General features: G+C 45.6%; 1 protein-coding gene across 1 annotated transcript; it reads left to right on the top strand.

The window, feature by feature from the left end:
• Positions 1–24,299: 24,299 nt before the first annotated feature.
• Positions 24,300–142,448, top strand: LOC126151026 (uncharacterized). Its single transcript, XM_049915915.1, has 3 exons — positions 24,300–24,517; positions 46,991–47,188; positions 142,240–142,448. The coding sequence occupies exons 1-3, from the start codon at positions 24,454–24,456 to the stop codon at positions 142,446–142,448; spliced, it is 471 nt and encodes a 156-aa protein (XP_049771872.1). The 5' UTR covers positions 24,300–24,453.
• The last annotated feature ends 1,731 nt before the right edge of the window (positions 142,449–144,179 follow it).

Here is a 144,179-nt window from a genome sequence, read left to right as displayed (position 1 = left end):
GACAAGTCAAATAATCTGATGGTGTGTGTACCGAAGGTCTTACAGTATGCACACCACAGGATGGTTCCTTTGAAATGGCATGGGCAATTTCCTTCCCCAATCCGAGGTTGTGCTGCGTCTCTGTGACCTCAATGTCGACCGGACCTTAACCACTAATTTACCTTTCTACCCCTCGTTATGCTTGTGATACTACCCATCGTGTTCATCTACATCGCCATGACTAACTCAAAGTGAATCCTTGATTCACACTTGTAAGTGGAATCGAGTCAGAAATTTGCATGGCCGCACCGTACAGCATCTCTTTAGTTGAGTGCCATTTGTCAGTGGAAGCGCTGCGTAGGTGACGTGTCACAGCACCACATGATTGAAGAAGGAAAGGAAGTCACTAGACGGAGACCTGTTGAAATGGACATTACAAAAGCTTGTTCCCTTGGTGGTGGAGCTAAATGACATCGCCAATGAGAACAGTAACGTCCACAATTATCACAATCCTTACAACATATTCCGTTTGGTGGGCAGGTATTTTGGGGCCTCTAATGAACTTCTGCGTCTGAATATTTCTACGACGCGGAAGTACCCCTCAGTTACACTACTGTAAAATTAAGTGGAACAGAGCCCAAATGCGAATGACATAAGTATATTTGGCCCTGAGCAGTGCAACTGAAGTTGCAAGGTTACGCGTGTTACTTCCCACATAGATCAACGAAATTAGTAAAAGTGATCAAAGGAATATTGACTAATTAAATAAAAGATGACATTGAAGAATGTGATGTCGTCAGTCATACGACCTCACTGCCGTCTCAGAGATCGATCAGCCGGATGCGATTCACTCTATAAACGCAACCGAATAACGGCTGTGTTAGCCAAGGAGTACACAGCCAGTCGCAGTACTTATGCTCGCCGCGAGGCGTCGCTAGGCCACGTAATGTGTAGCAAGAATGTAGTTGTGCCAGTCTACAGTTCGTAGCCGCGCTCAATTGTCAGCCAGCGCCGATGTTAGTCTTCGTCTGCAGGTCAGTCATTGCTGCCATCAAGTCTTTGTAGCTCCGTTCCAAGTTAGTCTTCAAATTCACCGGATTCGACAGTCAAGATTACGAGAGATTAATTCGCCACTGCAAGATTTGTGACTTGTAAATTATGTCATTCTACAGTCGCTTAGTCTAGTCGCGTCTTCTATAATTGTCAACCAACTGATCATGGACTTCAACGAAGTAATAAATACTTTCTTATTCTGTACTCCTGCTAATTAATTGTGTTTTCCTGTTGCAGCTACCAAGCAGTCTTGGCTTAGTAGAACCCACGTTTCCACCTCCTTGGCTACCTCATATTTGCCACTTCATGTTGATGGACTCGATTATGGTGTAAAATCGAGAGCCATCAAAGATTATGATACCTTTTTTCCAGTAGACTTGAGTGACATGAGACATAGCTCAGCCTAACACACCAATTACATTCATGTACATTTTTAAGAAAATGAACTGTGTTCCGATGTATGATTGACCATGTTGGAAAGAGGGTTGGGAAATTGACTCTAATTCTGAATTTAATTGTGTTTAGCGCTGTCTGACAGTAACTAATTCGTTGGACAGCAATTGTGCACTTCTAATCTGAAGACCACCGCAATATGCTTAAATAAGGCAGCGACTGCTTCTGTTGTAAGAACACACTGCAGCTGGTGAATTTCACCTTAAATATTCCTAATACGGATGCTACAAAACGCTCAGCACACGCATGTGGTTGCCTAGAATGTGGTGACCAGTGCCCCTCTGCCTACGCCTCCTTCTCTTTTCCAGAGCCACCTTCGCATCCTGAGTCCGAGCCAATCTGTCCTGGTTCCCAGACACTGCCTGAATCTCCTCTCCAACTCCCCTCTCTCTTCGACGGCCATCGCGTAAATGTCTAGCTTCCTTACACTCCACTCAAGTCCGCAGAACACTTCATGTGGAGGACGTGCTAAAAGCCACAAGTCGGAAACGGTGGCACCTTCATGCACCAGTCGCATATCCTCGGTGTACTGTACAGCCTCCCTCCAGTAAGTTGGCAAAATTTTTTACTCCGATCCTAACACATCTCATTACAGCGAACAGGTGTCCATCGTTACGCTTTCTGACTTTGCAGCTGGCGTTCCAATGAAAATATTGTTATGTTGTGTGTGAAAGAACAGTGCAGCTTTTTTGCCTACGTGACCCCAAGAAAACATAAAAACTATCCTAGCGTCATGGTGTGAGGTGTCCTGCAGTGATAGTCCGTTTCTGCCAATGAGACGGGAAGGTGAATGTAACGGCACACTGATTAAGCATGAGTTGGGATAGAAATTTGAAATACATTTATTAAGACGTACGAATCTCAGACAATCTTAAGAAAACAGCAATAAAATACTACATAATACAGACTAGGCTCGAACAGACTAATGCATCAGTATGAATACCCAAGCCGATATAAAAACCAATAGACAAATACAAATTGATACAGCAAATGCAAATGATCCGTCAATGTATCAATTTTAAGCTTAATTGAAAAATGCGCATCAAGTCGAAAGTTTATCATTAACAAGAAACTAGCCTTCAAGTTACAAAATTACTCCCTTCTCATACCAGCGTTAATCTTATAAGCAAGAGAAATTGATTTAATGAAATGTAGCAGTTATCAAAGTGGATGCCTAATAATTAAAATCAGTGCATCAGAAACAGCCTGTTAGCAGAATCGTCATGTCGAGCACTCAGTAAATCAGTCTTAGCCATGTAATCGTACATTACGAACAACACTTTATAATGCACCACCTTCAAGTGTCAACGACAGGTAAATAACACGGGTGCATTAAAATGATTACATAAAATATATCGTCGCCATGAGTATTTCGTGAATTAAATTTAGCAGAGCAAGCAAACACTAAAGCGGAATCCTAAGGTTTAAAAGAGAAAAGATACCTTCCTTTATCCTCTGCGTGGTGAAACGAGGTCACGTTCCTCTCACAATGACAGCGTGTCCATACCAGTGGTGTTTCACGGATGTTACACAACTGCTGACATGTCTTACTTTTCCACTATGACATGTTTCCACCACTTCATACTCTGAAGGCCGATAGAGGGCCCCTGTACCTTTCTTTCTTTCTTTCTTTTGCTACTGCCTGTATCCCGAATTGTGCACAGGGTCGGCAGGGTTAAGTACGGATTTGGCATGGTTAATTTTAAGGGGTGGCCAGATGCCCTTCCTGCCGCCACCCCATACCCCCCGGGACAGAATGAGTGTACCCCAGCTGTCTGCGTCTACTGTAAATCGTGAAATAGTGTGAATGTGTTTCAAATGTCGGCGAGTCGTGTAACTGAGGCGGGACATGGGGACCAGCCCGGTATTCACGTAGTAGGATGTGGAAAACCGCCTAAAAACCACATCCAGGCTGGCCGGCACACCGGCCGTGGTCGTTAATCCGCCGGGCGGATTCAATCTGGGGCCTCCGCGCCTACCCGAGTCCAGGACGCAGCGCGTTAGCGCTCTCGGCTATCTTGGCGGCTAGAATGCCCCTGTATAAGCGATATCAATTCAGCCCAGGCTAATGCAAGCCTTTGATTACATCCGTCACACACAGTTCTTGGAGCTGTTCCGTCAAATCACCAGCACTGATAGACAGCTTGGACTTGTGACTCCACATACTAGCAGTACGGGCAAAGTTCGCTGTCACATCATAACTCTCCAGCTCCGTCTCAGACGTCACCTGCCACCACGCCAAATATCGGACGCTGGCGCTACGTGACCACAACACCATCGGCGGACACAGACCACGAACACCATACTTACGGGAGGAAGAAAGTAGAAAATGGGCAGCACCAATGCCAACACAGCACATAGTGCCTCCCTCCCCCCTATATCTCAGCCAGGGACAAAAAATCCTTTGCCACACAGCTTAATTGAGTTGGATGAACTGTAACCTCCTAGCCAGTGGGCCGATGGAAATAATTAAATAACATAAGGACCATTTCTTCAGAGTCGCAGTTGTCCCAGGACACTAATCTACAACATAGCATCTGATCTATCATTAATCAAGGGTCGGCATGCTCACCATCCTCAGTTCCCTGCTTGATGCCACTCAGACATTCATCCCAATCTTGAAATTCTGTAATATCTCTGAACAAACTAGGAATATGAGTCAGTATGGAACTAATCTGACTTTCCTGTTCGTGTTCACACTTTGGAGGATGACCTTTTGGGCAATCATCTTCCTGTTCATGCATTGGCCAATACATTCTCAGAGACCTTGATGTTAGGGACCTTAAATTTTGGTAGCCCACCTCACAATTCATCCTGTCTTATGGGGAGCAGCGAGTATCCACCGAGGGACAGATTGGCTGTTCCAGGATAAATTTCTGGTGTTCCAGGTAGTTCTAAAATATCTCCAACCCAAACAAAATTGTGAGGGCTTCTAGCTCGTATGTCGAGCAGTTCAACTCATTTAACCCTCTAGAGGCTCAAGCGATGGCACTCCATTCCATTTCTTTTTCTTGCAACAGAACCTGCTGATTCCATATCCTCGGACTTTGGTTTTTATAATAAATTCTTCATTAAAATACTGTCGAACCAACATTGGCACCGACTGTAATGCCTGTTTAAGCACTAAGAATGCAGCCTATTCAGAAGGACCCCAAGAAAATTTATACATCCTCCGGCGTAATTCATTCAGAGGAGCCGCTTTATCAGCGAGCCCTGCATAAACTTACAGTAAAAATTCGCCATCCCGACGAACTTATTAACCTGTTTGTCATTACGCGGATGATGCACTTGATTTATAGCCTCCACTCGGTCAGAACTGATGTAGACCTCGTCTCCGTATACAATATTCCCCACGAATTTCATCGAAGGAGAGGCAAAAACTACCTTCACAGGATTTTCAGTGGGGCCTGCCATCTGTAACCACCTTCATAAAGAACCGTGTGCTCCTGAATAGAGCTACTGTATACCACTAAGTCGTCTAAATAGAGGTACACAAACTTGAGCTTTAAATCAGAAAGTACATCGTCCATCAATTGTGACAGGACAGCAACCCCTGTTGCCAGTCCAGAAGGAACTGTATTAAATTCAAATAAAATCCTATCAGTGGGAAACGCAGTGCCCGGCTTGGAGTTTTCGTCGAAAGACACCTGGTTGTAAGGCTGATCATGATGTAAACTCGGACCCCTCGGAACCAGTCAAAGCATGATGGGAGGTCCCGGAAAGGTATCGACGTCAACACCATCTTTTTATTTAAGTTCTGATAATCCACTATCGGTCGATATTCCCCAATCGATTTAGGCACCTGAAATATTGGCGCTATGCGGTGTGACTTAGGGGGACGAATGACCCTTAATCCAACATTTTCTTACTTTTTCTCTTGGTATCTTCATCATAGGCGGAGATAACCTATACGGTGTCACCTTAACTGGCATCTGATCCACTAGCTCAGTACCATGCTCGAGCATGTGGGTGACAAGCAGATTCTTCGTTACCACATCCAGAAATTCTGATCAAAGAACTTAGATTTATTCTTAGCAAACGCGTTCAAAAAGTATAATCTGTCATAATACGTACCCAACTTCCCATCAGCCATCCTTACTTCTTGGGACTGCTCCTTCCCAACTACCAAGGCAACACCCTCACCGTGCTAGCAGAGGTGAACAGAGGTCCCAGTTCCATTTGAGATAAAGGCTCCTCCCAGCCAAACCCAGAACGAAGCCCATCTTCCCAATTAAATCAGCTGTAGATATGCAATATGTGGCCAAATTTTTAAAAATTTTCATGTTAGTTTTTCTCGAAAAGTCTCCCTAGGCCAGCTTAGCCAGCAAACTCCCTTTAATTCTTAAACATGATTTACCCTCCTTCATAAAGAACCCCTTTTCCGATGACAATCCTTCCCACTTAGAGTTAAATTGATGTCAGATGAACCGGTCACAATCAACAGCCGAGATGGTGCTCCTTAATTCTAAGAGCACGAAAACTAGCTCTTATTTACAGGAATGCATACGAAGGTCGGCTGTCTATTCATCGTATCAGCGTACCGCACATAGTACTTTATTCTGTCAGTGATACAATAATTACGTAACTCAGGTTGCAAAGTCTTCCCCATACAATCCTTTTTGATACGACCCAGTCTATTACAATTCCAATAGCTCAGTTTCGAGTTTTCACCTCTCACAGAATCTCGTTCCTCAGCACCTGCTGAGTGTGCCTTGACCTGGTCGGTATTTCCCTCCGCATCCACTTTCTTCGTCACAAATTTCTTCCCCTCCCGTTTCTCACTGCAGTAGTCCAGGTACTCCCTAGCTTGACTTAGGCTGATCTGATCCTCCAATTGTGAAAATGTCCTAATTCCCTGACAGAATACCGTCCAGTATTTAACGTTGTAACGAGTGAGTTACGACCTGTTCCTCCATGTCATCCACAGCCAGTGCCAATATGCGGCTGTTAACTTGAGTAAGTTTTCCACTAACGGTTCATTACATCGGTGCTTCTTGTCATACTGTCAATAAAATATTTCCCTCGAAGCTCGTGGAGAACTGGGCCTATTTATTTGGCACATACACTTTTGCAAAGTCTTCTCAAGTTGTATCCCTTGCAAAATCTTCTCATGGAACCTATGTTTCACTGCTATGGCTATTAGTCTTAAGGCATCAGTTTCATCTAATACCATGACCAAAGCCTTCAGCTCAGAGTCTAATGAAAAATACAAAAACTTCAAATTGAATCCACCAACTCAAGCGGCATGCTGGTGCTAGCATGCCGCTGTAACAATATTGCAACAGATTCTGCGATGTGGTAAACAGAATATTCAGCTTTGTTCCTGTCATGTCCTCATAGTACTCAAATGGTTCAAATGGCTCTAAGCACTATGGGACTTAATATCTGAGGTCATCAGTCCCATAGACTCAGAATTACTTAAACCTAACTAACCTAAGGACATCACACACATCCAAGCCGGAGGCAGAATCCTCATTGTGCGTCTCTAAATTACTGACAGGATGCACATGTTACTTATCTGTGCCCCTGTCATTCCCACCTAACCATTGCACAACATTCTCTCTACAATTTCGTAACTGCTTGGACCGTCCCAAATCCACACAAACCAATTCATTCATTCTATCTAGATAATGAACGAATCAGGCCTGTAAGCTATAAACCTGACTAGTCGTACAGCCCCCAAAGCCCTGGGTAATTCCTATGACCTTTGCCAATGTGTCACAAATAGCATAAGTGGTATAGTTTACATCATTGGGTGGAGTCACTTTATACAGGGTGAAGCGAAATTCGAGCACTCGGGCTTCGCAGAGCGACTCTTCACGTGCCAGCCATAAAGAAATGTCTGTCACAAAATTTCGTCCGGCGAGTACATCCGGCAGAAAAAGTACGTTAAAGAGGGGCAATCTTCCAACACTGTAACCACATGTACGGTAACTACCTCTGACAGTACACGCTAGTCGTGCTGTAAAGTTGGTGCAGTGGCTACAGTTTTGGGTTAGCATGTATGAGGTCGACGGTTCGTTTCTGGTTGAGGCATATGTTTCCTATTTCGTAAATGTAGTCCAGGTGGCACGGTATCTAGCATCTTAATCGTCAACAGCGATTGCAGCAGGTCCTCTAGAAAACATTTGCACGTACCTACTACAATTGTAAACATGGAAGACTGGTAAGCTTTGAAAGAAGCCTTGAAAGAAGTGAAGAAGTAAATTTATTTGCTCCACTTCCTCTACTAGATGCGAAACCTGTTTTCTTTGTATCCTCCTCCAGTGGTCCCATAGATTAGTATCAACTATTATTCTTGCCTCATTCAGGTACATTATATTTCGTTAGGGCCTTACGTTACCAGCAGGACTAGCAACGTGCTTTGCGAATAATGTCCAAACTCGGTTACTATTTGTATGTGTTATCACGATGGTCCCACTAATTATGCCTGGTAACCGCATGCTGCTTAGTACATATCTCAAATCATTATTATTATTGTTGTTATTATTATTATTATCATTCTATCTATGGGACTGTGGAAACATCATGTCTATAACCATTAGGGAAACAGTGAAATTCAAAACCGAACATTTGACTGTTAGCGGTGTCGGGATGAGCCACGCAGAACAATATGTCAGAGGGGAAATGAGCGTTACGTAGAACAGCGCTCCGGACTGACAGCGTGTTTATGTTGTATACGCTGTCCACAAGACAGGGACTAGTTGCGAGAAGAGTAACGCGCCCATGACAGACTCTAATGTACGTGCGTACACATATCGAATTTTCTCATTGTAAACATCCACACTCTGGAACTAATGTGCGAGAGTATTTGGGCAGAACATTTTCGGGGATGTGGCTTGGACGTGGAGGTGCAGTTGTATGGCCACCGCACTTACCTGACCTAAATCCCTTGGATTTCTTCCTGTGGCGACACTTGAAGGAGCGTGTGTACTCTACTCCGCCGACGAATGTGGAACAATTGGTAGCTCTTGTTCAGGCTGCTCTTGTTACTGTCGACGCAGCTTTGATGCGAAGGGTCCAGAGCTGTATGATTCGACGAGTTGAGCAGTGTTTGGACTTGCAGGGAGGTCGCTTTGAGCATCTGATGATCTGAAGGCAAAGTACTCTGTTGTGAAATCATGCAGGCATTAATATGGACATCATTATTGTCACTGGTTGCTAATGTGTGACATCTGTGCGCTCATATTACATGTAGCATAAATGACGAGTGGATGTTGGGTTATTGTACTGTGCTATCATATTTAGCATCTCGTAACTGATATTTTTTTTGTATTTATTCTGTCATATGACAAACCATTTCTGTCAACTGTCTATTCCTTATTTGTCTAACCACATATTTTTTATGTTCAGCGTTACAAACTGTTGTAAATTTAGGATATATGTGACCTAAGAAACAGTAAACATTACAGTATGAAATGTCAGAATGAAATTAGCAAATGAAAAATATCCGGCCCCGAAGAAGGATCGAACCCTCAACCTCCTGCAGGTCCATCCAGAACGCTATCTACTGCAGCAACTGTACAAAGCAGTGGGAGGATACCGTGGAGGAAGTTGCGCCGACCCTCGACGCTGGAGCAGTTATCCACCGTTCTGGAGTCTGAAGATGGTTCTTAAATAGAATCGAAACCGGTCACTCAAACAAAAATAAAAAAGTTGCCATCAAGACTGTTTTAATCTTTAAATTTTAATTTTAATAGATCGCTGATAATGTTTTGAAAAATTTTATGTACAGAACATCTAGTATGTGCAGACAGAAGTAGTTACTATACATGTGGTTACAGTGTTGCCATATTGGCACTCTTTAAAATCGCTTTTTTTGCCAGATGTACGCGCCAGAAGAAGTTTTGTGAGAGTCATCTTTTTCTCGCTGGCATGTGAGGAGTCGCGCTGCGAGGCCCGAGTGCGTGAATTTGGCTTCACCCTGTATACCACTGGCAGATGATTGCACTGACGTACTTTTTCACACAATTCCTGCACATGACCATTGGCTTCAAGCCTCTGTCGCACGAATTTGTAAACAAGCTTACTTCGCCTCAGACAAGGAGGATACTTAATAACGCCAGGCATCTGGAAAATACAAAATACTGTGTACCCACAAATTAATTTTATAATCAGATCCATTCCGGCCCCCTACCGCTCAGTCAACCAACCACACCTTGCTACCAGTTATGTAACAGAGTGGCGGATGTAGAGGGGCTGTGCGATTGATTGAGTGTGTAATACAATTATGAAATACATTGATAAAAATATACCAATCTGGGACAATCTTAAGAGAACAGCAATAAAATACCTCATCTTGTAAATATCGACTAGAATCGATCAAACTGACGAATCGAAGGGAATATAGAAACACACAAACTAATAACCTTTCGTATAGTAAATCCGGATGATCTGTCAACGTGTCATTCGTATTTTAGTAACGCAAAGACAATTGAAAATGAAAGACGCATCATTAATTGACATTAATACCAATCTATCCGAAAGGCCACATACGAGTATTAATCTCATGAGTCATAGAAGTGGTTTTAACGAAACTTTTGAAGTGTACTAGTTCTCAAACTGGAAAACTAATAATTAGTATCAGTGCATTATAAAGACTCTGTTAGGAAGACCGTCATGGCAAGCACTCAGAAAATCAGTCGTAGCCAAGTAGTTGTACATTATGACCAACACTTACTTCAAGAATCCGTGACAGGCAAGTAACATGGGTGTATTAAAATGACTGCGTCACATAGAGCGTAACCTTGAGTACTTCATGAACTAGACTTTGCAGACAGAGACTGAAACAGTATCCCAACGCTTAAAAGACAAAACGTATCTTCCTTTACTATATGTTTGGTGAGAAGAAGCCAAGATATTGTCAGAGTTACAATCTGTCCACACCAGCTTTGTCTCACAGGAGTTACACAACTGCTGACATGTCTTACTTTTCCACTATGACTTGCATCCACCACTTACCAATCTGAAGGGCGATAGAGTGCCCCACCAGATAAATGACGTTAATTCAGCCAGGGTTAATGTTCGCCTCCAACTGTCCACACGAAACTGAAAGACACATTGGGCACATGATCCCAGAGACCAGCAGTACTGGCACACTGCACAATCCACAGTTCATCCGAGTTCGCTGTCACAACGTAACTCTCCAGCTCCTCGCTGGGTGCCACTCCACACTCCGCCGGCCACTGCGACCTCTAGTGGGCACCAGCGCCACACAGACTCGTCGCAACATCGGGCGGCGCAGACCACGAACTCCATTCTTACAGAAAGAGGAAGACCGAAACTAGTTTGCGCCCATGTTGACACGACAGATACAGGGTGTTTCAAAAATGACCGGTATATTTGAAACGGCAATAAAAACTAAACGAGCAGCGATAGAAATACACCGTTTGTTGCAATATGCTTGAGACAACAGTACATTTTCAGGCAGACAAACTTCCGAAATTACAGTAGTTACAATTTTCAACAACAGATGGCGCTGCGGTCTGGGAAACTCTATAGTACGATATTTTCCACATATCCACCATGCGTAGCAATAATATGGCGTAGTCTCTGAATGAAATTACCCGAAACCTCTGACAACGTGTCTGGCGGAATGGCTTCACATGCAGATGAGATCTACTGCTTCAGCTGTTCAATTGTTTCTGGATTCTGGTGGTACACCTGGTCTTTCAAGTGTCCCCACAGAACGACGTCACAGGGGTTCATGTCTGGCGAATAGGGAGGCCAATCTACGTCGCCTCCTGTATGTTTCGGATAGCCCAAAGCAATCACACGATCATCGAAATATTCATTCAGGAAATTAAAGACGTCGGCCGGGCGATGTGGCCGGGCACCATCTTGCATAAACCACGAGGTGTTCACACTGTCGTCTAAGGCAGTTTGTACCGCCACAAATGCACGAAGAATGTCCAGATAGCGTGATGCAGTAATCGTTTCGGATCTGAAAAATGGGCCAATGATTCCTTTGGAAGAAATGGCTGCCCAGACCAGTACTTTTTGAGGATGCAGGTACGATGGGACTGCAACATGGGGCTTTTCTGTTCCCCATATGCACCAGTTCTGTTTATTGACGAAGCCGTCCAGGTAAAAATAAGCTTCGTCAGTAAACCAAATGCTGCCCACATGCATATCGCCGTCATCAATCCTGTGCACTATTTCGTTAGCGAATGTCTCTCGTGCAGCAATGGCAGCGGCGCTGAGGGGTTGCCGCGTTTGAATTTTGTATGGATAGAGGTGTAAACTCTGGCGCATGAGACGATACGTGGACGTTGGCGTCATTTGGACCGCAGCTGCAACACGGCGAACGGAAACCCGAGGCCACTGTTGGATCACCTGCTGCACTAGCTGCGCGTTGCCCTCTGTGGTTGCCGTACGCGGTCGCCCTACCATTCCGGCACGTTCATCCGTCACGTTCCCAGTCCGTTGAAATTTTTCAAACAGATCCTTTATTGTATCGCTTTTCGGTGCTTTGGTTACATTAAACCTCCGTTGAAAACTTCGTCTTGTTGCAACAACACTGTGTTCTAGGCGGTGGAATTCCAACACCAGAAAAATCCTCTGTTCTAAGGAATAAACCATGTTGTCTACAGCACACTTGCACGTTGTGAACAGCACACGCTTACAGCAGAAAGACGACGTATAGAGTGGCGCACCCACAGACTGCGTTGTCTTCTATATCTTTCACATCACTTGCAGCGCCATCTGTTGTTGAAAATTGTAACTACTGTAATTTCGAAAGTTTGTCCGCCTGAAAATGTGCTGTTGTCCCAAGCATATTGCAACAAACGGTGTATTTCTATCGCTGCTCGTTTAGTTTTTATTGCCGTTTGAAATATACCGGTCATTTTTGAAACACCCTGTAACTGAAGTAAAATGTTTTCCCAAGCCTAACAGATACGAACCGTGCGCGACTCGTGTTCATTCCGTTTATTGTCATCTTCTCTTACTGTACTGCCGCATCGTTTTCTTATACCTGCCTTACCTGCCCGTGACTGACAGCAGCAGCGCTTATCGATAAGTGCTCTGTCGTACTAGCTCTGGAGCGTCCGATAGTATTTCCGGGTCATCGTGTGACTGGAAGTCAGTGGGGCACGGAGCAGCCGTCGGGGACGAAGGAGCGTCGGCACAAAGCGCCAGTGATGTGCAGACAGCCAGTACTTGCCGACCGATGGCGATACACACGGACTGTCCGACTGAAGAAGACTGGAGCGGCAACGACCGTCGGTTGGTCGTTCGCTCGGTCGTTTCATCGGCCGACGTGTATTTGATCTTTTGACCGTTTCCGGGGCAGTTGGTCAGTTGCAGCGGAGCAGCGAGGAAGCCTGTGCAACGTGTCATCAGGCCGGGGCCGCTGGCGGCGTGCACGCGCGGTCGGAGTTGTGTGGCACCAGCTGCGAGAGCTGCTAACAAGGGAACCTCCCCATCGCATCCCCCTCAGATTTAGTTATAAGTTGGCACAGTGGATAGGCCTTGAAAAACTGAACACAGATCAATCGAGGAAACGGGAAGAAGTTGTGTGGAACGATGAAAAAAGTTAGTAAAATATACAAACTGAATAGTCCATGCGAAGACAGGCAACATCAAGGACACAGGGAGTCAAGGAGCGCCGTGGTCCCGTGGTTAGCGAGAGCAGCTACGGAACGAGAGGTCCTAGGTTCAAGTCTTCCCTCGAGTGAAAACTTTAATTTTTTATTTTCAGTTTATGTGACAAACTCTTATGTTTCCATCACTTTTTTGGGAGTGATTATCACATCCACAAGAAAACCTAAATCGGGCAAGGTAGAAGAATCTTTTTACCCATTCGCCAAGAGTACAAGTTTGGTGGGTCGACAAAACATTCCTGTCATGTGACGCACATGCCGTCACCAGTGTCGTACGTTAAACACTAACCACCACTACCACCACCACCAGTGTCGTATAAAATATATCAGACGTGTTTTCCTGTGGAGGAATCGGTTGACCTATGACCTTGCGATCAAATGTTTTCGATTCCCATTGGAGAGGCACGTCCTTTAGTCTACTAATCGCACGGTTTTGCGGTGCGGTCGCAAAACACAGACACTAAACTTACTGCAGTGAACAGAGACGTCAGTGAACGATCGGACAGATCATAACTTTGGGAAAATAAAGAAAGTAAAATTTTCACTTGAGGGAAGACTTGAACCAAGGACCTCTCGTTTTGCAGCTACTCACGTTAACCACGGGACCACGGCGCTCCTGAGCTCTCGTTCTCCTTGATGTTGTATATCTTGCGCATTGACTACTCAGTTTGTATATTTTACTAATTTTTTTCACTGTTCCACACAACTTTTTCCTATTTTCTCGATTGATATGTGTTCAGTTTTTCAAGGCCTATCCACTGTGCCAACTTATAACTAAATCTGAGGGGGGTGCGATGGGGAGGTTCCCTTGTAAGTACGTCGCCCACCGCTATACAAGAGTAACCAGTGAACCTGTCATGAAAGATCAATCGTTGTGACACCTCTTCGTTGATTGCTGGTTGTTGCATCCTGGGATGTCCCCGCAAGCAGCAACGTGATGGTGTCTTGCAGTTGGCAAATTTTGCAGCCGTCTCCCTGTATAGTGTTTAACCTTTGATATGATTTTAACTTATTACTGAAGTGCACCACAGGTATCTTCTGCCTTGTGGCCGCTAACGTTCCGGTTACCTGCCCTGGTCGTTAGAGCAGTTTTGCAGCAGTGTGTTTTCCTCGCCGTTTTGATACTGTCCGGCATGGAGTGTAGTTAGAGAGCTTCTCTTTGAGTGTTTATTGTGTGGTGTCACCGCCAGACACCACACTTGCTAGGTGGTAGCTTTTAAATCGGCCGCGGTCCGCTAGTATACGACGGACCCGCGTGTCGCCACTGTCAGTAATTGCAGACCGAGCGCCACCACACGGCAGGTCTAGACAGACGTACTAGCACTGGCCCCACTTGTACAGCCGACGTTGCTAGCCATGGTTCACTGACAACTACGCTCTCATTTGCCGAGACGATAGTTAGCATAGCCTTCAGCTACATTTGCTACGACCTAGCAAGGCGCCATTGCCAGTATAGATATTGAGATTAGAGCAGTTTTGCAGCAGTGTGTTTTCCTCGCCGTTTTGCTACTGTCCGGCATGGAGTGTAGTTAGAGCTTCTCTTTGAGTGTTTATTGTGTGGTGTCACCGCCAGACACCACACTTGCTAGGTGGTAGCTTTTAAATCGGCCGCGGTCCGCTAGTATACGACGGACCCGCGTGTCGCCACTGTCAGTAATTGCAGACCGAGCGCCACCACACGGCAGGTCTAGACAGACGTACTAGCACTGGCCCCACTTGTACAGCCGACGTTGCTAGCCATGGTTCACTGACAACTACGCTCTCATTTGCCGAGACGATAGTTAGCATAGCCTTCAGCTACATTTGCTACGACCTAGCAAGGCGCCATTGCCAGTATAGATATTGAGATTAGAGCAGTTTTGCAGCAGTGTGTTTTCCTCGCCGTTTTGCTACTGTCCGGCATGGAGTGTAGTTAGAGCTTCTCTTTGAGTGTTTATTGTGTGGTGTCACCGCCAGACACCACACTTGCTAGGTGGTAGCTTTTAAATCGGCCGCGGTCCGCTAGTATACGACGGACCCGCGTGTCGCCACTGTCAGTAATTGCAGACCGAGCGCCACCACACGGCAGGTCTAGACAGACGTACTAGCACTGGCCCCACTTGTACAGCCGACGTTGCTAGCCATGGTTCACTGACAACTACGCTCTCATTTGCCGAGACGATAGTTAGCATAGCCTTCAGCTACATTTGCTACGACCTAGCAAGGCGCCATTGCCAGTATAGATATTGAGATTAGAGCAGTTTTGCAGCAGTGTGTTTTCCTCGCCGTTTTGCTACTGTCCGGCATGGAGTGTAGTTAGAGCTTCTCTTTGAGTGTTTATTGTGTGGTGTCACCGCCAGACACCACACTTGCTAGGTGGTAGCTTTTAAATCGGCCGCGGTCCGCTAGTATACGACGGACCCGCGTGTCGCCACTGTCAGTAATTGCAGACCGAGCGCCACCACACGGCAGGTCTAGACAGACGTACTAGCACTGGCCCCACTTGTACAGCCGACGTTGCTAGCCATGTTTCACTGACAACTACGCTCTCATTTGCCGAGACGATAGTTAGCATAGCCTTCAGCTACATTTGCTACGACCTAGCAAGGCGCCATTGCCAGTATAGATATTGAGATTAGAGCAGTTTTGCAGCAGTGTGTTTTCCTCGCCGTTTTGCTACTGTCCGGCATGGAGTGTAGTTAGAGCTTCTCTTTGAGTGTTTATTGTGTGGTGTCACCGCCAGACACCACACTTGCTAGGTGGTAGCTTTTAAATCGGCCGCGGTCCGCTAGTATACGACGGACCCGCGTGTCGCCACTGTCAGTAATTGCAGACCGAGCGCCACCACACGGCAGGTCTAGACAGACGTACTAGCACTGGCCCCACTTGTACAGCCGACGTTGCTAGCCATGGTTCACTGACAACTACGCTCTCATTTGCCGAGACGATAGTTAGCATAGCCTTCAGCTACATTTGCTACGACCTAGCAAGGCGCCATTGCCAGTATAGATATTGAGATTAGAGCAGTTTTGCAGCAGTGTGTTTTCCTCGCCGTTTTGCTACTGTCCGGCATGGAGTGTAGTTAGAGCTTCTCTTTGAGTGTTTATTGTGTGGTGTCACCGCCAGACACCACACTTGCTAGGTGGTAGCTTTTAAATCGGCCGCGGTCCGCTAGTATACGACGGACCCGCGTGTCGCCACTGTCAGTAATTGCAGACCGAGCGCCACCACACGGCAGGTCTAGACAGACGTACTAGCACTGGCCCCACTAGTACAGCCGACGTTGCTAGCCATGGTTCACTGACAACTACGCTCTAATTTGCCGAGACGATAGTTAGCATAGCCTTCAGCTACATTTGCTACGACCTAGCAAGGCGCCATTGCCAGTATAGATATTGAGATTAGAGCAGTTTTGCAGCAGTGTGTTTTCCTCGCCGTTTTGCTACTGTCCGGCATGGAGTGTAGTTAGAGCTTCTCTTTGAGTGTTTATTGTGTGGTGTCACCGCCAGACACCACACTTGCTAGGTGGTAGCTTTTAAATCGGCCGCGGTCCGCTAGTATACGACGGACCCGCGTGTCGCCACTGTCAGTAATTGCAGACCGAGCGCCACCACACGGCAGGTCTAGACAGACGTACTAGCACTGGCCCCACTTGTACAGCCGACGTTGCTAGCCATGTTTCACTGACAACTACGCTCTCATTTGCCGAGACGATAGTTAGCATAGCCTTCAGCTACATTTGCTACGACCTAGCAAGGCGCCATTGCCAGTATAGATATTGAGATTAGAGCAGTTTTGCAGCAGTGTGTTTTCCTCGCCGTTTTGCTACTGTCCGGCATGGAGTGTAGTTAGAGCTTCTCTTTGAGTGTTTATTGTGTGGTGTCACCGCCAGACACCACACTTGCTAGGTGGTAGCTTTTAAATCGGCCGCGGTCCGCTAGTATACGACGGACCCGCGTGTCGCCACTGTCAGTAATTGCAGACCGAGCGCCACCACACGGCAGGTCTAGACAGACGTACTAGCACTGGCCCCACTTGTACAGCCGACGTTGCTAGCCATGGTTCACTGACAACTACGCTCTCATTTGCCGAGACGATAGTTAGCATAGCCTTCAGCTACATTTGCTACGACCTAGCAAGGCGCCATTGCCAGTATAGATATTGAGATTAGAGCAGTTTTGCAGCAGTGTGTTTTCCTCGCCGTTTTGCTACTGTCCGGCATGGAGTGTAGTTAGAGCTTCTCTTTGAGTGTTTATTGTGTGGTGTCACCGCCAGACACCACACTTGCTAGGTGGTAGCTTTTAAATCGGCCGCGGTCCGCTAGTATGCGACGGACCCGCGTGTCGCCACTGTCAGTAATTGCAGACCGAGCGCCACCACACGGCAGGTCTAGACAGACGTACTAGCACTGGCCCCACTTGTACAGCCGACGTTGCTAGCCATGGTTCACTGACAACTACGCTCTAATTTGCCGAGACGATAGTTAGCATAGCCTTCAGCTACATTTGCTACGACCTAGCAAGGCGCCATTGCCAGTACAGATATTGTGATTCTATTAATGTATCATCAAGAGCGATGTTCTACAAATGTGGATTAAAGTTAAGTATTCCAGAAGCTACGTACTTTTCTTTATAGCATTCATTATGTATCCTGTTTCAGACCTCACGCAAGCCTGCGTGAGTTTAAGCGCGTGCCTTTCGGCTTCCTCTCATTGTGTCTAGGCTGTCTTGTCTAGACACAACATATTGTGCCTTGACTGTGTTTATAAGCCAATTACTATTAAGACATACTCCTGGTGCGATCTCAATCTTCGCTGGTACTTTGGGTTGTCGTGCTGTTGGTCGGGTGGAAGGGATTTATTGGGCGGTTGGTTGGTTCATCAGCCGTCTGTAGGTCGTGCTGCAAGCCAATTGTTTTGTGTTAGGCTTGGCTGTCTGTCTCACCTAAACTGTGGTTATAGTTTCCTCCCCAGGCCGACCCTTGGAACACTTCTGAGCACCAATGTCTGTTACTTGTGATTATCATTTCATTTGGTCGCGGGTACTGTGCCAGGCCTTCAGCTGTCGATTAATATTTTATGTTTAGTATATGGCCTTCAGTAGCCGGCCGGCGCCACCGAGCGGCTCTAGGCGCTTCAGTCTGGAACCTTGCGACCGCTACGGTCGCAAGTTCGAACCCTGCCTCGAGCATGGATGTGTGTGATGTCCTTAGGTTAGTTAGGTTTAAGTAGTTATAAGTTCTAGGGGACTAATGACCTCAGATGTTAAGTCCCATAGTGCTCAGAATCATCTTTTGGCCTTCAGCCGAATTTCACAGCACCGAATTTCGTAGCAACTTAAAGATTAGGCCTTCAGCCGTGTTACATTTAAAAGTCTTGTTGCTCTGTATTTAGGTCTTCAGGGGCGTTTGTTTCAGTATCTGTGCCTTTAATATGTAAATCCTCGTCTGTTAGGTTTCTCTTTAATTATCCTGAATTCTTGAAACGGCCTTCAGCCGTGTTCTGTTAATGTTTATCTTAAGGTTGTCATTAATTATCATTGAATAATTGTTTGGACCTTCAGCCGAACAGATACTTCAAGTTTCCTTAAGATGTTTTGTGCTGTGTAAAGGCTTATCTTCAAAGTGTCTCTTTCTTATGTAAAGAAAATTTTTGTATTTGGGCTTTCAGCTGAAGAACTAACTTGAATTTTCTTTAATATGGCCTTTACCTGGAATCTTTAAATGCTTGGCTTTTAAAGAATTTCTTTAGCTGATGTTTTAAAAGCAATCATTTAAACTTAACTTATTCTTGAGAAGTTATTTGGGCCCTCAGCCGTGAACTGAGCCTTGTTGTTTTAAAGAGAAAACTGTGCATTGGTCTGACCAATAAAGTTGTGTGTGTTCTTGTATAACTGACAGGAATTGACCTCTGTCCCTTTCCACAACCTGATCCGTTCTGTCCTGCGAAAACAGATTTCAGTATACTGATCTCGCAGGAAAATCAACATCATGATGAAATTTGCGGCACCGGAGCAATGCACTCTCCTCGGGCGAGAACAACTACGTGGGGGCCGGCCCATTGCAGGTCAGTAAAATGTTCTGCCGTTGACCCCTCGGACATTGCAGTGTAGCCCGCTCTGAGCCCTCCTCTGCTTGTGGCTAGTAGACCCCCTGCGGTTCACGCCACGTCCTCCACCTTGCCTTCCATTGTGTGAAACTGTCGGCCCAACCCTCCTCTGGCTCGGCCGATACACCTGCCCCCGTTCCCCTCCCGGTTCGCCGCACTGCCACCAGTAAAGTGGCCCTGCAGCGGCTGTGACTGTCCGAAAAGGCATGCGATCAATTCCATCACCTCTAATGCCTTCATGCAACTATATGTCACCGAATTCAGTGTGACTACCACTGTTGACCCTCTACAATCACCATCACGGATCACAGAGTCTTCCTAACCTAATTAAAATTCCCTAAACATACGTGTCTGACTTGCTAAATAAATGAGATGTAAGACAGACAAGTCCAAAAGATTTGCCGCAGCAGACTTTCACCGGTTAGTGGAGGACAAAACTCGAGCCTTTTGCAGAACATACACTGAAATGCCAAGAAAACTGGTACAAACATGCGTATTCAAATACAGAGATATGTAAACAGTTAGAACACGGCGATGCCGTCGGCAATGCCTATATAAAACAACAAGGGTCTGGCGCAGTTCTTAGATCGGTTACTGATGCTACAATGCTAGGTTATCAAGATTTAAGTCAGTCTGAATGTCGTGCTATGATCGGCACACGAATAATAGGATACAGCATTTCCGAGGTAGTGACTAACTGGGGATTTTCCCGTACCGGTGTATCGTGAATATCAGGAACCCTGTAAAACATCATGTCTTCGACATCGCTGCGGCCGGAAAAAGATCCTGCAAGAATGAGACCAAGGACGACTGAAGAGAACCAACCGTTCAATGCGACAGAAGTGCAACACTTCCTCAAATTGCTGCAGGTTTCAATACTGGGCCAGCAACAAGTAGAGTGCGAACCATTCAACGAACATCACCCATATGGGCTTTAGAAGCAACTCGTGTACCCTTGATGACTGCACCAAACCATACTTTACGCCTCACCTGGGCCAGTCAATACCGACATTGGACTGTTGATGACTGGAAACACGTTGCCTCGTCGGACGAGTCTCGTTTCAGATATGGACGTGTACGCTTCCTAATGAATCCATGGACGCTGCATGTCAACAGGGAATTGTTCAAGCTGCTGGAGGCTCTGCAGTGGTGTGGGGCGCGTGCAGTTGGAGTGATATGTGACTCCTGATACGTTTAGATACTACTCTGACAGGTGACATACACATAAGCATCCTGTGTGATCAACTGCACCCATTCATGTCCCTTGTGCATACCTACGGATTTGTGCAATTCCAGCAGGACAATGCGACACCCCACACGTCCAGAACTGCTACAGAGTGGCACCATCTGAGTTTAAAAATTTATGTATTTTAAACATAGCTGCGCAACAGCAACGGTTCCACGTAATAAGACTAAAAACAGCCGACCAGTTGCAATGGATAAAGTAATCTTTACCTAGGTTTCGACAAATTTAAATCTGTCTTCTTCAGAAGGCGGCAGTATTTCATTAATATGGAACGATGTATCATCGTCTCTGCAACATCCATGTACTAATTTTTATTTACATGACAAACCCTATTTTCAGGGCTATATTTTAATTTGGACTAATGGATCTATGCAGATATTTGTAAAAACGACGATGATACATCATTCCATATTAATGTAATACCGCCGCCTTCTGAAGAAGACAGATTTAAATCTGTCGAAACCTAGGTAAAGATTACTTTATCCATTGCAACTGGTCGGCTGTTTTTAGTCTTATTAAAAATTTATGTTAGTTGTGAAACTCCCTGACATGAACTTTATTGAGCATATCTGCGATACCTTGCAGATAGCTGTTCAGAAGAGATCTCCACCACCTCGTACTGTTACGGATTTATGGACAGTCTTGTTAGTTTCAATATGAGTTGCAGTACTGCTAGGCACAAACACGTCCAAGTTGTCCATGCTACTGACGAGCCCTGTCTTGTGAAGCATTAGTGCGAGACTGTTTCTTGTCCTTCGAACTTGTCCTTGCGGTGTGACAAGTTTCATCAAAGATCATTAATTCAGTAGCAATAGTGGTTGACATTAACAGGAAGGAAACAGCCTGCAAAACACGCACCAAAAAAACTGAGACGACGGATAAACATCCCGCTCCTACAGGCACCGAGGAAAGTGTCTACCAAAGCACCAAATATGCCACATCGTCGATTGGTATCATACAGATTATCCAATGTTTGTGGTCTTCTCCCACCATTTACGGATGATTGAGTGAACAAGAAGTTTCTAACAGTTACTGCCAAAGCACGTTATGCTGTTGTCTTTGTTGTCGTTGACTTCTGTCGGGTCTGATGCAGCTCTTGCTGCTGCTCTACCTCGTGCAAGCCTATTCATCCCCAAATAACTACTGCACTATAAATCCTTCTCAATATGATCCTTCCCAATCTGCTTACTGTATTCATCTCGGCCTCCCTCTACTATTTTTACCTCCCACACTTCCCTTCAGCCTTAAACTCTTGATGCCTTGATGTCTTAGAACGTGTACTATCACCCGATCCCTTCTTTTAGTCGTGTCACAAATTTCTTGTCTCCTCAGTTCTATTCAGTGCCTCCTCATTAGTTATGCGATACACGTATCAAATCTTCGGCATTATTCTGTAGCATCACATTTCAAAAACTTCTATTCTCTTTTGTGTAAACTGTTTATCATCTATATTTCAATTTCATACATGGCTACATTCCATATTTCCAAACACTTAAGTCTGTATTTGATAGTAACAAATTTCTGTTCTAGAGAAACGCTTTTCTTGCCATTGCCAGTCTACTTTTTACATCATCTCTACTTCGGCCATCATCACTTACTTTGCTGCCCAAATAACAAAACTCATCTACTACTGTCTCATTCAATATGCTAATTCACTCAGCACCGCCTGATTTAATTCGACTACCTTGAAAGTGTCCTGAAGCCACCTTTCATTAGTGCGGTAGCCCATTTTCACTAGTATTTCTCTTTCTTTTCCTTGTTTCTCTTTTTTCATAACTGATTGAATGAATGTGGTTGTGTGTCACGTTGCTAGACGGTGGCGTAGTCTGCTGAAGGAAGTCTGCGATAGTCATACAGATTCAGCAGCAGTTGTACAGAATAGCCAACTCTCGTAGTGGTCAAGTAGGCAAAGAGGTTTGTGCTACTTGTGAGAAATCCACCTGCGTTAGGTTGGTGGCGTAAATGGCATCTTTGGGTTTTCCGGGCCACGCGGAGCGTGGAAAATGCTGGAGAAGAAAAAGGGAGGCAGTCTGCAACCGGTACGGGAAGCGTCCACAGTTGTGCTCCAGTCGAAGAAGGGTGAGTTAAACTGACCGCGTAGCGCGTTGTTACTTGGCGAGAGGAGAGCTGTTAGCTTTTGATCTTGCTTTTCAACTCTGAAAGATTGCTTTGCCTTGTCGTAGCAAGGAATGCAAAACTTTGGCAGATTTTTCTTTTAGTAAATTTGTATAGCAGACTTGGATCCGCCGGAAGAGCGCCACACAAAGGCGTCGATAAGAAGTGAGCACTCGCTTCTGTATGTATGTCTGTTTGCCTTCAGCTGCGCCTGTGTAAGCTTTTATTTTTCTAAATATTAATAGCTTTGCCTCCTCGTAAATTTACCTTGCTTTCTGTATCTTTCGTCCATGGGGAGGCAACCACGTGGTAGAACATTAGAGTTTGTTGGGCTACCGTCACCACTAACTGTCCGATCTCATGTTCGTTTTAAAGAATGTTAACTGTTCATGATTGTGTGATCTGATATTGTTGCAACTTGGCCACGATACCTAGAAAATGCGTCTCCACAAAACACCTGAGCACACGGGTGTACTGCGAATCGTGTACCGTTTCACGAGTTATTGCGATCAGTTATCAGGCAACAGCAGTTGTATGAATGATTCACACCAATGATTTTAGGTGTACATTATAACAGTGAATGTATCGATGCTTTTCTTTAATGTGTTAGAAATTAATGTTATCAGGAACTGTGTGCATGCCTCACATCCATATCTTAGAATAAATGATTTTATCCACAATTTTCTATTGTATTCCGAGGTTACGTTTTTGCACCTAAGCCACTCACCTCGTAGTTTTCCCGTTAGCACATCCAACGCGTTTCCTTACGCACAGGTCCAGTGATTAGTTTCCCCTTTTATTTTAGAACAAATGCTTTAGCTTAAGTCATATTTTCAGGTGTGTAGCTGGGAGCTGATCTTATGCAGTGTTCATGCATTTTCTATTTTATTTTAAATGTTTGATTCCCATGAACAGTGGGGGCAATACTATTAATTACATCGCATCCCCTATTTTTGGTCTGCGATCAAATTAATTTATTTTCCGACTCGGGCAAACCTTTGATTAGTTGTATGATTAGAGTCAGTGGCGACCCTAATCTTCTCACGTTAATTTCACAATCAGTAAGCATTTCCATTCTCAATAATAACGTAATAACCCGTAGAAACAGATTAGTTACAACATACCATTACTCTTTTTTGCTTTTGTTGATGTTCATCTTATATCCTCTTTTGAAGACATTCCGTTCAATTGCAGCTCCAAGTCCTTTGCTGTCTCTGATAGAATTACGATGTCCTCGGAAAACCTCAGTATTTTTATTTCGTCTCCCTGAACTTTAATTCCAAACTGACTTTCCCCGAAGTCTGCTTCTGTGTTTTTCCATTCTTCTGTAAAGGATTACTGTTAGTATTTTGCAACCATGACTTGTGGAATTGATGCCTCGATAATTTTCTCACCTGTGAGCGACGTTTTACTATGTAGGATTTTTACCATTTAGTACGCCAGGTCTGCAGTAAAATATACAAAGTCTCCCTGTGTGCCACGTTTGGCTGGCCGGCAGGTTTACGTGTTTCATTAGGGCAGCGTCCACCCAATCAGGCAGTGCTGCAGAAGAATTTGTTGCAGCGGGCGGTACGGCGAGTCGGCGGCAGCAGCGGTGAGCGAAAGCCGCTATTAATCTGCCACCCTCACCCCCACCGCCGGCCTGGAATAACGCCGGCTGCGCCGACCCCGCCGGCCGGATCGCGTCGCGCATGCGCCGAGCGCCGAGCGCCGCGTCGCCAGCCGACGCCTTGTGGGGCGCGGCAGCGGGCAGTCGCGTCGCGACCGCCGAGCTGGGCGGACGTGTGTCGCACACCGCGCTGCTGAGTTCCGGGCTCGTGACGTGACGAGAAAAGCACGAGTCCTACTGCAGGTCCGCGTCGCGTCGCGTGGCGGGGACACAGTGAGTTGCGTGCAGTATTTCTCTCTACGTGCGCTGTATGCAGCCTGCCAGGGCGACGCGCCTGTCACGTGCTACCTTCCAACACACAGCCGTCCGAGAAGGTAACCGACGAGTACTGTCTTGGCATTTGTTTGGCAACTGAGACTTGCTGGGGTTTATTTGTCAGCATTCAGAAAAATGTATGATGGCAACCAGTGTCGTTGTTCTAAGAGCATGTTGTTAATTTGAAGGAAAATGTCTATCCTAATTTTAGACTGCCCTCTCCAGAAATACTCGTTATCTGTTGTAAATCTTTGGAAGAATGTGGTGAATTCTGAAAACTGTCACGTTGTAATAATTACTAGTGTCACACAAAGCCACAAATCTTCAGTGATACAATTCAGCGGTGTTGCCTGTCACAAATCAGAATGATGTTAGCCAGAAAACACAGTCACTCCTACGACAAAATCATTTCGCAAAGAAACAGCCTCAGTCTTTAAGATGTTTTGTCTTATTTGTTTTGTCGTGCGCATCAGGGACGTACCGTTGTGACTTGATGTTCAAACACTCTTGTCAGGTAAAACTACGCAATAAAATTTTCGAGAAACGTGTACCATGGAAGAAACAGCTATGATGAATAAAAGGACGAGCACTAGTCAGCTAGTTGACTGTATACGACGAAATGACGGCACATACCTGGGTTTTAATCCCTCAACTACTAATGTAACAGGGTTTATCAGTGTTAGACAGGCGACGATCGCTCCGCTACAAAAAAATTACGTCTGGCAGAAGGCCGCAACTTCTGTCGAAGGATCATCAGTGTCCTGAAACTTCGGGTTTTCTTGAGAGTCATTTTTGCACCAAACACTGATCACCTTACGCTCCACATTACCCTCTAAGGGGCAACCTCACAGAAAGCAGACTCCAGTACCCGTGCGGAACATCTCAGCTGCCGTTACTTCATACTGTGAGCAGGCGCTCCCAGAGTTCAGAGTATTCGAGATTTTTCGCCACCGCTCTGTACTTGCAGGTATAGAGTTACATGAAACGAAGAAGAATATTGTCAGAGGGATGGACATCATCATCAACAGGGTTCGGGTTTTGCTGTCCTAGTACGAGGATGATCCTCCGTGGAGCTCTTGTTGCATGTTCGAGCTCTTGCTATCGGACACCACTGAAGGCGGTATAACCGTTCATGCCACCCTAGAACAAGAACACAGTTTTCATCAATCCGTCGTTTGCGTAAAAAAGAAAAGGGAAAATGTATAGAGAGGCGCCACACACTATGACGGATTCAGAAAACAGAGATATTCATTAGACGCTCTCTAGAAATAAATTTATGCAAATTATTCTACAATACTGCTACATTCATTTGGTATCATGTTCGCCACGTCATTCGCAGCTTAAGGTTCTCCTTTCCCGACATGTTCTTTCAAGACATCCGCGCACGTTTTGCATGTTTAGCCAACAGTTTCTTGCTCCACTAACTTCATCTTTCTGATTTTTGTGACATAGTAGACAAAGGTCTTAGCGGAATGCTATGGGCTTATACGATGATAGTGTCTGGGCAACCACAATGACGCTGTGTGGTTGCACGATGATTGACACCGTGGCTCGTTACTGGCGCCGTATGCTCCCACGATGAATGGCCTTGTCCGACTGTAGTAATGTTGGCACCAACACAAGCACTGCGATTGAATATAACTCAACGAACAAGTTATTTTCTCCAAAGAACGCTGTTTATACCAGTAAATTGTCTTTTATTTATTACATTACGTCATCACATGTGTTGGCTTCTCTCATTATCAGATCCCGCCAAACTTAGAATCGGCAAAAAGAAATTGTGCGTGAGTTTCAGTTTTCCCAAACGGGATATCAGCTTCATCGTTACATCACACTTTGTTATAAGTCGCATTGCAACTGGCACTGACTTCCGCTTTACAAGTTCTAAGGTTTGTGGGATATGGGGATGGCAGTAGCCGATATATTCGTGACATAATATATTAATTTAAATGTGGTGTCACCGCCAGACACCAGACTTGCTAGGTGGTAGCTTTTAAATCGGCCGCGGCCCGCTAGTATACGACGGACCCGCGTGTCGCCACTGTCAGTAATTGCAGACCGAGCGCCACCACACGGCAGGTCTAGAGAGACGTACTAGCACTCGCCCCAGTTGTACAGCCGACGTTGCTAGCCATGGTTCACTGAGAATTACGCTCTCATTTGCAGAGACGATAGTTAACATAGCCTTCAGCTACAGTTGCTACGACCTAGCAAGGCGCCGTATTCAATTGCTATAATACTTCTGTATCATCAAGAGCAATGTTCTACAAATGTGGATTAAAGTTAAGTATTCCAGAAGCTACGTACTTTTCTTTATAGCATTCATTACGTAACCTGTTTCAGACCTCACGCCAGACTGCTTGAGTTAACGCGTGCATTTCGGCCTTCTCTAGCTATACAACATTAAAATTTGTGAAGTGGTACAGACAGGAAAGTGTAAGCTCAAAACGTACTCATTCTAGGAATTAATTCGCCGTACTAGTCATGCAAATTATTTGCAATAGTTCATGGCACTGTTGTATGTCTCATAAGAGAGAAGTAAGCTTGAAAGACGAGTCGCTTGATTGGTGAACGGCTTCTTTCTCAGAACGAGAGACAGAAAACGGCCTGCTAACTTCAGTGACAGGCTATAAGTGCATAAATGCGACTGGGCGTCATATCCTAAGAAATTTCTTCATAGCACATTCAATGTGAAAATTAGCGCATTTATTCAGGCTCAGGAAGAGAACAGAATCTGATTGCACACAGAGAATATAAACATTTGACATGGCCACTCAACCTCAATACGGGAGGTAACACATGGGCAACACTAGAAGTCGCACGAGTGCCGGTCGACGCAGCAGCCGCAGCGTTGCGTTTTTTATCTCAACGATTAACCACTGGCGGATTATCTGCTGCGCAAATGTAGGATACAAAAAGCTGCCAAATTTGTTTCGCATGGACTGATGCCAGAATAGGGATGAAGCATCCTGCTGTACGGGAAGCTTGAAACTGATGTATTTCAGCATCTTTGTAGTCGGAAGTTATTCACCGTCAAAACATCCTTAAAAGGTTGTGCCGGATTCCTATTTGACCTCGAGACTTCGCTTCGTCTATAGGCACATAGTCTTAACCTGATGGTATGTTTGATCAGAGTGGAGTCTCTGCATCTGTGTCACTTTCCCTTCTGGAGATATTTTCTACTGGATTTATTCTTAATCCTACGTTCATATAATTTCTTTATTCTGAACGTAGAACACACAGCAAACCATTTAATACTTACACCAAGGGATTACAAAGTATAGTAAGCAAATGGAATAAACTCTCTGTTTTGTCGTGTAGATTCCAGTTTCTTCAAGTCAGTCGATCATGAAGAGTCGTTACAAAGAAGCGTTTAGACATCTGCGACACACATTAAACAGATGCGGAAGTAAAATCCGATGCGTCCCAAAGAAATGTAACAGAACCTCCAAATTTCTTGGTGTGTATTCAAGGTGTATCAACGTCCTTGCATCAAACGTCTAGGTGTGATATATCACGTCATGGAAAACGATTTTTGTTAGAGACAAAATGTTCGCCGACGCATTTTGGCGACATTAAGAATTCGTCAGCCCTGGGAAGACGAAATTTCACTGTGTTAGCATGGTCAACTAATGAGTGGTACTGCATACATGACAAGGTGCCCATTGGAGACTGTTGACTAAGTCAGAGAATAAGGATTAGGTTTCCAGATATGTGAATGGCTCGAAGAATCTTTACATAATAGAACCAGGTGCGCTGTCCTTGGCGGCGACTTTTCATCGGATACTTGGGTATCGTCAGGAATGCCCCAGGGAAGAGTGACAGGACCGCTCTTATTTTCTGTATACATAAATGATCTGACGGATAGCGGAAGCAGCAATTTATAGCTGTTTGTGAATGACACTGTGGTGTAAGGGATGGTGTCGTCGCTGAGTTACTGTAGGAGTATGCAAGATAACTTGGACAGAATTTCTAGTTGGTATGATGAATGGCAGCTTGCTATAAATGTAGAAAATCTAAAGTGAATGGAAATCAGTGTGATAAACGATACTGCAACGTTCGAATACAGAATTAGTAAGTTGCTGCTTGACACAGTCACATCAATTAAATATCTAAGTGTAACGTTGGAAATGGATGAGCAATTCAGGTTGCTAGTGGTGAAGGCGAATGCTACGCTCCGTTTTATTGTAAGAATTTTGGAAAAGTGTAGCTTTCTCATAAAGAAGACTGCGTACAGATCGCAATAGCGTACGAGTGTTTGGTATCCGCACCAGGTAGGATTAAATGAAGACCTCGTAGCAATCCATAAGCGTGCTGCTAAATTTGCTACCGGTAGGTTCTGTCAGAACACAAGTATTACGCAGATGCTTCCTGAACTCAAATGTGAAAGCCTCTACGGAAGAACACTCTATTTCCACGAGGCACTGTGTTGGAAATTTAGAAGACCTGTATTTGATGCTGACTGCAGAGCGATTCTTCTGCCGCCATTGTACACGCAATGATCACGAAGATAAAATTCGGCTCTGACGGAGGTTTTCAAGTGTCTTTCTTTTTCTAATTCAATTTTCAAGCGAAACAAGAGAAGAAATTACTAGTAGTGCTACGTGGTACCATTAGGAATGCACGAAACGCTGGCATGTGGAGTGTGTACGCAGATACACCTCTTTCACGCACACTACTGGATTATAGGCAACACACAAGACACACACACACTGCAGGGTACCTACGGCCTCCTACCTCTTAGGGGAATAACCAATATAAAAGGACGTCTAGAAGAGACAGAAAATTACAGCAAACGTTTTGTCCCTAACAGAAGTCGTTACCCACGAGGTGATCTGTCGCTCCTAGACGTTTTAGGCTAGGGTCAGCAACATTATCATATTATTCGCTGAAGTAGCTGTTGCCTACAGGAAAAATATCGGTGTTAGACAGCTGCCAGAAAATGCACAAGGAAGATTTACACTATGCGCCAAGAACGACAGCTCTTTTTTTAATGTAGATAAATGCAAGATAGTGATTAAGACAAAGATAACGAACTGGGTGGTGTCCGAACACCCGACACAAGATTAGTGGCTGGGAGGGGGGGGGGGAGGGAGGATGGAGGGGACGTAGATTTGGAGTACGTCACAACCTTCAAATATTTTAGAGTAACACTAAAAAACAAAACTAAATAGGACAAACATGTAGAAATGAGGAGGAGGGAAAGCGGAAGGGAGACGTCAGTTTGTTGAATAGGTTCAGGAAAGTTTCAGACATGCAACCAATTCAGACATGCGCTACTGGGATTTTAAAACATCGGTATAGCCTTTATCGGGATGCTCGAGGAATTTAAATGACAATCTGTGGCAAAAGGGAGACGTTATTCTGCCGGATCTCTGTCGGATAAAGTTAAAGGACCGGTGTTGGATAAGTACTCTGCACTAGTTCTCCTGGCAAATTCTACATATCGCGTAGGGACCATTAAAGAAAGTTAAGTGAAATCAGGTCGTGAACAGAGAGAAAACCATTTTCCTTCGCTAAGTACGCGAAAGGCATCGAAACTAACTCACAGTACACTCCGCCACGCGCTCTACTATTGATTGCTGGATATATAGATTTAAATGTGGGACGCATGTGCATCAACCACATGCAGAACCTACGGTTTCCATCCTCTGTGTCTCTTAGTCCATTGTCGCTGAGTGGCAGCAAAGATCACACTTGTGTTACTAGCGGACAGCACTGGTCCAGGTGAGTAAGGAACGCGGTCCCCCAGCATCCCAGCCCGAGGGTCGGCCGTTCCACAACAGCTCCTGTCCCACGGTGCAGCTGCTGTTGCCACCCGTCTACGTGGTCGTATGTCACGTATTTGTCAAAGAGTGTGATGTGGTCCACCTCCGGTATTCCTGTAGGATAGTACACAACGATAAACATATTAAATCCGCGACTTTATTCACAGGGCGATCTTTGGCATACCTAAATGGAACCGCTCACTTCTCTTACCACCTGTTAGCTGTCAGAAATTGCACAGTACCACATCGATGGACCTACAGAGACCAGTTTATAATCTACAGACAGTCATCTCATTTACCTCCAATTCATTCGTAGCATCTGACTTATCGACATTCCACATGAGAACTTTTTACTGTTAGCTTACTTCTAACAGAACCATTAAAACACATATGTAGTAGGACGACAAACAGCCAACGATGAATTCCCAAGACATCGTTTAGCTGAGGACAGCTCGCCATGCTATCATGAACGAATTCCAGGTGACGCAGTAGCACTACACCTCCGGTCCACCTGCCGGCATCTTTGGGCGGCTCTCGGAAGCCTTCTGCAGAATGAATGATATCTAGCTTGCAACGAGGGCTTGCGCATGGCCCTTATCGAAAGTGAAAGCCATTCTGCTAGATCCAGATTTTACTACTCAAAGCACTCACAACATTAGGGGTTTTCCCATTTCTTTTATCGTACAGACGTTTACTGTGGCAGAAAAGATGATATCTCAAACACAGTCTGTTACCTTGGAGAGGGAACAATATTTGATTGATGAGTATATGTACATTAGACGCTATTTTTCGACACCACCTGAGGAGAACTCTGCTTCATTGTTGTCGCGGTTCATTTAGTTCACTCCGAACAGGCTGACCAATGTAGCGGGTGATATTACGTTCCCGGTATGTGTCACAGATTTAAAACGTTGGCTTTCAGTTAATATGGTGTGACAATCCGCAACACAAAAGACCAGTTTAACAGAAGATATCCGTAATTTGTAGAGTCCTTAAACGATCTACGGAATTTTCAATATTAGTGATGTATTGTTCGTAATTTTTGTAGCCCTGTTTTCCGTAGAAGAGAGCTGAAACGAGAGTGACAGTCGAGGAATTAGAGTGGTTGAGACCGGGAGGGTGACACAAATTGGACATAAAGAGTTTGAAGTTCGTTTGCCTGTTCTAGAGACCTTCAGTTACATTGATGTCAGGGTAGAGTATTCATTTATTGACATAACTGTTTAGAGTGACTGACTGTTCTACTAGGGTAACCTGGACTTTATGGAAATGCAGGCAAGTTCATTATCATCAGCGTAGAAAAATCCCAGTGATTTCTGTGTGATTGCACTTGTTTATCAATCTCACTTAGGAGATTTCTAGCGAACGGTCTTAATTTCCTGTCTGAAAAGATTACATTCGTCGTGTAACCGCAAACACCGAATGGACCGCTTAGCTTCTGAAGTTGCCTACTTTGGACTGCAGCGACGCGCGCTACATTTTAATTTTCATTGTATCTATTTCCTTGACAATTTTTGTGACTGACAAATAAGGCAGTAGCGGTAAGTTCTGTAGCGCGCTCTTGTTGATAATCATATGTATTGATCGCCGTCTAAAGTAGCTAAGTGATTGAAATAAGCACTTCGATGTGACAATTATTGCTTCTTTGATATTGAATGGACGCCCTCCACTTACGTTTGTTCTATGCATTCTTCTCAATATTCTGATGACTTCCTTTATTTTAATGTTCTCCAGGCTTCCTCTTCCCTCATCTTCTCTTTCTTGTGACCTTTCCTTCCATGACTCCTCTTCCCAAGCCATTTCTTCGCAATGTACGTCACACGAAAAATTGTTCCCTCAGTTTTATAATTTCTATTACTTTCCTTTCCTCTCCCCTTCTTAGAAGTACGTACTCAGACCTATTATATGCCTGTCTATTTCGGTTTCAAACCTTTTTTAGTCAGAAACACAGTCCAAATTCTCTCTTTTTCTCTTTATTATCCATTATTCATTTACACTCCAGACAAAACACTTGCGGAATACCTGTCTTCTATCAGAATTGTTTTTGCTGTCACTAAATCTTTCACTTCTTCAAATTGTCTTTGAAGTATCGATATTCTACTTCTTATTCCTCCACACATCTTCCACTTCCTGTCACTGAAGTTCCAGAATACGTACGTCATATCTTCTCAATTTTGTTCTAGTGGAAGCTTCATGGTTGGTGATTTCGACCAGTTTGGTCTTCACTACATTTACCCACACTTCTATGATTCTCCATAACTGTAATAGTAGTCTTTCCTCCTGTTCTTCCACACTGCTAATAATCTGCATGTTTAGCTATGTTTAACCTTTTGCTTCGTACTGTTACGCCTCTTGCTTTTTCTAACACATTGTACGTTAGTTTTGCAGCAGAAATATTGAAAAGCATTGGTTATGAACAAAAGCATTGTCTAACACCTCTTCCAGTAACTGTCCCATTCCTTTCGTCTTGACAGTCGTTACCTCCCCACTTCCTGCCTTGTGTAGAGTTCTTTTATCAGTCGTATGTCTTTCCACATTACAGGAACATGTTTCAAAAATTTCAGATGCCATTGACCAAGCAATAAAATAAATGTATGTACTGCTGTGAACTCCTGTCGTTCTTTCTCCTACCGTTATCAAACATGAAATGTCATCTCGCATTACTGCTCATTTTATGAACGCGAAGTTATCCTCCCCCACATTTACTCACATTTTCTGTCAAATACTTGTAATATAGCGTCTGAAACTAATCATCCTAAAAAGTTTAAGTTCTTTGACAGTGTGTTATGTAAAATATATTTGTTTCAGCTAAATGTTGAGCTTCAACGTTGACAGTATACAGGGTACATATTTAAAACGACAGGCTCTTAGAGGTTGCACGGTACAACAAGTATTTTTCTGTCAAGTCATATCTTGCTTTGAGAATTTTTGTAATCCGGTAAGGGGACTTTCCTCTGCATGAAAATTAATCAAACTAACAAAATCTGGAAGGTTGCCTAGGAGAATGGAAACACTTTTCGAATGTGTTTTCCTGTGAAGACGCTAACACAACACAGTTACTTAAATTGCAGTATAAATTCAAAAATTGACTTGTAAACAGGGGTTTCATCGGTCGGTCCTGTTCTGTCTAACACGGTCACAGACTACATGGGTATCGTTAATTCCTACTGACGCGGCTAATACCCGGCAACCTGATCCTCTTCTCATTCAAAAGGCGTTTTGTAAACAACGTTGCACATCTCTCGTCACACAAAAAAATTGCAGTCGAGTCAAATAGGGAATCGGGTAGGCCATGGCATAGGACCAGTCCACTTGTCCGGAGGAGCCGGTTCAAGAGGATGACGCAGAGGACGAGCCCCGTCATGTTGAACCATGTGCGCTGTCTCGTAACGAATCGCCCATCACTCAGTATTTCTGGAATTGCTCTGGCGAGGAAATTGTAATAATGCCTGTCATTTGATGGCCTGGGTAGGAGATATGGCCCAATTAAACAGTCAGCAACAACATCTGTCCTCACATTCACGTAGAACCACAAATGATGAATGCGAGTAAATGTGGCATGTGGATTATCATTATGCGAATTTTGGATGTTGAAGAACCCATCATGCCCGGACGTTGTTTCATCTGTAAACTGCACAAAGGATAGAAATGTGGGATGTATCTGACACTGCGAGAACAGTACTCTGACCGGACAATCATCTGGTTCCAGGTTGTGCACTCGCTGTAAGTGAGATGGGTTAACAACTGCTTTCTTACATTCTTCATTCCGTTATGTTATGCAGTATTGCACGAGTGCTGTGACCGATCCCGCTCTCTCCCGGATTGAAAACTCCTCACAGGTAGTTATGGCATTAGAGGAATATGTTTGTTTTGGTGTTTATAGGTTTAAATAATTTTCAACCCTGTATATGCTACGGATAACATTGGATGGCCTAGGTTTTGCTACACCTCCCGAGGCTTTTGGTACCTCATATGGCATTTTTTAGCAACAGTTGCAGTGAAATGAAAAATGTAATATGCTACGTCAATTGAGAAGAATACATACGCACATAGCATGAATTTCTACAAAACTTGCAATTCGAGCAACGTAAGATTCGACTGAATTGTCAGCGGCAGCTGGTCTTTTAAGAGTTTAGATACTCTTACCGTGGGGGTCTTAATATTTGGAAGTAAACATTCAGACCACAACAGGCTATCTTACACCATCGTGTCGGTAGGTTTACCACCTGGCGGCGATGCTGGCATGCATCAACGAGTGGCAGCGGCCAAGTGGGAATGGAAAACTTCCTGGTGCCTCAGCTCCATGACGGTAAGTCCCAAAAGGCCTACCAGAATAGAGGAAATAACAGAAATTTCCGAGCCCGTAACAGGAGAGGTCTACAATTTCCACTGGAGCTCTCTCTGGAGTCTGTTGCGTTCTGATTCCAAACTCGTGTTACAACTCCAGCGATCGTAAGCTCTGATATACGAGGGCGTTCTGAAAGGTAATACCTCGGAATACTTTTTGTGAAAAGTCTTAACTATTTTCAAACGAAGCAAACTTCATTAACATTCTAAATTTTACACTTAATGTCTACATGTTTAGTTCTCAACCTAGTCACCTCGATGACGAACGTACTTCTCCCGCCGAGTGACCAATTTTTTGATACTGTTGAATGTTTGACGTTTTTGACGAAGCCACAACCTCACCTCGGCTTACACCTTTTCATAGCTATGAAGTTGAGGTCGTCGAAGGTGTTCTTTTGTTCTTTAGCTTTTTGAAGCACATGTAAATCGTATGGGACCAAGACGGGACTCTATGAAGCATGGCCGATGACAGTGTAATCAAGGCACTGGATTGTTGCGGATGTCGCAGCGCTTGTGTGTGTGTCTGGCATTGTTATGCTGAGGGAGAGGACGCTGCACTCCTGGACGAACTGTTCGGATTCGAAACTCGATTACGGCACACTGTTTCTGACTCACCGACGTAGTTACGTTAAGCGTTAGATGCGACAATTCGGAGCGATTTAGCGGCACAGGATTGCAACTTGCGGTATCGAAGTGGGAAGGTCGACTGAGTAATAGGCATGACCCATAATACCTCAAACCAATATTGAGAACAGAATAAACATTTGGAGGAATTACTTTTCAACACGCCCTCGCGAATTATCGTTGCTCCGGATGACATAAGATATCAAGAATATTATCACGTTGACTTAAGTTTTATATGAAGATAGTAAATGTTCTCAAAAGAGCAGATACCATTGATGACCGTGCAGCGTCTCTATAGTAAATGATAATTAATTGAAACCCTCATCTGCCGACAGGTGTTGTTGATATACCTCGATGTAAGCAGGAAATCCCAGGTTCGAGTCCCGGTCGGGGCACATATTATCAGCTGTCCCCATCGAGATATACACTGGAAATTGAAATAAGAGCACCATGAATTCATTGTCCCAGGAAGGGGAAACTTTATTGACAAATTCCTGGGGTCAGATACATCACATGATCACACTGACAGAACCACAGGCACATAGACACAGGCAACAGAGCATGCACAATGTCGGCACTAGTACAGTGTATATCCACCTTTCGCAGCAATGCAGGCTGCTATTCTCCCATGGAGACGATCGTAGAGATGCTGGATGTAGTCCTGTGGAACTGCTTGCCATGCCATTTCCACCTGGCGCCTCAGTTGGACCAGCGTTCGTGCTGGACGTGCAGACCGCGTGAGACGATGCTTCATCCAGTCCCAAACATGCTCAATGGGGGACAGATCCGGAGATCTTGCTGGTCAGGGTAGTTGACTTACACCTTCTAGAGCACGTTGGGTGGCACGGGATACATGCGGACGTGCATTGTCCTGTTGGAACAGCAAGTTCCCTTGCCGGTCTAGGAATGGTAGAACGATGGGTTCGATGACGGTTTGGATGTACCGTGCACAATTCAGTGTCCCCTCGACGATCACCAGTGGTGTACGGCCAGTGTAGGAGATCGCTCCCCACACCATGATGCCGGGTGTTGGCCCGGTGTGCCTCGGTCGTATGCAGTCCGGATTGTGGCGCTCACCTCCACGGCGCCAATCACGCATACGACCATCATTGGCACCAAGGCAGAAGCGACTCTCATCGCTGAAGACGACACGTCTCCATTCGTCCCTCCATTCACGCCTGTCGCGACACCACTCGAGGCGGGCTGCACGATGTTGGGGCGTGAGCGGAAGACGGCCTAACGGTGTGCGGGACCGTAGCCCAGCTTCATGGAGACGGTTGCGAATGGTCCTCGCCGATACCCCAGGAGCAACAGTGTCCCTAATTTGCTGGGAAGTGGCGGTGCGGTCCCCTACGGCACTGCGTAGGATCCTACGGTCTTGGCGTGCATCCGTGCGTCGCTGCGGTCCGGTCCCACGTCGACGGGCACGTGCACCTTCCGCCGACCACTGGCGACAACATCGATGTACTGTGGAGACCTCACGCCCCACGTGTTGAGCAATTCGGCGGTACGTCCACCCGGCCTCCCGCATGCCCACTATACGCCCTCGCTCAAAGTCCGTCAACTGCACATACGGTTCACGTCCACGCTGTCGCGGCATGCTACCAGTGTTAAAGACTGCGATGGAGCTCCGTATGCCACGGCAAACTGGCTGCCACCGACGGCGGCGGTGCACAAATGCTGCGCAGCTAGCGCCATTCGACGGCCAACACCGCGGTTCCTGGTGTGTCCGCTGTGCCGTGCGTGTGATCATTGCTTGTACAGCCCTCTCGCAGTGTCCGGAGCAAGTATGGTGGGTCTGACACACCGGTGTCAATGTGTTCTTTTTTCCATTTCCAGGAGTGTATATCGTCAACACCTGTCGGCATCTGAAGGTTTCAATTAATTATTATTTAGACTTCAGTTTTGTTGCAGTAAAGTTCTTTGCAGGTTAACGCATTTCGTTCGTTAGGGTCAGCTGCGTTATCGGCATGTGTCGTACACTCCCAGTTCCTCGCCGAGAGCTGATTCGAAGTCCCTTACCCGAGTCTCGGTCGTCCGGTTAGTAAAGGTACTAAACGGGGGGTGAAGTCGTCTGCCGGTACCCTGCCTGGTACTCTCTTCGGACCTCAGGAAGCTCATTACCCACACTGAAACGAAGCTGACACAGACACAGACTCAGGTTGGTGTGGCCACTGCTCTCCGCAGGCAGCATGGCGTTGGTAGGTTGATTTGGGGGACCAAACAATGAGCTCGAAGGAAGTCGGCCGTGGACTTTCAAAGAGACCATCACGGCATTTGCCTAAAGCGATTTAAGGAAATGACGAAGACCTAATTCAGGATGGCCGGACGTCATTTCGAACCGTCGCCCTCCCGAAAACAAGGCCAGTGTGCTAACTAACCGCTGCGCCACCTCGCTCGGCTTACATGGCGCTGCAGTGCTGCGTCACCTGCGCTGCTGAGCCTCAGCTCGTTTTGCGTGTTCCCTGCAGTTTGGGCGAGTGTCCCTCATACCGCCTCTCTGCTGTTGTCGACCACACCCGGTATGAGGGCAATAAGCACGCCAAGTTTGGGCTACGGGCTGTCACTGCACTCTGTGTCAGCACAAAATTGCTTCCCAGAGACAGGAGTTTTGTGAGTTCAGTGGCCACCATTTCCTCACTTCCATTTCGACAGCGGAACAATCAGTCTTTCAAAGTTTTTTTTTTTTTTTTTTTTTTTGAGTCAGTGTCACACCTGAGCTATGTGCGTAACATTGCTGCCAACATATTCTGTTCAGTTGGTGGATCATGCGCCTTCATGGCCTTCATTTTTTAGTTATTCTGTCTGAATTTTAACAGTTTGACTCATTGTCTTTTATTTGTGTAATACGTATACTCTTCAGAGTTGTCGAATGGCTGAAGTAAAAGGGAGACTTCCATGTGGAATCTTCAGGCTGCAAGTAACGCTGTGCTGAATAAAGAAACAGGAATACTGCAAGCTGGGAAAACGTTTGTCGTATAGAGGTCGCCAATTTGAGTAGGAAACGTAAAATAGAATAAATGAATAATAGTGACAGGAATATAGAAGCTGACAGACGATTCACAACAAATCTTCGTTCACCAATGCGGAAATATATTTTCTTCTTAGGCGCAATGACATAAACCTGACAGGAATTGTATGAAACGATTTCCCACATAACGTTTTTGAAGGAAAGATCTGTACCGCTCGAAAGTCGTTGACTTTAGAGTTGAAAAGGTAAATACGTTCGAAATCAAAATTCTTCACTGTCTGTTCATTCAAGAGACACGAAAAAAATTACTTGTTTCCCAATCTGGAAAACAAAGATTAAATGAAATAGAATCCAATAGTGTTATTTCAAACAGTTTTACTATTAAAGGCTCTGTGTGTTAGTATTTAAATTCAGTTTATGACACGAAATATGGGAGGATCTTTGTTTTACACTAAGTTGTACTCATCCCGCTGGTTGGTGTTGAAAGCATTAGGAACACGTACTGGAAAATGCCCTCTTTCATTGGGTTGGATGGGACATTAACCATAAAAGCTAAAGTGGAATACTTACTTGTATTACATATTGTCTTTGCAGCTTCATACGTGGTCACAGGATGGGGAAACCACAAAACCAATTAATTAGGGTAGAGAATAATTGCGACATTCATCCTAAGCAACTCTAGCGACCTGTTTGAGTCTCATGCAAGTAGAGTACGATAAACAACATCCAGACCCCTGTAGTGAGTAATCTCCCGATCTGCCGATAAACCACCGTGACAGGAGTTACATCGAGTCCACGTTGGATCGAGTTGAGTGACTAAGAGCTGTTTTCAGAAAGTGACGGAATAATTTTAAACTTCCACAAAAAGTTTTATGCATTCGTCTACATCAGTTTTACTGTTCAAAATAATCTCCAATGGATAGTATACATCTATGCAAATGTTTTCTCGAATTACGGAAGCAGTTCTGGGGATCCGTCTTTGTGAGAGCTTTGGATCTCTCAAAGATGCGATTTAATCTTATCTGCACTTGTAAAACGGCAGTGTTTTAAGATTTTCTTTACTTATTCCCAAAAGAAAACATTCTTTGGGGCCCTGTCTGTCGAAAATGGAGGTTTCGGTGTCACTGAAGTGTTATAGATTATTGTGGAACAAAAGCCATGAATTCTTTCGCACCAAATTTGGGCATTTTCTTCTGACTTTTCACGCTAACGGAATTGGGCTCGTAAGTAACGCCCTTCATGCATCGTTCATTTTGTAAAAAAGAGCTCAATGTGCACTTAAATATCCAAATCAGTGAACACAGAAAGCGCAATTTTCAAATTTGAGCGCACTGCCAAGCTTTTGTAGGTCTTGGCGATCCAGAATGCTTCCTCTGGGCAGTAGAGTTTTGGGTTCGACGTCATAACCATAAACCTGTGTTTCATCACCGGTTACGACACGGTTAACTAGTTCTGCAGTGCTATTGACTTCGTCCCGTTGTTGATTTTTGATGGCCCTCCATCTTCCACCATAATCGAGTCCATCAACATGAGGTGGCAAATTTGAGGGAGCCAAGGATGTGGAAACGTGGGTTCTATTATGCTAAGACTGCTTGGTAGCTACAACGGGAAAATACAATTAATTGGCAGGAGTAAAAAATAAGAAAGTATTTATTACTTCACTTTGCTGTAGCGCAAGATCAGTTGGTTGACAGTTATAGAAGACGCGACTAGACTAAACGTCTATAGAATCTTGCAGTAACGAATTAAGCTCTCGTAATCTTGAATGTCGAATCCAGTGATTTATAAGATCAATTTGGAACGGAGCTACAAAAACTCGATGGCAGCAATGACTGAGCTGCAGACGATGATTTAACATCGGCGCCGGCTGACCACTGAGCGCGGCTACGAGCTGTAGACTGGCACAACTGCACCACTCTCCTGCTGCACATGAAGTGGTCCAGCGGCGCCTGGCTGTGCTGCGACTGCCTGTGTACTCTTTGGCTAACACAGCCGTTCTTCTGATCCGCTTATCGAGAGAATCGCAACTGGCGGATCGATCTCTCAGGCGGCGGTGTGATCGTATAACTGACGACATCACAATTTCCTCCCACTGCTTTTCTTCTAAATTCAACAATTTTGGAAGAAATTTTAGTGTCACACGTGTCATATCCAGATCGCCTGAAAAAAGACATGAGCCAACTGATATGCCAACACACTCATTGACATCACGGATTGTGCTTCAGCCACACTGTTCGTACTCATTTGTGTCACTTTTGCATGATTTCATCAGTTAACGATCCCCTGGGGTTTTCGGCACCTGATCCTCTTCAGCGTCCTCATAGCCTTCTTCGATATGCTCATAGCAGTCATAATCCCTTGTTACACTCATAACAGATGCACAAAACGCAGAATTCTACATTTTTAAAACTCTGATCCACTTTATATACACTCCTGGAAATGGAAAAAGAACACATTGACACCGGTGTGTCAGACCCACCATACTTGCTCCGGACACTGCGAGAGGGCTGTGCAAGCAATGATCACACGCACGGCACAGCGGACACACCAGGAACCGCGGTGTTGGCCGTCGAATGGCGCTAGCTGCGCAGCATTTGTGCACCGCCGCCGTCAGTGTCAGCCAGTTTGCCGTGGCATACGGAGCTCCATCGCAGTCTTTAACACTGGTAGCATGCCGCGACAGCGTGGACGTGAACCGTATGTGCAGTTGGCGGACTTTGAGCGAGGGCGTATAGTGGGCATGCGGGAGGCCGGGTGGACGTACCGCCGAATTGCTCAACACGTGGGGCGTGAGGTCTCCACAGTACATCGATGTTGTCGCCAGTGGTCGGCGGAAGGTGCACGTGCCCGTCGACCTAGGACCGGACCGCAGCGACGCACGGATGCACGCCAAGACCGTAGGATCCTACGCAGTGCCGTAGGGGACCGCACCGCCACTTCCCAGCAAATTAGGGACACTGTTGCTCCTGGGGTATCGGCGAGGACCATTCGCAACCGTCTCCATGAAGCTGGGCTACGGTCCCGCACACCGTTAGGCCGTCTTCCGCTCACGCCCCAACATCGTGCAGCCCGCCTCGAGTGGTGTCGCGACAGGCGTGAATGGAGGGACGAACGGAGACGTGTCGTCTTCAGCGATGAGAGTCGCTTCTGCCTTGGTGCCAATGATGGTCGTATGCGTGTTTGGCGCCGTGGAGGTGAGCGCCACAATCAGGACTGCATACGACCGAGGCACACAGGGCCAACACCCGGCATCATGGTGTGGGGAGCGATCTCCTACACTGGCCGTACACCACTGGTGATCGTCGAGGGGACACTGAATAGTGCACGGTACATCCAAACCGTCATCGAACCCATCGTTCTACCATTCCTAGACCGGCAAGGGAACTTTCTGTTCCAACAGGACAATGCACGTCCGCATATATCCCGTGCCACCCAACGTGCTCTAGAAGGTGTAAGTCAACTACCCTGGCCAGCAAGATCTCCGGATCTGTCCCCCATTGAGCATGTTTGGGACTGGATGAAGCGTCGTCTCACGCGGTCTGCACGTCCAGCACGAACGCTGGTCCAACTGAGGCGCCAGGTGGAAATGGCATGGCAAGCCGTTTCACAGGACTACATCCAGCATCTCTACGATCGTCTCCATGGGAGAATAGCAGCCTGGATTGCTGCGAAAGGTGGATATACACTGTACTAGTGCCGACATTGTGCATGCTCTGTTGCCTGTGTCTAAGTTCCTGTGGTTCTGTCAGTGTGATCATGTGATGTATCCGACCCCAGGAATGTGTCAATAAAGTTTCCCCTTCCTGGGACAATGAATTCACGGTGTTCTTATTTCAATTACCAGGAGTGTAGTTCTATTCTCTCCATTGTTACAATAGCGCCCCCCGCCCCTCTTTCCGTGCAGGGAGGGGCAGCTAAGAGCGAGGATGGTATGAGTGGTTGGTGGCGGCGAGGGGATAGCCCAGGATGCTCCAGCGAAAGCCGGCTGCAAAGTTAACAGGTTCTTTATTGAATCATCTGAGCTGCGTTATACGTTGGGTCGGTGATCAGTGGCCAGCCGGCCCCTGAATGCTGCTGGGCTGACCACTTGCACGCCTTGCATTGCCGACTCGGAGTCCCCACCGCATGCTGGAGGTCTCGTTACCTTGCAGTGAAACGTTCGCTCCAGCGGGACCTGCTGCGCCACATCGGCTGTGTCGCAGCTCGGAAAAACATTCTGTTACCAAGCTGGCTTCACTACACAGCTCAGGTTCACACTGTTATGCCTATACACAGTCGGTGCGCTGCAATGTAAATGGCCGCCGGTACTACGAAAACGCATGTAACCTACTTGACAGCTGACAACACGCTAAGTATCTGATACCAGTAACACCGCACAATGGATTCATTGAAAAATGGAACTCTCATGTGTAACGTAGCTTCAGTCGTCTGATTAGTTTACAATTCAATTAGTCTGTCAGATACTTGATATTAAGCTTGCAAGATCTTCATGTCTGAAGGTAGAAAGTCTGGAAATCGTGTTTAAATCGGTAAGTGCCGTCATTATCAGTAACTGCGTGAGTACAGTCTGGGGAATTTGCACTCTGTATTAAGGAAAAAAATCAAGGTCTTCACGCTTCTAAAAGTTTATGACGTCGTATCCGCTGAACTTCGTGTTGTGCGACGACATAATTTTGCAGGTGTCTATTATTGAACTATGTGAAATAAAAGCGTCTTAACTTGTGATCGGTTTGCGTTAGGACGTTCAAACGGCACGGTTGGCTGCGGAGCAACACGGGAGTTAGTACGCTAATGTATGGTTTGGTTTTGCGAAGAAGACTACTTTCATTTGGATAGATTCGTTAATAAGCAAAACTGGCGCATTTGAGAGTCTAAGAACAGCATTTCACGATCGAGATGTCTCTTCACCCTCAACGGGTGACTGTGTGGTGTGCAATGTCCAGTCACCGAGTAATCGGTGCTATATTCCTCGATGGCGCAGTGACTACCGAACGGTACGTCAATGTTTTGGAAAAGTGATTTCATTCCCACTATCCAAACTGAACCTGATTACGACATGTGGTTGACGCAAGATGGAGTTCGACCACACTGGAGCAGGAGAGTGTTTGATATCCTGGAGGAGCATTTCGGGACCGCATTCTGGCTCTGGGGTACCTTGAGGCCACTGGCATGGGACTCGATTGGTCACCATATTCTCCGAATCTGAACACATGAGACTTCTTTTTGTGAGGCTATATTAAAGACAAGGTGTACAGCAATAACCCCGAAACCGTTACTGAGCTGAAAATAGTCATTCAGGAGGACATCGACAGCACCGATGTTCCGACACTTCAGCGGGTCATGCAGAATTTCGCTATTCGTCTGTTCCACATCATCGCCAATGGTGGGAGGCACATCAACACAGAATGGTTGCTGTCTCAACACCATCAACATTTGTCTTCAGCCACGGTCTCAAACAATGCCATCATATGACAAAATTGCACTAAATCCTAATATCTGTAGAGATGTTTACGTGTTGAATAAAGTGTATGGACGCTGTACTTTGTAACAAATTTATGTTTTTATCAAATATTTCAATAACCGTCACCCTATACTTTCAGTGGTGTGTGTGGATACTGCCTAAAAATGTGTTGCTACCATAGTTGGTAGTAAAGAAGTAATAAGATAAAACCTCATTGCTGATTCTGTATGAACTGCGAAAATGTAGTAACTGATAAACTTTTCGTGTCCTTAATTTGTGGAAGGAGTCAGCAAGAAAAGTTTTCGAAAATATTGCAGATTAATCGTATAGTGTTTTGGAAATGGATAACCGCTCGTATTTTCAAATGCTTTCTACACCATGATTTATGCTGTTTAAAGACATATAAACAGTTTCCTACTGTAATATTTGACTTACTGTGTTAAGCCTGTAATGCTAGATTATTCCTCTAAATGAGCCTATGACAGCGCTTCAAATTTTCAGATTCGATCAGTAACTAAATGTAAAGTAGCCTCGTACTGAGGAGTGACCGAAAAGACTTTCAAAAGAATACCTGTTTACTCACAAAACCAAAACTCATTTACAATGTCCTTGGGAATACTACTCAGTTAAACACAACAGAAATGTCTCTCCTACGACGCTGTATGAGTTGTGCCTACACGACGAATCTTAGAGTCGTGGTAGGGGAGCTACATGAAGACCTGGGACGTCACTGGGCTGTCTCTTCTGGCTTGGAGCGCTAAACTGAACTGCTGATACTGCCGACTTGAGGCGTAGCGCGTTACTGACTTTTCGTGTTTCCGCGCCCATATCAGGGGGGGGGGAGGGGGGCTGTTAGTGGTATCGGCAATCCGCTCTTCAGCCAGTTGATAAAATGAAATTAAATGAGACGAAAACAAGAAACATATAGCGAAGATATTTATATTGAATGTAACACTTTTTAAACAATGAAAATGAAATGGAAGTTTGTAAATACATGTCAGATGACTTCTCTCACTGGTAGTTGAAAAGCGTGATAATAATGGCAAAGGCAAAAAGGAAACACAATAAGCGCACATTTAAAACACGTTGCCCAGACATTGGTTACAAAACGAAGCACTTTCCTGTCACTAGAAACAGGAAGGACTTGCCACTGGATAGGTAATTAGTTGGTGAAGGAGAAGAGGTTGGACGGTGAGAGGGGTAGGAATGTGATGGTATAAGGATGGAGGACTACTGCATAGCAGCAATGGAGCTGTTGGGAGCAGAGGGGGCATCTGGTGACACTAAAAGTTGTTGGGGTCTGGGGTGGGCAAAGAAAGGTAGATGCGGAGAAAAGAGTAAGGAAATGTGGGAAGGGGTGTGAGAGTAAGTCCTCATAAGGCGTATTGGGTGGGATGGACCTATAGCTGACAGAGTTAATGATGGTCGAAGTTTTGATGGAGAGCATGTGGGGGATACGTAAGTGGAGGGTTTGCGGAATGCGTCGGTAATGGCGGGGCAGCATATCAGGAGCGGAAAGTAGAGGAGAAACGATAGAATTATTGGAGTCTAGTTCGCGGATGATCTAGATCGTTCGGAGGTGTTCAGTGTGAGTGAGGAGAGGTGGGAATTCGATGAGTTGGTAAAGGATCCTTGTGGGAGGTGGTAAACGAATGCGGAAGGAAGGGTGGTGTGCATGGATTTCCAAAATCTGGTTCGGCGGAAGTCTAAAGTCAGGGGCGGATGTAACTTAGCGTGGCGCTAGGAGGGCACGTGACCTGGCGTAGTATAATAGTGCCCTCCCGACAACGCTTTCTTCTGTGACAGCCGTAGATCGCACAAAGAAAATATCTCGGTGATTATGGCGGCTGTGCAGGGGCCTACTCTGTAGGAATCAGCATGGGTTTCGAAAAAGACGGTCATGTGAAACCCAGCTCGCGCTATTCGTCCACGAGACTCAGAGGGCCATAGACACGGGTTCACAGGTAGATGCTGTGTTTTTTGACTTCCGCAAGGCGTTCGATACAGTTCCCCACAGTCGTTTAATGAACAAAGTAAGAGCATATGGACTATCAGACCAATTGTGTGATTGGATTGAGGAGTTCCTAGATAACAGGACGCAGCATGTCATTCTCAATGGAGAGAAGTCTTCCGAAGTAAAAGTGATTTCAGGTGTGCCGCAGGGGAGTGTCATAAGACCGTTGCTATTCACAATATACATAAATGACCTTGTGGATGACATCGGAAGTTCACTGAGGCTTTTTGCAGATGATGCTGTGGTGTATGGTGAGGTTGTAACAATGGAAAATTGTACTGAAATGCAGGAGGATCTGCAGCGAATTGACGCATGGTGCAGGGAATGTCAATTGAATCTCAATGTAGACAAGTGTAATGTGTTGCGAATACACAGAAAGATAGATCCTTTATCATTTAGCTACAAAATAGCAGGTCAGCAACTGGAAGCAGTTAATACCATAAATTATCTGGGAGTACGCATTAGGAGTGATTTAAAATGGAATGATCATATAAAGTTGATCGTCGGTAAAGCAGATGCCAGACTGAGATTCATTGGAAGAATCCTAAGGAAATGCAATCCGAAAACAAAGGAAGTAGGATACAGTACGCTTGTTCGGCCACTGCTTGAATACTGCTCAGCAGTGCCGGATCCGTACCAGATAGGGTTGATAGAAGATATAGAGAAGATCCAACGGAGAGCAGCGCGCTTCGTTACAGGATCATTAGTAATCGCGAAAGCGTTACGGAGATGATAGATAAACTCCAGTGGAAGACTCTGCAGGAGAGACGCTCAGTAGCTCGGTACGGGCTTTTGTCAAAGTTTCGAGAACATACCTTCACCGAAGAGTCAAGCAGTATATTGCTCCCTCCTACGTATATCTCGCGAAGAGACCATGAGGATAAAATCAGAGAGATTAGAGCCCACACAGAGGCATACCGACAATCCTTCTTTCCACGAACAATACGAGACTAGAATAGAAGGGAGAACCGATAGAGGTACTCAAGGTACCCTCCGCCACACACCGTCAGATGGCTTGCGGAGTATGGATGTAGATGTAGATGTAGATGTAGACGAAACGACTTCCAGGCGGATACAGCAATATGAAATACGGGAAATAAAATTTCTGTCCTGTCTGGAAGCTGTTAGATGGCATATGCAAATAGAACCGGTTTTTTTGTAGCTGGTTACTAATATAGATGGCTACACTGTACGAACATATTTACCAACACAGCAATGAAAAAAATCACATCAGTGGGACTAATGCTACACTGGAAATTACAAAATTACCGTTGGTTTCTGGCGACACCTCGTGTGTTCTCCGGCCGAGTGAGACGGTAAGGCAGGTTTGTGTGTGTTGTCGGGCAGGTGGGCGTGGGCGCCGCCGGAGCCCAGTAGCCGGCGGGCCATGCCGGAGCGCCGCCGCCGCTGACGCCGCCTTGGCTACGGACGGCGCGCGACATGTCGCCATGAGGCGACGGACCCCACAGCGACGCCATGCCGCCATGAGGCCGCTGCCGCTGCCGCTGCTGCTGTTGCTGCCGCTGCCTCTCCTGCTGCTGCCATGTGAGTACTGTCTCCCGTGCCTGGTCGGAGAAAGTTTCTGTCATGTAATTGCGTCCTTGTCAATGACATTAGATGATGTCCGTACAATTTTCTTGGGTCACGATGCATGTTAAAAACCGGGTCGCACCTCAGCTACTGTGTTTCTTCCCAATGCTCTTGCCACGAGGTATGCAGTGAGGACGAAATATAGCATGCACGTAAAAAGGCCACATACACCGTAAGACAACCCATCTAACATGGATAATATAACGTAAGTGAGGTTGTCCATCTTCGGGCGCAGAAAATATTTTTCACAGCAGTCTTATTTCCCCAAATCAGTACACACAGATAAAAAAAAATAGCAACACCAAAAATAAATAATACAGATTAACTAAATATCGGAAACACATTTGTCTAGGTAACATATTTAAGCGGAGATTGTACCGTCCTAGGGGGCAGTTTATAAAAAAAAATGTTTTGCTTATAAACATTTCTTGAAGTGTATTTTACTAGAGAAATATGTTTTGTCAGGGCATTTTAGCCGTTAAAGACTTTAAATATTCATTTACTTTAAGGGCAGCACACGTTGCCAAGCCCTCCTTTTGCCTTCTGTTAACTTCTTGAACTTCAAAAACCTAATTTGCTGATTTCTGAAAATATTTTGTGCTCACAGTTGGCTGCCCTGTTCGTGCGCTACATTTACTTGTTCCTAGTCCTTGAAGAACAGAAATGAACCATTTAACAGTGACATGTGATCTAGAATTCCAAAAACAGTATTTGCTGGTAATGATACATAGAATTTGCTTGTTTATATGCAGTTCTTTCATTTACTTATGACAATGTGGGGAAAGTTAGGGTGCTTTAAAAGTTAGGCATGCAACCTGGGGAAAATATGGTGCTGGCATGTTCCGAATTAGAAGCTGTCCGTGTGACGAAAGCAGATTATGAAGTGACTATGACAGCTCGGAAGCCAAGAATGCACTTATGGAATGCTAAGAGTGCCAGGGAGGATGAAGAAATTGCAGATGACGCAGGATATGGTGCACGGATGTCTAAGGTCAGTAACAAACTATGTTCATTCTTAAAGCCGAATTCCTGAAATTTTATATTTTAATGATTAGGTACATATTTTCAGGAACTTACCATCATAGATCAGTGAATCTTACACAACTTACAGAAACTGGGCTGAAAATCGATGTTGCAATTTTAAAAGAATTTCAGTTTAATATTATAGAAATTATCATTTAATATATCTTAACTGTGTGGAAAAATTTTAGAAATTGCAAAACGTTCCCTAAAAATAAATAATGAAAGCTACTTATCTACAAAAATTGGTGAATGGAGAGAGACTCTTCCTACATCAGCTTTTGTATCCCGACTGGGAGGCGGCGCGTGGGTAGGAACGGGAAAAGGTAATACAAGTCGGTATTGCAAGAACGTGGTTTACTGGTGCAAAAACAAGGTGATAAACGATAACATAACTTTGTAAGTAGGTACGATGCTGAAGCGAAGTGTCCTGGCTGGCTGCACCTGATCAAACGGCTGAAGCAGTCGCGGAGGTCGTAGACCTCGACAGCACCGGCTAGAGGGCGCTGTCGTCCGTGTCTCTCGTAATGCCAACTTGAGAAACTATTCCGTGGCATCGTTGCTATCGATACCACACCAGCAATTAAAATTTTATAACATTATCATGAACCGTTCACGAGATAAATGTACCTAAATTGACAAATTTAACATTGTAGGTATATAATGTGGTTAAGTGATTAACATTGCAGAAGATCCCAGGTTAATGTAACTGCAAGTGAACTCATTGCAAGTGTGAAATGGTGGTACATTAAAAAACGGTGTAACCGCCAGAATCTTGATTCCTTAAACCTGGCAAACCGCCATCCGCCGTCTCCTCCTACCGTCCCATCAGCCTTACCTCGGTCTTCAGCAAGGACCTGGAATCTATCCTCACCCGACGCATCCGCCTGCATCTCCGCCAGCACCGCCTCCTTCCCATTACCCAGTGTGGCTTTCGGCCGTCCTTCTCTTCCGACGACCTTCTCCTTCACCTCACTCATCACCTTTCCCAACAGCTTAATTCCCGTCGCTCCGCAATCTTCCTCTCCCTGGACCTCGAACGTGCTTATGACCGCGTATGGCATTCCGGTCTCCTCTTCAAGCTCCAAACCTTCGCCCTTCCCATTAACTACGTCCGTCTGATCAGCTCCTTTCTCTCCCGCCGTCCTTCCTATGTCACCGTCCATAACACAGATTCCTACACCTTTTTCCCCTATGCCGGTGTGCCCCAAGGCTCCGTCCTCTCCCCCCTTCTGTACCTTTTGTTCACGGCGGACATGCCGCCGCCGTCAGCCCCCGTCCACCTTCTCCAGTTTGCCGATGACACCGCCTTCCTTGCCCTTGCCCCCACCCTACAGCGCTCCCAACACCTTCTCCAATCCAATCTTGACCGGTTCACCGCTTGGTGCAACCAGTGGTTGCTCAAGGTCAATTCCTCCAACACCCAGGCGATCATTGTAGGCAAAACCACCCCTTCCTTCCGCCTCCTTGATTTCTACATCACCATCTAGGGCCGTCCTATCGCCCTCACTCCCACCCTTATGTACCTTGGCGTCACCCTTGACCGTCACCTCTCCTGGACTCCCCACCTCCGGACCATCCAAGCCAAGGCCCGCTCCCGACTCAGTCTCCTCAAGCTCCTCTCCAGCCGTACGTGGGGTCTGGACCCCTCCACCATTCTCCACACCTATAAATTCCTCATCCGCCCTATCCTTTGTTATGCCCATCCGGCTTGGATCTCCGCCCCCCCCCTACTTTTTACAAATCCCTCCAAATCCTTGAACACTATGCTCTCCGCCTCACCTATCGCATCCGTCTCCCCTCCCCTACGCGGATCCTGTACAATCTCGTCCCCTTCCCCCACCTCCTCCTTTTCCTTGAAAGGATACGGATCCTGTACACCTCCCGTAAACTCGATCCTCCTCACCCGCTCGTCTCCCCGATCCTCTCGCACCCCCGCCCACTGCCGCACCTGTATTCCTATGTCCCACCCGGTCTCCATCTCTCCGCCCTCCTTACCCTCTCCCAAGGTGGCTTCCGCCAGCTCCCCCTCCCTGATGATGTCCTCCTCCCCTCCATCTACCCCTCCTATCAACTTTGACCCTGCCCCACCCCCCACTTCCGGTGTCCTTTCCTTTAGGCACCCTCCCTCCCTTCTCTTTCCTTCCCTTCTCTTTCCTTTTCCCCCGTCCCCCCCCTCCACCCCTCTTCCCCCGGGATTCCCCTCCCCCTTCCTCTCTCTCCCCCCCTATCTCCCCTGCCCGTGGCATCTCTGCTCTCCCTTCTCGCTCTCCCACCCCCCTTCCTCCTCCTCATCTCTTGGCAGGTCCCCGGACTCGCACACGCATAGTGAACATTCGCGCGTCGGAGATCATCGGCATCAGTGTCTCGTGTGTGTGCTTCGTTTTGTGTTTCGCGTTCTTTCGCAGTTACAACTCCACTGTTCGCATGTGCCGCCGCCGTCCTCCGTGTTCTGTGCGCCGTATCAACAAGTGTTAGTGTTTTTATCGTCCAGCGTGAACGGCTTCATGTTTATTGTTTTTTGTCTCTACCTTGTTTGCCCGCCATTTTCATTGTGTTGTCTATGTCGCCTCTTTGTCACATGATTGTACCACTTAAGGCTGAAGAGCAGCGTACTATGCTGCTGACAGCCCGCCTGTATGAGGTGCTAAAATTACAATAAAGGAAAAAAAAACAGAATCTTGAATGCAAACATGCATGCGTGGTGTTGTACAGGTGCCGGATGTCAGTTTGTGGGATGGGGATCCACCCCTGTTGCACTTAGTCGGCCAGTACAGGGATGGTTAATGCTGTTCGTTAACGAATCTGGAGTTATCGTCTCGTCATGTTCTATATGTTCTCGACTGGAGACAGGGAGAAAAATCTGCTGATCCATCAGGCCAATAAAACACGTTGACACTGTAGAGCATGTTGGCTTACGACAACGGTATGTGGGTGAGGGTTATCCTGTTGGAAAACACCCCTTGAGTGCTGTCCGTGAATAGTAGCACAACAGGCTGAATCACCAGACTAACGTACAAATTTGCAATCACTGTGCGTGGGATAACTGCGAGAGTGCTCTTGTTGTTATATGAAATCTTATCCCAGGCCGTAACTCCAGGTTCAAGTCCAGTGTGCCTAGCACGCAAACCGGTCGGTTGCAAGCCCTCAGTTGGCTTCCTTCTAACCAACACACGGCCGTCACTGGCAACGAGGCTAAACATCTTTCATCAGAAACACGACATACATCTTCTCTGCCCTCCAATGAGCTCTTGCTTGACACCACTGAACTAGTAAATGACAGTGGTTTTGGGTCATTGGAGTGCACGCTACAGAGCGTCTGGCACAGAGCTGTCCTTGACGTAATCGATATGTAACAGTTCGTTGTGCCACTGTGGTGCCAACTGCTCCTCAGATTGCTCCTGCAGGTCCGGTACGATGCGCCAGAGCCATACGACGAACACGATCGTCTTCAATTTTGGTAGTGCCACGTGGTTGTCTGGAGCTCGGTTTTCTTGCGTCCGACAATCATGCACAGTAACTACATTCTTGTCAAGTTATTATGCAGTATCATCCATCTTCTCATAGTCCTATAACACGACCTCGTTCAAACTCAGATAATGGCGTATTTGTCGCCTTAAATGTATTCTTGACTAATATCTTGATTAATCCAATCTCAAAGGTAATTAACATTCACGACAGTTTCAGGGTGTAATTAAAGCAAATCTGGTTTGCATCCTCATAGTGGTGCTACTAGCACCACTCTTATGCGACTGGTGCGAAATCTGAATTATCATCATACATATGTAGAAAACGACTACATCGCACAGCTCCTTCTAGGTGTTCCGATTTTTTCCGGCAATGTATTTCGCGCACATCACATTCAAAGATATAGTTGACTGCACTATAATTATGTCTGAGAATGTGCCCATTGATCGTTACCGCCATTGCGAGCAGATCCATACACTGTTTGAGGTCTTGGTCCAATGGAGTCGAGAGCAAGTTCACCCAAGTTCCTCAGTGCCGACCTCCACCTTACATTGGCAAAAAGTGTTGTTGACCTTACTTAGTGCTGGGGTTTTCGAAGAGCTGATGGTAGTCTTAGAGTGACAGACGAGACCAACATTTTGTTTCGTTAAATAGCTTGACTGTCGCTCTAGCTTGCATGGAGGCGTACCTGTTCTGAGGTCCGAATTATGACCACATTGCTTTCTGTGATTGTCTATGCATGCATGATATCGTTCTTGTAGCATTGTGAGTTGAGTATTTTACCTTTTTGTTGAGTTTTATGCCTCTGAACGGAATGGATAGTGTCTTGAAAGGAGGATATAAGATGAACATCAACAAAGCCAGAACGAGGACAATGGAATGTAGTCGAATTAAATCGGGTGATTCTGCGGGAGTTAGATTACGAAATGAGACGCTTCAAGTAGTAAATGAGTTTTGCTATTTTGGGAGCAAAATAACTGATGATGGTCGAAGTAGAGAGGATATAAAATGCAGACTGGCAATGGCAAGGGAAGCGTTTCTGTAGAAGAGAAATTTGTTAACATCGAGTATAGATTTAAGTGTCAGGAAGTCGTTTCTGAAAGTATTTATATGAAGTGTAGCCATGCATGAAAGTGAAACGTAGACGATAAATAGTTTAGACAAGAAGAAAATAGAAGGTTACGAAATGTGGTGCTATAGAATAATGCTGAAGATTAGATGGGTAGATCACATAACTAATGAAGAGGTATTGAATAGAATTGGAGAGAAGAGAAATTTGTGGAACAACTTCACTAGAAGAAGGGATCGGTTGGTAGGGCATATTATGAGGCATCAGGGGATCACCAGTTTAGTATTGGAGGGCAGCGTGGACGGTAAAAATCGTAGAGGGAGACCAACAGATGAATATACTAAACAGATTCAGAAAGGTGTAGGTTGCAGTAGGTACTGGGAGATGAAGAACCTTGCACAGAATACAGTAGCATGGAGAGGTGCATCAAACCAGTCTCTGGACTGAAGACCACAACAATGCCTCTGTTTTCATCTAGATGATGTTTTCGTCGTTCCAGTTCATAGTTTTCTGGGCACAAGATTTGCATACTATTGCATTCCACGTTTTGTTACTACTGCGCTGGTGTCAACGTACAAATGAAACTGGGTAGCCAAGCGAAAACAGTGGAAAATTGTGAACGAGAATGCCGAAAACATCTCGAAGATTAAAACAGATGCAACGAGACCATCAAGGAGTCAAAAAACTCACGTCACAAGAGTTAGAATGGTCTCTTTAGAACGCCAACTCCAGTTGCGTGCTGTATTAGTTCTAAGTTGGTGGTTGAAATGGATAGACACCGACAGGTAAACGAGATGAATGTAAACTGGAAGCTGAGGTTACATCAGGTGCTATCAAACGCGCTTGGAGAAATACGAACGCTAAATATCGTGTGATTAAAATTACTTGCCAGTTATGACTTCGCGCGCTGCAGCTGGTTTCCTCAAATCAGAGCGCTCAACTTCACGCCCGAACTATTAATTGCCGAAATGCCACAACAAACGGTCAGTTGACTTCCAATTACTTGTCCGGCGTTCTTTCTTGACGTGCCTGGATCCAGAATCCTGGGTATGGCTCTTTAAGTTAGCATTTCATCAGGCATTACAACTACATCAAAATAAACACACACGTAACGATGGTAATGAAATACGTAGGTTGCATACACAGCACTAGCGCTGCATTGGATTGTTTAGCACAAAACGCCATTCGACGTCACATATTCAGTGATCATCATCACAGAGATCGGTCTACAATAGACAAGCTTCGTACGACATTGCATGAGGACTAAATTTTTCAAGGCAGCAAACCATCATTGCAACTGCTTCTGTAGATGAATAAATATAAAGCTGACACTGTATGTGGTGTTCTAGCATAGCAGTTAAGTTACTGTCCTGACATGCAGTAACACGTAGACTCGAATTTCGACAAGTAACTTTTTTTTTAGTTTTAAATGTTTATCAGAATTATTTTGATCGCTAGACGTTTATATTTTGGTGGATTGTGCATCATTTTCAAAATCTGATTCATGTTTTCACTTGTTCTCTTTTCTTCCTGTTATTCTTTTTTGGTTTGGAATCTGTCTGTATCGCTTAAAGGCTATAACTGACCACTATCCAGGATTGCTCATCTGTTGGCATCGCGTCAGCTCCTGTAGCCAGTGTGAGGGTACTTGCAGGTAACCGATGGAAGCGAGAAATTACAGTTCACGTTTAGTGCTGGAACTTAAATTTTTCTGTCTTGAGCTTACTATTAGACGTGAGTTTTAATTACCGTGAAGGATGCGAGCGTGATTAATAGTTATGCCGCTGGTTGTTGACCCCGTTACTCGATTATGTTGCCCATTTCGAGCTTGTAGTTAGGGTGGGAGATGAGCGTAAATCTGGGGGTACAAAAAGCATCGTCTGCATTAGTTGTGGCCAGAGAATCAGGCGTTTCCATCGTACCTGACTTCAGCCGCTTCCAACGGTGCTCCGCACTATATGTAACAGCAGTTTAGCAGACGTCAGGTGACCCGCCGCGATTGCGTGTCGCCATTAATCCAGCGGCAGGCTATGTGGGAACACTGTAGTGGCAACTAGCATGTAATTTTACATGAACTAGAGAACGCGAGGAGAAAGCCAGAAATACTGCCTGGGGTGAATTTCGATTGGTACAATAAGGAGGATGTTACCAGAAACTAAATAGGAATAGAGTTCATCTCAGGAACGCAGTCTTAACCGCAGAAAAATATCCCTGTGCTGTTTCTATTATAATTGTTGCAATTTTGTGTTACTATCCTCCTTTCTGCCAATCCGATAAGAAAAGTTTCTCAGCTCTATTTACAATCATTTTGTGTCAGAGATTGTAATGGTACTTGAATTACGTAACCATTATGGTACCTCACTTGAACCTCTCGATACCAGTAATATTCTATTGTATTTCTGTTAACTACTTAACATATTTCTGAGACAACATTCAGATTTGATTTCACTTTTGATACATCGATATGTTTGTATTGCAATGATATTATTCTTATGCGTATTCTTTCTTTTGTCACTATGATCTTTGACGTACTTGTAACTCTGATTTTTGGACGCGTAAGCGATTAATAGTTGGTTTAGTTGTTAACTTGTTAGAGGGTCGGACCTTGAAAAAGTCAAGTGCTGGACGTCATGTTGGAAAGACGCATAACGTAGTCAGCTTATAAAATGTGAACTTTAAGAGTGACTGTGAGGAAGATGTTTTCAAATATGTTTTGCATTGTGAAGTGATGTTTTGTGTTTACGTGATATTGCAATAAAAGCAATCAAAAGGAAGTGTAACTTAAATTCGGAGTGCTGATTATTTTTTTTACATCACCATTGTGCTAACTTTGAAAGGTTTAATCTTGAAGAATGGTTTGAGAAGCGCATCTAGAAAACTTTTGAATATAGCAGAATAAAACCTAGGCCTCTTTGCATCCGAGCTTGGCATCATAACCACCTAGGTTTTCGACAATTGAGACATGATAATACAACGAGACCAGCGTGGGAAACACAAAAAGATGAGTGCCTAGTTTTTTTTATTATTACATGACATGACTTTATTAACTGTGCTCTAATAACACCTGCCACATAATAACTTAATTGTTGCCCGAAAATGCAGTATTTAGCAGCGTGAGCAACACCACAATCGTTATTAAATTCTGACCTTTGTTGTGGTAGGGTTGTTAGAAGATATGTAGGACTTTTCGGAAAACGTAACGGGTTAATCAAAAACATAGCGTTCTCTTGTCATAACAAAACCTAACTGGCGACCGCTGACGTTACCACACAGGCGTGTAGCATCGTGTGGCACATTTAACTCATTTTATTCCGTGTTAGACATCTGCGAGTTCCGGTTTGTAGAAAATGTAAATATGTTGTTCCCACAACCTGCCGACTTAAGCGCCATAGCAAAAAGGGTTTCCGCTTATCGAAAATTTAGTTACGTAGTTAGTAAACTTCGCGAATATAGTCGTAAAAGTTTTCTACCCCTAATAACACTCAAATGAAGCATAATGCAATTCTTCCAGAAGACACAAAAAACATACTGCAATTCTTCCAGAAGATACAGATTCTGTCTTTGTAATACAGAAAAGTTTGCGAGTTTGAGCGGGCTGGAGAAAACGTTGTATTACGCGACTGTTCTATGAGGGACGTGGAAATCTCCGCGCCTTCACGTGTTTCTGCACAAATTGCGATGCTGTAGTAACTCAAACCTGTGTGTGTGTGTGTGTGTGTGTGTGTGTGTGTGTGTGTGGTGGATGAGGAGAGAGCCAGGTGGCGCTGGGCTTTCCTCTCACAGAGACACACAGACGACTCGTTCAAACACAATCGTCAAAGACGTCCTCGTCTGGGTAGGAGACTGCTGCAGCCCGTGCAACGGCGATACATGTAAACGCCAAAGTCTCTTGCCGGATGGCCGGGTCGCAGTACTCACTTTATAGTAGAATATACGGTCTGCCTGTGCGGCATGTCGGATTAACAGGATATCCGTTGCTAAACAGACACTGGCCATTAGGCGGTTTATGTGTGTTAATGCCTATACACTATTTATGCAAGGAACTGGGGAATGCTTAGTGCCTGCAGGACCTTCTGGATGAAACATACGGTACTTCCTGTAGATAGTGCCATGCCCTGCTGCAAACCATTACCTTTCTCTCAACGTATTCAGCTCTCATAGATGTAAGGACATAACGTATATTGTGTATTCGAATGCTATTTAATCGCGAAAACTATCGGTGACCCAACATTTAGCGCTCTCCTCGCAGTAACAGAACGACACACTCTCATTACAGAGCCTGTCGTTTTTTAAGTGTTACTTTTATTTATTGTATCGTAACATAAAATATGCTACAGAAGCATGCTCAAAATTAGGTGGACTGGTAAGGTTAAGCGTGAGTAGATTCTCCGGAGAATCGGAGGAGTATAAGGGAAACATTGACAGGTGGAAGGGACAAGATGGTAGGACATTTGTTAAGACATCAGGGAATAAATTCCAACGTAGTAGAGCGAGTTGTAGAGGGTAAAACTGAAGACGAAGACAGAGACTGAAATACACCAAGCAAGTCATTGAAGACGTAGATCGCAAGTGCTCCTCTGAGATGAATACGGTTGGCGCAGGCGGGTCTCAGCAAACTAGTAAGAAAACTGAAAAAATAAACAATAACAATGAAAATTAAAAAGAATTTTGCTATGCAAGTGTAGCCATTGCTAGCTCAGTTTTTGTTTTAAAACATCGATATAATCTAATAATGGCATTTGTGGACAGTTCTAGGTCTTACCACTTTGATGAATACTTGTGTGGGTGATGTCAGGAGCGCCGGCTGGAGTGGCCGAGCGGTTCTAGGCGTTACAGTCTGGAGCCGCGCGACCACTACGGTCGTAGGTTAGAATCCTGCCTCGGGCATGGATGTGTGTGATGTCCTTAGGTTAGTTAGGTTCAAGTAGTTGTAAGTTCTAGGGGACTGATGACCTCAGAAGTTAAGTCCCATAGTGCTCAGAGCCATTTGAATCATTTTTATGTCAGGAGTGGGGAAATAAGCTGTATTCCGCCCAGCGACCATTCCAAACCGGACCCACAAGAAATACGGGCCCAGCAACGAACTAGTGACGTCACACTAGTCTCTTGCCCGCAAATACACCACGAACACACGGCTCAGTGGAGGGCCCACGAGAAACCAATATGTCGTCAAAAGGTACCCTGTAAAGATCTTAAATTCCAAATATGTTGCATCTTGGTCAGCTTTTTTTTGCTATCTGTTACTGTTAAAACTTCATGTCCTCCATGTCTCTTAATTAAGGCTTTCTTTTCAGTAATTGCTTACATAGCACTACTATGAACAACCCACACTGTGTAAAAGAATCAGATCCTGTAATTGTCTTCCACTGCGATTCAGAAGTTTGGCTCAAAGATGCCTGCAGCCTTCCTTTCTAATGGCGCAAAAGCGTGGCGTCTTATGACTTCACACTCGGGCTCGGGCTCAGCAATGCTTGAAACAGGAAGGTGTCCAGAAATCTGATAAAAAGGCCACCTCAGAAGATCCTCAGAAGATCGTATGAGATGTAAGGTGAGTTAATACATTGCCACCAAATTTCACTGCACTTCTGCCACAATGGTCGTGTGAGACGATGGGAAGGTCATCACACCGCATCGTACCCACATCTCAGACTTTCTTTCGGTGCCCCTGCAATGGAGTACAGTAGCACGACGCCCAAAATAGAAACTACGAGGTTTTCTTATGGAAGAGCGAAGAAAACATATCGTACAAAATGCCGCCCACAATCGACACGACGAGGCTTTAGGAGGTGACTTAAGAAGCGCCGATGAAACCATCGTGTACTTTGGGGCGTTCGTCTACACACATTTCACAATCTAAAACGACAGTCTACAATGGTATGTGCAGTAGAACGATGTTCTTGACCGCATTCTACACTCGTGGCACCCCTAGACAATTTGAACTCTTCTGTAAGGACATCATGGAGCTCCAATCCTATTGAAATGACCTAGTCTCTTTGGAGTGTAGCTAGACCGTAATTTTTGCTCTGATATTGAATGTAGAAGTACCAGGGACCACTGAGAACCATTCGTCGAAATTTGACGCGATCCAAAGCAGCAAAGTGTGTTTATGCTTCTCCAGTTTTCCTGTTTCACACCCTGCTGTGGTGTGGTCATAAGGTGGATTCATGATTAAAATGACAAATATTCCCTCGGAGATCCTCCTAGTTTGACAACACTATCAGGACCATCTGTTCACCTTTGTAGAGCACTTTAAAAATGTATCTGTATAGAGACTATGTTTCACCGATTCTTAGGAGCCAGCAAGCAGGCAATCCCTCGACACACTATAGTCGTGTAGCGGTATACTGATTGTTTAGCGCCTGCTTGTCGGCATGTGACATCTGAGCGGTGTACAAGAGCAAAACCTTAAGTCGCCTCACAGTCCAAAGCGGTGAGGTCACGTTCGATGGGGTTGCAGCCCCACGATGCCCTTAGCGATGTGTTGAATCATCCATGTGGTACCAGCTGTGTCAATGGTTGTCAAGAACGTCGTCCTGGTCGTACTGAAAACTGTCGTTCTCGTAAACGCACATGCCAATGAAAGGTGTTATTTCATTGACAATCTTTATGCCACCTTCTGAAGTCTTTTTATGTTGATTCTCAGCGCCGGTGTACCCGAAATACACTCCTGGAAATTGAAATAAGAACACCGTGAATTCATTGTCCCACGAATGGGAAACTTTATTGACACATTCCTGGGGTCAGATACATCACATGATCACACTGACAGAACCACAGGCACATAGACACAGGCAACAGAGCATGCACAATTTCGGCACTAGTACAGTGTATATCCACCTTTCGCAGCAATGCAGGCTGCTATTCTCCCATGGAGACGATCGTAGAGATGCTGGATGTAGTCCTGTGGAACGGCTTGCCATGCCATTTCCACCTGGCGCCTCAGTTGGACCAGCGTTCGTGCTGGACGTGCAGACCGCGTGAGACGACGCTTCATCCAGTCACAAACATGCTCAATGGGGGACAGATCCGGAGATCTTGCTGTCCAGGGTAGTTGACTTACACCTTCTAGAGCACGTTGGGTGGCACGGGATACATGCGGACGTGCATTGTCCTGTTGGAACAGCAAGTTCCCTTGCCGGTCTAGGAATGGTAGAACGATGGGTTCGATGACGGTTTGGATGTACCGTGCACTATTCAGTGTCCCCTCGACGATCACCAGTGGTGTACGGCCAGTGTAGGAGATCGCTCCCCACACCATGATGCCGGGTGTTGGCCCTGTGTGCCTCGGTCGTATGCAGTCCTGATTGTGGCGCTCACCTGCACGGCGCCAAACACGCATACGACCATCATTGGCACCAAGGCAGAAGCGTCTCTCATCGCTGAAGACGACACGTCTCCATTCGTCCCTCCATTCACGCCTGTCGCGACACCACTGGAGGCGGGCTGCACGATGTTGGGGCGTGAGCGGAAGACGGCCTAACGGTGTGCGGGACCGTAGCCCAGCTTCATGGAGACGGTTGCGAATGGTCCTCGCTGATACCCCAGGAGCAACAGTGTCCCTAATTTGCTGGGAAGTGGCGGTGCGGTCCCCTACGGCACTGCGTAGGATCCTACGGTCTTGGCGTGCATCCGTGCGTCGCTGCGGTCCGGTCCCAGGTCGACGGGCACGTGCACCTTCCGCCGACCACTGGCGACAACATCGATGTACTCGCTCAAAGTCCGTCAACTGCACATACGGTTCACGTCCACGCTGTCGCGGCATGCTACCAGCGTTAAAGACTGCGATGGAGCTCCGTATGCCACGGCAAACTAGCTGACACTGACGGCGGCGGTGCACAAATGCTGCGCAGCTAGCGCCATTCGACGGCCAACACCGCGGTTCCTGGTGTGTCCGCTGTGCCGTGCGTGTGATCATTGCTTGTACAGCCCTCTCGCAGTGTCCGGAGCAAGTGTGGTGGGTCTGACACACTGGTGTCAATGTGTTCTTTTTTCCATTTCCAGGAGTGTATTTTCCTCAGCCACATATAAATCATGTGATTTCGATGTTGGGCGTCTCGGATCTGACCGCCATTGGCGTCTAGAAGGAGTGAAACGTCGGAAAAGGGAGGGGGGGTACGGGGGGAGGAAGGGTGACGACCTTCTCATCACGTGACACGTCCACAGTGGTTTGGGCAAAAGTGTGGCAAATTTAGTGTCTATGTGACCTCATTAACCCAACTTAAACCTTTCATAATTTTCCGAGCTGTGGCCTTTTTCTAACATGTGTGAACATCTTGCTGTCTGAAGCATCGCGAGGGAAATGCCGCAGGGCCGCGCTTTTGCATCGTTACAGAGAAAGGTTGTACATACCTTTGAGCCGAATCTGAAACTTCTGAGTTGCAAGCAAAGGCAATTACGGCGTTTCGGTAAAGCACAGTGAAGTCAGACAGCACCTGCTGACACTATGGCCTCACAAATGAAGATTTTGGTCCAAAATATTCTCAAAGTATCGATATGCTGCAAAGATGACGTAATTTAATATAGTGAGATCGCTTGAATCTTATCTAGTTGGCCGCTCTTAGAAAGGCAGTTAATGTTCCGCTCGAGACGGCGTCACAGAGCTGTTTGGGTAGCTGCTACCGACCTGTCACGCGCAGTCTTCTCAGGAGCCGACAGGACTTCGTTTCATGCTCGACAAGTCACAGGAACGCCTGCTGGGACGAGGAGGAGCGCGTGCATTTTCATATTTTATAAACATGTCGAATAACTTAAGCGACAATCTAAAATCTGATTAGGCGCTAGTTTCAGGAGGAACAACAAATACTGTGGTAGTCGCTAATATGTATAGTTTAGAGTAGTTTACTTTTATTAACTTGTGCGTGATGGAATGAATATTAGAAATTATAGAGAACATCCTATGAGAAAACGCTAAATCTAAAAACGGAATGGAGTAAGAAATTGTAATTCACGTACAGACAATTTTGATTGACACACCGCTTGATATTTTTAAATATTTACCACATTTACCGGGTCTAGTGAAATATGATGTTAGGGGCGGGAGAGAAATGACTGTAACCGCGTGTGATCAGCCGAGAACAGCACTCAGTAAGCGGGGAAAGCAGTTTATGTTGTGGACTACAGATGGAGTTTGCTCGAAGAACACTGCTTTACTTCAATTATGCCTGAACAGCTGGAACGTAGAAAACAGCCAACATACCAGACTGTTATTTTTTAGTCGAAAGACGTAAACGTTATCAGCGACAAAGTAAGTAAAGAGGTATTGAAACGGATAGGATTAATACTGGATCTCTAGTAGCAATTGAGAACAGAGGAGAGCGCTGTGCTGAATACCTAATAAGACAAGAAAGTGTTTAGCAAATAACACTAGAAGGAAGAGATCAGGAAGAAGTAGATGCAGGATAAAGGCAACAGGAAAGACTACTAGGGAAGGAAATGGTGGCAGCATACAAACAGTGGATATGAAGGAATCGTTTAAGTTCACAGCCATTCCCCCACAAATATTTGTGAACATTTTGTTCTCTTTGAAATCTGGCAGCGGAATATGTAAAAATCTTTGGGACTCCTCTTATTTCAAACCAGTAGTTGTCATCCCGATAGAAGTAGCTCAACAGGCTACCCCAAAAATTGGACACGAAGTACGGAAATGTAGTGCTGATTGAATAGACTACTGATTTGCTTCAGAAATGTTACGATTTCTCGTTTGGGTAAGGTGGTATTTATTAGGGGTATGTTTGTGCAATAAGGAGCAAAGATTTTCCCGACGTTTTTGCATATGATCGACGTATGACGCATTGACAAGCTGAGAGGCATAGTTAAATGATATCCTGTCCCATAATATGCTGATGTTCAGAGAACGGTGTCGAAAATAACTGTCGACAGTAGCTTATTGGATTCTCGTCAAACCAGCGAATGCAGCTCCATCAGTAGAAGATTTTAATGGAATTAATGTGCTATTATCACGTAATTCCATCGCGACCGAATTACCGCCGCTATAATGATAACGACAGACGCTATGCGGACGCGGTGTATGCCATATTTTTGCATGTTTAAACAGACTTGCATAATTTCGCCGAATATTTGCCAGATATATTTTATTTTTCACTCCTGATCGACTTCGTTGGAATGTTCAGTGGATGTGTTTACTAGACCAATGAACTGTTAGTCAGAACTGAACGATACTAAACGCTGGGCCCTCCTCACAGGCCACGAAGGCTGCCATTAGACAGACGTCTTCACCCTCCCTCCCCAGCGAGACACTTCTGTCGAGACATTACACGCACAAGCCCTTATAATTCCACCATAGTTAGAGACTATCATAGTATGCCTGACCCCTGAAAGCAGTGGCGGTCAGATACCACTCTGTTGGCCGCTCCTAGTATGCGCATCTTAACAGAGCCACACCTCTTCATTTCTTGTTTTCACAAAGCACTAAAAATCTTTTATAGTGACACCAGAGAAAGGGACACAATCGTAACGAACAGTAACCAATAAAAATGATTGATTAATGCAGCTTAGAGCAATAACATCCACTGAAGTAACTGGTAACCTATTGTATTAATGGTGAATATCTGCATTTACATCTACACAGATACTCCGAAAGACACCGTTCGTTTCCTGTTCCACTCGCAAATGGAGCGAGGGAGGAACGACGGTCTATATGCCTCCGTTTGACTCCTAATTTCTCTTACCTTACCTTCGTCGTCCTTACTCGCAATGTACGTTGTCAGCAGTATAATCGTTCGTCAGTCAGCTTCAAATGCAGGTTCTCTCAATTTTCCCAGTAGTGCTTCTCAAAGAGAACGTCGCCGTCCCTCCAGGGGTTCAAATTTGAATTCCCGAAGCATCTCCGTAACACTTACGTTTCGTTAAAACCTACCGGTAACAAATCTAGCGGCCCACCTCTGAATTGCTTCAATGTATTATTTCAGTCTTCCTTGGTACGGATCCCAAACGCTCGAGCAGTACTCTAGAATAGGTCGCACCAGTGTACTATATGCGGTCTCTTTTACCGGTGAACCACTATTTTCCAAAATTCTCCCAACAGACCGAAGTCCACCATTTGCCTTTCCCACCACAGTTCTCGCACGCTCGTTCCACCTCATATCGCTTTGCAAAGTTACACCCAGATATTTAAACGACTTGACTGTTTCAAGCAGGACAATACTAATTCTGTATCTGAACATTACATGTTTGATCTTCCTACTCATCTGCGTTAACTTACATTTTTCCACACTTTGGGCTAGCTGCCATTCACCACACCAACTGTAAAGTCTTCTTATATCCTCCTACAGTTACTCAACTTCGACACATTACCATATACCACAGCTTTGTCAGCAAACAATTGTAGACTGCTTCCCACCCTGTCCTACGAATCATTTATGTATAGAGGGAACTAGAGCGGTCCTATCACACTTGCCTTGGGCTCTCCTGACGATAACCTTGTTTCTGATGAGACCTGAGTTTCTCCTGGCGTATATAACTTTCAAATAACTTCCGGGAATTCAGCCAGGTAACACTTTCAGCGACCGCCGATATTTCGGCGGGAGAACACCCCGCCATTTTCTAGGCAAACTGCAACGGACAGGCGGCGTACATGCAAATTTAATACCTCGGTTCTCGGACCGAAGCAGGAAAGATAACACACACACACACTGAACACTAGTGCCACCAAAGATGACCAAAGTCAGAGCTATCGATAGTGAGACTATGAATTCGCAGGTGAGGCAGTATTGACTCTGTTCCTCTGTTTTTTGACAAGGGAGAGAGCCAGATTCCAAACAGAGTTTAAACAGAAACCTCCATCCCTGTTAACGAGGTTGCTCGCTAATTTAATCTCAACTGCCTCCTTAATCACACTGTCCCAATAGCTGGACGTGCATGCCAATATCTCGGTGTTATTATATAACATGGGGTGACAGTAACCAAGCAATGTTCGGCAATAGCAGATCTATTTGGCTGCTGTAATCGTGTGTGCCGTTTATGCTCAGTACATCTGTCCTCCACGGTCCTGATAGTTTATGCCATCGTGTCCCTTGTAGCTGCGGCATGGCATATATTGGTCAACTATCAGGACCGTGGAGGACAGATGTACTGAGCATAAACGGCACACACGATTACAGCAGCCAAATAGATCTGCTATTGCCGAACATTGCTTGGATACTGGTCACCCCATGTTATATAATAACACCGAGATATTGGCATGCACGTCCAGCTATTGGGACAGTGTCATTAGGGAGGCAGTTGAGATTAAATTAGCGAGCAACCTCGTTAACAGGGATGGGGGTTTCTGTTTAAACTCTGTTTGGAATCCGGCTCTCTCCCTTGTCATAAACAGAGGAACAGAGTCAATGCTGCCTCACCTGCGAATTCATAGTCTCACTATCGATAGCTCTGACTTTGGTCATCTTTGGTGGCACTAGTGTTCAGTGTGTGTGTGTGTGTTATCTTTCCTGCTTCGGTCCGAGAACCGAGGTATTAAATTTGCATGTACGCCGCCTGTCCGTTGCAGTTAGCCTTGAAAATGGCGGAGTGTTCTCCCGCCGAAATATCGGCGGTCGCTGAAAGTGTTACCTGGCTGAATTCCCGGAAGTTATTTGAAACTTGTTTCTGATGAACACTCGCCGTCGGGGACAACATTCTGCGTTCTATTATTTAAGACGTCTTCAAGGCGCTGACATATCTGGGAACTAATTCCACATACTCGTACCCTCATTAACAGCCCGCAATGGGGCACCGTGTCAAATGCTTCCCGGAAATCTGTCTGAAATCTGCCTGCTGCCCTTCATCCACTGTTCGCCGTATATCATACGAGAGAAGGGCAGGCTGAGTTTCACACTAGCGGTGCTTTCTCAAGCTGATTCGTGGACATGCTTCTAAGTCTTAAGAAAGTTGATTATACTCGAACTGAGAAAATGTTCAAGGCTACTTCGGCAAGCTGAAGTTAGGGGTATTGGTCTGCAATTTTGCGGGTCCGTTCATTTATCCATCTTATATACTGGAGTCTCCTGTGTTTTTCCCCAGTCGCTTGGGACTTTGTGCTGGGCATGAGATTCGCGATAAATGCAAGCTAGGTAAAGGACCAATGCCGTAGAGTACTCTATGTAAAATTTGAGTAAGATTCCATCTGGACCTGGTGATTTATTTGCTTTAGAATTTTACGGTTGTTTCTCTACGCCAGGTATGCTCATTACTATGTCGTCCATGCGGAAGTCTGTCCGATGGTCAAACGACGGTATGTTTGTCCGATTCTCCTGTCTGGACGATTTCTTGAACGTGAAATTTAAAACTTCGACTTTCGTTTTGCTACCTTGAACTGCCACATCACACTCGTCGACCAAGGGACTGAACGGAAAGCCTTAGAGCCACTTAGCGATTTGAAGCAAGACTAGAATTTTCTCCGGTTCTCTACCAGGTCTTCTGCTAAAGGTGTGACGGTGGTAGCTGTTGTATGCTTCTCGCATACACGGCATCTGAACTTAATAATAGGCAAGGAAACTGGAAACTGTCACCATCGCCGAATAATAGAATCCATTTTGCTATTCGCGTGGAGTTATTTGAGAAAAAAATCGAAAGTTTCATATGCATTGTTAAATCTGATAAAAATCATACCCACGTCACGAGAATACCTCTCATTTTTCTAGCTTATTGTAGACACTCTAGTTTCGGATAGCGACGTACGAAAACTCCAAGACGTACAGAAAACAGACGCACATCAGTGGTAGAGCATCTATCTATGTTTCCAACTTACATCATGGATTCTCAATAAGGATGCACTTTTCTGATATGGTGAGGTTCACTGAGGTCGCTGATACGAACTTCTGAGAAGGCGCGACTGGAGACCGCGTGGGAGTTCTGCTCATTTTGTTGCCTGTGTGTAGACACAAGAAACTTTCTGAGGGCACTACGCACGAGTCCAGTCGGAAATTAGCCAGTGCCTGACCTACCCCCTCCCCCATCGTATTCAGTATTTTGAATCTGTGAACGAGGAAGATACTACAGATATTCTGAACGAATCACTGGACACTATTGTTGATGATACAAGTGAAAGTGACGAAGATTGTGTCCAGACTGTTTCTGTAATTTAAATGAATAAAAAATACTGAAATCGACTGGTAACAACACTGAATGATCAAAGACTGATTTTGTAGCAGTTTCTGCTATTGCGACTATTTTCGTAAATGAGATAGCAATTCAGCTGAAAATGTGAGACTAAAATCCCGTCATATGTCATGCCTGCAGAAACTTTTATACTGAATTTGAACTTTTCTTTCTTACAGCTTTGCCGCACAGTCTATTTTGCGTTTAAATGTGAAGTTTCAATTGTGTAGGTTAGTATCTGTTGCTGATGTCAAGGAATATTCCACGTTCTACATTTTATGCACTTCACGGTGTTTTTTGTAACGATTATAAGATATGACCAAAAATGATGACTGCGCTTTCAAATTGGTAGTAATAAATACTTATTAAAAGATTAATATTTAAATTCCACATAACTGTCTGTATTTTTGCCAAAACATAGTCCTGGGGACCCAAATCTACCTGACGCGTTTCAATTTTTAGATTTACCATTTGGTGTTGCCTATCAACAGTGTTACCTACAGTTTCTCCGAAAGAAACCTAACTCTCAACATTGAGGGCGGACAAGCATTCTTTGCACTACTCCTTGTCTAGAGACACTTGCTTCACCCACACGCTGCAGCCCCATTAAAAATCAACCAAGTAAAAATGCGTATACTATCCTGTTAAAAGAATGTACAACGGGTAGTAAGCTACCTGCTAGAAAGATATTTGTGTACATGACGTGTTATGAAAGGTGTCCTTGTAAGCTGATTGGTATGTGCATGACCATATTTGTAACATTCAACATGTGTATGTGTGGGAACGTGTGTGTCCCCACATAACACGAAATAAACATTTTAAAATGTGTCACAAACATCACCAATGTAATCTAAGTAACTTAAACAACAATTGCAATACACAAGTTTAGTGTTATCCCCCAATATATCTTACTGTACTTTTGGTATTATATTGCAGACATCTCTAAGGACCTAGGCCCGATACTGGTCTGCAGTGTAATTTATATGCATAGTGCATTAAAGGACGAGGACTGACAGCCTACAGTTATTAAAATGGTTCCGCCATTTAGACGATACCTTGAGGCTATGGACCGACACATGAAGAAATTGCTATGGTTACCATTTGTGAAGGAGTCAACTGCTGGACTCTTTCCTTCTGAAAGGGCAGAAATTGGAAGACTTCACATTAACAATTATTTGTGTCCGATAAAAGTTACTTGTGGTAATTGTTGTGGACTGGCAAGACAGCCAATCCACTAGGAGGAAGCCGAAAGGCACGCGTTTAAGCTCACCGCAGACTGGCGTGAGGTCTGGAACAGGACATGGAATGAGACTAGTAAAAAACGTGCGTAGCTTCTGGAATACTTAACTTTAATCCATAATTGGTGAACATCGCTCTTGACGGTACATGTTTTACAGCATCAATAGTAACTGGTAATAGCGCCTTGCTAGGTCGTAGCAAATGACGTAGCTGAGGGCTATGCTAACTGTCGTCTCGGCAAATGACAGCGTATTTTGTCAGTGAACCATCGCTAGCAAAGTCGGCTGTACAACTAGGGCGAGTGCTAGGAAGTCTCTTTAGACCTGCCGTGTGGCGTCGCTCGGTCTGCAATCACTGATAGTGGCGACACGCGGGTCCGACGTATACTAACGGACCGCGGCCGATTTAAAGGCTACCACCTAGCAAGTGTGGTGTCTGGCGGTGACACCACAGTAATAACGTAATTAGAATAATAATAGTAATAATAATAATGATAATAACCGTGACATATGTAGAACAATTCAAACCATACATTGACTTCATCAGATCAAACGGGAATTACAAAGACTTATATGTAAGTCCATCGGATGTTTTTAACGGAAACTTTTGCAGACAAACAGGAAGCAACTGCAAAGTTCTGCTGCATAAAGAAGTAACCACCAAACCAAGTAGAAACCGAACTGGAGAAAGAACAAGAACTCACGGAGTGAATATGACAGCTGCTTGGAGCCTCTGTCACTCCTAATAATAACAAAAAATGATAATAGTAGTGTGTAGGTCTTACAGCAGTGAAGTAGCCACTATAAACTTACTGTTGTGATATGCTGTCAGTTAGTTCATTTATTGTTGAGAAGTGAATAATCAAGCAATTTCTGGTGTATTTAGAGAACTACCTATAACTTGCAGAAAACATTTGCATGGGTTATTTAAGCGTATGTGATGTATATGTCTGAATTTTACTATCCTACTTGCATGGTACAAAGTTTAAAGTAAATGTGGAGTGGGTGGACTATGTGAGCAAGATTACGTTTCTGCAGTTGTTGCACAAGCTGTAATCTCGACCATATTTTGTCATATGTAAATGCTAGTACTGGAAAAATTTAACTGTTAGTAACTTACGAAATAGTAATGATTTCGTATGTGAAACACAAGTGAACCGTATTGATTTAACCTCTCAGAAAAACTGATTTTACCCCTCAGGATAAGGAGCTATTGGTCGGGAGCCACTGGTCCACATGTTACGACAACCCTGAGCCCTAGTGCAGCTACGCCACTGCGCATGTTGCGAATCTAAACGTGGAGAGATGTGGTTCAGGGTGCACTTATTCCCCCACTCACTGCTCGCCAGTTTCGTTCCACGATGATGAAACGTGCGCACATAGTTTTACCGGCGCTCCCCGGTGCAATACTATCAGAGAGTAGTGTCTGTGTTTCACTTAATTTAACGTTATCTTTTTCTCATTATAATGTCAGGCATGAAAATCTACAAGTGACAGATGCAGTGCATGAAGCACATGTGGATAAAAACTGACTAAACACTATCTCAGAGCGAGTAGGCCTAGGAATTGCTCTTTAACTTATATTACGTAAATAATTTTGGAGCGAATATTTATATCTTAAATTATTATGGTTCAATAACATTTCGTATAAACTGGAAAATTTGTTACTACATACATAACTGTCTGAAAAAGTGCTATAGATGATTGTTGAACTGCTGTCGGAAGTGGTAAAGCGTGTGTGCAGTTTGAAAGTTCTACATTCAAAGGGTGCATCCATGCCTCGTCTCCTTTCTCTTTGTAACACTTTGCCGTGAAATAACTACGGTGACTGTCATCAAATAATGTATAGAACATTTCGGAAACATCCCCGAGGCTGTGGCTAAGCCATGTCTCCACAATATCCTTTCTTTCAGGAGTGTTAGTTCTGCAAGGTTCGCAGGAGAGGTTCTGTAAAGTTTGGAAGGTAGAAGACGAGGTACTGGCAGAAGTAAATCTATGAGCATGGGACGTGAGTCGTGCTTGGGTAGCTCAGTTGGCAGAGCACTTGCCCGCGAAAGGCGAAGGTCCCGAGATCGAGTCTGCCAGGAAGTTTTCGTATCAGCGCACACTCCGCTGCAGAGTGAAAATTTCATTCTGGAAATGTATAGAATATAGTTTCTGCTTCTCACACTGAAAGTAATCCACCCAACTAGCAATATGAACAGCTACAGGCTAAAGGTTCCCGGTGAGAAGCGAGACACCAGCGTGAGCCAGCAGTGAGGTTGCAACAAAAGCGATCCCTAGGGTGCCTCTGTGCTGCCACTTCGCCGCTCGATTGTCGCTCACGTGGCACTGCGATGATCAGTCGAACCCACTGCATCTTACAGGTCCAGTTAACCAGTATCATCGCTGCTCACCCCGCTGCTCGCTACGATCCTCGCCAGATGACGATGTCCGGCTGGTTTGCGTTACGCGCTGCGACCTTCACCTTACGAACTGAAACTTGAGGCGGGACTGGTTGCTTCAAGGTCAGTCCAGAAGTTCTGCATTTAACTCGGCTAGCACTCTGCTCGATAGATGAACAGCTGCAGGGCAATTACTCCAGGCGGGGAGCGAGCAGCGAGGTTACAGTCTTAAGTGTAACAACGATACCGAATAGCAGCGAGTTGCGATTGCCAGCAGCGAGCTGTAAGGTACCAGCGGTGACGATGCAGCACAAATGTGTACCCACTATATACACTCCTGGAAATGGAAAAAAGAACACATTGACACCGGTCTGTCAGACCCACCATACTTGCTCCGGACACTGCGAGAGGGCTGTACAAGCAATGATCACACGCACGGCACAGCGGACACACCAAGAACCGCGGTGTTGGCCGTCGAATGGCGCTAGCTGCGCAGCATTTGTGCACCGCCGCCGGCAGTGTCAGCCAGTTTGCCATGGCATACGGAGCTCCATCGCAGTCTTTAAAACTGGAAGCATGCCGCGACAGCGTGGACGTGAACCGTATGTGCAGTTGACGGACTTTGAGCGAGGGCGTATAGTGGGCATGCGGGAGGCCGGGTGGACGTACCGCCGAATTGCTCAACACGTGGGGCGTGAGGTCTCCACAGTACATCGATGTTGACGCCAGTGGTCGGCGGAAGGTGCACGTGCCCGTCGACCTGGGACCGGACCGCAGCGACGCACAGATGCACGCCAAGACCGTAGGATCCTACGCAGTGCCGTAGGGGTCCGCACCGCCACTTCCCAGCAAATTAGGGACACTGTTGCTCCTGGGGTATCGGCGAGGACCATTCGCAACCGTCTCCAAGAAGCTGGGCTACGGTCCCGCACACCGTTAGGCCGTCTTCCGCTCACGCCCCAACATCGTGCAGCCCGCCTCCAGTGGTGTCGCGACAGGCGTGAATGGAGGGACGAATGGAGACGTGTCGTCTTCAGCGATGAGAGTCGCTTCTGCCTTGGTGCCAATGATGGTCGTATGCGTGTTTGGCGCCGTGCAGGTGAGCGCCACAATCAGGACTGCATACGACCGAGGCACACAGGGCCAACACCCGGCATCATGGTGTGGGGAGCGATCTCCTACACTGGCCGTACACCACTGGTGATCGTCGAGGGGACACTGAACAGTGCACGGTACATCCAAACCGTCATCGAACCCATCGTTCTACCATTCCTAGACCGGCAAGGGAACTTGCTGTTCCAACAGGACAATGCACGTCCACATGTATCCCGTGCCACCCAACGTGCTCTAGAAGGTGTAAGTCAACTACCCTGGCCAGCAAGATCTCCGGATCTGTCCCCCATTGAGCATGTTTGGGACTGGATGAAGCGTCGTCTCACGCGGTCTGCACGTCCAGCACGAACGCTGGTCCAACTGAGGCGCCAGGTGGAAATGGCATGGCAAGCCGTTCCACAGGACTACATCCAGCATCTCTACGATCGTCTCCATGGGAGAATAGCAGCCTGCATTGCTGCGAAAGGTGGATATACACTGTACTAGTGCCGACATTGTGCATGCTCTGTTGCCTGTGTCTATGTGCCTGTGGTTCTGTCAGTGTGATCATGTGATGTATCTGACCCCAGGAATGTGTCAATAAAGTTTCCCCTTCCTGGGACAATGAATTCACGGTGTTCTTATTTCAATTTCCAGGAATGTATATGGTGCTCTGAAACAAAGCTTGTAAGAGGGTTTCTGGGGAGCTTGAGCTGAGAAATAAGTGTTAAGAGAAGTTTTCGCTTTGTTGCCTCGTTTCTGAGTAATTTAGCATTGAAATTAGGCAGTCAGGTCATTTTACACACAAATTGTAGAAATGTTCACTGCCAGTTAAAATGTGACCTTTTCGGAAGTGATAAACATAAGCTAGGTGGACAAAACCCATGTTCGTTCAGTGTGAGGAAACTAAACGACACTGTCTGTGATAGGCTGGCTGCGACAACCTGATTGGTTAACTCAATGCTAAATAATTCCGAAATGTTGCAGCGTATCAATTTTTTTCTTAACAATAATTTTCCAGTGCAATCTCCCCTGCAATATCATTACAAGTTCTGCAGAGTGCGATCACCCTATATACATACATAAACACACCCACTCACCCATCCACACACATGGCGCGTGTGTGTACAAGGCTTTAGTGGTATCAGTGCAGATGTAAAGTATGTATTCACTCCAGTGTGTTAGTTGTTCTTTCTCTGCATCGTCTGAGAAAACGAGATGTTTTCTGTACAGTCGTAAATGTATCACTAAATGTAATAAATCTGTCAGTATAGTCTATCCGTTCTGTGTCCACGCGTCCACGCTTCAATATCTGACCTGCTGTCTAGGGGAAAATAAGTCACATGGAAAATAAGCCACATGTACCTTGGAAACATTAGCAACTCTATAAACATACTATCCCTAGTAACTATAATTATTAGTTTTGAAAAGAAGAAAACACTGTTGTTATGTTCTTTGGTAACTGTTCTCAGTCACCATAAAAATATCTGCACTAAGAACCCAACAGCCGTTACATCTCTGCAGAGTGTAACGGGTTTAAGTATAGATGTTTCTATATGTGATGCCTTAATACGTACACACATCAGTGAGTTGGTTTTCTCTCTGTAATTAACAGTCTTCACACAAACATGTCAGAAAGTGTATGACCTGACGTTTCCTGCATGGTCAGAACTGCACCAGTTAATGGACTTTGCCTACCAGTATAGACTGCTCACTTTGTGTCCACACTTCAACAAACTGCTGCACGGGGGTAAATAAGCATTAATGGGCTTACTCTTGCTGCATCCACTTAGAGGAACTAACCAACCTGAAAACACACTACGCCTAATAGCTATAATTAGTAGCGTGCAAATGAAGTGAATACTGATGCAATGTTGTTCAGGACGTTGCTCTTAGTCACCAATAAAAATATCTGCTCTTATACCCCAGACACCATTAATACATGTACAGGGTGTAACGACCCCACCCCCCTCCTCCCCAAAAATACACTCCTGGAAACGGAAAAAAGAACACATTGACACCGGTGTGTCAGACCCACCATACTTGCTCCGGATACTGCGAGAGGCCTGTTCAAGCAATGATCACACGCACGGCACAGCGGACACACCGGGAACCGCGGTGTTGGTCGTCGAATGGCGCTAGCTGCGCAGCATTTGTGCACCGCCGCCGTCAGTGTCAGCCAGTTTGCCGTGGCATACGGAGCTCCATCGCTGTCTTTAACACTGGTAGCATGCCGGGACAGCGTGGACGTGAACCGTATGTGCAGTTGACGGACTTTTAGCGAGGGCGTATAGTGGGCATGCGGGAGGCCGGGTGGACGTACCGCCGAATTGTTCAACACGTGGGGCGTGAGGTCTCCACAGTACATCGATGTTGTCGCCAGTGGTCGGCGGAAGGTGCATGTGCCCGTCGACCTGGGACCGGACCGCAGCGACGCACGGATGCACGCCAAGACCGTAGGATCCTACGCAGTGCCGTAGGGGACCGCACCGCCACTTCCCAGCAAATTAGGGACACTGTTGCTCCTGGGATATCGGCGAGGACCATTCGCAACCGTCTCCATGAAGCTGGGCTACGGTCCCGCACACCGTTAGGCCGTCTTCCGCTCACGCCCCAACATCGTGCAGCCCGCCTCCAGTGGTGTCGCGACAGGCGTGAATGGAGGGACGAATGGAGACGTGTCGTCTTCAGCGATGAGAGTCACTTCTGCCTTGGTGCCAATGATGGTCGTATGCGTGTTTAGCGCCGTGCAGGTGAGCGCCACAATCAGGACTGCATACGACCGAGGCACACAGGGCCAACACCCGGCATCATGGTGTGGGGAGCGATCTCCTACACTGGCCGTACACCACTGGTGATCGTCGAGGGGACACTGAATAGTGCACGGTACATCCAAACCGTCATCGAACCCATCGTTCTACCATTCCTAGACCGGCAAGGGAACTTGCTGTTCCAACAGGACAATGCACGTCCGCATGTATCCCGTGCCACCCAACGTGCTCTAAAAGGTGTAAGTCAACTACCCTGGCCAGCAAGATCTCCGTATCTGTCCCCCATTGAGCATGTTTGGGACTGGATGAAGCGTCGTCTCACGCGGTCTGCACGTCCAGCACGAACGCTGGTCCAACTGAGGCGCCAGGTGGAAATGGCATGGCAAGCCGTTCCACAGGACTACATCCAGCATCTCTACGATCGTCTCCATGGGAGAATAGCAGCCTGCATTGCTGCGAAAGGTGGATATACACTGTACTAGTGCCGACATTGTGCATGCTCTGTTGCCTGTGTCTATGTGCCTGTGGTTCTGTCAGTGTGATCATGTGATGTATCTGACCCCAGGAATGTGTCAATAAAGTTTCCCCTTCCTGGGACAATGAATTCACGGTGTTCTTACTTCAATTTCCAGGAGTGTATATATAATTTTTGAACAGTTGTAGTAATTCGATGGTTGTGTTAGACGGTCAACAACGCCGGTAAGGCACGTGTCTTGCTCGACTGTGCGTGTTCAGTACAGATTAGGCGTCAGTGCAGTTTGTTTGCGAACAGTGCACACTTCGTTTTTGCATTCAGAGACCGAATGTCGCCGTGCAATGAAAGGCCTAACAGAGTTCCAAAGAGGGCAGATTGTTGGGGCCCAGTTACCTGGAGCAATAGTAACCAAGACTGCCAACTTATTGGATGACTCAAAAGCAACTATTTCAACAGTCATCATAGCCAGCACAAAACATGGAAAGACATCATCGCATAAACCTAACAGTGGGCGCAAGTCAAAACTAAATGACAAAAATCGACGTACACTAACACGAATTGTGTCAAAACTATGGCGGCTACAGTGACTGCACAGCTTAACAGCTATCTTCGAGACCTCGTATCAATCGACATTGTCCGCCGAGAACTCAATAAAGCGAATATTCATGGACGAGCTGCTATACCGAAACCATTAGTGACGCCAAGCAACGCAAAGAAGAGTAAAGCATGGTGTCAGGAGCATAAATCATGGACGGCTTATCAGTGCAAACATGTCATATGGTCCGACGAGCCAACCTTTTCGTTATTTCCAATATCGGGCCGGGTTTACCTTTGGAGAACACCAAAAGATGCCTACAATCCTGAGTGCTTGATTCCAACCGTTAAGCATGGAGGTGGAAGCGTAATGGTGAGGGCAGCCTTATCGTGGTATACTGTTGGTACCATCATTACTCTCAAAGGCCGTGTTACTGTCAATGATTATGTCAACAATTTACGTGACCAGGTGCACCCCATGATTCAAATGTTGTTCCCCACCAATGATGCCATATTTCAGGACGATAGCGCACCCATTCACAAAGCCACAACAGTACAATCATGGTATGAGGAGCATGCAACTGGACTGCACCATCTTCCCTGGCCAACAGTCCCCTGGGTTGATCATTTGTTCAAATGGTTCAAATGGCTCTGAGCACTAGAGTTAACGTCTGAGGGCATCAGTCCCCTAGACTGAGAACTACTTAAACCTAAATAACACACACATCCGTGCCCGAGGCAGGATTCGAACATGCGACCGTAGCAGCAGCGAGGTTCCAGACTGAAGCGCCTGGAGCCGCTCGGCCACACAGGCCGACGGACTTGAACATTATCAAACCCTATTGGGTGGTATTGGAGTGCAGACTACGGAGCAGATTTCACCCTCCCTCGTCACTACAGTTGTTAGAAAAGGTTCTGATCGAAGAGTGGCATAACATTCCACTGGAGACTATACAAGCAGTATATGGCAGTATTTCAAGACGAATCGCACCTGTATTAGGGGCAAATGGGGATGGGGGCCCAACCCTCACTAATAAACCATTTACAAGTAAGTACTGGTGTACGCATTATTTTGCATATCCCCTGTACGTATATCTTATGATGGAGTACTGTGTATTGTACATTATAACAATATTTGGAATGGCTCTAAATTTGGTTAAGGTGTTTGTTATCTGTGTCATTTATAATCTTCCAGGTTCCTCAAACAGAAAGATGTAACTGTATCCATTGCCTTTTAGATGGATTTTTACAAACGACGTGAATATTTCCGTCTATAACTGTCTGAGAAAAAGAGGAACGGACGATCGTTTTACCGTGAGCTGCGTTCAGCTGTAATACTGCTGCTGATAAGATTTACTGACAAGCTGGTATTTCCGCTGGGGTTGAAAACTGAGCTATAGCTGTATATGTTACTGGCGGTCTTGGGTTAAAGCGTTTTTGAACAAGGATGTACCTAATTTGAGGACTGGAAGACCATGTTACAAACTGCAGAAGCTGATGGAGATTGCGTCAGGGACACAGGTGCTCAAAAAAAGAAACTTAAAGTCGCGTCGTATCTCCGGTTGGGAGAACCTGACGAAGGTTTCGCACAGTGACAGAGACAACGCCTGCAGCGTCAGATGATGAACAACTGAGCTTGCATAGTCGACGGTGCCGGCGCACAGTGGTTCAGAACGGCCGATTCCCTGGCCAAAAGTCGAGAAATGAAGGTTGAAAGATTGTTGTGTTTGGAATTAATTCTTGTAGAGGAGGTTATGGGGCATTCAGATCGTATCAGTAGATGTCACAATATTGTATACCTGCTTCCCTGCAACAGTCGTAAGTTGCCTCTCGTAGAAACACCGCGCGACGCTTCAGTGTCCAGTTATACAGTGCTTCAGAATATCATACAGAATTTTACAACGACGCGTCCGATTCCTATTTTCCAAAATGGAAAATGTTGATAAAGGTATGTAGAAACGTTTTACGTACTTCAGTTTTCGAAAATGTTTGTTGTTACTTATGAAACGTTATGCTAAAGGTAGTCGTGATTATCATGTTGTTTCGCTTTTTTAGAAATACATTTGTGTCGATACAAAAAAAAGGACATATTATATCGCTGGCATTGACAGTGACATGTTCGTTGAACTATCCATTAATGAAACTTTCAAGAATTAGCTGCACGAAAGTTGCTCATTTTGAATAATACCGATTTTAGTGTTACCGTGCACGTTCTCGAGCGCATTACGCATTGTGACTAATGGCGGTATTATCCCCTCAACTTTCTATTTTTAACAGGACGTACATCCAAAGTAATTATTTGTACACGCAGACAAATATCCTTGGCCCTCCGTGATGGTTCAAATGGCTCTGAGCACTATGCGACTTAACTTCTGAGGTCATCAGTCGCCTAGAACTCAGAACTAATTAAACCTAATTAACCTAAGGACATCACACACATCGATGCCCAAGGCAGGATTCGAACCTGCGACTCGGTCGCTCGGTTCAAGACTGTAGCGCCTAGAACCGTACGGCCACTCCGGCCGGGCCTCCGTGATGAATGGAGCTCAAAATTTGACAAATAAGTAGACGTTCTGCAAAAATATTTTATCGAATCGGAAGGATGTCCTTTCGCAATTTCAACTGATGAAAGGAAATGTTTAAGAAATCGCCTATTTACAATGAAGAAAAAATGGCAGGATAGCCGCAGAATTCTGGAGACCTTTTACGCCAATCGTGAAGAATGGCTTGACCAGTTCGTAGCTATTGCGGTTTGTCCATTTTCCTATTTCTTATACACTGGAACCTTGTTTATGTTGACTGCTTCGAAAAGTATACCTCGCGTTTATTTTCACTCGAGAGGGGTTCCCACCACTATGACTTTCTCCTTCCTCATTTCCCCTTTGCGCACCAACACAAATGCATTTCGCTACGCTTTGCAGTGTGTTGATTACTCAGGTGGGGGAACAAGAGGTCAACATAAACGAGAGGTGGGAAGTGAACATAAACGCGAGTCAACATAAACGAGAGTCAATATAAAAGAGGTTCAAGTGTATCATTGAAATTTCCATTTAAACGTTTTTTTTTTTTAATTTCGAGCTAACGGTATTGCGATTTGTTGTAGAATGCTCCTAATTCTGATATATCTGGATCGGATAAAAGCCACAAATTTGGACTTTTCATCATCCAGCGAACGGTGTTAGCGACGAAAGGTCGATGATCTTCGAGATCAACAAGTCCAAGGGCATTGGCATTCGCAACGGAAATGAATCTTCGTGCTTCTAGGTCCCACTGTGCAGCAAAGGTGCTCAAGGATATTACAACCACTTCTCCTACGCGAGCCTCACGGTATCACTTAGCATTCAAACAAAGTTCTAGACAAGTACGTCAAGAAATCAGCGCAGATCTTGCTTTAAGCTTGATAATAAGCGGTAAAACGACGAAAGAAACGTACAATACGGTCTGGGAATTTGCCAATGTAAACAGCGGCAGGTCGGTTTATCCCAGTTATCATAAAATATTAGCTGCTAAATCTTGTTGTTACTCAACAGAGTGTTCAATACGTATAACGGAAGCAAGTGCGAAGTATCATTGCAGGCTTTAGTAGACCACACTACAGCTCGATTGCTTCAAGTACAATATGATGTCCTGAAAACACTCGACACTTCCTTCACGAATAACATGAAGTTAATTTTGAAGTGGGGATGCGATGGTTAGTCATCGCAGCAGTAGAAACAAAAATTTGACGAAAGCGACAACTCTGACGCTCCTGTATTTTTTACTTCCGCGGTTCCGTTACAAACGCTAACTTCAGACGACAAATCTGAAAAGTAACCTGTCGTTTGGAAGAACTCAAGGCCTGCTTCACCCCGTTACTGCAGACCATTGAAATTGCAGTTTTTGAAAGAAACCGTGCAGTCAATTGTTGATGAAAAAATACCGTTGATAAGCAGATAGCATCTCTCGTCACATTCACTACAGCAACGGATCGTATTAACGTTGAAGTAAAATATGACTTATCTGTCACTAAATCTGCGCAAAGACGTTATTTGTTTAATTTGACGTCGAAAAATTTCAACAATTTACAACTGGTGGAACAAAAAGAAAGTGATAGCTCGAAACTAAATTCTGAAATTCTTTCTTACACGGTTTATGGATTGATGCTTCATACTGCAAATAAACTGAATGACGGAACGAATAAATGGCAGGAGCGATCAGTAGATGAAAAGGAAGTAGTGGAAGATCGTAAGGAACAAATACAAAAGAAATTTAAAGCCGCTTTAGGTTTAAATATCGATATGCCTAAGCAAGGATTTGGCAGCACAAACGACGTCAATACAGCCTGACGCCTTTTTGCGAACGCTGCCTTAACAGTAGAGATTTAGAAATTGGACGAGAAATACGTAGCAAGTTGCAAAGTAATTTTGCAGACAATGACGAGCGGTTTCGCTGTACATATCGAAAAGTTCAGTGTTTATTGCTTAGACGTCGCGAAACGATATGTTGAGCTATATTCCTGATACCCGATGCCATCATTGGTACATACCGTTTTAATTCATGGCTACGAGTGTCTTGCCAATCGGACATATTTCCGAAGACGCTCAAGAACCGAGGAACAAGGACATTCGTCGGTACAGCGGAAAATTTTCCTCGAAAATATACGCGAGAGAAGACAATAACTGACGTTTTTCGTCGTCTTCTTGCATCCTCGGACCAACTGATAACTAATTTTCAAAAATTAATTACGGCCAGATATTTAGACCACTTGATTGTGTCAAACAGGACACTACTAATGCTGTATCCGATCATAACGGGTATGTTATTCCTATTCATCCGCATTAACTTACCTTCTGATGTACTAGAACTTCTACTGGAAATACCAAAAGAATATGTCACAAATAGTAGCTTACCCTCAGCAGAACTCGAAACATATACGAGGAATTTATCTGACCCAGATTTTGATTTTCAATTAATCTAATGTATTGCATGGAATTATGTACGTAAAATGAAATACAAATCTACATATTTTACAAAATTATTTTTTATTTTGAAATTTCATATCATGAATCTAATATCAAATTCGTACTCGGTGACTCCGAAAACCCAATGGTGCAAATTTTCGGACCGATTAAGTGATTATTTTTCAAAAATGTCTGCCATTTTGAGTTTCATAATTTTGATATCAAATTCGTAATCAGCGACCTCGAAAACCTATTTGTGCAAATTTTCGTAGCGATAAAGTGATTATTTTTCCTAAATTTTTGTCCGCCGTTTTGAGTTTCAAAATTTTGGCATCAAATTCGTAATCAGCGACCCCAAAAACCTACAATTGGAAATTTGGGAATTATTATGCTCACTTTTTGACTTTGCGCCAGGGATTAGGCCGTTCCGTACAGCAGCTTAGTCCGACAAGGGATGAGAGCAGAGCCCTGGACGAAGCAATGGACGGCTGCTGCGGCCACGAACGCTGGCGCTGAGCTAACTTTTAGGAACTGGACAGCGTATCGCTGTGAGCGGTCCAGACGGTTGTGGTTAGGGACAGTGGGAAAGGGCTTTGCATTGGGGTCCTTGCGTAGGCGGCAGCGGCTGCCGGAGCAGTTGGAGACCGACAGCCGCTTATCGGGTAGACGCAGGCGGGCAAAGCCTTGCTCTTCACATAAACGTCCTCAGCCGCGCCGTCGCCGGAAACGCTGTTCCAACGGAAAACTCACCTCTCTTTAAGCTCAGTGGTCAGGTTTTCTCCTTCAGTTGCGCTCAGCCAGTGTAGATTTACAGTGATGAGAAAAAAGTTATGACCGCTCGCTTAATAGCGTATCGCTGTTCCTTAGGAACGCAATGTAGCGGCAGCTCTGGATTCCACAAGTGCTTGCTAGGTTTACCAACCATTTACCAGCAGGTGCCTACGCACAGGTCACGCAATTTCTGTGAATTACAGGCCGGTGCATCGCGGGCGCCGAGTTGCCGCCCCATTGCGTCCCAGATCTACAGCCGGCCGCTGTGGCCGAGCGGTTCTAGGCGCTTCAGTCCAGAACCGCGCTGCTGCTACGGTCGCAGGTTCGAATCCTGCCTCGGGCATGGATGTGTTTGATGTCCTTAGGTTAGTTAGGTTTAAGTAGTTCTAAGTCTCGTTGACTGATGTTAAGTCCCATAGTGCTTAGAGCCATTTGAACCATTTGAACTAGATCTACATATACGTACATACACCGGAATCCGCCCTACGGTGCGGGGCGGAGGGCACTCTGCACCACTCTTAGTCACTTTCCTCTCCCAGTCGCAAACAGAGCGAGAAAAACAATGTATACATGCCTCGTTACGAGCTCTAATTTCTTTAATCTTATTTTCGTGGTCCTGGCGCAAAATGTATGCTGGAAGCAGTAGAATCGTTCTGCAATAAGGTTCAAATATCGGTTCTCTAAATTTTCTCAATATTGTCCTCGAAAAGAACGTCATCTTGCCTCCAGAGATTCCCATTTATGGCCCCCGAAGCATTTGGTTAATAATTGCTTGTTCTTCGAACCAATCGGTAATAAATCTCGGAACTGCTTCGATGTTATCCTTTAATCCGACCTGGTGCGAATCCCAAACTCTCGAGCAATAGTGAACAACGGGTCACACTAGTGCACTTATGCGATCTCATTTACAGATGAACCACACTTTTCTAAAATTCTCCAAATTAACTGAAGTCGTCCATTCGCCTTTTCCACTACAATCCTTACATGCCGTACATGTTCGTTCCATTCTCCTCGCTATGCAGCGTTACGCCCAGATATTTAGACCACTTGACTGTGTCAAGCAGGACACTGGTAATGCTGTATCCGAACATTACTGGTTTCTCATTCCTATTCATCCGCATTAACTTACATTTTTCTACGTTTAGAGAAAGCTGCCATACATCACATCAAATTGAAAATTTGTCTAAGTCATCTTGTATCGCTCTACGGTCACTCAACGGCGACACCTCCCCGTATGCCACACCAGCATCGTGAAAAAACCGCAGATTGCTGCCAACTCTGCCTGTTAGATAATTTGTGTATACACTCCTGGAAATTGAAATAAGAACACCGTGAATTCATTGTCCCAGGAAGGGGAAACTTTATTGACACATTCCTGGGGTCAGATACATCACATGATCACACTGACAGAACCACAGGCACATAGTCACAGGCAACAGAGCATGCACAATGTCGGCACTAGTACAGTGTATATCCACCTTTCGCAGCAATGCAGGCTGCTATTCTCCCATGGAGACGATCGTAGAGATGCTGGATGTAGTCCTGTGGAACGGCTTGCCATGCCATTTCCACCTGGCGCCTCAGTTGGGCCAGCGTTCGTGCTGGACGTGCAGACCGCGTGAGACGACGCTTCATCCAGTCCCAAACATGCTCAATGGGGGACAGATCCGGAGATCTTGCTGGCCAGGGTAGTTGACTTACACCTTCTAGAGCACGTTGGGTGGCACGGGATACATGCGGACGTGCGTTGTCCTGTTGGAACAGCAAGTTCCCTTGCCGGTCTAAGAATGGTAGAACGATGGGTTCGATGACGGTTTGGATGTACCGTGCACTATTCAGTGTCCCCTCGACGATCACCAGTGGTGTACGGCCAGTGTAGGAGATCGCTCCCCACACCATGATGGCGGGTGTTAGCCCTGTGTGCCTCGGTCGTATGCAGTCCTGATTGTGGCGCTCACCTGCACGGCGCCAAACACGCATACGACCATCATTGGCACCAAGGCAGAAGCGACTCTCATCGCTGAAGACGACACGTCTCCATTCGTCCCTCCATTCACGCCTGTCGCGATACCACTGGAGGCGGGCTGCACGATGTTGGGGCGTGAGCGGAAGACGGCCTAACGGTGTGCGGGACCGTAGCCCAGCTTCATGGAGACGGTTGCGAATGGTCCTCGCCGATACCCCAGGAGCAACAGTGTCCCTAATTTGCTGGGAAGTGGCGGTGCGGTCCCCTACGGCACTGCGTAGGATCCTACGGTCTTGGCGTGCATCCGTGCGTCGCTGCGGTCCGGTCCCAGGTCGACGGGCACGTGCACCTTCCGCCGACCACTGGCGACAACATCGATGTACTGTGGAGACCTCACGCCCCACGTGTTGAGCAATTCGGCGGTACGTCCACCCGGCCTCCCGCATGCCCACTATACGCCCTCGCTCAAAGTCCGTCAACTGCACATACGGTTCACGTCCACGCTGTCGCGGCATGCTACCAGTGTTAAAGACTGCGATGGAGCTCCGTATGCCACGGTAAACTGGCTGACACTGACGGCGGCGGTGCACAAATGCTGCGCAGCTAGCGCCATTCGACGGCCAACACCGCGGTTCCTGGTGTGTCCGCTGTGCCGTGCGTGTGATCATTGCTTGTACAGCCCTCTCGCAGTGTCCGGAGCAAGTATGGTGGGTCTGACACACCGGTGTCAATGTGTTCTTTTTTCCATTTCCAGGAGTGTATAAACAATAATGGCGGTCGTGTCACACATCTGTAGGGCACGCATGAGGAAACCCTTGACTCTGATGAACACTCGCCGTTATTCTATTACGTAAAAAGCCTTCGACCCACTCAAATATCAGGGAATCTATTCCATATGCTCGTACCTTCGTTAACAATCTGGAGTGCAGCATCGTGTCAAATGGTTCAGAAAACTCTAGAAACAAGGAACCTACCTGTTGTCCGTCATCCATACCTCGCAGTATGTCATGTGAGATAAGGAAAAGGCGAGTTTTGCACATACGATGCTCTCTAAAATCCTGTATATTCGTGGACGCAAGCTTCTCAGTCTCAAGAAATTTTATTATATTCGAACTGAGAATATATTCAATAAGTATGCAGTAAACTAATGTTACGGATATCGGACTCTAGTTCTGTGGGTCTGTTCCTTCATCCTTCTTATGCACATGAGTCATCTGCACTTTTTTCCAGTCGCGTGGGACTTTTCACTGGGCGAGTGATTTGCGATAAATACAAGCTAAGTAAGAGGCCAAACACGAATCGGAATTTCGTCTGGACCCGGTGACTTACTTGTTTTCAACTCTTTCAGTTGATGAGTTCCATCGCGTTAAAATCAGGCGAATATTGGCGGCCATGTCATCAACGTGAGTTACCTCTCATGCTCCTGAAACTACTGTACGGTGATTGTGGCCTTGTGACACGGACAAATGGAATTACCGTTGGGGAGGACATTGAGCAGAAATGGATGCAGCTGGTCCACATTCATGTTCAAGTAGTCCTCAGCTGTCACGGAGCTACGATTACTACGGCTGGTCTCATGGAGATCCAGGTAAATGTCCCCCCTAGCATAGTACACTCCTGCTGCCCACAGCGGCCTGAATGACGCAGATTCTGCATACGACCATCTTCCCAGTGTAAAGCGAAATGATAGTATGACATTAATGTCCGGGAATCCCGAACTGCTGAAGTTGCCAGTCTTTTCAATTGAAGCCACATTGGGCGACTTACGTGTCGATGCTGATGAGAACACAACACCCAGTACCACCCAGTACCTCGTGACACAGACACATGCCACTACCGTCGGGCTGACTACTCAGGTAAGTGGGCACACTAGTAGTATAGCGTATTTTAGTGTTGCACTAATGTAGTCACAATTGAGAATTTCAAAGTTTGTGATGTAGCAGTGTAGTATGGTTCAGCAGACCAATGGCATGCGCCTTCTGGATTGCGTCGGAAGATACAGGAGGAGGAGGAGGAGGAGGAGATTAGTGTTTAACGTCCCGTCGACAACGAGATCATTAGAGACGGAGCGCAAGCTCGGGTGAGGGAAGGATGGGGAAGGAAATCGGCCGTGCCCTTTCAAAGGAACCATCCCAGCATTTGCCTGAAGCGATTTAGGGAAATCACGGAAAACCTAAATCAGGATGGCCGGAGACGGGATTGAACCGTCGTCCTCCCGAATGCGAGTCCAGTGTGCTAACCACTGCGCCACCTCGCTCGGTGCCCGAAGATACATCTGTCCGCCAGGGCGACATAGGAAGCGTGTAGACTTCTAAAAGTGCTTTAACATATTATTTTCTTCGTGTACACATTTTACATGTTCTCCTCTCACACAACAATGCTTAGTGAAACAAAGAAGTTTGATATTAAGTTAAAATATAGCGTGTTATATTCAAACCCATCACGTGCAACATTGGGTCTATTCTTATTTCTAGGTAACAGACTAAAAGTAAATAGCAAATAAATAAATAATGGGCTTGATGGTCCCACCCACACTCCGTTAGTGATTGACGATGTGGTTGGGTCAGCTTGGGAATAGGTAGGTGTCGTCCGCTACAGTCCCCCATTGAGCGGTGTGTTCGCAGCACTTGTTCCTGCACCAGCATCGTACTCTATTGTCAGAGTCGTCAAAAAGTTGGTAATTCAGTCTATATCGAAAACCTATGTTTAAAAAACCACTGTGCTGACAGCGGAACACGTAAAAACTACAGTAATCATTCTCCTGTAGAGTTCACAAAAGTAAACTGAAGCGGTAAAGCAAGAATACAACGTAAGAAAAATCAGGGTCACATAGGCAGAAAATTTTGGAAAGAGAATGTACAATTACCGCACTAGCAACGAAAGAAGAAGCACAGGACTTCAGAATAAGCAACAACAAGCAAAAACACTGCAAGTAAATTGTGCGGCAATTTTATGAAGATGTACTACAGGGTGATTTCGTTTTAACATTGCAGACTTTCAGGCATGACGAGAAAGGATAAATGTATCAGCGCACCCTTTGTCCGCAGCTCGTGGTCTAGAGGCTAGCGTTGCTACCTGTAGATCACGGGGCCCCCGTTCGATTCCCGGCATGGTTTGGTATTTTCCCTGCCCTGGGACTGGGTGTTAGTGTTGTCCTCACTATTCATCATCATCATAATTTGTGACCGCTGATCAGTTCGAATGTGAAAAAACAGGGACTTATACGGGGCTGGTGACCGCGCAGTTGAGCGCCCCACAAACCGAATCATCACCATCATGACAGCGCATACCTTAAGAGACACCAGCACTTGTTCATCTTCGATACTGTGGAACATGTCTCTTCTATGACAAATCCTTTCGTTTCAAAATTTTTTGGGGACCAGAACAAGACAAAAATGGCTACTAAATATGATCTCTACAGTACATATCTTAAAACGTATGGCTACTTGTTCAAAAGAAGAGATATGTTTCACAGTAGTGAAGATGAGCATGTGCTCATAATCGTCATAGCTGTTAATGTAAGCATTTCAAAGCCCATGCTTAGTAGATATGTATTTCTTGTTTTAACCAACACTAGCACCTTTTAATGTTGTCTACACTACATTCTTAGCAACAACAGTACCGGTACAAGTGTTCCTTTGTCAGAGGTATCAGAACTATATTCGCTTATATCTTTTGACTCCCTAGTTTTCCTGGCCGGCCGGTGTGGCCAAGCGGTTAAAGGCGCTACAGTCTGGAACCGCGTGACCGCTACGGTCGCAGGTTCGAATCCTGCCTCGGGCATGGATGTGTGTGATGTCCTTAGGTTAGTTAGGTTTAAGTAGTTCTAAGTTCTAGGGGACTGATGACCTTAGAAGTTAAGTCCCATAGTGCTCAGAGCCATTTGAACCTAGTTTTCCGTGAAGAGCGTCTGTCACTTCTCCATCGTCCCCGAAGATTTGTAACAGCTTCACGAAATCTCCTGTACCGTTTTTGAACTATTAATTCTAAAATGTACTGATACATTACGCATTCCGTACACTGTTTCCAGAATGCCCAAAGAAGACGCTTCATAAGTGAACGTCAAAAGGCGTCTCGTGGGAAGAACCGCCCAACCGCAGTAAGCTTAAGACCAGAACACCTGTAGTACTTGAATGTACGAAGTGATTCATTACATGAGAGATTAGTTTCAGTAGCTTTTTAAAATCAAAAATGCATCACGAATCTGAGTTGTTTTCGGTTCTCGTTGACATAACACACTCGTTTGATGAAATTTGTGGTTGACATTTGTCACATTCGAAGCCTGCAGGTGCTGCAACAACACTCCGCTGTTTGAGAACAATACTGCGCACGTAGCTAGAACAACTGCGGCCGGCAAGGACGCTTTGGACACAGGAGACGGGCGCGCGGCCCCATTCACGTGTAGCAGCCGAGTGGCTTGTCGCCTTTTGTAACTCGACTGCTTTCCGCGCAGAGCGCTTTGTGGGCTGGCCGCGGCGCAGTACTTGCTTGTTGTTGCTGCAGCCCGGCGCGACACAATACAAACAGCGTGCAGCGCTACGAGAACGCCGCGACACTGATTTATTCTTAATTAACCTGATCCTGCGCCGGCTGCGACAGCCGTAAAATTAGGTCTTCTGTGGCGGTATTAAAGGGAGGTATTCTGAACTGTCAGCAGTGATTACCGGCTTATTGAGGGCGTCGTGGTTCACGTGAAAGCATTACACAATCCCGCTAATGGCTGATGAATATTCTTGCTTCATAAAGGTTTGATTCTATTCGAAAATCCTACCACGTAAACGCTCGCAGCTGTATAATTAGCTAGTAGTTTCAGGATGACGTGAGGACGGAGTACAATTTCTGTAATTGGTTTATCGCGCTGAAAGGCTACACGAGTCCTTTTGCGAATATTCTGACTGCCAATGAATGGAAATGAAATAATTTGGCGACGCAGAATTCGGAATCTGATATTCAAATTCGACTGCGCAACAAACTTTTATGGTGTCTCATTTACATTACGACCTGAGGAGAGGAAGCTGCTGTTAGTCGTTAGTCGTTCGTTATGCAGGTGAAGAGGGTCTCCTCATGATGTGCTTGGAACCTGTGTGTGAATACGTAGTGATTTTTCCTTCGTCCGGAAGCATTCTGTTGTTTCTCCACTGGCTTTGCTGTTAGTATCTAATTCTGCGCTGCAGCACCTGGTGGCAGCTAAGGTCAGAAATATGAACACATCCTCCTGTGATTACCACGTATAAAGCTATCTCTCGTGGTTCTTAAACTAAATTATTAAAAGATTCTACAATGGAGCGTCCCCATTCATTCCTTATGCACCGCTATTCATCTACTATTGTTTCCTTCACCTCCTTTTCAGTAAATCTCCCATCACAATAATTTTTTTCGGCTCGTTAATGATTTCCATAATTTGTTGTATTTTGTCACATATTTATCTATCTCTACATCATACAGGTAACAGGGATATAAACTCATACTCCTGAGGTGGTTGGTGGCTTCGCCTGAGCTTGGCCAGCACTGTCTTGATTTTACTGTTCATAGGTGCTAACCTTCAGACCTACTTTCTTACACACTATTAGATGTATTCCCGCATCAGCCCTATTATGCTGTACTATGGAGGCATATATCCCAAATTTTATGGCAACGCGCTACCGTATTATTTTCGATGTGAGCGTTATTCTAAAATAAGTGGAAATAGTTGCTGTATGTAGTTGTCCTACAATTAGAGAGAGGCGCTTTTACAAAAAGGGGTTGTGGAAGCGGTGGCGTAGAAAGGGGCCCGCTGCCAGTGCGTAACGCTCGACAACGTCCCGACTTTATCTCAATTCATAGAATGAGGTGCACAGTACAGACGCACGTGGCTCCAGTGATTCAGTGTTTCCAGTACCTCCGCTATCATCACACGAAAACAACAGTTCAAAATGCTCTGGTTCCCACATAAGCGACGCTTCTGCGTGGATAGATACACTGCATACAGTCATATACAGGGTGAGTCACCTAACATTACCGCTGGATATATTTCGTAAACCACATCAAATACTGACGAATCGATTCCACAGACCGAACGGGAGGAGAGGGGCTAGTGTAATTGGTTAATACAAACCATAAAAAATGCACGGAAGTATGTTTTTTAACACAAACCTACGTTTTATTTAAATGGAACCCCGTTAGTTTTGTTAGCACATCTGACCATATAAACAAATACGTAATCAGTGCCGTTTGTTGCATTGTAAAATGTTAATTACATCCGGAGATATTGTAACCTAAAGTTGACGCTTGAGTACCACTCCTCCGCTGTTCGATCGTGTGTATCGGAGAGCACCGAATTACGTAGGGATCCAAAGGGACCGGTGATGGACCTTAGGTACAGAAGAGACTGGAACAGCACATTACGTCCACACGCTAACACCGTTTTAGTGGTATTTTTCACTGACGCACATGTACATTACCATGAGGGGTGAGGTACACGTTCGACGGGCGTTTCATAGGACGTGGAGGACGCATAAATTGGCCAGCCCGTTCTCCTGATCTTACACCTCTGGACTTCTTTCTGTGGGGTACGTTAAAGGAGAATGTGTACCGTGATGTGCCTACAACCCCAGAGGATATGAAACAACGTATTGTGGCAGCCTGCGGCGACATTACACCAGATTGCAATTGTGTGCAGCAAATGATGACCACCACATTGAACATCTATTGGCCTGACATGTCGGGACAAACTCTATTCCACTCCGTAATTGAAAACGGAAACCACGTGTGTACGTGTACCTCACCCCTCATGGTAATGTACATGTGCGTCAGTGAAAAAGATCGATAAAAAGATGTGAGCATGTGGACGTAATGTGCTGTTGCAGTCTCTTCTGTACCTAAGGTCCATCACCGTTCCCTTTGGATCCCTACGTAATTCGGTGCTCTCCGATACACACGATCGAACAGCGGAGGAGTGGTACTCAAGCGTCAACTTTAGGTTACAATATCTACGGATGTAATTAACATTTTACGATGCAAAAAACGGCACTGATTACGTATTTGTTTATATGTTCAGATGTGGTAACAAAACTAACGGGGTTCCATTTAAATAAAACGTAGGTTTGTGTTAAAAAACATACTTCCGTGCATTTTTTTACGGTTTGTATTAACCAATTACACTAGCCCCTTTCCTCACGTTCGGTCTGTGGAATCGATTCGTCAGTATTTGATGTGGTTTACGAAATATATCCAGCGGTAAAGTTAGGTGACTCACCCTGTATATTGTATATTAGTGGTGAACGACAGGGCGACGCTGAAAAAAACTCGAAATTGCTTTATTACGGAATTCGAATGTATGTACATTGTAGAATTATTCTCCAAAATATTATGGGCGAACTCCAAAAAGTAACGATTCCGTGAGCGTTTGAAGGCGATCGTGCACAGCACACGTTGGCATTTGAGAACCAGTTGCCACAAGTCGTTATCGATATCATCACCACTATTCATAACGATCTGAGCATATCTGATTTGCCGGAGTTTTGTTTGGGCGGTTTTACAGAAAATGTGAACGAAGGTTTCAATAGTCTCATTTTGAGATACGCTCCAAGAATAACATCCAGCCGCAGAGAAATTGTCAGATTTGGCCCTATGTCTATTCATTATAGGTCATACTGGACTAACTATCGTGGCAGGTGCCCTTAAAACGAAAATCGGCGACGAAATGAGCCGATTTATGAGGACAAAGACGCCAGCGGCGATGCACTCAGCAACCAAAATGGCTTTGAGGACGCAAATGAGGACTTATCGGGTCAGGATAGCAGAAAGCGTCCATCCACTCGCCGGGGCGATAGCTATTATGGGCCATGCATCGATGATATCACGTAAGTTTCAAGCTGTGTCTTTTTTTTTTTTTATTAGAGAACTACTTGTCCAACTTTACGCGATTTTTCTTAAAACTATGTTTTCCAGCATGGTTGTCATCGCCCAAGCTACAATTTTCATCCGATTTTAATTATTTTTGGTCTCCCTTGAAGCAGACTGAATTCTCTTCAGGTCATTGTAACCTATTTTTTTATGTTGATATTTAGTATTTTTTCGGCCAAGAAAGAGCGTTCCAAAAATGGCTATTTTAATCAAATATCTATAACTTTGCCATTTCTTTTCATATCCCAACGAAGAACTAAAATTGCATCTGTAAGGATCAGGGCGATATGTTAATTTCATGTTTCAGATAACCAAACCGGGGTTACAGCGACGACCGTCGATCTATCTCTTATCAGAGCTGTCTCGGGAAAAACCCAATTACACAGTGAAGACATTAATATTGTTCATTAGAAAATACCAATAAAGACTTCAATGTATCTTTTATTGATTGCAGCAAACCCAATTTGTCTACTACATTACAGTACAGAAAATAATTATGAATTTGAGCAATATTTTCGTCCGTCACCCTGTCGTTTCCTCTTAATAGAAACATCTAAACATTAGACACCTAACCCGGCGCAAGGCCCTGCTTCCTGGCTTCGCCGGCTCCCAGAGGCAACAAATCTCATAGACCAAATTTAAAAATTTAAATTTCTGTTGTAATCTAGTCATTAAGAGCTATAATCGTATGTGAAAGGTTTATCACTACAAGTCAAGTATTACAGTTAGGAACAATGTATATGTCTTCTCGCAGTGTAGCTCATAGCGCGCATTTCATGTAGACTACATGCCTTCCGTACTTGAGCATCAGAGCATTTGTAGACATCCGACGAACTTAACACATACTTTCAAACAATTACCAAACTTCTGCTCATTGACATCCCCACAATATAATAAAACGGGAGAATTTCGTCGGTTATTACGTTTTTTACACAGCAATGCTGCAACATAAGCATGGAGTTTCAATTCATTGCTTCTTCACTACTAACTTTAAAAGGAATACGCTTTAGAGACAGTGGCCAGTTACAGGATGACCTAAAAGTACATCAGCATTTGAAAATGTTCTAATGTAGATAGATAGGAAAATAGCCACACATGTCTAGAATGACATGCGGTTTTATTGCAACCAAAAAACTGGCCAACAGATGACGCAAGACAGTAACACGACAGTGAAGCCGCACAAGAACTGTGTATGAAATGAGCTATAGTGAGACAGGGAGTCGGATCATCCCTACACCTGCTTGAAGGTCCGACGTTTACGCAGGATTTCGTTTCACCCCATAATGTTACTCTCCCTTGCCCTTGCGCACACTGTTTGGGAGGATCGCGTGCTGATCTGCCAGGTCCTTTATGCTTGGCCTCCCAGATCCCCAGAAAGCTATCCGTGTGATCATTGATCGTAGGGTTACGTTTATTTTCCTTTGAGTCACCAGTCTTCTCACTGGTTCGATGCGGCCCACCACGAATTCTTCTCCTGTGCGAACCTCTTCACCTCAGAGTAGCACTTGCCGCAACTAAGTCCTCAGTTATTTGCTGATGTATTCCAGCCTTTGTCTACCCCTATAGTTTTTTTCCTCTAAAGCTCCTTCTAGTACCGTGGAAGTCGTTCTCTGATGTCTCAACGTACGACCTATCATCCTGTCCCTCCTCCTTGTCAGTGTTTTCCACATATTTCTTTTCTCTCCGATTCTGCACAGAACCTCCTCATTCCTTAGCTCATCAGTCCATATAATTCTGAACATTTCTCTGCAGCACCACATCTCAAATTCTTCGACTCTCTTCTGTTCTGGTTTTCCAACAATCCATGCTTCACTACCATACAATGATGTGCTCCAAACGCACGTTCTTAGAGATTTCTTCCCCAAGTTAAGGCCTATGTTTGATGCTAGTAGACTTTTCTTGGTCAGGATCTGTCTTACGGCATTTCTTAAAAACGGGAATGACCTGCGCTTTTTTCCGGTCGTTAGGTACCTTTCGTTGCTCAATCGATCTACGACAAATTACTGCTAGAAGGGGAGCAAGTTTTTCGCCTAATCTTTGTAAAATCTGGTCCTGAAACCTTTCCGCTACTAAGCGACTGTCGCTACTTTTCAATTCCGCGATCGGTTATCTCAGTATCTGCCATTTCGATGTTCATACGACGATTGAAAGGAGGGACAATGTTACAGTTTTCCGCTGTGAAACAACTTTGGAAGACCGAACTTGTGCCTTCTCTCTGTTATCTTCTTTTTCGGTGCCGGTGTGGTCACTGAGAGAATGAATAGATGATTTTGACCCACTTATTGATTTTACATACGACCAAAATGTCTTAGGGTTTCTACTCAGACAATGTCTTACTTTCAAAATCATTGAATGCTTCTCTCATTGCTCTGCTTACGCTCGTTTTCGCTTCGTTCAGCTCTTGTTTGTCAGCTAGATTCTTAGTTCTTATGAATCTGAGAAGAAGTGCTCTTTGTCTTCGTAGTGGTTTTCTAACAAAGCTATTAAACCATGGTGGATCTTTCCCATCCCTTAAAACCTTACTCGAAACATACTTGTCTAGGGCATATTGAACGCTGCCTTCGAATTTTTTCGATTTGTTCCCCACTTGCGATCAGTAATGTTTCAGATTTCGAGGTAGAATGGGATAGGAATGATGATGGAAATAGGATCACATTTGAGGAAGTGGAAAAAATGGTCAATAGATTGCAGTGCAATAAAGCGGCTGGGGTGGATGAAATTAAGTCGGAACTCATCAAATACAGTGGAATGTCAGGTCTTCAATGGCTACACAGGATAATTGAAATGGCCTGGGAGTCGGGACAGGTTCCATCAGACTGGACAAAAGCAGTAATCACACCAATCTTTAAACATGGAAACAGAAAAGATTGTAACAACTACAGAGGTATCTCTTTAATCAGCGATGTGGGTAAAATCTTCTCAGGTATTGTTGAAAGGAAAGTGCGAGTATTAGTTGAGGACCAATTGGATGAAAATCAGTGTGGGTTTAGGCCTCTTAGAGGTTGTCAGGACCAGATCTTTAGCTTACGGCAAATAATGGAGAAGTGTTGTGAGTGGAACAGGGAATTGTATCTATGCTTTATAGATCTAGAAAAGGCATATGACCGGGTTCCTAGGAGGAAGTTATTGTCTGTTCTACAAGATTATGGAATAGGAGGCAAACTTTTGCAAGCAATTAAAGGTCTTTACATGGATAGTCAGGCAGCAGTTAGAGTTGACGGTAAATTGAGTTCATGGTTCAGGGTAGTTTCAGGGATAAGACAAGGCTGCAACCTGTCTCCACTGTTGTTCATATTATTTATGGATCATATGTTGAAAACAATAGACTGGTGGAGTGAGATCAAGATATGTGAACACAAAATAAGCAGTCTTGCATATGCGGATGACTTAGTTGTAATGGCAGATTCGATTGAAAGCTTGCAAAGTAATATTTCAGAGCTAGATCAGAAATGTAAGGACTATGGTATGAAGATTAGCATCTCCAAAACGAAAGTAATGTCAGTGGGAAAGAAATATAAACGGATGGAGTGCCAAATAGGAGGAACAAAGTTAGAACAGGTGGACGGTTTCAAGTACTTAGGATGCATATTCTCACAGGATGGCAACATAGTGAAAGAACTGGAAGCAAGGTGTAGCAAAGCTAATGCAGTGAGCGCTCAGCTACGATCTGCTCTCTTCTGCAAGAAGGAAGTCAGTACCAAGACTAAGTTATCTGTGCACCGTTCAATCTTTCGACCAACTTTGTTGTATGGGAGCGAAAGCTGGGTGGATTCAGGCTACCTTATCAACAAGGTTGAGGTTAAGGATATGAAAGTAGCGAGGATGATTGCAGGTACTAGTAGATGGGAACAATGGCAGGAGGGTGTCCACAATGAAGAAATCAAAGAAAAACTGGGAATGAACTCTATAGATGTAGCAGTCAGGGCGAACAGGCTTAGATGGTGAGGTCATGTTACACGCATGGGAGAAGCAAGGTTACCCAAGAGACTCATGGATTCAGCAGTAGAGGGTAGGAGGAGTCGGGGCAGACCGAGGAGAAGGTACCTGGATTCGGTTAAGAATGATTTTGAAGTAATAGGTTTAACATCAGAAGAGGCACCAAAGCTAGCACTGAATAGGGGATCATGGAGGAACTGTATAAGGGGGGCTATGCTCCAGACTGAACGCTGAAAGGCATAATCAGTCTTAAATGATGATGATGATGATGATGATGGTTCTCCACCCCTTCGTCCTCATCACCGAATATTTGACGCTCACTGCTGGAATATTTTGAAATTTGTATCCTGTCACCCTTCCTGAGTAAATATATCTTCCTACCTGTTTAACATTCCTTGCAGGACCCTTCGTCATAGATGCCCCTCCTCGCTCCATCCGTAAAGGGTTATATTGCTGCCTAGGTAGCAGAATTCCTTAACTTCATCTATTTCGTGACCATCAAAAAATGGTTCAAATGGCTCTGAGCACTATGGGACTTAACTGCTGTGGTCATCAGTCCCCTAGAACTTAGAACTACTTAAACCTAACTAACCTAAGGACATCACACACATCCATGCCCGAGGCAGGATTCGAACCTGCGACCGTAGCGGTCGCGCGGTTCCAGACTATAGCGCCTAGAACCGCTTGGCCACTCCGGCCGGCTCGTGACCGTCAGTTCCGATGTTAAGTTTTTTGCTGCTCTTTCTGTTACTTCTCATTACTTTCGTCTCTCTTCTATTTACTCTCAACCCATATCAGACTGCTCATTCCATTTTCCAGATTCTTCTTCACTTTCAGCCATGATAGCAGTATCACCAGCGAATACCTAAGGATGCTAAAAGACAACATCCGACGACAGTTTGTCATCATACGTACTGATAATATGTTTTACAGTGTTGTTCACAAGATTGTCCGTCGGCTAAGGTATTTTCGATGAATGACGGCCGATATGGTGAAAATATCTTCTCTGTTAAAATCAGTTGCCATGGTAATTACTGCTTTTCTATCATCACAAACGCGATCTTTTAACCATTTTGTGGTCCTCTTCTTGGTTTCAGCACAACTCTATCTCATTTCAACCGTGTGTATCAATTTTTATCTCTCTATTATTCCGTGAAGCATTGAATTTTCAAATGTTAAAGGACTTATCAGTCACCGTGCATTTCATTACAAAATTATATCATTTCACGACACATTTCGAGAGATATGACGTTTTGAACACGGGAGTTCGATTCTTTAGGGAATCGGCGGGTGGGGTGCTTAATTCTATCAACCAAGTTATTGTACAGTTTATGACATTTCATTCCATGAATTTTTCGCCTGACACTAAACAGAGCGTACACGCAGACACATGGCAGCAAGTGCTGCGCAGGGCAGTGGAAAATTTCACCCCTCTGCAGTCGCGCGCTGGGACAGGGGACAGCGCAGCGGCAGTGCAGAATTTGGCAACTGCCCCTTCCCCTCCCCCACCCCCTCCCCCTCTCCGGCCGGTACTGCCCTCACACCACACCACGCCAGACGCCGAACGGCTCAGCGCAACTGAATTTCAAGGACGCGGCCACGCTGTCCACCCAGTTCAACCCGCACTGCGTGCGACTACGGTAGCCGCTCGCCCACGCGTCACTCCCCGGGGTATTCCACGTACCGGCGACAGACTGTGCGCCTGTTAAGCTCGGCTCCCACCACCACTGCACTTCCCTGATGTTTGGCCCTTATCAGTTATGCGAGACCCGTATGCGCCGTAATACCACTGAAACGTGACAAGTCCTGGTAAACGGAATATGCAACATCGCCGCTAAAATTAACACACTACCGTTCCTTCTACGTTTTGGACAGCCTTTGGACAGATGCTGAAAATACCAAAGAGCTAGTACAGAAAATTGTTGAGTGGATTTGCTAGAAAGCTTGGCAATCGATATTGACGGCACAGCAAATACACTCCTGGAAATTGAAATAAGAACACCGTGAATTCATTGTCCCAGGAAGGGGAATCTTTATTGACACATTCCTGGGGTCAGATACATCACATGATCACACTGACAGAACCACAGGCACATAGACACAGGCAACAGAGCATGCACAATGTCGGCACTAGTACAGTGTATATCCACCTTTCGCAGCAATGCAGGCTGCTATTCTCCCATGGAGACGATCGTAGAGATGCTGGATGTAGTCCTGTGGAACGGCTTGCCATGCCATTTCCACCTGGCGCCTCAGTTGGACCAGCGTTCGTGCTGGACGTGCAGACCGCGTGAGACGACGCTTCATCCAGTCCCAAACATGCTCAATGGGGGACAGATCCGGAGATCTTGCTGGCCAGGGTAGTTGACTTACACCTTCTAGAGCACGTTGGGTGGCACGGGATACATGCGGACGTGCATTGTCCTGTTGGAACAGCAAGTTCCCTTGCCGGTCTAGGAATGGTAGAACGATGGGTTCGATGACGGTTTGGATGTACCGTGCACTATTCAGTGTCCCCTCGACGATCACCAGTGGTGTACGGCCAGTGTAGGAGATCGCTCCCCACACCATGATGCCGTGTCTTGGCCCTGTGTGCCTCGGTCGTATGTAGTCCTGATTGTGCCGCTCACCTGCACGGCGCCAAACACGTATACGACCATCATTGGCACCAATGTAGAAGCGACTCTCATCGCTGAAGACGACACGTCTCCATTCGTCCCTCCATTCACGCCTGTCGCGACACCACTGGAGCCGGGCTTCACGATGTTGGGGCGTGAGCGGAAGACGGCCTGACGGTGTGCGGGACCGTAGCCCAGCTTCATGGAGACGGTTGCGAATGGTCCTCGCCGATACCCCAGGAGCAACAGTGTCCCTAATTTGCTGGGAAGTGGCGGTGCGGTCCCCTACGGCACTGCGTAGGATCCTACGGTCTTGGCGTGCATCCGTGCGTCGCTGCGGTCCGGTCCCAGGTCGACGGGCACGTGCACCTTCCGCCGACCACTGGCGACAACATCGATGTACTGTGAAGACCTCACGCCCCACGTGTTGAGCAATTCGGCGGTACGTCCACCCGGCCTCCCGCATGCCCACTATACGCCCTCGCTCAAAGTCCGTCAACTGCACATACGGTTCACGTCCACGCTGTCGCGTCATGCTACCAGTGTTAAAGACTGCGATGGAGCTCCGTATGCCACGGCAAACTGGCTGACACTGATGGCGGCGGTGCACAAATGCTGCGCAGCTAGCGCCATTCGACGGCCAACACCGCGGTTCCTGGTGTGTCCGCTGTGCCGTGCGTGTGATCATTGCTTGTACAGCCCTCTCGCAGTGTCCGGAGCAAGTATGGTATGTCTGACACACCGGTGTCAATGTGTTCTTTTTTTCCATTTCCAGGAGTGTAGAAACACACAGGTAGCAAGTGTGATACGTAACCGAATCTAGTATCTGCTATAGTATTATCACTATATTTTATGAAATGCTTAAGAGTGTGGTGTAATTTTGACTCTGTAAATAATAACGAAAGCAACTTCTGTGTCTTGAGAGAACATCGATTAATATGTGTGATTGATGAATCTTGCCAACGGCCAAGGGCTTATATTAATTGTTCGACAAACATACTGCACTCAAAATCTTGGCGTTCCTTGGGCCGTCAGTGATTTGTGACTACGTGTATATGCAGTGGTGAGTGTGATCACTTTCTAAACTAAGCACGTACACAGAAAGAGATAAATCGGGTACTTCCGTTCTGGTCAGATACATCCTCAGGGATTGACAATTTTTGTTATTAGTCGCTACGTTCACTGTTATCTCAGTAACTAAATCGCGTATGTAACATTGTGAACCGCATTCGGGCAAATCAGACCTATCCATCAGAGATAAAAGAGGCACATACTGTCCACATTTTGAGACGCTGGAAACAAGAAACGGAGAACGAAGCATTTCTACATATCAGCGTTCCAAGTTCAGTAAGTACCCTGGTCATACGAGCGCAGTTCAATAAGTAATGCAACACATTTTTTTTCTCGGCCAATTTTGGTTGAAAAAACCGGAAATTTCTTGTGGAATATTTTATAACATTCCCGCTTCGTCTCGTATGGTTTCATTGACTTCCGACAGGTGGCAGCGCTGCACGGAGCTGTTAAAATGGCGTCTGTAACGGATGTGCGTTGCAAACAATGGGCAGTGATCGAGTTTCTTTTGGCGAAAAACCAGGGCATCTCAGATATTCATAGGCGCTTGCAGAATGTCTACGGTGATCCGGCAGTGGAAAAAAGCACGGTGAGTCGTTGGGCAAAGCGTGTGTCATCATCGCCGCAAGGTCAAGCAAGACTGTCTGATCTCCCGCGTGCGGGCCGGCCGTGCACAGCTGTGACTCCTGCAATGGCGGAGCGTGCGAACACACTCGTTCGAGATGATCGACGGATCACCATCAAACAACTCAGTGCTCAACTTGACATCTCTGTTGGTAGTGCTGTCACAATTGTTCACCAGTTGGGGTATTCAAAGGTTTGTTCCCGCTGGGTCCCTCGTTGTCTAACAGAACACCATAAAGAGCAAAGGAGAACCATCTGTGCGGAATTGCTTGCTCGTCATGTGGCTGAGGGTGACAATTTCTTGTCAAAGATTGTTACAGGCGATGAAACATGGGTTCATCACTTCGAACCTGAAACAAAACGGCAATCAATGGAGTGGCGCCACACCCACTCCCCTACCAAGAAAAAGTTTAAAGCCATACCCTCAGCCGGTAAAGTCATGGTTACAGTCTTCTGGGACGCTGAAGGGGTTATTCTGTTCGATCTCCTTCCCCATGGTCAAACGATCAACTCTGAAGTGTATTGTGCTACTCTTCAGAAAGTGAAGAAACGACTTCAGCGTGTTCGTAGGCACAAAAATCTGAACGAACTTCTCCTTCTTCATGACAACGCAAGACCTCACACAAGTCCTCGCACCCGAGAGGAGCTCACAAAACTTCAGTGGACTGTTCTTCCTCATGCACCCTACAGCCCCGATCTCGCACCGTCGAATTTCCATATGTTTGGCCCAATGAAGGACGCAATCCGTGGGAGGCACTACGCGGATGATGAAGAAGTTATTGATGCAGTACGACGTTGGCTCCGACATCGACCAGTGGAATGGTACCGTGCAGGCATACAGGCCCTCATTTCAAGGTGGCGTAAGGCCGTAGCATTGAATGGAGATTACGTTGAAAAATAGTGTTGTGTAGTTAAAAGATTGGGGAATAACCTGGTGTATTTCAATGCTGAATAAAACAACCCCTGTTTCAGAAAAAAAATGTGTTGCATTACTTATTGAACTGCCCTCGTAATAGTCAAACATAGACTCGATCGGTGTTGTGAACGGCACTGCTGCAGATGGGATTCAGGAAAGGTCGTGGCTCCAACGAGACGCCAATGAAATTAATAACAGGTACACACCTGGGTAAGAGAGAAAATAGGTACCTCATAGAAGTATTTACGGACACTGAATGGGTACGATAATTTTTGTATCGAGTACAGGAAGCTGATTTTTAAAGTGAACAACGAAACCTCGAGGACCTATCACAGGGAGCAACACTACCGAATTGCTGCTTCATACACTTACAGCACACGTTTCCCAGAGTTCAAGACTCTCAAGTACGCTGACGACATCCCTCTACTTACGACTACTTCAATCTGGTCAGAGAGATGCGGGGAGCAGGGCTGACCCGTAGGACAGCAAAGTATATGGTTGAATCAAGCCCCAACATTGCTGCGCTTATCGTTACTCACCAAAAACGTGTGACTCTCACAACTTTGAGACTGGGTGCATATAATATCCCTATGAAAATACTGTCGAAATAACTGGTTATTCGTATGTAGTACAAACTTAGATGGTTCAGGCACATAAAGCAAGCACTGAATATATGCGAAACGCCTATTAATGTACTCCACATAAGAGTAACTACCGTTTGGGTATCACCTATAGCACTCCCTCGTACAAGTGCATACGTTGATTCAGCGTTTGATGACTCGTTAGGGAAGTTCGATAAATCTTAGTGTACAGCTGTAAGAAAATGTCTTGGAGCTATGGTTTGGAGCCCAACAAATGCTGTGTAAATCGCGGTTAAAACAGAAGTACGTAAATCACAAATTGTTGATGAAAGGAACCCATTTCTGCTGGATAGTGCCCGTTAACTTTCGGCCACTCACGTCACCGATCGATGCATATGTAACAAGAACCTTCCCCCTGTATCAAGAGAACGTTAGGACGCTGTCCTGATATGTGGGCATCTACACCCATCACGCGAATCTCATTGTGTAGGCAAGTTTTCTGCTACACCGTTTTCCAGCCAAACGTGGTAGTAGACCTATTGTATCTTTCAGTACAAGAAGCACAGAAAGAGCTGACTTCACTGAAGTACTACCAGAGCATCCAAAGGCCATCATATTATCACGTGCCCATTAAAGAATCTACGCTTCCGTAGCTGAGTGCTTGGCACAGCTGACTGCGATGCAGGGGACCCGTGTTCGATTCGTGGTATTTCAAGTATTTTTCCTCGGTGGGAGGAAAAAAATTTGTGGTAAGGTCTTATGAGACCTAAGCTTACAGACTACTTAATCTAACTTAAATTAACTTACGCTAAGGACAATACAAACACCTATGCCCGAAGGAGGACTCGAACCTCGAACGACGGTGCCTCGCGAACCGTGACAAGTCGCCCAAAGACCGCACGGCTACCCCGCGCGGTGGGTGGGAGGAACTGCAAAGGTGTGTACTAGGCCTCGTGAGGCCAATTGAGGAGCAGTTCGACGGATTAGTAGCGGCTCCAAAGTTAAGAAAACCGTCCACGAACGGGAGAGCGTTGTGATGACCACATACCACATCCATACCGCATCCGACGGCGCCATTGGCGGAGGGTGACATGGCGGTCGATCGGTTGCGATTGCCCCGTGTACGGCTAGAACGCTGATCTTTAACTTACTGATGTCTACGGGTCGTTTGCGTAGAACGGCCGGCACACGTCGCAGGTGCTGCGAGGTGGACTGAGGAACTGTGACAGTGCTAACAAATTAGTCACATACACTCCTGGAAATTGAAATAAGAACACTGTGAATTCATTGTCCCAGGAAGGGGAAACTTTATTGACACATTCCTGGGGTCAGATACATCACATGATCACACTGACAGAACCACAGGCAAATAGACACAGGCAACAGAGCATGCACAATTTCGGCACTAGTACAGTGTATATCCATCTTTCGTAGCAATGCAGGCTGCTCTTCTCCCATGAAGATGATCGTAGAGATGCTGGATGTAGTCCTGTGGAACGGCTTGCCATGCCATTTCCACCTGGCGCCTCAGTTGGACCAGCGTTCGTGCTGGACGTGCAGACCGCGTGAGACGACGCTTCATCCAGTCCCAAACATGCTCAATGGGGGACAGATCCGGAGATCTTGCTGTCCAGGGTAGTTGACTTACACCTTCTAGAGCACGTTGGGTGGCACGGGATACATGCGGACGTGCATTGTCCTGTTGGAACAGCAAGTTCCCTTGCCGGTCTAGCAATGGTAGAACGATGGGTTTGATGACGGTTTGGATGTACCGTGCACTATTCAGTGTCCCCTCGACGATCACCAGTGGTGTACGGCCAGTGTAGGAGATCGCTCCCCACACACCATGATGCCGGGTGTTGGCCCTGTGTGCCTCGGTCGTATGCAGTCCTGAATGTGGCGCTCACCTGCACGGCGCCAAACACACATACGACCATCATTGGCACCAAGGCAGAAGCGACTCTCATCGCTGAAGACGACACGTCTCCATTCGTCCCTCCATTCACGCCTGTCGCGACACCACTGGAGGCGGGCTGCACGATGTTGGGGCGTGAGCGGAAGACGGCCTAACGGTGTGCGGGACCGTAGCCCAGCTTCATGGAGACGGTTGCGAATGGTCCTCGCCGATACCCCGGGAGCAACAGTGTCCCTAATTTGCTGGGAAGTGGCGGTGCGGTCCCCTACGGCACTGCGTAGGATCCTACGGTCTTGGCGTGCATCCGTGCGTCGCTGCGGTCCGGTCCCAGGTCGACGGGCACGTGCACCTTCCGCCGACCACTGGCGACAACGTCGATGTACTGTAGAGATCTCACGCCCCAAGTGTTGAGCAATTCGGCGGTACGCCCACCCGGCCTCCCGCATGCCCACTATACGCCCTCGCTCAAAGTCCGTCAACTGCACATACGGTTCACGTCCACGCTATTGCGGCATGCTACCAGTGTTAAAGACTGCGATGGAGCTCCGTATGCCACGGCAAACTGGCTGACACTGACGGCGGCGGTGCACAAATGCTGCGCAGCTAGCGACATTCGACGGCCAACACCGCGGTTCCTGGTGTGTCCGCTGTGCCGTGCGTGTGATCATTGCTTGTACAGCCCTCTCGCAGTGTCCAGAGCAAGTATTGTGGGTCTGACACACCGGTGTCAATGTGTTCTTTTTTGCATTTCCAGGAGTGTAGATATATACACTCTATCGTGCTGCGATACTTAACTGTGGTTGTATAGCAACTCGTTTGATGTGCTTGTAGACAGATACAACAAAGCAGTGGCCGATCAAGGAGTGCGTTACTGAATACAAGGTCAACAAGACTATATCCATAATGGTCACCACATTGTCCATCACTGTAACAGATACTCGTCCCTTTGCGATGGCTCTTGGCGACTCCACTTTTAGACAAAGTCTCGCAGGCTGATCTCCACTACAACCTGTAGCTACCAACTGCAGACCTGTAACTCCCTACTAGAAATGACGTACGCCAATACGGAACATGAACGTGGAAGTTGCTCTCATTGGCGGCGGGGCGGATGTTGCTGACTGGGCCGCGTTTGTGGTTGGCGGAGAGTTTCAAAGTGCCACCTACAGGGCCAGTCGGAAACTGCCTCAGCGTGCCATGTCTGGTTGGGTCCATTGGCGAGGACGCGGCACTTACCTCCACCAAAGAGTGACGATGACATAGAATGTGGATGGTGGCCACAGTGCGACGGTACGAAGCAGAACACAAACTGAGTCATGACACCACTTTCAAGACTACAGTGCGTATTGCCGCACTGGAAGCTAGAAAGTATATCCGCCTGGTAACAGACATGTCATCATTCTGTCATACTGCGAATATACAGTCTTGTCGCTTGAGAGCCTGTGGTGTCACCGCCAGACACCACACTTGCTAGGTGGTAGCCTTTAAATCGGCCGCGGTCCGTTAGTATACGTCGGACCCGCGTGTCGCCACTGTTAGTGACTGCAGACCGAGCGCCGCCACACAGCAGGTCTAGAGACACATCCTAGCACTCGCCCCAGTTGTACAGCCGACTTTGCTAGCGAAGCTACACTGACAAATACGCTCTCATTTGCCGAGACGATAGTTAGCATAGCCTTCAGCTACGTCATTTGCTACGACCTAGCAAGGCGCCATTACCAGTTTATATTGAGATTGTTATTAATGTACCGTCAAGAGCGATGTACACCAATTATGGATTAAAGTTAAGTATTCCAGCAGCAACGTACCTTATTGGCTATATTAATTACATTGTCCTGTTCCAGATCTCACGCCAGTCTGCGTGAGCGTAAACGCGTGCATTTTGGCCTTCTCTAGCAACATGGTGTTGGCTATTCTGCCAACACATCAGAGCCAATATGCGTCTATTGACTAGAACATCATCTCGTAGTTTGTTGACCAGAAACAGGTAGTGAATTATTTTACTGTCGCGCCAATAGAGCCTGTGTACGACAGCAAATAACAACGCAGACTAGTAACGTCGGAACGAGCGGAAAAAGTGTGAAAAGGCTCACAGGCGGCAAAGGGAACACAGCAGGGTGTAACACCAACGGGAGCAGCGACACTTTCTACATCTACATCTACATCCATACTCCGCAAGCCACCTGACGGTGTGTGGCGGAGGGTACCTTCAGTACCTCTATCGGTTCTCCCTTCTATTCCAGTCTCGTATTGTTCGTGGAAAGAAGGATTGTCGGTATGCCTCTGTGTGGGCTCTAATCTCTCTGATTTTATCCTCGTGGTCTCTTCGCGAGATATACGTAGGAGGGAGCAATATACTGCTTGACTCTTCGGTGAAGGTATGTTCTCGAAACTTTGACAAAAGCCCGTACCGAGCTACTGAGCGTCTCTCCTGCAGAGTCTTCCACTGGAGTTTATCTATCATCTCCGTAACGCTTTCGCGATTACTAAATGATCCTGTAACGAAGCGCGCTGCTCTCCGTTGGATCTTCTCTATGTCTTGTATCAACCCTATCTGGTACGGATCCCACACTGCTGAGCAGTATTCAAGCAGTGGGCGAACAAGCGTACTGTAACCTACTTCCTTTGTTTTCGGATTGCATTTCCTGAGAATTCTTCCGATGAATCTCAGTCTGGCATCTGCTTTACCGACAATCAACTTTATATGATCATTCCATTTTAAATCACTCCTAATGCGTACTCCCAGATAATTTATGGTATTAACTGCTTCCAGTTGCTGACCAGCTATTTTGTAGCTAAATGATAAAGGATCTATCTTTCTGTGTATTCGCAGCACATTACACTTGTCTACATTGAGATTCAATTGCCATTCCCTGCACCATGCGTCAATTCGCTGCAGATCCTCCTGCATTCCAGTACAATTTTCCATTGTTACAACCTCTCGATACACCACAGCATCATCTGCAAAAAGCCTCAGTGAACTTCCGATGTCATCCACCAGGTCATTTATGTATATTGTGAATACCACCGGTCCTATGACACTCCCCTGCGGCACACCTGAAATCACTCTTACTTCGGAAGACTTCTCTCCATTGAGAATAACATGCTGCGTCCTGTTATCTAGGAACTCTTCAATCCAATCACACAATTGGTCTGATAGTCCATATGCTCTTACTTTGTTCATTAAACGACTGTGGGGAACTGTATCGAACGCCTTGCGGAAGTCAAGAAACACGGCATCTACCTGTGAACCCGTGTCTATGGCCCTGTGAGTCTCGTGGACGAATAGCGCGAGCTGGGTTTCACATGACCGTCTTTTTCGAAACCCATGCTGATTCCTACAGGGTAGATTTCTCGTCTCCAGAAAAGTCATTATACTCGAACACAATACGTGTTCCAAAATTCTACAACTGATCGCCGTTAGAGATATAGGTCTATAGTTCTGCACATCTGTTCGACGTCCCTTCTTGAAAACGGGGATGACCTGTGCCCTTTTCCAATCCTTTGGAACGCTACGCTCTTCTAGAGACCTACGGTACACCGCTGCAAGAAGGGGGGCAAGTTCCTTCGCGTACTCTGTGTAAAATTGAACTGGTATCCCATCAGGTTCAGAGGCCTTTCCTCTTTTGAGCGATTTTAATTGTTTCTCTATCCCTCTGTCGTCTATTTCGATATCTACCATTTTGTCAATGGTAGAACACTTTGGTGGCATGGGCCCAGGTCCGGACGGAAATTCTGTGTGCGTCTACATCTGCATCTCCACTATCTTTTTGGCCCTCTCCTGTTTCACCGAAGGCCCTTCATAGTACAAGTGTCTCTAATTTCCTCCTTGTGATTCTTTCGCGAAGGGAATGTGGCTGACTCACACACTAGCCCGAGTTTGCGTGGAACGTAAGCTGTCCATATTTCAACACTAAAACTCTCCTCTGCTTTAGCGCCTGTCGCTGGAATTAGCACTTAACGCTTACCGTGCCGAGTACACGATATGATCACGGCGGTCCTCGCACAACGCGTGTCTTTCAAATACACAGCGCCGTCGCTGCTGAATACGACATAAGTCAATCGTCTGATCGAGTACGCTATCAGTTCCCTTCTCTTTGTTACCATAAATGACACACGACTGTCTCCATTTCTACTGGAACAGCAGAGAGTGTAGATGGCCTATTCGTAGATGACCTATTCGTGTCTTGCCGCGTCGAATCAAAACACAGAGGTTCTAAAAGTGTCCACCAGCCTGGCGTCTTAAATCGACGCTGTCGTCCCAGCACAGAGGCAGCACGTGTGTCGTGTGTAAGTTGCTGTCGCTGCGAGGCTGTAATGGGACTGCTAATAAACTGGCTGCGGATGTCATTTAATGAACTGATAATTGTTCCAGAATTTGTAGGGATGCGCGTAACACCAGACAAAACAGAAAACTGATCGCAGATAATTGATTGTGGTAAAGCGTCCTTCAAGAAGAGTCACACGTTAAGTTACTAATTATCCTTATTATTCAAAAATATCCTGGCTCATATGACACATGTGTCACACACTGTATTACATTCCATAAGCTCCATTACATCGTGCATTGCTTACAGAGTCGCGATTTAGGGGCGGTCTGATATCTGTTTGACTGTACTGTTGAGCCCGTCTACTGCAGACTGAGATAATATTCGCCAAGAATTGACTAATATCGAGTTTTGACACTGTTATGATAGCTCAGTATTAGATGGCCCTGCTGTGTTATTATAAACGAAAACTAAATCATACTTTAGTAATAATGAATGAATGAACGTATGCATTTTGGTGCTCTTTAGCGAGAGTAAATTTATCCATCTTCTGTCACAGCAGTCAATCGGAAATCAAGAGTATGCTGCAGGCGAAAATTCTTACGATACTTGTTCTTCTAGTAACACCTGTCGTTCGTGCCTCACTCCTCTTTATGACATCATGAGTCAGTTACAGTATCTTCGATCAACTGCGATGTGAAACGTGCGAATAGTTTGTGGCTCCAGAGCCATAAACGTTACATAGACACAAAAGGTGATGCTCTTCGTTAGATCTTATCTATCTGTTCTATCTGTCTCACATCGATGAACACTACTCACGAATAGGTCGAACGAGTCTTTTGTAAGGCAGTTCTTTAGTGGAGAAATTGCAGTTCCTTAAGATTCTCCCAGCGAATCTCAATGTGGCCTCTGATTTTCATACTGTCTGTTTTATGCCGTCATTCCAGCCTAGATCGCTGCGAATAGGTACTCCTAGGTATTTTATGGTAGCTCCCGTTTCGAGTAATATGTAGCAAATGGTGTAATCGAAACAGTGGTAAATCTATCGGCGTATTTTCGCGCAGCACTCTTAATTGTTTTTGCGTTCATTGTCAACAGTGGGTATCATGGATTGTCCGCAAGCCTTCCTGCGTTTCGGTACGTCGACAGGCATTGCAATTATGACAAAATAAAACACTAACAACCGTCCTTATGATTTTATTTTATTCTGTTGCAACCAATTTCAACGCTTCAATGCGCCATCTTAAGGCTGTTGTTGACGCGGTACGGTTTGATATGATCCCTATATACATCCCATCAGTTGCCAGCATAACTAGATACGCAGGGAGTTGATGGCTGGACTGCTGACACATTATCTGTGTATCTAGTTATGCTGGCAACTGATGTGACATAGATAGGGATCATATCAACCCGCACCACATCAAAAACAGCCTGAAGATGACGCATTGAAGCGTTGAAACTGACTGCAACAAAATAAAATAAAATAATAAGGACGACTGTAGGTGTTTTGTTTTGTCAAAATAGTAAACGGCCGTCGTCTGAAAGACTTCCTGCCAAAAGGATGGACATACAAAAGCATTGAAATTTTCCTGTAGACAAGAGCATTGTCGTAATAGCGTCCAACGGTATTCACTATGAGACTTACCAAACAAAAGCGCTGGCAGGTCGATAGACACACAAACAAACACAAACATACACACAAAATTCTAGCTTTCGCAACCAACGGTTGCCTCGTCAGGAAAGAGGGAAGGAGAGGGAAAGACGAAAGGATTTGGGTTTTAAGGGAGAGGGTAAGGAGTCATTCCAATCCCAGGAGCGGAAAGACTTACCTTAGGGGGAAAAAAGGACAGGTATACACTCGCACACACACACATATCCATCCGCATGTACACAGACACAGCAGAAAATGTCTCCTTGTGTCTGTGTATATGCGGATGGATATGTGTGTGTGTGTGTGTGTGTGTTTGTGTGTGTGTGTGTGTGTGTGTGTGTGTGTGTGTGTGCGAGTGTATACCTGTGCTTTTTTCCCCCTAAGGTAAGTCTTTCCGCTCCCGGGATTGGAATGACTCCTTACCCTCTCACTTAAAACCCAAATCCTTTCGTCTTTCCCTCTCCTTCCCTCTTTCCTGATGAGGCAACCGTTGGTTGCGAAAGCTTGAATTTTGTGTGTATGTTTGTGTGTCTATCGACCTGCCAGCGCTTTTGTTTGGTAAGTCTCATCATCTTTCTTTTTAGATATATTTTTCCCACGTGGAGTGTTTCCCTCTATTATATATATATATATACAATGTCCAATCACATTAATGTGCCCACCTGTCAGAGACCTGAAGATCTACCTTTTGGAGTGCAGGCCACTGCGGGCCACACAGGGAGAGCGTCAGTGTGGTTCTCGAAGGTATCGACAGGGATGTGGGGCGATGCCGCCTCCAGTGTCGTAGCCAGTTGCGCTACATTTCGCATATAGCCTTCTGTGGTGAGAATAGCCCGATCGACATGGTCCCACAAAATCTCGATTCTGTTTAAATTCTTTAAGTTTGATGGGACTCATCCTGGTGCTGACCGAAGTACGCACATGCACTGCGAGCTGTGTGACATGCTGCATTATCCTGCTGGTAGATGCCATCGTACCGAGGAAAAATAAACTGCGGGGTGGACAGGGTCCACAAGGACAGATGCATACTCGTGTTCATCCAGTGTGCCTTGCAGATTTATGTGATGACTCAGGGAATGCCGACCGGCCTGGACCCTTCCAACGATTGTCGCAGGGTGTTTGTTTTTAGGCGTTTCATGCCGTGTAGATCTGTCTTTCCGAGGGAGCATAAAACGTGGTTCATGAGAAAAGGCCGCCTGTCGGTGCTCAGTTGACGTCCGGTTGCGGTATTGGCGAGCAAATTGCAGCCTTCGTCGCCGACGAACAGCAGCCAGCATTGCTGCCCATACGCAGCAACTTCCGCTGAACGGTCGTTGAAGAGACAATGTTGGTATCCCCTTGGTTGATCTTGGCGGTCAGCTGCTTAACAGCTGCACGTCTGTTCGCCGGTACACATCCTCCACAGCCGTCGTTCATCTCAGTCATCGATGGACCGCGTGCACCACTTTCGCCTCATCGTCGGTTTTGTGCAGCACCATTTTGCCATGTACACTATTACCACGGGGCCATGGAACAGTTAACAGTTTCTAGCAGTTTCGGAAGTGCTACCATCTTCCACCCGAATGCCAAAGATGGGGTCCTTTAGGGCGACAGATAAATCGCTTCGTTTCCGCTTTATGACAACAGCTATACTATCTTTCGCACCCGACCCAACGCACTTCACTACACTATAACCATGGGGCCAAGGGAACAGTTAACAGATCTTAGCAGTTTCGGATGTGCTTCCATCCTCCGCCCGAAAGATGAAGATGGGGTCCTTTAGGGCGACAGATAAATCGCTCTGTTTGCACATTACGACAACAGCTTCCCTATCTTCCGCATCCCACCCGACACACTTCACACACCCTCCGCTGATATCGCTTCCACCTGGCGTTTGTGAGTGGCTATTGCCCGTTGTAAAGGGACTTCCTCCTCTAGCATTACTTTTCCTCAATAGAAGTAGTCGATCCAGAAATATTTTCCGAATTTTGGACAGGTCAACAATATCACAGCTGTTTTCCTAAAATATTTCATATTATACACAATTTGTTATATTTCGAGCTAAAATGTATGAAAAGGAATTACTTTATTTTCATTGTTATAATTGATATGTACGAGCTCTGAATGTACAGTTAAAATTTTTTTTAGAAACGTTTGAAATTACGAAATATTTGACACACTTAAAATTTCTATTCATTAAGAACTGGAGCCAACTAAATGAGAAAAGATAAGTAAAATGTCTATTCTATATCTTAGTCCTCTCGAGTCTTATGAAAAGACTTAACCATAAAGACATTAGCGACCTCAAAGGGGAACTGCGAGACCGCTACGGTCGGAGATTCGAATCCTGCCTCGGGCATGGATGTGTGTGATGTCCTTAGGTTAGTTAGGTTTAACTAGTTCTAAGTTATAGGGGACTAATAATCTCAGAAGTTGAGTCCCATAGTGCTCAGAGCCATTTCACATCAAAGGAGGAAGGGGTGGATTACAACGTTGACGCCAAACATAGGCGGTGGTCACGTTATTGTGACTGCATCGTGTTGTAAATGGTTCAGACATATGCTGGGATAGGTGAAAATCGCGTACCATAATTATCAATATGTTTCGTTACACAGGATGATGGCAATTTTTCGCTGATGCTACGTAACAGGCAGCAAAATTGACAAGAGTTATGTAAACGAGCCAGATTTACTTGCAGTGCGTGTGGCCGCGTCGGTAAATATTCGGCGAATCTCTGAACGCGAGTGCGTCCGCAGAGCCGGCACGACAATGGGCCGTAAGTCAGGGGTTTGGGTCTCCCCCCTGCACTACCAGCGCGAGGGTGCGCGGGTAGAGTTTAAACCGCCCTGGCAGCCCCCTGCAGATGTATACATCATCCTGCCGCCACACTCCGGCTGCCGTAGCACGCCACGTGCACAGCGCACATCAAACTCGCAGGAACATTGGTGCTCTCATTTACAACACGACTCCATCACAAGCAGGAGGTATTTCGTTAGGAAACACTTTTCCTACATACCTCGAAGAGATACCAAGAGCTGCACTAGACTGGACGAAATCTAGCGCGAAACAAATTTTTCCTTAGAATTAAAATCTACAGTGTGGCCAAGTAGCCGACCGGAATGGCCGAGCGGTTCTAGGCGCTGCTGTCTGGAACCGCGCGACCACTGCGGTTGCAGGTTCCAATCCTGCCTCAGCCATGGATGTTTGTGTTGTCCTTAGGTTAGTTAGGTTTAAGTAGTTCAAAGTTCTAGGGGACTGATAACCTCAGCACTTAAGTCCCATAGTGCTCAGAGCCATTTGAACCATTTTTTTGTGGCCAAGTAAAGTAGACACCATAACTTACACTCCATTCGAAGGAACAAATATTCCCTCATCAGAAAATGTGCGAAGACACGAGTACATTGTTCAGAACTGCTATATACGGAGTGAATGAGGTAAAACTTGCACCGTAGACATTGCGGAAATGCAAAGTTGTGTTTATGGGCGGTTCTCACAGAAATGATTAGTAGTCAGAAGTTCGTATTGTTACCCAATAAAAAACTGTAATAATACTTAAAAATGTATTTTTATGCAAATCTACATCTACATTTATACTCCGCAAGCCACCCAACGGTGTGTGGCGGAGGGCACTTTAATTGCCACTGCCATTACCTCCCTTTCCTGTTCCAGTCGCGTATGGTTCGCGGGAAGAACGACTGCCGGAAAGCCTCCGTGAGCGCTCGAATCTCTCTAATTTTACATTCGTGATCTCCTCGGGAGGTATAGTCTAAGAAGTGGGAAGCAATATATTCGATACCTCGTCCAGAAACGCACCCTCTCGAAACCTGGACAGCAAGCTACACCGCGATGCAGAGCGCCTCTCTCGCAAAGTCTGCCACTTGAGTTTGCTAAACATTTCCGTAACGCTATCACGATTACCAAATAATCCTGTGACGAAACGCGTCTCTGTTATTTGGATCTTCTCTATCTCCTCTGTCAGCCCGACCTGGTACGCATCCCACACTGATGAGCAATACTCAAGTATAGATCGAACGAGTGTTTTGTAAGCCACCTCCTTTGTTGATGGACTACATTTTCTAAGGACTCTCCCAATGAATCTCAACCTGGCACCCGCCTTACCAACAATTAATTTTATATGATCATTCCACTTCAAATCGTTCCTCACGCATAATCCCAGATATTTTACAGAAGTAACTGCTACCAGTGTTCGATCCGCTATCATATAATCATACAATAAAGGATCCTTCTTTCTATGTATTCGCAATACACTACATTTGTCTATGTTAAGGGTCAGTTGCCACTCCCTGCATCAAGTGCCCATCCGCTGCAGATCATCCTGCATTTCGCTGCAATTTTCTAATGCTGCAACTTGTCTGTATACTACAGCATCATCCGCGAAAAGCCGCATGGCACTTCCGACACTATGCATATTGACATTAATCAACTAAAAGTAGCGTAAATTGCAATGTCAGTGGTGTTTGTTGCAGAATGTTAATGCCAGTCTTTCAAGAGGTCTGGTATTTTAAGAAGTTTCCGCACCGACACTTGCTTGTGCCATTCAACCCGCGTAGTCGGTAGGTACAGTGCGACTGTGTGTTCCCTGAGTGCACTGTAACAGTGTGTGGCAGTCCAGGCAACAGATCGTAACTGGACGATAGCACTTAGCAATGCAGAAAAAGTCTCTTGTACGGCGTATGCGGCAAGATACCGCAATAGACGTCAACTGTCTCGGTAATTATTTATCAACCTCGTCAACCAGTGGGGGTGGTAGTGTAACACCCAGACAGCGTAACAGCAGGAAGCAACTGACGACAAAAGAGGAGGAATTTAATGTTCCTGCAGATCCGCACATTAGCTCTCATGTAATCGCACGATGAAGTAGCATGAGTCAGGCAAGTGCCCTACGCATTCTCCATTGATATAACTTCTATGCTTCATGGAAACGGTTATGATAATAGTGTTAATTTCGGTACATGCGCAGTTATACAGGATGCTCCAGATGTATCATGTATCTTCTTTAGTGATGAAGCCACGTTTACCCATCAAGGACAGGTAAATCGCCATAACGTGCACTGTATGTATGTTGACAATCCTTGTTGGTGTGGTGTGCGTATTGTAAGACCTTCAGTACACACACCATCAGATTATTTGACTTGTCGCTCTAACGAAGTAGGCGAGTGTCAGCAATATGTCTCGTGGCCTTATCGTGGCGTGCTTATGGCTCTGAGCACTATGGGACTTAACATCTGTGGTTATCAGTCCCCTAGAACTTTGAACTACTTAAACCTAACTAACCTAAGGACATCACACACATCCATGCCCGAGGCAGGATTCGAATCTGCGACCGTAGTGGTCACGCGATTCCAGACTGAAGCGCCTAGAACCGCACGGCCACACCGGCCGGCCATACTTGACTATAGACTGGTTTAGACAAATGTAGACTGGTACGGACTGGTGCAGACAAATGCAGACTGATTAATCGGAGGTCTGTACACTCGTTATAATACCTCGAGCGTTCAGGTATCATTGCGCGAGTGTGATCCGCGAGGAGAAAAGGTTCTACGTAAGCAGCAATCTCATTGGCTGCGTTACATATTAATACGCGGATCTGCGGAAGCAAAATCCCCTCCCGGATGATGCCGTCTCTCCCTCCATTTATCCCTCCTATCAACTCTGATCCTCACTCCCCCTCCTTTCCTCTGTTCTTTTCCCGGGCTCCCTCTCCACCCCTTCAATCCTCTTTCGTCCCACCTCCCCTCTCTTTGCCCCCTTCTCTCCCCAGAGTCCTTTTACTTTCCCTCCTCTGCCTCCTCTCATTCCCTCTCGCGTCTGCCCTTCTCCCCCTTTATTAGTCCTCTCCCTCCTTTGTCCCCCCCCTTTTTCGTTATTTTTCCTTCCTCCTTCCTTGTTCTTCCCCCTCCTCCAGATCCCCCCCCCCCATCTGCCTTTGGCTCGGGAGTGTCATCTTTGTGCCGCCACTTTCGTGCAGTGTTCTACATTGGTGTTCTACAGTGAGTGTTCTACAGTGAGTGTTCTACAGTGAGTGTTTTGAGTGTTTTACAGTGAGTGTTCCGCGGTGTGTTTTTTGGGAAGTGTTGCGAACTGCCATCATACTGTCGCTGGGTGTGCCTTTTATCTCTTGCGAACAGAAACCAGACTGTCGCCGTGTTTTTTTAATTGTGTGTGTACTATGTTACTTGTCTGATTCCTGTGTCTTTTACTAACGTTGCCACCCCTTTTGCTTTCTGTTTTAACTTTCCGCATTTCTCCGCCATTTTACACTTGACGTCACCCGTTTTATCGCCTGTTTTTCTTGTTTCTTTTCTTCTTCCGTTTTTTAAAATAAAAGTCTGTAGGCTGTAGAGCAGCGTACTAAGCTGCTGCCAGCCCGCCCCCTTCGGGGAGTTTTGAAACTCAATAAAGGAAAAAAAAAGAAGCAGAATTTGATCCGTCTCTAAGACAGCGCCATCTCGTAGTGCGGAGACGGACGAGCGCTGCGGGTGCGCTGTTGTGCTTAGCGGGGCGCGCTCTAGTGGGAAAGTTGTGTACGCGCTGACTACGCGGAACTATGTACAAAACAGTTGGCTTCGTCAGGTGGAACGTCAGCGTCCATGGAGTGTATACAGGACAGTTAACCGGCTTCTTTCCCATAGATGCAACACTGAACGGGCACAAGCATTGCAGCCTCCTAAAACATCACCTTCCACGAATGCTCGACGACATTCCTCTGCTGACTGAAAGAACCTGTGGTACGAACACGATGGCTGGCCAGCCCATAGTGCACGAAGTACTACAGCATGTGAAACTTCCTGGCAGATTAAAACTGTGTGCCCGACCGAGACTCGAAATCGGGACCTTTGCCTTTCGCGGGCAAGTGCTCTACCATCTGAGCTACGACTCACGCCCGGTCCACACAGCTTTACTTCTGCCAGTATCACGTCTCCTACCTTCCAAACTTTACAGAAGCTCTCCTGCGAACTTTGCAGATCTAGCACTCCTAAAAGAAAGGATACTGCGGAGACATGGCATAGCCACAGCCTGGGGGATGCTTCCAGAATGTTCCATTTAAGTAAGTGTATGTCTGCAAAAAGAAAAAAAAGGAAAAAGAAAGAATACAGTTTCTATCTATTATTACAGTCTATTGGTCGCCCCCGTTGGCTGAGTGGTCAGCGCGATAGAATGTCAATCCTAATGGCCCGGGTTCGATTCCCGACTGGATCGGAGATATTCTCCGCTCAGGGACTGGGTGTTGTCCTCGCCCTCATCATTTCATCCCATCGACGCACAAGTCGCCTAAGTGGCGTCAGACTTGCACCCGGCGAACAGTCTACACGACGTGAGGCCCTAGTCACACGACATTACAGTCTGTTGATTGGTTAACTTTAAGAGCCCGTGACTACGAAACGGCACAGCAGTAGCATTTCCCATATGCGCAATATTTGCAGTTCAAGTTTTAGGTGATTCGACTTGTGTACATCTCGAGACAAGACTATTCATTTTACTTGTAAAGATACGCTTTCTTCTGTGTCATTCGATATTCCTTGACAAGAGTATTACACTGCTATCTATCACTTGAATTATTTTTGTTGATATGATTAAGGCATCAGTGACGGACATTAAGTAATTGAAACCGGTCAGATATATAGACTCGACATTTTAATCAATGTGTCATCACTGATAAACGTTTCCAGAATGAAATTTTCACTCTGCAGCGGAGAGTGCGCTGATATGAAACTTCCTGGCAGATTAAAGTTTGGAAGGTAGGAGACGAGATACTGGCAGAAGTAAATCTGTGGGTACCGGACGTGAGTAGTGCTTCGGTAGCTCAGATGGTAGAGCACTTGCCCGCGAAAGGCAAAGGTCCCGAGTTCGAGTCTCGGTCGGGCACACAGTTATAATCTGCCAGGAAGTTTCACTGATAAACGTTGTTTGCAGCTAAGCACTACGTCGCGACTAAGTGTTGAAACTGTGCTGCTAGACAACGAGCATACACAGCCCGCAACGGTGAAACTACGATAAGTAACACCTATCTGGATCGAAGGTCACAGCGGCATGCGCGTCAACGAACAAGCCGACCAACTGGATGGACAAGGCACAGCTGCAGGAACGCCATGGCATCTGTTGTGTACATAGTTCCGCGTAGTCAGCGCGTACACAACTTTCCCGCTAGAGCGCGCCCCGCTAAGCACAACAGCACAGGCACAGCGCTCGTCCGTCTCCGCACTACGAGATGGCGCTGCCTTAGAGACGGACCAAATTCTGCTTCCGCCGATCCGCGTATTAATATGTCACGCAGCCAATGAGATTGCTGCTAACGTAGAACCTTTTCTCCTCGTGGATCACACTCGCGCAGTGATACCTGAACGCGCGAGGTATTATAACAAGTGTACAGACCTCCGATTAGTCAGTCTGCAGTAGTCTGCCAGTCTACATTTGTCTGTACCAGTCTATAGTCAAGTTTCAGTCTCCACCTAGTAAGATTATCATATTCCTGTACATAGCCATGAAGAATAATTTATCGACACTTTGTCAAGTATCAGAGATATGTAAGAATAAGATTAACGTACCAAGACCAAAGGAACGTCGGATTGTCATTTGTAAATAGCATCCAGAATAGTTAAGTAAGGTTTATGATTGTTATTATTTTAAGAAATGTGTGTGAAAATTAATCAAGTTCTGTTTAAAGTTGGTCAACGTTAATCTGCTACTCTAAGCGTGCAAGTGGCATTTCTATCGTCTGACCTAACGGCAGAAGATTAACACGCCACGATAAGACCACGAGACATATTGCTGACACTCGCCTACTTCGTTAGAGCGACAAGTCAATTTATCTGATGGTGTGTGTACCGAAGGTCTAATAGTACGCACACCACAGCATCCAAAGGTGCCGCACACTGATTTCATATAAAGACTCAAGGGCGATGCGAATGATGCGCAATGAGGAATGGAGCAGACGAACCAACGACCAAAAAGGCATCACACAGTGGCAAGAGGGTTTTATACCACCATCGAAAGAATGACATTCAATCAAGGTCGTTTAAAAATGGCATTGCCTGTGACTGATGGACAGCATATCTTGTACTTGTGGAGAAGAAGGAGACATGAACCTCAAGTCTTGGAAAGACGGACGTGATATGAACTAAATCAACTGAGTGTTGTGGGGTACAATGGCCCCCATTGCGTTACCACTCTTTTGGCAACAGCAGACGTTAGGGTGTATAAACTCATATACACAGCTCTCACGGAATAGGGAGTGTCTATGAAATCAGCCACGTCAAAGTCCAGATGCTGGGAATACGGCAGGGAGGAGTAGGAGCAAGCCGGCAGCACAGGACAACAGCAGAGCCCGGCCGCTCCGAAGGGGGGGGGGGGGGGGGGGGGGAGCGGAAACGAACAATTGCATTGTGTGGAGGACGGGCTCAATTAGCCAACACATCAAAACAAAAATCGGAAAAATAAAGTAGACTTTGTACATACCAATTTTATACACATTATTATTCTTTTGTTATAAATGCATTGAAATTTGTACGTAAATAATAATCAAACCCGACAGTTGTTGCTGGAGTGTTTATACTACGGTTCGTTGTACGGCCATGAAACCAAAATCCAAATAAATAAATAAAGAAAAGAAAAAAAGAAAAGACGATTGAGTTTTGGGGCGTCCCAACTATCACAACGCAAACTTGTCAGTTACGTGTGGTTTTATATTTGGTGAAGATTCCATAGACACGACATTGAACGGGAAACAGAATTATTGCTGGTTATTGAGCAGTTAAGTTACGCATAGGTCCTTCTGGGACGTTAATGATAACCATAAGTGTGGCTAAGTACTTCCTCGAGACAATTGTTCGTGATATGAAGAGCGAAGGTTTGACGATGCCAGAGTGACTCCCCGAAATACACTGTGTACGAAATAAGAAGACTCCAAAGATTAATGAAGATCTCCTTCTGCATCTGGGATCTCTGCACTGCCGTTGGATCTGTACGATACCATACCGAAGAGACTTCAATCCAAGCACAACCGCACGAATGCGGAAGCTCTCCAAGGAAAGCGGCTAGCTAACCTCGGGAATACAAAATTTAACATGTACCAAGTGAAAGACTTGATCTGTGAATGTCAAAGACATCGATCAGGCAACTCTGGACTTTGGAACGCAATATGGATTCGATAGAGGCGAGGAATAAAAATCTCCACTTGCCAAAAACGCTACGTTACCCCCAATCTCAGTTTCGACAAAAATCTTCAAGCATTAATTTATGATCTTTGCTTATCTTGAGCTCACTATCATTCTTACGTGCTTGAAGTGGCGGCTGAAGGAATCTAAAAACAATTCATCGCTGACCACCCGAAATGACTCCTCCTCTTTATCGAGCCACTAGGTGAAACACGTTCTTTTGCACTGATTTTAAGCGGATATCCTGAACTCCACCATAACCAACATAACTTTCACAACGTTCATTTCAGATACTAAAATGATGCTTCAGTTCTCATAAGATGTCCAAGAGTATACCGATACAGCCTTATAGACAGCCATTTAGCAAACCAGTTCCGCATTGCTGCTTTCAAGAAACGAGTTTCACCGGGCAATTTCTCCGTATAAGCTAGATTTAGTGGGAGTATCAGCCAGACCAGGACACAAACAATACAAACATGCATTTCCTACTAATCGCAAACAGGCTTCTTAACCCTCCGATTGGGATTGTCTGACTATGTGGCCAGCATTGACGCATAGCTGTGTTTTTGATGATGATCCACATGTTATTACCGAGCACCACTACCAGAGATGTTTCAAAAATGGTTCCAATGGCTCTGAGCACTATGGAACTTAACAAATGAGGTCATCAGTCACCTAGAACGTAGAACTACTTAAACCTAACTAACCTAAGGACATCACACACATCCATGCCCAAGGCAGGATTCGAACCTGTGACCGTAGCGGTCGCGCGGTTCCAGACTGAAGCGCCTAGAGATGTTTCACGGGCTACATGGCAGTGGGTCTCTTCGCCGCATTTTGGCAAAACTGTCCGTCGGTCACAATGTACTCGTAATATCCATACTTTAACGGAATCTTCCTGTAGTAACAACCAGTCGGGGTGTTAACAAAGAGAACCGCAGCGTACGATGAGAAGCAGCCTCACTTCCACTGGCAAACACCAGAGCACCTAGTGTCACGATCGTAGGCGCCAGTTCAAGACCTAGAGCGGTTGCCTCCTAAACTAACAGTTGACTCGCAACACGAAGCAGACGCCGCTACCCAAAAAGCTGTATGTCACGACATCCAGGTACCCTGGTGCTTTACTACTGCTGCTTGAATTTTTATCGTTTTACTATGTTAAAATAGAATCTAGCCGTGCAAGAAAAACCGGAAGCATACACTCAAAAATTACTTAGTTCTCTCTTTATTAAAACTGTCTTATGTATTTAAATCTGTCCAGTTTCAAGGGTTATTTTGATACATTCCGTGTGCTTTGCAGAGCAACGTGTGTGTGTGTGTGTGTGTGTGTGTGTGTGTGTGTGTGTGTGTGTGCGTATGTGTGTATGTTGCCTACTTTCGACAAAGGCCTCGTTGGCAGATAGCTTATTGTGTGAGAGTGTTTCTGTTGTACCCATATGCGAATCAGCATCTCCGCTACACGTTGAGTAGGAACTATCTGATGTGTTGGCAAATGTGCCAACACCTTGTAGATAGAGGAGGCCGAAATGCACGCTATAATCTAACGCAGACGGGCGTGAGGTCTGGAACAGGATACGTAATGAATGCTATAAAGAAAAATACGTAGCTGCTGAAATACTTAACTTTTAATCCATCATTTGTATACAGCATTCTTGATGATACAAGTGAGACTTTCTATAGAAATGGTTAATGGCGCCTTGCTAGGTCGTAGCCATGGACTTAGCTGAAGGATATTCTAACTATCTCTCGGCAAATGAGAGAAAGGCTTCGTCAGTGAAGTCGCTAGCAAAGTCGTCGTACAACTGGGGCGGAGTGCTAGTACGTCTCTCTAGATATGCCGTGTGCTGGCGCTCGGTCTGCAATTACTGACAGTGGCGACACGCGGGTCCGACATGTACTAATGGACCGCGGCCGATTTAAAGCTACCACCTAGCAAGTGTGGTGTCTGGCGGTGACACCACACTATCATTTTCATAATAGTGTAAAATTCGTTATTATTTTATATCCTACTACCTGTGTACCCGTCATTTCCCAGCTATGCATTTATTGAGCTCTTACGTATGACAGGTATTGAACTGTATGACATAAAATCGTCATAACTTCTGATCGGTTTGCGTTAGACCTTTCAAACTGCAAGGTTGGCCGTGGAGCGTGACGGGAGTTAGTATCTGCACGCATTGTTTGGTTTAGCAACGAAGCCCACTTCGATTTGTATGGATTCGTCAATAAGCAAAACAGATGAATTTGGGGGACTGAGAATCCGCATTTCGCTATCGAGGAGTCTCTTCACCCTCAACGGGTGACTGTGGTGTGCAAAGTCCTGTCACGGAACAATCGGTGCGATATTCCTTGATGACACGGTGACCACGAAACGGTAAGTGAAGGTTTTAGAAGATGATTTTATCCCGATTATCCAAAGTGACCCTGATTTCGACAAGACGTGGCTCATGCAAGATTGAGATCGAACCATTCGGAGCAGGAAAGTGCCTGATGTCCTGGAGGAGCGCCTTGGGACCGCATTCTGGCTCTGGGATACCCAGTGGCCACTGGAATCGGTCTCGATTGGCCGCCATGTTCTTCGGATCAAAACACGTGCGGCTCCTATTAGTGGGGCTATATTAAAGACAAGGAATACAGCAATAACGCCAAAACCACTGCTGAACTGAAAACAGCCGTTCAGGAGGTCATCGACAGAACTGATGTTCCGACTCTTACGTGGCTCATGCCGAATTTCGCTATTCGTCTGCGCTACGTCATCGCTAATGTTGACAGGCATATCCAACATGTGATAGCCTAAATTCGAATATCTGTAGTAACGTTTACATGTTGAATAAAGCGGGTGCACACATTAGTTTGTAACTAATCTACGTTTTTTCCATATAATACAATAATTGTCACCCTGTACATTAGTCCATCTCCTCCCTCCACCCCTCTCTCTCTCTCTCTCTCTCTCTCTCTCTCTCTCTCTCTGTTCATCCCTTCCTTCCTCCTCTATCTGTCCAATTCCCCCCCCCCCCCCACTCGTCACGTTATCACTCCCACCCCAACAGGATGCTGGTGGTTCTTATAAGCACAGTATTTCTTGCCGGATACTAACTAATATGTGTACCTATTTTCGTCCGTGCACACATTTTCAATTCATTTCACATAAATGTAACATATTTCATGCATAGTTGTACATATATGTATCATCTGTAACTGGAGCTAATTTCATCCCCCACTTTGATTTTCACGCCTCTCAATGTTTATGACTTCGTATCTTCTGAACTATGTGCCCTTAAATGATATAATCTTCCACAACCATCCAGTGATATACTGGGTGATCAAAAAGTCAGTATAAATTTGAAAACTTAATTAACCACGGAATAATGTAGATAGAGATTTAAAAATTGACACACATGCTTGGAATGACATGGGGTTTTATTAGAACCCAAAAAAAGTTCACAAAATGTCCGATAGATCTCTTGCGCGCGTGGTTTGGTGATGATCGTGTGCTGAGCCACCACTCTCGTCATGCTTGGCCTCCCAGGTCCCCAGACCTCAGACCGTGCGATTATTGGCTTTAGGGTTACCTGAAGTCGCAAGCGTATCGTGATCGACCGACATCTCTAGGGATGCGGAAAGACAACATCCGACGCCAATGCCTCACCATAACTCCGGACATGTTTTACAGTGCTGTTCACAACATTATTCCTCGACTACAGCCATTGTTAGGGAATGATGGTTGACATATTGTGCATTTCCTGTAACGAACATCATCTTTGCTTTGTCTTACTTTGTTATTCTAATTATTGCTATTCTGATCACATGAAGCGCCATCTGTGGGACATTTTTTGAACTTTTGTATTTTTCGGTTCTAATGAAACCCCATATCATTCCAAGCATGTGTGTCAATTTGTACCTCTCTATCTACATTTTTCCGTGATTTACTCAGTTTTCAAATTTGTACTGACTTTTTGATCACCCGGTATTTGTCTACTGTCTGCAAAATGTGTTGCGAATAGAGTTAGCAGTAACGAAGTAATAAATTAAAACCTTACCCGCGATGCGTCTGTTTTTCACATATCTCAGTATTTGAAGTTATACCTCCTAAACTATGTGTAGTGCAATGATCTGTTATGGTACGTACATTCAGTGGCAAACGTGCATACTGTCTGCGAAGTATGTTGCGGATAGAGTTAGTAGCAAATATATGATAAATTAAAACGTCAAGCATTATGCGAAAATTTTTTACACGTCTCTGGGTTTATGACGTCACATCTCCTGAACTATGCGTGGTGAAACAACATGACTGTGTTGGTACACTGTGACGTCATTACTGTCTCAAAAATATGTCGCAAATACATTTGTTAGTAAAGAAGTAATAAATTGAACGTTGTGTTTCATGCGGCAGTTCTAATGCATAAACAACGATAATGTAGTGGGCGATGAACATTTTTTACTTTGATCTTTGTATGGCGGTTGCCAGCGAGGAAAATTCCGTAAACTCTTGAGATTATGTGTAAAGTTTGTCGCAAGTCACTAAGTGCCCTCATGCTCAAATAATGGATTAATAATGTATGGGTATTCATGTGTCGTGAGTTACACTGCTTTTCCTCCAGAAGCCCCTGCGCTCATACTCCAACAGCGATTCTTTTCAGACTGTAAGTGTTATGTGTACCAAGATGGTTGAAACCGATCCAGGAATTTAGGACGAGGTGTGGAACATCTCTGTTTGTATCAAGTGTACGGATTCATTATAATTCTCCTTTGTTCTTTACGTGCAGTGCGGTCTGGTTCCCCTTATTCCGCCTCAGTTACACTATGTCGGCGATTACTGCGCAAACAAGTTCTCCACGTACGCGTACACTACCATTACTCTACCGCGCAAATATAGGGGTTACACTCGTCTGGTGTGAGACGTTCCCTGGGGGGGGGGGGGTCCACCGGGAGCCGAACCGCACAATTACCCTGGGTTCGGTGTGGGGCGCCGGAGGGGTGAAGTGGACTGCGATAGTCGTCGTGGGGTTGCGGACCACTGCGGCTGCGGCGCGGACGGAGACTCTCTGTCGTTTCTAGGTCCCCGGTTAACATAACATAACATAACTTTACGTTCAAGTCTTTTTTAAAGGCATCACCGTCTTTTTCAGGATTTTGATGCTTGTCGTTTTCCTCCGGTAGCGTTATGCCTTAAACTTCCTGACAGATTAAAACTGTGTGCCAGACCGAGACTCGAACTCGGGGCTCTGCCTTTGCGGGCAAGTACTCTACAAGTGTCATATAAGCGCACACTCCGCTGCAGAGTGAAAATCTCATTCTGGAAACATCCCCCAGGCTGTGGCTAAGCCATGTCTCCGCAATATCCTTTCTTTCAGAAGTGCTAGTTCTGCAAGGTTCGCAGGAGAGCTTCTGTAAAGTTTGGAAGGTAGGAGACGAGGTACTAGCAGAAGTAAAGCTGTGAGGACGGGGCGTGAGTCGTGCTTGGGTAGCTCAGTAGGTAGAGCACTTTCCCGCGAAAGGCAAAGGTCCCGAGTTCGAGTCTCGGTCGGGCACACAGTTTTAATCTGCCAGGAAGTTTCATATCAGCGCACGCTCCGCTGCAGAGTGAAAATCTCATTCTGGAGCCTTATGCCTGGTTTCTAGAATTCTTTTAGGTTATATTAAACTAATAGTGTTACATCATTCCATTCTGTTTAATGAACTTCACCGATGAGATTATGAAATTTTATTAATGATGAAGCTATTCATCACCGAAAACTGGAGGAATAACTGTCGACTAAACGAGCAATAAAGATGTGCTCACAGTAGGCAAATTTATGATGGTAGTTTTGCTTTCCAGCAGTGTCTTCAGAAAACAATTGTATTCCGAAACACTAAATATTGTAAATTAAAGCCAACTGCCGCATTTCTCTGTCTGTATGTGAAGGCCTAACTCATGTACTACTGTACGGATTTTTATATGCTATTCAGCAATAGACAGAAAGGTGATTAAAATTCTTCTGGGTATTATGTCGCGTCATTGGTAAAAATCTAACAACAATAATAAATTAAAACCGACGTTTCGGCCTAATTGCAATGGCCTTCCTCAGGGCCCTGAAAAAATTTAATCACTATGACACCGGCCGCGTAAGCCTACGTTCTTAGAATAGAATGATTCATGAGGAACGTTTGTGTGCACACTATATAAATATCTCGTGCAAATTGGTTGAACCATGGTAATGTTTGTCGATTAATTCGTACCACCTAAAACTTTCCTGGAATTCGTTGTTTAAATTGTGGAAGTGATAGGATGGAACTGTTCATGTCACATGGGTGTAAAGAAAAGTCTGTGACACTATATACTGTCTGTTAAGATGATCTCCCAATAACGAGTTGGATAACTTGCAAGATAGACGCAATAACAAACTGAACATCTTGCAAGGTGGACGATGAAAACCTTTTGTTCAAGTGAGTCATTTGGATAAGAAAATATGAATCTTTAATATTCAATTTCCCAACGTTGGCCTCTGAATTTTAATCAGAGTTCTACGCAGTGGCCTGTAAATAGAATTACCGCTACGTCAGTCAAGTCGTGTCGTAGATACTTGCGTGCGAAGCAAGGACGGGTCACCAGTAAAATTATAATTCTAATTCTTAATTTATTAGTCAGAGAAACACAAAAGAAGTTTTCCGGATCGTTTCCATTTCCTGTTCTCTAGAAAGTTCTAACCGGTGTTCCTCTCCACTTTGCTCAAGAAGCGTACAGTAAATTACGCTCAGGAGCGGTATTAATTTGTACGCATCTTGTGTACAGGCCTTGGAATGGACACCTTCGGACGTCGGTGCTGTATCACGTTTTATCGACCAAAACTGTTCTTCAAAACCAGTACAACTGATTTCTATGGGACTCGCGTTAGAAGGAAAATGTCTAATAGGAACGTTACCAGGTTTTCCTTTCTAGAGGAAAATCTGAAAGAGGCTTCATCTTTTCGACTTTCTTCTGTTTCCTGTCTCTTTCTCAAGAGCACAGACACTGCACTGTGTACCATGGACTCGCATACCTTGCGATAAAAAATTTATTGGGATTTTCGGACGGGTCATGTTTTGTGACGTACTAGTTATTGAAGACAGACCTGAAATCAGCTACATCTGCATCTATACTACGCAAGTCACGTTACGGTGTTTGTCTGAGGGTACTTTGCGTAACACTATCGATTCCTCCTTCTCCCGTTCCAGGCGCGAGTGGTTCACAGGAACAACGAAACCTCCGTGTGAGCTCGAATTTTTTCTGATTATTCCATCATGGTGTCTTTGCGAGATACACTTAGGAGCAAGGAATTTATTCGTTGACTCTTCTAATAACGTGCGCTTTCAGGCCTTTAAGAGTAAACAACACAGTGATCCACAATGCCTCTCTTGCAACGTCTGCCTCTGGAGTTGCCTGAACATCTCAGTGACGCTTTCGCGCTAAGTGAATCCGTAATGAGACACGTTACTTTGCTTTAGATGTTCTCTGCTTCCTTTATGAATAATACCCAGTACGGGTGCCACATTGACGACTAATATTCAAGAATTGGTCGAATGACTATTTTGTAAGCTTCCTCAGGATTGTTCCAATGAATCGCTGTCTGTCATTTTCGTTACCTATATATTTTCGACTGGTTGTCCCAATTTAAATCGCTCCCTACGTGTACAAAATGGCTCTGAGTACTATGGGGCTTAACATCTCAGGTCATCAGTCCCCTAGAACTTAGAACTACTTAAATCTAACTAACCGAAGGACATCACACACATCCATGCCCGAGGCAGGATTCGAATCTGCGACCGTAGCGGTCACGTGGTTCCAGACTGAAGCGCCTAGAACCGTTCGGCCACCAGCAGCCGGCTCTACATGTACACCTGGATATTTTATATATGTGTGTGCTTCCAGTGATTGCTTTACAATCACGTAATCATACACTAATGTGCTTCCTGCCTATTTATGAGGACTGTGTTACATTCATTTACATTGAGAATCAATTGCCAAACCCTGCAACAAGCGTCAGCCTCTGCCGGTCCCCCTGCATGTCGCTCCAGTTTCGTAGCGTTGCGACTTCTTTGTGTACAATAGGATTATCCGCGAAAAGCCTGATGAAGATTCCGACGTTAAATATATACTCCTGGAAATTGAAATAAGAACACCGTGAATTCATTGTCCCAGGAAGGGGAAACTTTATTGACACATTCCTGGGGTCAGATACATCACATGATCACACTGACAGAACCACAGGCACATAGACACAGGCAACAGAGCATGCACAATGTCGGCACTAGTACAGTGTATATCCACCTTTCGCAGCAATGCAGGCTGCTATTCTCCCATGGAGACGGTAGTAGAGATGCTGGATGTAGTCCTGTGGAACGGCTTGCCATGCCATTTCCACCTGGCGCCTCAGTTGGACCAGCGTTCGTGCTGGACGTGCAGACCGCGTGAGACGACGCATCATCCAGTCCCAAACATGCTCAATGGGGGACAGATCCGGAGATCTTGCTGGCCAGGGTAGTTGACATACACCTTCTAGAGCACGTTGGGTGGCACGGGATACATGCGGACGTGCATTGTCCTGTTGGAACAGCAAGTTCCCTTGCCGGTCTAGGAATGGTAGAACGATGGGTTCGATGACGGTTTGGATGTACCGTGCACTATTCAGTGTCCCCTCGACGATCACCAGTGGTGTACGGCCAGTGTAGGAGATCGCTCCCCACACCATGATGCCGGGTGTTGGCCCTGTGTGCCTCGGTCGTATGCAGTCCTGATTGTGGCGCTCACCTGCACGGCGCCAAACACGCATACGACCATCATTGGCACCAAGGCAGAAGCGACTCTCATCGCTGAAGACGACACGTCTCCATTCGTCCCTCTATTCACGCCTGTCGCGACCTCACTGGAGGCGGGCTGCACGATGTTGGGGCGTGAGCGGAAGACGGCCTAACGGTGTGCGGGACCGTAGCCCAGCTTCATGGAGACGGTTGCGAATGGTCCTCGCCGATACCCCAGGAGCAACAGTGTCCCTAATTTGCTGGGAAGTGGCGGTGCGGTCCCCTACGGCACTGCGTAGGATCCTACGGTCTTGGCGTGCATCCGTGCGTCGCTGCGGTCCGGTCCCAGGTCGACGGGCACGTGCACCTTCCGCCGACCACTGGCGACAACATCGATGTACTGTGGAGACCTCACGCCCCACGTGTTGAGCAATTCGGCGGTACGTCCACCCGGCCTCCCGCATGCCCACTATACGCCCTCGCTCAAAGTCCGTCAACTGCACATACGGTTCACGTCCACGCTGTCGCGGCATGCTACCAGTGTTAAAGACTGCGATGGAGCTCCGTATGCCACGGCAAACTGGCTGACACTGACGGCGGCGGTGCACAAATGCTGCACAGCTAGCGCCATTCAACGGCCAACACCGCGGTTCCTGGTGTGTCCGCTGTGGCGTGCGTGTGATCATTGCTTGTACAGCCCTCTCGCAGTGTCCGGAGCAAGTATGGTGGGTCTGACACACCGGTGTCAATGTGTTCTTTTTTCCATTTCCAGGAATATATATATATATATATATATATATATATATATATATATATATATATATATATATATATATATAGGGTAATCATTAATAAAACAGTAGGGACGGATTGCTGACTGGAAATGGAACAAAAAGCGGAAATGTGCCGTTGCCACGGTAGATGGCACTGGTAAAGTTTTGCAGAAGTTCGGAAGTAGCGCGTACTTCAATGCGAGATGCTTATAATAACGTCCACAACGAAACTTTGTCTCCGTATGTGGCAGAAAACCCAAAGAGATTTTGGTCATACATAAAGCACACCAGTGGCATGACGCAATCAGTACCTGCCCCGCACGACAACAACGGAGAAGTCACTGAAGACAGTGCCACTAAAGCTGAGTTATTAAACACGGTTTTCCGAAACTCATTCACCAAATAATACTAAGTAAATATTTCTGAATTCCAATGAAGAATAACTGCCAATATCATAAATATAGAAGTAGATATTCTCGGTTAGCAAAACAGCTGAAATCACTCAATAAAGGCAAGGCCTCCGGTCCGGATTGTATACCAGTCAGGTTCCTTTCACAGTAGGCTGATGCAATAGCTCCATGTTTAACCATTACATACATCCACTCACTCACGGAAAGATCCGTACCTAAACACTGGAAAATTGTTCAACTCACACCAATACCCAAAAAGGAAGTAGGAGTAACGCGCTGGATTACAGGATCATATCACTAACGTCAATTTGCAGTGGGGTTTTTGAACATATGTGTTCGGAATTTATGAAAACGATCTATTGACACATACGCAGCACGGATTCAGATAACATCATTCTTGTGAAACACAACTAACTCTTTATACTCATGAAGTAATGAGTGCTATCGACAGGGGATGTCACATTAATTCCATATGTTTAGGTTTTCAGAAGGCTTTCAACACCGTTCCTCACAAGCGTCTTCTAGAAAAACTGCGTGCCTATGGAATATCGGATCAGTTGTGCGACTGGATTTGTGATTTCCTATCGGAAACGTCACAGTTCGTAGTAATAGACGGAAAGTCATCGAGTAAAACAAAATTAGTATCCGGCATTCTCCAAGGAAGTGTTATAGGCCCTCTATTATTCCCGATCTGTATTGACGATGTAGGAGGCAATCTGAGTAGCCTTCTTAGATTGTTTGCAGATGATGCTGTCGTTTACCGTCTTGTAAAGTCATCAGATAACAAAAATGAATTGCAAAATGATTTAGATAGATATCTGTGTGATGCGAAAAGTGTCAGTTGATCCTGAATACAGGAAAGCGTGAAGTTTTTCACATGAGTGCTAAAAGACATCAGCTAAATTTTGATTCAACCAAAAACTTAGGAATTAAAATTACAAACAACCTAAACGGGAACGATCACATAGATCGTTGTGCGTAGTGCAAAGCAAAGACTGGGACTCATTGGCAGAACACATTGAAGGTTGAACTGGTCTACTAAAGAGACTGCTTACGCCATGCCTGTCCGCTCTATTGTGGAGTATTGCCGTGCGGTGTGGGATTCGTATTAGATGGGACTGACAGATGACATCGAAAAAGTTCGAAGAAGGAAAGCTCGTTTTGTACTATTGCGAAGAAGGGAGGTAGTGCCTGAGACATGATACGTGAATTGGAGTGGCAATCATAAAACAAAGGCGTTTTTCGTTGCGACGGGATCTTCTCATGAAATTTCAATCAGCAGTTTTCCCTTCCGATTGCGAAAACATTCTGTTGGCACCCACATACATAGGGAGAAATGATTATCACGATAAAATAAGAGTAATCAGGGCTCGAAGAGAAAAAATTAAGTGCTCGTTTTTCCCACGCGCCGTTCGAGAGTGGAATGGTAGAGAGACAGCTTGAACTTGGTTCATTGAACCCTCTCCCAGGCATTTTATTGTGAGTAGCAGAGTAATGACGTATATGTAGATGTAGACGAACGATAGTTCTTCTGACCACGTGCCGTGTGTTCCTTGTGTTTTGGAGGCTGTGATATTGATACAGCGTATTGTAAGCAGCAGAATGTTCCGGTATTCAAGTCAGGAACAAGCCGAGATGGTGTTTGTGTAAGGCCATGAATACGGTTGAGAGGCAGCACGGTTGTAACAAAACAAGTACCCTTACAGAAACTAACCACATCACACAACATTCCAAGTCCTTTTGAGTGATAATGGGTCCTTTCGCACAGACCAACAAGCAGGGAAGTGGCGGATGTGCGAGCACCAGATTTCGAGGACCGGTTTGTATAGGATATGTAGACGAAGTCCAGTACAAGCTCCACGCAAATGGCGCGCCAACATAGTGCAAGCCAAACTACGTCTATCCATATATGACAATCGCTACTATCCCGAACTCCTGAAATCCCAGATTGAACATCTGTTGTGACGCGGCTGCGATGCGGCTCTCCACTGTGTTCCGGGTTGAATTGTTGTTTCACGCACACCGTCCATTTCACACCATGTGTTCGTAGAACCATTTTCCCTCCATTTCCAGTCAGAAACCCGTCCCTGTAGTTTGTCGGCTTTACTAATATTCACCCTGCATTGAGGCAAAAACTCGAGAGAGGGCGTCGTAGGCCAGCGCGGATCACCTTCTGCCGTGGCGGACGTGATGCGGGCGCTGCGCTGAAGCGCCCGGCGGAGTGGTCCCCAGCGCTGCCCTGAGATGATTGCCCGCCCGAGGGAGGCCCACACGCTACGGCCCACGCCCTGTACGGCAGAGGGAGTCTCGGCGGCAGAAGAAGCGCTCACAATCGAGTTTCCGGCGCAGGCGAATGAGCCCGACCCCTGGCCTCTGCCCGCGATTCAATAAAGGCGCATGGCGGCGCAAACGGCGGACGCCTGCCGCCGCTCGGGACGTCACTGCGCCGCACGGCTGCCCCTGCGGCTCCTGTGCCAAGTACAGCGCAACGCGATACGCGCGCCCCTTGTAACTTGTCCCAGTGCGCAGGCTTGCCTGGCCTCGCTCACTGGAGGAGAAAACACCAAGCTTCTTAAGCCGCGTCATGTTACCCTTCAGTTCCTTCTCGCATACTCGATGTTTCGACCATTCACCTGGTATCTCCATCAGGAATTCTATCAAAGACCATAGTCAGTCGTGTTGTGAAGAAGTAGGGTTACTGGTTGAAAATCTCTTAGTTTTTGTCTCATTTCATAAATAGTCAAACGGGTGTAGCAAAGGACAGAAGATGTTTATCAACATACTAGCTCTGTGCCCATCATTTCCGAGCGTATTTTAACTCCAATCTGTTATTCCACCTCCTCCTTCCCCCTTTGTGTCCATGTCCTCATTCCCCTCCATCTCTGTCCATTTTTTCCACCCCTCTCCGTCTGTCCACTTCCTCCAACCCCTATTCTCTGTCCATCTCCTCCTACCCCTCCTCCTGCTCCTCTCATTACTCTCTGTCCCTCTTCTCCTCCACGTCTTGCCAACCTTCTCCTCCTCCCCCGTTTCTCTGTTCACCTCCTCATTCATTTTTCGTCTATCTCCTCCTCTCCGCTCTCCCTGTCCACGTCCTACTCTCCCTCTAGCTGCCCATCTCTTCTTTCCTAACTCTGCACATCTGCACCCCTCCCGTCTCTCTGTTTATTCAACCTCCTCCTCTCTACCTCCACCTTCTCTTTTGTCATCTCCTCCTCTACCCTCCTTACCCTCACAGTATATCTCCCCGCCCTGGCTGGTGTAAGTATTTTAACAGACATTGCGGAAGCTTTTATTCTCCATGTACAATTTTGCCTGCGGTTTCCCGAATTCTAAAAAAAACATATCCCTCCAGATCGTAACTAACCAAATTTTACTGTTTTAAACATGGCTGTGCGTCAGCAACAGTATACAATTTAGAAACGTAGCAACTATACAGCCAACCGGTTGCAAATAACTTGATCTAGGTTTCGACACATATTAGTGGTGTCTTCATCAAAATGGAATTTTCAGAAAGAGTAAAATTACTTTGCTAGAAAGCAGTGCTCAGCTATGCTCAAGTATAAAAAAAAAAAAAAAAAAAAAAAAAAAAGAGAGAGAGAGAGAGAGAGAGACAGAGAGAAAGAAAAAAACAAGAAGGCTCGAAAGTGTTTTATTTTATTTTTGATTTGAACATATCTGCTGTCAATTCTGACCATTCCTTTCTCGCGAAGTAATTTTACGGTTTCTCAAAATTTTATTCTGATGAAGACATCCTTAGTGGGTGTCGAAACCTAAGTCAATTGTACCAAACACTTATTTGCAACCGGTTGGCTGTATAATCCCTATGTTTCAAAATGAGTAAAATTTGTAAACCAAATTTGGTTGAAATCTTTCCAGGTGTTTAGAACGAGCCCTTTACCCGTGGATTGAATTGCGTCAAAAACGCTTGATATATAATTAACACATTTCACACTGTTTGTACACATATTCACCTGTAGCTCCAGAAAATATCGCCCTTTATTTTCTTTTTCAAGCAGCTCATTGTTTGTGACGCGGTATTTCTTGAACTATGTGTCGTACGACGATATAATTTTGCTTGTACAGTCAATGATGTAGCTGAATACTTTCTCCAAAATGTGACGAGAATACAGTTAGTAGTATACGAGTAATAATTTAAACTGTTATGCTTCATGCGGCAGTTTTACTGCATGAACAGGTGAAATGAAGTGACAAAATTTTTTGCTTTCCTCATTTTGTGGTTGTCATCAACGTGAAAAAGTTTCGTATAGGTTTTAAATTATTCGTAAAGTTTGTTGCACGTTATCCAAGGTACTTTGATTCTCAAGTAATGGGTGAATAAATTGTATTCCGCGTCGTGGGCTACACCAACTTTTCACCCCCACCCCCAAATCACTTTCATGGGTAAGTTGTTCTTACCCCCTCAGCGATTCTTTGCAGACTGTAAGTGACACGTCCAACGAATTTTCAGGAAATCGGTCCAATAGCTTAGGAAAATTTGTGGAATATACATACGTACGTACCCCCATTTTTATATTGTGTATGGATTATTGTCCTGCAGCACAGGTCGTTGTTTGTATTCTTCGTCGTCTGTGGCTGTGTATTTACCTCCTTGATGGCGGGAAGCCAAGGAGCTGGAAACCTTTTCCACTGTAATTATATTCTTTTCTTGAAATTTCAACTGTTTCTTGGACTTTCCTTCTATACATGTTGCTCTCCTTGGCTAGCACGCATACCTTGTAGAATCAATATGTTGGACGCAATTTGTTTTATGTCCCGAATATGGCATTTGTACTGATTGATATGCTTTCTGTCGTCTCGGTTTCGCTTAAACATTGCCCGCGCCACGCGTCACTTCGTGGATACTCGCTATGTGGAGTTAGTCAGGTGCGTCAGTTTGAAGTCGGAAAAAGTCCTTGATTTTGTTCTGGCTCTAAACACTTTCTATTTTCGAACAAGTCTGCTTATGCGGTCAGTAACACCAGTAACAAACAATAACGTAACAGAGTGAGAAGCCGGTTCCTCGACTTTCTTACTATCATAATTAATTCTATTTCGTTTGAAAGTTCTATTAATGGGCCAACCATGATAGCCCTTGTTTTTCGTGCGTTATTTAAGATATTCATCTCCGATTCCAAGCTGTTATTGTCTCTGACACGGTAGCAGAAGCCAAGCTGCTTGCTTCTCAGCTGGGTGGCATTTACATACCTATTTCTGTTTGTAGGGTTTCTGTGCACTCTCTGTCCTAGCGTATTGTAAGTAAACGTAACAATGGTCTTTGAGGTAGCTAATCAGAAACACCAGAAGACCCTCAAGAAAGTCGCAGCACAGGGAGAAGAAACGTCCTTTATGCAAGAAGAAATCAAAGAGTAACATCGTAAAGATTTTATCTTCACTAGTAACTTGGTTTGCAATGAACATGTACATGTAAATCCGTATTTTCACTCACATGTGTGTTCCAAGGGATGTTTCAGTGGCTTCTTCCTTTCTTGAAGACTGCGCGGGTAGAAGTGCTGGTGGTAAGTCTTCGTCTGAGATCCAATTCCTGTGATTATTCCTTACACCCATGCTCATTCCACGAGCTGTTTGTTGGGGATGTTAATATGTTGCCTGTCTCTTCTTGCAGTGTACCGTCTCGAACCCCTTCCGAAACACACTCGCACTCATTGTACAAGTCCATGACGAAACGTGACGATCTTCATTACATCTTCATCGTCTTCTGTATCAGTCCTAGCGTTATGAGTCGCAGATTAATGAACAATACTCTAGAAACGGTTGAAAATGCCTTTCGTGAGCTACAACTTTCCTAAATATAAGAACCATATTTCCTTAGGTTTATTTGAAGGAATCAGTCTGCGACATGAGTTTCCTAGAACCATTAGTACGTGCCCACTATGGACGCATAGTCCTAGATACATAATGTACAGTAACTGGAATCGGAAACAGCCAGAAGCCACTGGCGGACCCGTCAACGTTGCGGTTAGTGGACTGAATCCAGTCTTTCTTGAGCAAGTGGCCAGGATAGTGCACATGCTCCTGAAGAAAACCGGCCCTTGTGTAGGTGGAACTTCACCCCGGCATCACACAACATAGTAAAGAGTGTGCAGACGTTGTGCATAGTTTCCCTAACTATTAAGTCATGCAGGAATGGACATGGTTAACTGTTCCTGGTACCTCTAGAAGATTTCCAGGAAGAAAAGATAAGACAAACAGCAAACATTGGTATTTGTACAAGCAAAGGGTGTATTGATGTCCATAATGCGTTGTGATTCCCCATCCAGTGGGGTTAGTAAAAAAGTAAACAAGGTCTATCTTAGAAAAATATTCACTGCTGACAAGTTTAGTGTGGAGTTCCTCCAGACGGGTTATTGGTTGGGCTTCTAGATGTATCTGGGCATTAACTGTTGACCCAAAATCTCCATGGACCAGAAGGAGCCATTTGATTTTTTAACCGCTACCAGGAGTGTTGTCAAGCAACAGTTTTGTCAGGTTCACTTACCCTAGCATCGTGAAGGTGATTGAGTTTGAGCTTAACCACCATCTGTAGCACCATGGTAACACATACCAGGCCAAGTACAAAGAGAGATATGAAAGAGGCACAGAGGTCATCGCCGGCCGCGGTGGTCTAGCGGTTCTAGGAGCGCAGTCGGGAACCGCGTGACTGCTACGGTCGCAGGTTCGAATCCTGCCTCGGGCATGGATGTGTGTGATGTCCTTAGGTTAGTTCGGTTTAAGTAGTTCTAAGCTCTAGGGGACTGATGACCACAGATGTTGAGTCCCATAGTGCTCAGAGCCATTTTAACCATTTGAACAGAGGTCAACAGGTTCTTGGAAAGAACTTCCTCCGTGATTGAGAACGCAAACGGGAGAAGGCATTCAGGCCGAAAATGTTGCCAGCCAATTGACTACTGACACCAAACAACGTAAGCTGCTGTAGTTGTGAGCTGACACCTGAGGGTAATTGTGCCGTCATGATACCCCACCAACTTGTGGGAAGGTGGAGCCAACGATGGGTAACCCAGGCAAGAACATGTTAGGAGATTCAGCAGGTAAACTGTCGCTACCATGATGGGAGCGAACGTCATGATGTGCAATCGGTCCGCAGCTCGTGGTCTCGCTTCCCACGCCCGGATTCCCGGGTTCGATTCCCGGCGGGGTCACGGATTTTCTCTGCCTCGTGACGACTGGGTGTTGTGTGATGTCCTTAGGTTAGTTACGTTTAAGTAGTTCTAAGTTCTAGGAGACTGATGACCACAGATGTTAAGTCCCATAGTGTTCAGAGCCATTTTTTTTTTTTTTTGATTTGCAATCAGAGATCAGTTAACAACACGGTTGCGTGGTCATGGCTAACAATGGCCTTCAGTTCATGCACCTTCACTTGATGCTTCTGCAGACGGAATCGACTCTTCAGCTGATGGACAGCAAATACTTCGTAGATGCTCATTCTTTCCACATCGGGTGCGATGCGCCCAGCGATCAGGACAGTCTGCACATTGGTGCATTTTGAAGCAGTCAGGACAATATGTGGTATGATTGGGGTAATGAAAGTCCGCAACTGACGAATCCTGATGCCTGCGGCAGGAAAAGAACTTACGAGGATTTCATCCCCGTGGTGGAGGTTGAGCCGCTACTACTATGGGATGCTGCAGCCCACAGCCTTGGTAGCGATAAATGTGCCACAAAACAGGTGTTTCTAGGCCATTGAGATGTTTTTGGGCCAGGAGGAGGCCGGAACCAATTCGACCGACATCAACCTCAGTTTCACGCCTGCACCAGCAGAGTTGCCTGCAGAGCTTACAGCTAAATACCATGTTGGAATTGACCTGCGAAATTTGTACCTTAGTTTAGAGTTTTTTATACAGAAGCATGTGTAAGTAGGCTGTTTATGTTTTCTTATTGGCAACGTTACGTAGCGCTCGGTATGAAAATCACTGGCTGTGCTGTGTGCAGTCTGTGGCTAGTTTGCATTGTTGTCTGCCATTGTAGCGTTGGGCAGCGGCAGCTGGATGTGAACAGCACGTAGCGTTGCGCATTTAGAGGTGAGCAGCAGCACAAAATGTAAATTAGCAAAGCAAATTGCAATTTTTAGAAAGGTTCAGACATGTATTCCGTTTATGACAGCGCAGTAGAGATTAATATGTCTTAATTGTAGTGTTTTCCATGATATTCCGATATGCACAAGTCTGCTGAAATTCGATCTAGCTTTTCATTTTCCTGTATGGATGTTGCTTCTAGTGTTTTGACAGGGGACACAAAATATATTTCTTTCAATATCCTTGGCTTCGCCAAACTACTGTATTATAGCTTCCTAATAGCTGTTTCAACTATTAGTACATTTGTCCTGCAGCCCTGTCTTTGGGATGAATTTACCCCCAAAAGTGCATAGAAAACGCATTGAAAATCGCTGTGATGTAATGGTCAGACTGGATGGATTTTTATCTGTCCAGGTAGCCTCTTATACAAATTAGCTGCCATTCATGCAGCGTATAATGGGAGTGAAGGAGAGGTAAGTAATGCATGAGCGGCTCTACTGTTACAAGATCCCTCTCCCCTGAGCGGTTTGCCAAGCTCTGAATTTATAAGTCCCGCAGAATATATCCAAGGCTTATCAGACCGTTGAAAGAGTTGCACGTTTTTCTCTGTAATGAGAGGAATATTCTCAGCCATGTGTATCATGCTGTTCTCAATGTATATTGCCGGCCGGTGTGGCCAAGCGGTTCTAGACGCTTCAGTCTGGAACCGGGCGACCTTTACGGTCGCAGGTTCGAATCCTGCCTCGGGCATGGATGTGTGTGATGTCCTTAGGTTAGTTAGGTTTAGGTAGTTCTAAGTTCTAGGGGACTGATGACTTCAGATGTTAAGTCCCATAGTGCTCAGAGCCATTTGAACGATTTTTTTTTTCAACGTATATTGTGGGCGCTGATGATCGCGCAGTTGAGCGCCCGACAAATCCAACATCATCATCATCAGTATATATTGTATAATTATGGTTACCGTCGTTACTGTTAGCTACATTATCTTTTATTATTACATAGTGATTTTTCCCAAGATCGTTCGCCAAATACCCCGCGGCTTGGCTTAAACACACTAGTTTCGTGGTAATCACTTCCCAAAGATTTCTGTACCAGCTCTGACGTTCCAGTTTCGTGACTGCTACCCAGCAGCAAACTTTTCTTCCTACATTTTCACTTTACGCCATGCACTGTCAGACTTCATATGAACATCTTCGATTATCTGAATTTTTTTTTTATCTGTACCCAAACCACAGCAGCTACTAGAGACAGCTAGACTGAAGCAATCAGCAACGTTTCCTGGATCTCTTCACTGATCTGGAAGACTTGACGCCGCGCGGGATTAGCCGAGCGGTCTAGGGGCACTGCAATCATGGACTGTGCGGCTGGTCCCGGCGGAGGTTTCAGACCTCACTCGGGCATGTGTGTGTGTGTTTATCTTTATCCTTTAATTTAGGTTAAGTAGTGTGTAAGGTTAGGGACTGATGACCTTAGCAGTTAAGTCCCGTAAGATTTCACACACATTTAAACATTTTTTGGAAAACTTGACTGTAATTCAGTTTTCTGGTCTATATCCAACATTATACTTCTGCGTAATGCAGTTCGACAGAACTGAAAAGAACAGTCCCTCATGTAGGTCGTACGGCTGTGCATCGGTGAAAATAATGGTGTCGTAGCTCACACTGATTGCCATTCCAGATGATGCTGCGGCAGTTTGTACATTTGCCCATTGTCAAGGTCAAGGTATTTGGCTACAAAACGTTTTTCAAAGAAATAAAACGCCGAAGTGATTTATAAATTAAATTTTAATAAGGGATATTTTTATAAGAATTATTTATCTAGGATTGCTTTACGTAAATTAAATGCAGTTTTTAAGCTTAAGCATTTAGTGCAATGCAGTTAACTTATAAAAGAAAATTCTTGAAAGGTAATTTTATTTACGTTACAGAAATATCACTGTTCACACAATATGTTCACATTATTCGTAAGAGCAGTTCACTTGATGTTATGTGTCGGTTATTTAAGACTGCAGTACAGGTGCAGACGTTTATTGCTACAGTGAAATAGGTTAAGTTAGTTTGGAGCCGATGTACGATCGATGTAAATTGTAACAAGTTGTCAGTTGTACGAGGTGTGAGAGAAAAGTGACGAGACTGACAACACTGCCAGCAACGTGACAACGCTGTGGCAACCGGTGCGTTCATCCCTTCATATGCTCAGTCCGAATGTCAGCTGTATGCAGCCATCATGTGATTTTCGAGAGCGCCATTACTGATGTTGTGTTTGTATTGTGTGTTACGACAATGGAACAGTTGAATTTAGAATAACGATATGCCATCAAGTTTTGTGTTATACACTCCTGGAAATTGAAATAAGAACACCGTGAATTCATTGTCCCTGGAAGGGGAAACTTTATTGACACATTCCTGGGGTCAGATACATCACATGATCACACTGACAGAACCACAGGCACATAGACACAGGCAACAGAGCATGCACAATGTCGGCACTAGTACAGTGTATATCCACCTTTCGCAGCAATGCAGGCTGCTATTCTCCCATGGAGACGATCGTAGAGATGCTGGATGTAGTCCTGTGGAACGGCTTGCCATGCCATTTCCACCTGGCGCCTCAGTTGGACCAGCGTTCGTGCTGGACGTGCAGACCGCGTGAGACGACGCTTCATCCAGTCCCAAACATGCTCAATGGGGGACAGATCCGGAGATCTTGCTGGCCAGGGTAGTTGACTTACACCTTCTAGAGGACGTTGGGTGGCACGGGATACATGCGGACGTGCATTGTCCTGTTGGAACAGCAAGTTCCCTTGCCGGTCTAGGAATGGTAGAACGATGGGTTCGAAGACGGTTTGGATGTACCGTGCACTATTCAGTGTCCCCTCGACGATCACCAGTGGTGTACGGCCAGTGTAGGAGATCGCTCCCCACACCATGATGCCGGGTGTTGGCCCTGTGTGCCTCGGTCGTATGCAGTCCTGATTGTGGCGCTCACCTGCACGGTGCCAAACACGCGTACGACCATCATTGGCACCAAGGCAGAAGCGACTCTCATCGCTGAAGACGACACGTCTCCATTCGTCCCTCCATTCACGCCTGTCGCGACACCATTGGAGGCGGGCTGCACGATGTTGGGACGTGAGCGGAAGACGGCCTAACGGTGTGCGGGACCGTAGCCCAGCTTCATGGAGACGGTTGCGAATGGTCCTCGCCGATACCCCAGGAGCAACAGTGTCCCTAATTTGCTGGGAAGTGGCGGTGCGGTCCCCTACGGCACTGCGTAGGATCCTACGGTCTTGGCGTGCATCCGTGCGTCGCTGCGGTCCGGTCCCAGGTCGACGGGCACGTGCATCTTCCGCCGACCACTGGCGACAACATCGATGTACTGTGGAGACCTCACGCCCCACGTATTGAGCAATTCGGCGGTACGTCCACCCGGCCTCCCGCATGCCCACTATACGCCCTCGCTCAAAGTCCGTCAACTGCACATACGGTTCACGTCCACGCTGTCGCGGCATGCTACCAGTGTTAAAGACTGCGATGGAGCTCCGTATGCCACGGCAAACTGGCTGACACTGACGGCGGCGGTGCACAAATGCTGCGCAGCTAGCGCCATTCGACGGCCAACACCGCGGTTCCTGGTGTGTCCGCTGTGCCGTGCGTGTGATCATTGCTTGTACAGCCCTCTCGCAGTGTCCGGAGCAAGTATGGTGGGTCTGACACACCGGTGTCAATGTGTTCTTTTTTCCATTTCCAGGAGTGTACATGGGGAATCCGCGAGTGTAACCTTTGAAGAATTGAAATTGGCCTATGGGGAGGATTACTTAACGACAGCACAAGTTAATTTTTGGAAGGCCGAAAATGAATTGGAGATGAACATCACTCCGGAATACCTTGAACTACAAAAACCGACAGAAACGTTTAACGTGTGTGTTCTCTTGCTGAGATCAGACCAACGTTTAACGACAAGGATCACGAGTGACCTGTTCAACCTAAAGACTTCCATCTTATGTCAAATTCTGGCCGAAGTTTTACACATGGGAACGGTTTGTGCCAAAATTGTAGCGAAAAACATCATAACTAATCCACTTCCATCACTGATTTTTTGACTTCAGAAGGCATTCCTGTTGTTCAACAGCCCGTCGGCTCACCCGATCTGAGTGCTTTTGAATTTTTTCTGGCCCGAAACTGAAAAAGGTTTAAAAAGACGTCATTTTGGGACTCTGGTGACCATTCAGAAGAGTGTGATCGATATGTTAAAGGCCCTACCGGTTGAAGCATGTCGGTGCTGCAACCAAGACGGGGAGCAGCTACTCCGCCGGTGTACAGTTGCCGAATGGAACTACTTTGAAGGGGACATTGTTGTTGTTTGAAAAAAAACGAAAGGTCAGTCTTGTTAATTCACCTACACAACTTGTACGATGTTCGAATAATCAAACTTCGATAGATAAAATGTCAGTTTCGTTACTTTTCTCACACACCTTGTACGACGTCCAAATAATTCTTTTGTGATTGCTGAAGTTGCTCAAAACTAATAATTTCGAAAATTTACTGATATTTCCGTACAACTAAATACCAAAACTTATCTGCTTTGAACAACGTAGTTTCTCAATATATTATGAAACGCCCCTTAGAAAAACTCATGAATTACTGTGCTGATAAACCTCTACGTTATTTGATTTTCAAACAGCTGAGCATGTACTCATACATTACTCTATTTACTTATTCTGATCAACACTAAACTGACACACAATATTTTTAGCGCAACACAATCTGACTTTTAATAATCCCTACAAAAGAATGGCCCTGACTAACAATAACCTATACCTTTCATGAATCACTCACCTCACAAAAATCTTCGTTACTCGAACTACTGCAATACAGCGAGCGCCACTCCTGCCAGCTAAATAGAAGATTCTAACTACTGAAGGCAGTAACTACTGGTAGGCATAGTTAGCAAATGGAAAATTCTGATAGAGAACAAACAATGTATTTACCTTAATAGTGTTCAAAAGTCATTCTGGCGGACACACGCCCAGATTGTCCGCTCTTAAAACTCCGCCATTTCTCTACCCACATCCACCACTGCTGGCGACTTACCTCCAACTGCGCAACGCTATGCGCTGTTGACATCCAACTGCCCACCACTACAATAGCGAATATTTCAACAATGCCAACCAGCCACAGACTGCACACAGCACAGTCAGTGATTTTCATACAGAGCGCTAAGTGGCGTTACCAACATAAAAACCTAAACAGCCTACTTACAATATCTCCTAGATAGAGATTGCTAATACTGCTATAGCCGTAAATGCAACCATCTGTAAGTCTGAAATTATGAACGCAGGAGGCAACCGAAGTAATCTGAGCAACAGGTCAGTGATGATACGTTCACTAAGCACAAAAATCGAGCGTTGTAACGGTTGGTAGTTGTCTCCAGGCAAATGTTCGACTGGAATTGTTCTGCAAAGTGAAAGGACGTACATTTTGAAGGGAACATTCTTCAAAGGGTTCCTCTGCCTCGACGCAGCCGATTACGCTATAGTTAAGACCTTCGACAATTCGCGTTTCGAGCTACGACGTTCCAAAATCTTGTTCAGTGGCTGCCGAGGGAACCGTGCGGCCGCTCCCAGGGAGGCGGATGAATAATTTTCTGTGTGGGGAGAGGCCGCAGGGCGCCTCCACAATGGCCGACCCCGGCGTGTCAAACAAGGCGGGCGCAGCACGGCTCAGCACTGCCCACGGTGTCCTGGCCGGCACACGCGCCGCCTTCCTTCATTTCGTGGCACCATTCCTCCCTCTGGTTTGATGCTGTCCTCCGTCTTCCTCAACGTTCTTTTCATTCCCGTGCACCTAGTGCACCCAACATTATCTGTACTCCATTCGAGTTTATTTCACATTACCCTGTTCCTGGATGCGGAAGCGGATGTCCCACGAATCTTTCCTTCATCTTCTGGCAGTCTGCCATAGATTATGTTCCCCACCTACTCTTTTTCGTTGTCCATCATCTCATACATTGCCTGTCCACTTAATATTTTACATTCAGCAATAGCAGCATGTTTCCAGTTCCAGCTTCTCCCGATTTACAATGCTCCAGGTTTCACTTTCGTACAATGTTATCTGCGAGACATACATTCTCAGCAACCTTTCCTGATCTACGTATCTTTATCTCATAAAAGCACAATTGTTTTGTTAAGTAAAAGCTTACTTCACCTACTTCTTGCAATTTGTTTTCCTTCGGTCATACTGTGTAATCTTTCCTCCTAGGTAAGAGAATTCCTAAGTTCTTCCATTATCGTGTCGCTTCCAGTTTTGAAGTTAAGCATGTCATTGGTTTTTTTTTTTGCATTTTTTCTGCTCCTCACCCGTTTCGTTCATCCTTAAGTCATACTCGGCAGTAAGTATTCCATACACCTCAGAACAGGCTTTATATGTGTTTCTTACTTGCGGCCAAAATGTCAAGTTATACAGCGAGCTTTATATAGCGTTGTTATCCGCCGCTTTACACTTATTGTTACGGCGTTCAGTCAAGCGCCGGTACGCCAGTCGGGAACGATACAGGAGAGATGGCTGTGAGAAAACGTCAGCCCGTTGCACGCTGACGGACCCCTCTCCAGGATAACAACGCGACAGCAGCCGCCCCTATGCGAAGTACTTGAATAGAAGAGTCAACACTAATCGGTTGCTTGTACTGTCTGTGTAACACGGACTTAGGAATTGTTGTACTGAAGAGATTCTTACTTTGTCTGGCGCCCTTTCCTGACGACTCATATGTGTAACACAAAGTTAAATATTGTATTTTTTTAACTCATTAATATGTTCAAATGTGTGTGGAATCTTATGGGACTTAACTGCTAAGTTCATCAGTCCCTAAGCTTACACACTACTTAACCTAAATTATCCTAAGGACAAACACACACACCCATGCCCGAGGGAGGACTCGAACCTCCGCCGGGACCAGCAGCACAGTCCATGACTGCAGCACCCAGACCGCTCGACTAATCCCGCGCGGCAAACTCATTAACACAATTTGTTTGAATGTTGTCTAGCAATCCGAGAAAGTAGGTTTCCTAGCCACCCCGTAATTGACGACTAGGCTAGATTTAACAGTTCTACCCTTGTGTCAGAGTTTTCATTCACTATCTCCATTTATTTTTCGTACTAGTTGAAAAATGCTGTGGTAAGCGACAACCTTCCATGACACCCTTCTAAACACGATTTTGTCTCTCCTGACCCTCCACTTTCAGCATTCCTAACTGCTCTCCGTAGGTGTTATTTATGTGCCCCTATATTATTGCCCCAGGCTTCTAAACATTGTAAATATCTTATTGATTCTTGCGCCATCGAAGGCTTCTCTGGTCGACATATCATAAATTGATATCCCGATAATTCGGCATCCGGTCTCTGGTACTAAGGAAACATCAGATGTGCTGTTTTAATATTTCGTCCTACATCAATACCGTTTCATATGACAAATGGCTTCATATGTTCGCAGGTGATAAAGGTAGCGTGGTGATGATGTTTGGTTTGTGGGGCGCTC

This window comes from Schistocerca cancellata, chromosome 2 (genome assembly GCF_023864275.1).
Source record: "Schistocerca cancellata isolate TAMUIC-IGC-003103 chromosome 2, iqSchCanc2.1, whole genome shotgun sequence".
In the NCBI taxonomy this organism is placed as follows: domain Eukaryota; kingdom Metazoa; phylum Arthropoda; class Insecta; order Orthoptera; family Acrididae; genus Schistocerca; species Schistocerca cancellata.
Note: the sequence above shows the minus strand (reverse complement) of the source record. Positions and strands in the feature narration are given on the sequence as shown.

Bases quoted from the DNA above. Each gene is read 5' to 3' on its own strand.
- LOC126151026 (XM_049915915.1), top strand. From the start codon at position 24,454: ATGCAGCCTGCCAGGGCGACGCGCCTGTCACGTGCTACCTTCCAACAC. The intron at 24,518-46,990 runs GTAACCGACGAG...GTTGTCGGGCAG, and splicing joins ACACACAGCCGTCCGAGAAG to GTGGGCGTGGGCGCCGCCGG. The intron at 47,189-142,239 runs GTGAGTACTGTC...AATCTTGTTCAG, and splicing joins GCCTCTCCTGCTGCTGCCAT to TGGCTGCCGAGGGAACCGTG.